This window comes from Lampetra fluviatilis, chromosome 45 (genome assembly GCF_964198595.1).
Source record: "Lampetra fluviatilis chromosome 45, kcLamFluv1.1, whole genome shotgun sequence".
Classification (NCBI taxonomy): domain Eukaryota; kingdom Metazoa; phylum Chordata; class Hyperoartia; order Petromyzontiformes; family Petromyzontidae; genus Lampetra; species Lampetra fluviatilis.
The window spans coordinates 5,507,000-5,651,178 of NC_136319.1; the positions used below are offsets into that span (position 1 = coordinate 5,507,000).

A 144,179-nucleotide genomic window follows, 5' to 3' on the forward strand; every position below is an offset into this window, starting at 1 on the left:
CTGTGTGTGTCTGTGTGTGTCTGTGTGTGTCTGTGTGTACAGGCTGTGTCCCTGTGTGTATGTACGTATGTATATCTGTATGTCTGTGTGTGTCTGTGTGTGTCTGTGTGTACAGGCTGTGTCCCTGTGTGTATGTACGTATGTATATCTGTATGTCTGTGTGTGTCTGTGTGTACAGGCTGTGTGTATGTACGTATGTACGTATGTATATCTGTATGTGTCTGTGTGTATCTGTGTGTGTTTGTGTGTACAGGCTGTGTCTCTGTGTGTATGTACGTATGTATATCTGTATGTCTGTGTGTGTCTGTGTGTACAGGCTGTGTGTCTGTGTGTATGTATATCTGTGTGTGTCTGTGTGTGTCTGTGTGTACAGGCTGTGTGTATGTACGTATGTATATCTGTGTGTGTCTGTGTGTGTCTGTGTGTACAGGCTGTGTGTGTGTGTGTCTGTGTGTACAGGCTGTGTGTATGTACGTATGTATATCTGTATGTGTCTGTGTGTGTCTGTGTGTACAGGCTGTGTGTCTGTGTATGTACGTATGCATATCTGTGTGTGTCTGTGTGTACAGGCTGTGTCCCTGTGTGTATGTACGTATGTATATCTGTATGTGTCTGTGTGTATGTACGTATGTATATCTGTGTGTGTGTGTGTGTCTGTGTGTGTCTGTGTGTACAGGCTGTGTGTATGTACGTATGTATATCTGTATGTGTGTGTGTCTGTGTGTACAGGCTGTGTGTCTGTGTGTATGTACGTATGTATATCTGTGTGTGTCTGTGTGTGTCTGTGTGGACAGGCTGTGTGTCTGTGTGTATGTACGTATGTATATCTGTATGTCTGTGTGTGTCTGTGTGTACAGGCTGTGTGTCTGTTTGTATGTACGTATGTATATCTGTATGTGTGTGTGTGTGTCTGTGTGTACAGGCTGTGTGTCTGTGTGTATGTACGGATGTATATCTGTATGTGTCTGTGTACAGGCTGTGTGTATGTACGTATGTATATCTGTGTGTGTCTGTGTGTGTCTGTGTGTACAGGCTGTGTGTCTGTGTGTATGTACGTATGTATATCTGTATGTGTGTGTGTGTCTGTGTGTACAGGCTGTGTGTCTGTGTGTATGTACGTATGTATATCTGTATGTGTGTGTGTGTGTGTACAGGCTGTGTGTCTGTGTGTATGTACGTATGTATATCTGTATGTGTCTGTGTGTGTCTGTGTGTACAGGCTGTGTGTATGTACGTATGTATATCTGTGTGTGTGTGTGTGTCTGTGTGTACAGGCTGTGTGTCTGTGTGTATGTACGTATGTATATCTGTGTGTATGTGTGTGTCTGTGTGTACAGGCTGTGTGTCTGTGTGTATGTACGTATGTATATCTGTGTGTCTGTGTGTACAGGCTGTGTGTATGTACGTATGTATATCTGTATGTGTCTGTGTGTGTCTGTATGTACAGGCTGTGTGTCTGTGTGTATGTACGTATGTATATCTGTGTGTGTCTGTGTGTGTCTGTGTGTACAGGCTGTGTGTCTGTGTGTATGTATATCTGTGTGTGTCTGTATGCGTCTGTGTGTATGTACGTATGTATATCTGTGTGTGTGTGTGTCTGTGTGTGTCTGTGTGTACAGGCTGTGTGTATGTACGTATGTATATCTGTGTGTGTGTGTGTGTCTGTGTGTACAGGCTGTGTGTATGTACGTATTATATCTGTATGTCTGTGTGTGTTTGTGTGTACAGGCTGTGTCCCTGTGTGTATGTACGTATGTATATCTGTGTGTGTGTATGTGCCTGTGTGTACAGGCTGTGTGTCTGTGTGTATGTACGTATGTATATCTGTATGTCTGTGTGTGTCTGTGTGTACAGGCTGTGTGTCTGTGTGTATGTACGTATGTATATCTGTATGTCTGTGTGTGTCTGTGTGTACAGGCTGTGTGTCTGTGTGTATGTACGTATGTATATCTGTGTGTATGTGTGTGTCTGTGTGTACAGGCTGTGTGTATGTACGTATGTATATCTGTATGTCTGTGTGTACAGGCTGTGTGTCTGTGTGTATGTACGTATGTATATCTGTGTGTGTGTGTCTGTGTGTACACGCTGTGTGTCTGTGTGTATGTACGTATGTATATTTGTGTGTGTGTGTCTGTGTGTACAGGCTGTGTCCCTGTGATCCGCGCCTCGTGGCGCTCGCCGTGTTCCTGGTGACGGCGGTGAGCGGTCGTCACCTATGGGACGCCCTGGTAAATACACAGCTCACAACAACAACAACAAACAAAGATCCCCCTATAGCCTTGAACAGACTGTAGGGGCAAGTGCTGTTAGCGAGCACCTGTGAAGGCCGGCACGGCACACGAGGGGGTGGGTGGGCAGCACCACGCCCGGCCGCCTTTGTCTCCCCAGTGGCGATTTTTACTACAAACCGCACCAGGTACTCGTTTCAGGTTGAGTCGATCTAGGAGAGGCCCAGGACCGGTTCACAGCAGGTGGAGGTCACGAGACAGACCCTGCAGGTGCCATGGGTTATCTGCTGTGCCAGGCTAGGTGCAGCAGGAGGAGGTCACGGGACAGACACAGCAGGTGCCATGAGTTGACTGACTGAGATGAGTGGCCGATGCACCACCTGTGCCCCCTACTGTGCCAACTTGCTGTGTTTTAGCCGCCCAGCGCTCCGCTCGTTGTGAGCGTCGCTCCTCCACCCTCCATTGTTGTTGGAGGGCGATTGACTCCAATTGCCCAGTTGCCTCACTGTGTCGCTAGCTCTGGCACTGCCCAATAGTAGCGTCCTTCACGAGCCTTCTCCACAAAGGCCGATCTTCGGCAAGTCCACTCAGCTCCACATCCTTTTGTACTGCATCAGCCCAGTGCAGACACACTTGCACCCTGTATACAAACACACACTTGATGTTGCTGATGATGTTGGTGATGTTGATGATGTTGATTATGTTGGTGATGTTGATGATGTAGATGTTGTTGATGATGTTCATGTTGATGATGTTGTTGGTAATAGTTTTGATGATGATGATGATGATAGTGTTGATATTGTTGATTATGATGATAATGTTGATGATGTAGATGATGTTGATGATGATGTTGGTGATGTTGTTGATAATGTTAATGATGATGTTGATGATGATGTTAATGTTGATGATCATGATGTTGATGTTGTTGATTATGATATTGATGATAATGGCGTTAATAATGTTGTTGATGTTAATATTAATGATGTTAATGTCGATGATGATTTAATGTTAATGATGATGTTAATGTTGATGACCATGATGTTAATATCGATGTTGTTGATGATGCTGCTAATGTTGATGATGATGATGCTGATGATGTTGTTGATGTTGATGTCGATGATGTTGTTGATGCTGCTGATGTTGATGATCATGATGTTGATGTCGATTATATTGATGATGTTGTTGATGTAAATATCGATGTTGTTGTTGATGCTGCTGATGTTGCCCGCAGCTGCCCGTGCTGGCCGTGCCCGTGCGGCTCGTCCTGGTGCTTGCCGCCTGCACCACGGCGCTGGCGGCGTGCGCCTGCAGCCTGCGTGTCATTTGCCACGGGGGCGTGGGGCGCAACGGCTCCACAGTGGCCGTCAGAGACGCATACAGACACACACATACAGACACGCACACGTACACACACACACACACGTACAGACACACACACATACAGACACACACACGTACAGAGACACACACACGTACAGACACACTCACATACAGACACACACACACACACACATACAGACACACACACGTACAGACACACACACACAATACAGGCACACACACATACAGACACACACACACACAGACACACATACATACAGACACACACACGTACAGACACACACACATACAGACACACACACATACAGACACACACACATACAGACACATACACACACAGACACACACACTTACAGACACACACATACTGACACACACACATACAGACACACACACGTACAGACACGCACACGTACAGACATACATACAGGCACACACACATACAGACACACTCACATACATACACACACATACAGACATACACACAGACACACACACGTACAGACACACACACATACAGACACACACATACTGACACACACGTACAGACACACACACATACATACAGGCACACGCACATATAGACACACACACACACATACAGACATATAGACACATACACACACACACATACACACATACAGACACACACATACAGGCACACACACACATACAGGCACACACACACATACAGACACACACACATACATATACTCACATACATACAGACACACTCATACAGGCACACACATACAGACACACACACGTACTGACACACACACATACAGACACACACACGTACAGACATACATACAGGCACACACACATACAGACACACACACGTACAGACACACTCACATACATACAGACACACTCATACAGACACACACACATACAGGCACACACACACACGTTCAGACACACACACATACAGACACACGCACATATAGACACACACACATACAGACACGCACACGTACAGACACACACATACAGACACGCACACGTACAGGCACACTCACATACAGACACACACACATACAGACACACACACATACAGACACACATACAGGCACACACACATACAGACACACACACGTACAGACACACACACACGTACAGGCACACACACATACAGGCACACACATACAGACACGCACACATACAGTACACACACACATACAGACACACACACGTACAGGCACACACATACAGACACATACAGACACACACACGTACAGACACACACATATATACAGACACACTCATACAGACACACACATACAGACACGCACACGTACAGACGCACACATACAGACACACACATACAGACACGCACACGTACAGACACACACATACAGACACACACAATACAGGCACACATACATACAGACATACACACACTGACACACACACATACAGACACACACATACAGACACACACACATACAGACATGCACACGTACAGACACACACATACAGGCACACACACATACAGACACACACATACAGACACACACATACAGACACACACACATACAGACACACACATACAGACACACACAGGTACAGGCACACATACAGACACACACATACAGACACACACACGTACAGACACACACATACATACAGACACACTCATACAGACACACACACATACAGACACACACATACTGACACACACACGTACAGACACACACATACTGACACACACACGTACAGACACACACATACAGACACACACACATACAGACACGCACATGTACAGACACACACACGTACAGACACACACATATATACAGACACACTCATACAGACACACACACATACAGACACGCACACGTACAGACACACACATACAGGCACACACACATACAGATACACTCACATACAGGCACACACACATACAGGCACACACATACAGACACACACACTTACATACAGGCACACGCACTCACATACAGGCACACACACATACAGGCACACACTCTTACATACAGGCACACACACATACAGGCACACACACATACAGGCACACACTCTTACATACAGGCACATACGTACTCACATACAGGCACGCACTCACAGACACACACACACATACAGGCACACACACACATACATACAGGCACAAACTCACATACAGGGACACACTCACATTCAGGCACGCACTCATATACAGGAACACATTCTTACATACAGGCACACAATGACACACTCACATACAGGCACACACATACAGATACACACTCACAGGTACACATATACAGGCACATGCTCACATTGAGGCAGACACACATACAGGTACACACACACTTTCTTACAGGTACACACACCCTCTCGCTTGCAGGCACACGCACACAGGCACACACACACACTCGCTTACAGGCACACACAGGCACACACACACACTTGCTTACAGGCACACACACACTCTTGCTTACAGGCACACACACTCGCTTACAGGCACACACACTCGCTTACAGACACACACACACACTCGCTTACAGACACACACACACACTCGCTTACAGGCACACACACACTCGCTTACAGGCACACACACACACACACTCGCTTACAGGCACACACACACTCGCTTACAGGCACACACACACTCGCTTACAGGCACACACACACACACACACACTCGCTTACAGGCACACACACACTCGCTTACAGGCACACACACTCGCTTACAGGCACACACACACACTCGCTTACAGGCACACACACACTCGCTTACAGGCACACACACAGGCACACACACACACTCGCTTACAGGCACACACACACTCGCTTACAGGTACACACACTCGCTTACAGGCACACACACACTCGCTTACAGGCACACACACACATAGGCACACACACACTCGCTTACAGGCACACACACACTCGCTTACAGGCACACACGCACACTCGCTTACAGGTACACACACACACTCGCTTACAGGCACACACACACTCGCTTACAGGCACACACACACTCGCTTACAGGCACACACACTCGCTTACAGGCACACACACTCGCTTACAGGCACACACACACTCACTTGCTTACAGACACACACACTCTCGCTTACAGGCACACACACACTCACTTGCTTACAGGCACACACACACTCGCTTACAGGCACACACACACTCACTTGCTTACAGACACACACACTCTCGCTTACAGGCGCACACACACACTCGCTTACAGGCACACACACACTCACTTGCTTACAGGCACACACACACACTCGCTTACAGGCACACACTCACTTGCTTACAGGCACACACACACTCGCTTACAGGCACACACACACACACACACTCGCTTACAGGCACACACACACTCGCTTACAGGCACACACACACACTCGCTTACAGGCACACACACACACTCGCTTACAGGCACACACACACACTCGCTTACAGGCACACACACACACACTTGCTTACAGGCACACACACACTCGCTTACAGGCACACACACACACACTCGCTTGCAGGCACACACACTCGCTTACAGGCACACACACATAGGCACACACACACTCGCTTACAGGCACACACACACTCGCTTACAGGCACACACACACACGCTTACAGGCACACACACACTCGCTTACAGGCACACACACGCTTACAGGCACACACACATAGGCACACACACACTCGCTTACAGGCACACACACACTCGCTTACAGGCACACACACACTCGCTTACAGGCACACACACACACGCTTACAGGCACACACACATAGGCACACACACACTCGCTTACAGGCACACACACTCGCTTACAGGCACACACACACTCGCTTACAGGCACACACACATAGGCACACACACACTCGCTTACAGGCACACACACACACACTCGCTTACAGGCACACACACACTCGCTTACAGGCACACACACAGGCACACACACACACTCGCTTACAGGCACACACACACTCGCTTACAGGCACACACACAGGCACACACACACACTCGCTTACAGGCACACACACACACTCGCTTACAGGCACACACACACACACTCGCTTACAGGCACACACACACACACTCGCTTACAGGCACACACACACTCGCTTACAGGTACACACACACACACTCGCTTACAGGCACACACACACACACTCGCTTACAGGCACACACACACACTCGCTTACAGGCACACACACACTCGCTTACAGGCACACACACACACACTCGCTTACAGGCACACACACACTCGCTTACAGGCACACACACACACGCTTACAGGCACACACACACACACTCGCTTACAGGCACACACACACTCACTTGCTTACAGGCACACACACACTCGCTTACATGCACACACACTCGCTTACAGGCACACACTCGCTTACAGGCACACACACACTCGCTTACATGCACACACACTCGCTTACAGGCACACACACACTCGCTTACAGGCACACACACACACTCGCTTACAGGCACACACACACACTCGCTTACAGGCACACACACATAGGCACACACACACTCGCTTACAGGCACACACACACACTCGCTTACAGGCACACACACATAGGCACACACACACTCGCTTACAGGCACACACGCACACACTCGCTTACAGGCACACACACACACACTCGCTTACAGGCACACATGCACACACGTTTGAGTGAGTTATGCTTCTGCTTCTGCTGCTGTGCTGCAGGGCACCAGTGTGATTTCCCCGGGGTTCCACATCGGCTCGGTGATGGCGCTCGCCGGGATGATCGCCAAGAAGTCGGCGGTGGGCCTCCTGCAGGCCCACCCCTGCGCCTACGCCCTCACGTTCGGACTCGTCGCCACCAAGATCACCTGCAAACTCGTGGTGACTGGCACGGGGACACTCACGGAGACACACAGAGACACATAGAGACACACAGAGACACACGGAAATACATAGAGACACACAGAGACGCACACAGACACACAGAGACACTGACAGACACACGGAGACACACGGAAATACATAGAGACACACGGAGACACACGGAGACACACGGAGACACATGCACAGATACACACAGACACACACAGAAACACACAGACACACAGAAACGCACACACACACAAGCACAGACGCACGGAGATACATGGAGATCCACACAGAGACACATGGAGACACGGAGACACACAGAGATACACACGGAGATACACAGACACACAGACACATCCACGGACACACGCGCAGAGACACACACAAAAATGCACGCGCGGACACACTCACAGAGATGCACGGATATACACAAATACATATCCTCCAGATTAATGCGGTTGGCTACGTAGGGTGCCAAAGAAGTTAAAAACACATACACACACAGAGACCCACAGAAACCCAGACCCATAGCGACCCACAGAGACAACCATAGACACCCACAGAGAAACCCATAGACCCACAGAGACCCACAGAGACCCACAGATTGGCACGGTTGGCTACGTACGGTGGTACAAAAGGCGTTCAACACACACACAACGACGCATTCCCCGTGTAGCATGAACAGACTGTAGGGGCAAGTGCTGTTAGCGAGCACCTATGAAGGCCGGAACGGCACACGAGGGGGTGGGTGGCCAGCACCACGCCCGGCCGCCTTTGTCTCCCCAGTGGCGATGTTTACACACCGCACCAGGTACTCATTTCAGGTTGAGTCGACCTAGGGTAGGCCCAGGACTGGTTCGTACAATCGCCACCGATGTTGGCCGTGAGCGGGAATCGAACTCGTGTCGCCGGGTTCGTAGTGCGGCGTAGCGCTAACCGCTACACTACCGCTCCCCACGGAGCAGAGGTCCCAAACGGGTTTTGATTCCCCGTACCCGTACCCGGCCGCACCAGGGTCGCAAACGGATACCCGTACCCTACCCGATACCCGGCTACCTGTACCCGGCCGGGTACAGCTAGGGTACGGGTATCGGGTACCCGATTGCGACCTCTGGGATGAAGCCATGTTGCAGGCGCGGGTGGGTTGATTCTAGGAACTTGAATTGTGAGAAGAGACAAGACGTTGGGAAATGAGTGACAAACGGTGACTCACCAGTGACTCACGCCCTACCCGTACCGGGACCCGGCCGCACCAGGGTCGCAAACGGGTACCCGTACCCGGCCGGATACGGGTAGCCGGGTATCGGGTAGAGTACGGGTATCGGGTACCCGGTTGCGACCTCTGCCATGGAGGTACACAGACGTACGGAGACACACGCACACACAAGCGCGTGCGGAGATACAACAACAACATCGCCTGCCTCTCACCACTAAGTGGCGGTGAAGTCACCATGGCGCCTGTGCCAGGCGAAGTGCACTTTGAGGTCACGTGAAATTGTCGAAGGCTCGCTGACAGGTCACGGGATAGACCCTGCAGGTGCCATGGGTTGACTGACTGAGATGACGGGTAGATGCACCACCACCTGTGCCCCCTACTGTGCTAACTTGATGCATTTTATCTGCCCGGTGCTCCGCTCGTTGTTGTGAGCGTCGCTCCTCTGCTCTCCATTGTTGCTAGAGGGCGACTGCTTCCAACTGCCCAGTAGCCTCAAGGTGCATCTAGCCTGGCACTGCCCAGTAGCAGCGTCCTTCATGAGCCTCCTCCACAGAGCCCGATCTTGACACCTCCGGTGTCAAGTCCACTCAGCTCCATGTCCTCCCGTACCGCATCAGCTCCATCTCCTCTCCAGCCCGTGCCGTGCCCGTTTAGCTCCCTCTGTCTGGCCAAACAGAAGCCGCTTGGGGAATGTGGTGGCTGGGCATGTGGGCTACGTGACCCATGAACCCTCGCACACAATCGATATTGAAAACTAATTTCTTTAGAACTGCTGTTTGTGTTTGGTTTGTTGTCATTCCACACCTCCGATTAGCACGGTTGCCTACGTACGGTGTGAAAGAAGTTCAACGTACATTCATAAATACACAAGCCCACAGACAGCCAGATCCACAGAGACACCCACAGAGACACCCACAGAGAGACCCACAGAGACACCCACAGAGACACCCAAAGAGACACACAGACACCCACAGACACACACACAGAGACACACACAGACACCCACAAGGACACCCACAGAGACACCCACAGAGACACCCACAGAGACACTCACAGAGACACCCACAGAGACACGCACAGAGACACGCACAGAGACACGCACAGAGACACGCACAGAGACACCCACAGAGACACCCACAGAGACAACCACAGAGACACACACAGAGACACACACAGAGACACCCACAGAGACACCCACAGAAACACACACAGAGACATTCACAGAGACACCCACAGAGACACCCACAGAGACACCCACAGAGACACCCACAGAAACACTCACAGAGACACCCACAGAGACACGCACAGAGACACGCACAGAGACACGCACAGAGACACGCACAGAGACACGCACAGAGACACCCACAGAGACACCCACAGAGACACCCACAGAGACACCCACAGAGACACACACAGAGACACCCACAGAGACACCCACAGAGACACACACAGAGACACCCACAGAGACACCCACAGAAACACACACAGAGACACTCACAGAGACACAGAGACACCCACAGAGACACTCACAGAGATCCTCACAGAGACACTCACAGAGACACCCACAGAGACACCCACAGAGACACCCACAGAGACACCCACAGGGACTCCCATAGAGACACCCATAGAGACCTACAGAGACCCACAGATTAGCACGGTTGTCAACATTGTACATCCACACACAGAGACTCGCCGCACCGATGATGATGCTCTTACTGTTGGCTCGCCACTCTCTCACTTCCCACCCCTCACCACCCCCACCCCTCACCCGTGACGCTCACTCTAAGTTGTCTTGTTGTGGTTGTTGTTTGACTTGCATCCCACTGGGATGTTTGCACACAGCGTTGGTGTACACGGTGTTTTTTCTGCAATATTTTGCTGTCTTTTCTTGATTTTCTGTTTGCACTTAGTCACATATTCACTTTAAGACGTTTTTTTGTTCATGTTTTTTTGTTTGTTGCGGTTGCACCCGATTCAAGAGCCGAATGGCTCACAGGGCTATATACCTAATACTTGAACTTGAACTCCCCCCAGGTGGCCCACATGACGCGCACGGAGATGTTCCTGTTGGACTCGGCATTCATGGGTCCAGGTCTCCTCTTCCTGGACCAGTACTTCAACAGCGTGCTGTGTGAACTCCTCGTGCTGTGCCTGGCACTGGTGAATAGACGCACACACAGAGAGAGACACGCAGAGAGAGAGACACACAGACAGAGAGGCACACACAGCGTGCTGTGTGAACTCCTCGTGCTCTGCCTGGCGCTGGTGAATAGACGCACAGAGACACACAGAGAGAGACACGGACACAGATACACGCGGAGAAAGAGAGACACACACACAGACACACACACAGCGTGCTGTGTGAACTCCTCGTGCTGTGCCTGGCACTGGTGAACAGACGCACAGAGACATACAGAGAGACTAGGACACACAGAGAGAGAGACACGCAGAGAGAGAGAGAGACACAGACACACACACAGCGTGCTGTGTGAACTCCTCGTGCTCTGCCTGGCGCTGGTGAATAGACGCACAGAGACACAGAGAGAGACACGGACACAGATACACGCGGAGAAAGAGAGGCACACACACAGACACACACACAGACACACACGCAGCATGCTGTGTGAACTACTGCTGTGCCTGGCACTTGTGAACAAATGCACAAAGACACACGGACACAGACAGAGACACAGAGAGGGACACACGGAGACACGGAGATACGCACAGACAGAGACACACACACAGCGTGCTGTGTGAACTCCTCGTGCTGTGCCTGGCACTGGTGAACAGACGCACAGAGACACGCAGAGAGACTAGGACACACAGAGAAACACAGAGAAACACAGAGAGAGACACGCAGAGAGAGAGAGAGACACAGACAGACACGGACACACAGAGAAACAGAGAGAGACACGCAGAGAGAGAGAGACACAGACAGACATGGACACACAGAGAAACACAGAGAGAGACACGCAGAGAGAGACACACAGACACGGACACACAGAGAAATACAGAGAGAGACACGCAGAGAGAGAGACACAGACAGACACTGACACAGAGACACGCATAGAGAGAGAGACACACACAGCCAGACACGGACACTGAGACACGCAGAGAGAGAGACACGCGGAGAGAGAGAGACACAGGCAGACACTGACACAGAGACACGCAGAGAGAGAGAGACACACAGACAGAGACACACACAGCATGCTGTGTGAACTTCTCCTGCTGTGCCTGGCACTGGTGAACAGATGCACACAGACACATGGACACAGACAGAGACACAGAGAGGGACACACGGAGACACAGAGACACGGAGATAGGCAGAGACACAGACAGACACGCAGAGAGAGACACGGAGAGAGAGACACGCAGAGAGACACACAGAGAGAGACACAGACAAACACGGACACACAGAGAAACAAAGAGAGAGACACGGACACAGACACGCAGAGAGAGAGAGACAGACAGACACAGAGAAACACAGAGAGAGACACGCAGAGAGAGAGACACAGATAGAGACACACACACAGCGTGCTGTGTGGACTTCTCCTTCTGTGCCTGGCACTGGTGAACAGACGCACAGAGACACGCAGAGAGAGACACGCAGAGAGAGACACAGACAGACACAGACACACAGAGAAACACAGAGAGAGACACGCAGAGAGACACGGACACAGAGACACGCAGAGAGAGAGAGACACACGGAGAGAGAGACACAGAGAAACAGAGACACACACACAGCGTGCTGTGTGAACTACTCCTGTGCCTGGCACTGGTGAACAGACACACACGGACACAGACAGAGACACAGAGAGACACAGAGAGACATGGAGATACGCAGAGACGCAGACAGAGAGACACTGACACAGAGACACAGACAGACACGGACACACAGAGACACAGACAGACACGGACACACAGACACACAGAGAGAGAGACACAGACAGACACACACACAGCGTGCTGTGTGAACTACTCCTGCTGTGCCTGGCGCCGGTGAACAGATTCCACAGACACAGATATGGACAAAGAGAGAGACAGACAGACACATAGAGACGGTGTTCTGAGTTCTACTCTCCCTGCACTCTCTGCTGATGCCTGCACTCTCTGCTGATGCCTGCACTCTCTGCTGATGCCTGCACTCTCTGCTGATGCCTGCACTCTCTGCTGATGCCTATACTCTCTGGTGTGATGCCTGTACTCTCTGCTGATGCCTGTACTTTCTGGTGTGACGCCCGCAGGTGCTCTCCTGCTACGACCTGGCGCGCTATTGTGTGGGCGCGTGGCTGCAGGTGGCCGCCCACCTCCACGGCTCCGTGATGGTGGTGGCTCCGCCCAAGCCAGCGTCGCGACACCGCGACACGGCCAGACAACAACAACAACAACCACAACAACAACAACCACCTCTTTACAAACAACAACCACAACAATCGCCACCATCACCGTACAAACACAGCTCCCAGCAGTGAACACAGAGGGCATTGGGTCTCAGGGTCAGAGTCTTGAGACCAGATCTCAGGGTCAGAGTCTAGAGTAGAGACCGGGTCTCAGGATCAATGTCCTGAGTAGAGACCGGGTCTCAGGGTCAGTATCTTGAGACTGGGTCTCAGGGTCAGTATTTTGAGTTGAGACCGGGTCTCAGGGTCAGTGTCTAGATTTGAGACCAGGTCTCAGGATTAATGTCCTGAGTTGAGACCGGGTCTCAGGATCAGTGTCTTAAGACCGGGTCTCAGGGTCAGAGTCTAGAGTTGAGACCGGGTCTCAGGATCAGTGTCTTGAGTTGAGACCGGGTCTCAGGATCAGTGTCCTGAGTTGAGACCGGGTCTCAGGGTCAGTGTCTTGAGTTGAGACCGGGTCTCAGGATCAGTGTCCTGAGTTGAGACCGGGTCTCAGGGTCAGTGTCTTGAGACCAGGTCGCAGGGTCAGAGTCTAGAGTAGAGACTGGGTCTCAGGATCAATGTCCTGAGTTGAGACCGGGTCTCAGGATCAGTGTCTTGAGACCGGGTCTCAGGGTCAGTGTCTAGAGTAGAGACCGGGTCTCAGAGCCTCAGTGTCTAGAGTAGAGACCGGGTCTCAGGATCAATGTCCTGAGTTGAGACCGGGTCTCAGGGTCAGTGTCTTGAGACCAGGTCGCAGGGTCAGAGTCTAGAGTAGAGACTGGGTCTCAGGATCAATGTCCTGAGTTGAGACCGGGTCTCAGGATCAGTGTCTTGAGACCGGGTCTCAGGGTCAGTGTCTAGAGTAGAGACCGGGTCTCAGAGCCTCAGTGTCTAGAGTAGAGACCGGGTCTCAGGATTAATGTCCTGAGTTGAGACCAGATCTCAGGGTCAGAGTGTCTAGAGTAGAGACCGGGTCTCAGGGTCTCAGTGTCTCGAGTTGAGACCGGGTCTCAGGATCAGTGTCTTGAGACCGGGTCTCAGGGTCTCAGTGTCTAGATTTGAGACCGGGTCTCAGGATCAGTGTCTTGAGACCGGGTCTCAGGGTCTCAGTGTCTAGAGTAGAGACCAGGTCTCAGGGTCTCAGTGTCTATATTTGAGACCGGGTCTCAGGATCAGTGTCTTGAGACCGGGTCTCAGGGTCTCAGTGTCTAGATTTGAGACCAGGTCTCAGGATCAGTGTCTTGAGACCGGGACTCAGGGTCTCAGTGTCTAGAGTAGAGACCAGGTCTCAGGGTCTCAGTGTCTATATTTGAGACCGGGTCTCAGGATCAGTGTCTTGAGACCGGGTCTCAGGGTCAGTGTCTTGAGTTTAGATGGAGTGTTGGGGTCGTTGTGTTTCCCAATCCCTTTGTATCAGTGGGTGCACAGATGGAGTGGCCCTGTAGGGTAACGTTTTAAGCGTTTGACAAGCGTGTGCACCTCTTCCTCATGAAGCACTTTTCGTTCGGAATTTTAAAAATCGGGAGTAAAAAACGTAGCCGCTGCTAAATATCAGCCACCTTGGCGTATTAACGATAATAGCAATCGCAAAAATAATATCGTCCCCTAATTTATCCGAGACTTTTCTTGCGAGGGGGTCCTGTTTGGCCAGGTCGTGGATTCGATCCAGACCCTGACGCCTGCTGTATATTTGGAGTTTGCGTGTCTCCCCCCGTGATCGTGATCACGTGGATTTTTCTCCGGGTCCTTTGGTTTTTCCCTCCACATTTAGAATCAACAGCACGCGTCTATAGAGTGATTTGGCTGCAATACATTTCCACGTCATAAGCCACTTCGTTGAGCTATCATTTGTGGCCAGTTCACTTATATAACTCAGTGGGCTTTACCTGGTAAAATAAAAAAAGTTTATAACATGAAAAATATTGACAATCGTGAACGAAATGGGATTTGCCTCCTACTGGAGCATTAGAATGTTCTCTCTGTTTCACTTTCTCTATCGGTCTTTGTCTTTCTCTGTCTTGCTCCCCCCTCTGTTTCGCTCTCTGTCTCTCTCTTTGTCTATGTTTTTGTGTCTCTCTGTCTGTCTCTCTCTGTCTCTCTCTGTCTCTGTCCAAGTTTCCGTGGGGGATTGTGGGCACAAACCCATCGTACGGTGCTCCGGAATGTATCCGACAAGTTACCTCCGCAACTGGTCACACGAAACGACAAAAGGAGGATCCCTCTTCCCGCCCGCACCCCACCCCCCCATGTGTTGCGTTTTCTAACAGTCCGTTGGGGGCGAGTGCTGTTAGCGAGAAGTCCAGAACCACCTGTGGCACAGCCGTGTGACGGAGGTGTGGCCAGAATACCACACCCACCCGGCCACCTTTGACCAGAGGTCGCAACCGTGTACCCGATACCCGTACCCTACCCGATACCCAGCTACCCGTACCCGGCCGGGTACGGGTACCCGTTTGCGACCCTGGTGCGGCCGGGTCCCGGTACGGGTAGGCCGTGAGTCATTGGCGAGTCACCGTTTGTCACTCATTTCCCAACGTCTTGTCTCTTCTCACAATTCAAGTTCCTAGAATCAACCCACCCGCGCCTGCAACACGGCTTCATCCCAGAGGTCGCAAGCAGGTACCCGATACTCGTACCCTACCCGTACCCAGCCGGGTACGGGTAGGGGTAAGGAATCAAAACCCGTTTGCGACCTCTGCCTTTGACTCCCCCTGCCAAGTGGCGATGTTTACTACCACCACTACCACTACTACTATTTCGACACACCGCTACCCCAGGTACTCATTGAAGACCCGAGACGACTCGGGGGTGGGGAAAGCCCCCAAAACGCTGGTTAGATATTGGCTCTCATCTTTGTTCTTTCGGTAAAGTCACGTAGAAGGGAAATAATAAAATAATAAAAATAAAACAATAAAATAATTCTCACGACGTTTCGACCACAACGCAAGCAGCCGTCCGCAGGTGAAGACCAGGTCTGTCGGGGAGACAGCGTCTGAATGAAACACCACCACGCTGTCTCCCCGACAGACCCGGTCTTCACCTGAGGACGGCTGCTTGCGTTGTGGCCGAAACGTCGTGAGAATTATTTTATTATGTTTTATTTTTATTATTTCCCTTCTACGTGACTTTACCGAAAGAACCAAGAAGATGAATCCCTGCAGTCACGAAAGCTTTAAATCGAAAAATAAATATTGGCTCTCGCCCTGAATCAAACACAAACACTCGGCAGTGGGGGGGGGGGTAGATCTTTGCCAGGTTTCGTAGAGGGAGGGTGTGTGGGGGGGGGGATGCATTTCTAACTGCTACACCACCGCTCTCCTGCCACGCAAACCTACGGGCAGAGAAAGAGGGGAGAGTGCCGGAGGCGTGGGGTGGGTGGAGGGAATGCTGCGTGTGTGCGCCTTACGGTCCAGAGGAGTAAGTTCGGTATCAGAACTCAGACCCCGTGTCTCTGCATGTTGCATGTGCGTTGGACTTTTTTTGCACCGTGCGTTGCCAACCGTGCTAATCTGTGGACTACTCTGTGGGTCTTATATTGGTCTGGGTGTCCTTGGGTCTGTGTGTGTTGGACTTTTTTTGCACCGTGCATTGCCAAGCGTTCTAATCTGTGGGATCTCTGTGGGTCTCCTATGGGTCTGGGTGTGTGTTGGACTTTTTTTGCACCGTGCATTGCCAAGCGTTCTAATCTGTGGGATCTCTGTGGGTCTCCTATGGGTCTGGGTGTGTGTTGGACTTCTTTTGCACCGTACGTTGCCAACCTCGCTAATCTGAGGTGGTCACCCCTTGTCCTATTCCGAGATGTCTGCAAGTCGCAGCGGTTGTGGGTGGTTGTGGATGGTGGTGGGTCTGTCTGCCCCATTCGCCATCTCATCTCAGAACCGCGCAAAAATGGGCACAGCATCGATTTTGCGTAGAGCGAGGCGTCGCGGCAGCAACAGCGCCGTTGTTTTTCTCAAGACTTCGTTACTTACCGCGTGAGAACCGTAGCGCTGCGACTGCCACCACTGTCCACTTACAGCCGACGCTAAAAAGCAGCGCCACACACGCACGTTACCTCCTCACGGCCCCTTTTGGCCTGCAAAGCCATGGGATAGGCCAACGGGACTCACCGCGGCGTTCTCTGTAGTGACGACGTCAACTTCGTAACGCTGCGCCGCCGAATTGGGACTTACTCCTCGCTCTCGCGCAGAGATAGAGAGAGAAAGGGCGGGAGGTGGGGGGGGTGTTGGAGGACGACTTGGAGGCACATGGAGGACCCCCCATCCCCTTAACGGACATCTTTGGGGGGGTAAAAAAACAAAGATTCGTAGTCTTAGTTTTTTCGGTAAAGTCACGTGGGTAAAAAATGAAATTAAAAATAATAAAAATAAAATAATAAAAATCACGACGTTTCGGAGGCCAACACAAGTCTCCGTCATCAGGTGGAACCGTCACAGCCAGATTTGCTGTACCTACGTGACTTTACCGACAAAACTAAGAGTATGAATCCTTTCAGTCACAAAAGCTTCAAATCTAGAAAGATTCGTAGCTTATTGGATTTCCTCCAGGATAAATAAAGATTCTGAACAACAGACGAGCGGGGAAGGTGGCAGCATCCGCGCCGATCAGCCGGCGCTACCGATGATCGCCCCCGAGCTCTGCGGTTCTCTACATGTTGAAGGCGTTTTCAGCCCAATTAATGAGTGTTTGTTTGTGTGTGTGGAGACACGGAGCAGAGTTCTGCTCGCGTGCGGCTGTTATCGTGGCAGATTTTCAGCATGGCGGTGGTGAGTTTTGATGAGTTGCCTCACTCTTCCCGTCTACCGATCCCGCGCGGTCGTGTGTGTGTGTGTGCGACTCGCCGTTTGGTTTAACGCGTGCCGGGTTGTTTAAGCGAGCGAGTTTGTTAATCTGACGGATTGTTTTTGAATGCGAACGATGAATTAAAGTTATATTTTTGGTTAATTAAAAATAAAAAAAATCTGTTAACCCCCCCCAGCGGGGGAGAGCCTCGCAAAGTCTCCGAGGATTTTAATTGTTTTGGTGGTTTTTTCAAGAGGGTCCTCGCTACAATGGCATTCGTGGCCACATTTCCTGGTGCCGCGTCTCCTTCTCTCTCTCGGGAGAATCTAGCGTGCGACGAAAAAAAAAAGTATCGGCTACCGCGCGAGCGTGAATCGGACGGAGACGCGGCAACGTTGGCCGGTGGCCGCGAAGATGGTGACGAGACTGCGGGTAGTTTAACCCTTTCCCGTTCGGATGACGTACTGTGCGCACGTCATTGGGTCAGGATCGGAGAGAAAAAACTATTGGTGCCGAGACTCCCACAAGGCAATGCGAGGGAGGACATGCGCCACAGTTTGGCACCGGCTATTGTAGAGTTTGGTGGTCATGCCACTACGGTTCGCTGTGGTGACGTCTTCATGAAAACAACAGCGATACTACTACCCCTCTCTGAATTAAATTGATGCTGAGCCGCTTTTGCGCGTTCCGAGATTCGGCAGCGAATGGGGACACCCACCACCCTGCAACTTGCAGACATCTTGGGACGGGAAAGGGAAAAGGCTGTTCCATACAGGTGAAGTGTCAACGATTCAGAGACAGTAGTAGGTGTTTACCCTTTCAACTGGTACAAAAACTGACGCCTTTATACAAGGCATCATGTTTGCAATAATCACAACACAAGCAGTCAAAATGCAAACATAAAAAAAACAACTCTGATGATGATAATGATATGCACTGTCCTTGAAGTTGATTGGTCCGCACCCGAGACAGCATTTCTTAGAGCCTAGTCTCCATTGGTGTTGGACCAGATGACGCCAAAAGACATGATGCCTTGTATAAAGGTGTCAGTTTTTGTACCAGTTGAAAGGGTAAAAACCTACTACTATATTTTGCCACTGGTAAAGGAGATCTCATAGTGTAAATGATTGAGAGACAGTTTCTAGAAGGCACCTTTATTAACTTTCACAGTCTCGTCCAAACACTCTCCACAGTAGCTCAGCCTAGCCTGTACACAACACTAGCCGCCTAACACTGACGGCACCGACTGAGATAGCCAACCACTATCCTTCATAGCGCAATATCTAGCGGAGATGATTAGCGATGACGGCGACGAGATGACAGCAACCACGAGACGAGTCCATTCTCAGAACCGGCAGTCTTTAGCCCCCATTCTCGGCTGCTTTTATGCTCCCAGTGCGGCCTGGTTCCGCCCTGACCGTGCCTCCCTTCTCGAACCCACGAACAGGTTCCAAGAGCCTCCAGTTGGGGTCCTCCGTGACCATTACCCGAGTTCCCCCCTCTGCCTACACCCTGCACACACCATCACCGGCATGGGTACTGTCTGTCCACCACAGTTGCCGCTGTTGTCCACCAGCCGGCGCTATTACACTACACAGGTATCGGCTGCTGCAGAGAAAACTGGGCGCCGCGGTGGCGAGGAGATGTTAGCTCTCTTGCCTGGTATCCAGGAGGTCGTGGGTTCGATCCTGACCCTGACACCTGTTGCATATTTGGAGTTTGGATGTTCCCTCTCTCTCTGTGGTGTACATGTTGATTTTCTCCGGGTCCTGAGATTACTCCCTCCACATTTATAATCGACGGCACGAATTTAGAGAACTAGAATGTCGGCGGGCCTGTAGCTGCTTTACTCGAGCTCCCAGTGGAGGGCACAGGTTGGAAAGGCCCTGCGAGTGCCTGTAGAATCAGCCAGACACGAACGGCAGATTGAGTGCGTTGAAGGCCATGGACTTCACACACTCCAGCCACCGTGCCTGGGCCCTACTACGATGCCTGGGTGCTGCTGATCCAATCCAGCAGAGATGGGATCCCCCCAGAATTGCTCCCACCACTTAGGTCCTAGGGGATTCCAATGGATGGCAAAACTGTACATCAACACCATGAAAACCGGATGCATTCCAAAAGCATGGCGGGAGGCGATGGTCATTGTCATACCCAAGGTGGGCAAGCCAACCGACGTCCTTGGAGGCTATAGGCTGACAGCACTCCTGTGCACGACCTATAAACTCCTGGAACGCATCATCATCTTCCAGAGAATCATCCCCCTCGTCGAGTCGGTGATCCCTGAAGAACAAGCGGGATTCCGGCCCAGGCACTTTTTAGAGCTGGGACTGACTGACTTGTGTAAAAATTGGCTTCTTTTTTAGACGGTTATTGATTTCTTTGTACAGATATTATTTCATTTGAGACTTAACCCAGAACAGTTTGTAATTCTACAGCTACGCCTACACGGGTAAGTGCTGTAGCCTTGGGGCTACATTCCATGACGTGTCTCGTGGTATTTAAAGCTGCAATCTAAGTCACATTGTTTCCTTGTTCATTGCCACCGTGAGCCATGGTGATGGTGGTGATTAATTGATTGTTACTGGTGGATGATGATGACGATCATGATTATGATGACCACCACCCACACCCCCACTAACTGCCTTATCGGACACCTGCCAATCACTCACCACGACCTACTGACCCATCTTCAGAGCCGACCTACCCACCAGATCTCACTCCTGATCACCCTCCAGCCCGACCACCTGCCCACCCCCCCGTATCCGGCCACTTAACCTCCCTCCTGCACTCAGACCAGCTCCCTCACCCACCCACCAACCAGCCCATCATCTGCCCATCCAGCTAATCACCCACCCACTCAATCACCCACCCCGCCAATTACCCACCCCGCCAATTACCCACCCACTAAGTCAATCACCCACCCACTAAGTCAATCACCCACCCACTAAGTCAATCACCCACCCACCCACCCAGCCAAACACCCACCCACTAAGTCAAACACCCACCCACCCACTAAGTCAATCACCCACCCACCCGGCCAATCATCCGCCCACCTGACCACCTGTCCATCAAATCCAGCCGAACACCAACCACCAGGACTTAAAATATTTAGCGATTCACACGTGAAGTGGAGAGACCACGAGACAAAAAAAAAATAACGGATGTTAGTTGACAGAGACAATTCAAAATTATGATACTTATACACACATTTTAAAGACAAGTACAATGACGCAAGAAAGATTGTATTTCACCTTGAAAGTCGGTACTTTTTACAAAGGAGTGGTTTGCTGTCCAAACACACAGCCTCACCCGAGCCGGTACAACCAGTCCGTGGGATAAACCATCACTGTTTCCATGGTTACCGTGGGGTTTGTTTTTGGACAGATACACGTGGAACATTCTAAAGGCGCGTCTCGAGGTATGTATACCTTAACTGCAGGTGAAGTCATTCATTATTTTCGTTCATCGCTGATGTGTGAGCTCCTCAACCAGAGTCTCCTGAACACCCCTGTCAATGATTATCAACATCTCACGAGATTATAAACAGAAAGTATTTTATTTAAATATATTTTTCCCGAGCCACTGGAAGCGAGTACTTTGAGTGCAGCCTTGGGTCATGGCGAGCACAGCTCCCTCTGAGAACGTGGACCATGAGTTGAGCTGCTCCATCTGCCTGGACACGTTTGACTGCCCCTCCACACTGAGTTGCGGCCACTCGTTCTGCCTCCAGTGCCTGGAGGACGCCTGGAAGGAGACAGACTCCTACTGCTGCCCGCAGTGCCGCAAGACCTTCCCTCGACGGCCCCAGCTGACCAGGAACGTGACGATCGCCAACCTCATAGAGCAGCTGCGAGTGACTGAGACCATGGCTGCTGCTGTTGATGATGGTGTTGCTTTCTGTGACCACTGCCCAGAAGGAGAGACGCCTGCAGTGAAGACTTGCCTCAAGTGTGAGATGTCCTTCTGCACGGAGCACCTCGCGCCTCACCTGGAGAGGGTGAAGTTGAAGGACCACGTCCTGGTGGCTCCGATTGCGAACCTGGAGCAAAGAAGATGCATGAAGCATAAACAGGAGCTCATGTTCTACTGCAAGCAGGACGTGAGCCTCGTGTGCATGGCCTGCACCATCACCGGAGAACATAGAGGGCATGATGTCGACACGCTGGAGGACGAGCACAAGACACGAAAGGTGGGTTGAATGAGAGCTGCTCAGGAGCGAACGATATCGTGACCTGAGCTTATAAAGTGCAACAACAACATCTCATTAAATCAAAACCATCATGGATGGGATGATTCTCTCTCCACCTTCGTTTTTTATTTCAGGCTAACTGCCTTAGCCTCTTTTTCTGGTGGGGAATTATAGAGCCATCACTGTGGAGGGCTCCGTGTGTGGTGGGGCTGAGAGGGAGCCGCTTAGGGAGTGGAGTCTCCTCGGGTGACTTCGCCTTTTACAGATTGAAGTCGGAGAGGAGATGCGAGCGGTGGAAGAGAAGAGGAAGAAGGCGGAGGCGTCTGTGGGAAGGATGGAGGCCGCTCGCAGAGACGTGCAGGTACCACGCGTGGACTTTGTAACCCTGTTACCTCCACCCTGCGTGGAGTCTGTGACTCTCTCCTTGTGAGGACAACTCCGTAGATTCAAGTAAACTTTGATAGTCTTGAGTCAGTGTGTAATAACTGTGCAGGATATTGCATTATCATGGCTATGGGTGCTTTAAATATAAATTAGAAAAAAATGCAATGTTTTTGTAAAAAAGTTAATATCTCGTGAGACTGCACAGCACTTCGCAGGTTAACTCCAATGGCTTGCAATGCGTGAGATAAAATAATGCAGTATGGAGCAACGACTGAATTGAATTAAAAACTAGAAATTACACGAGTGAAAATGAAATGGCAGGAAATCGACTGTTAATTGCTAGAGATGGGGCATCAAGAGCGTGTAGGGAATGCTGGAAAAAATGTAGCTCTCATGACACGCACCCAACTTTCAAGCAAACATAACATAGAGTCTATGACTATTTCAAACATTTAAAGTTGCATTTGCACGAATAGTGATGTTAAAAGTAATAAATATTAGTACCTACATTTCATTGGTAGGGATTATTATGTAATTGTGTCTACTTTTTATATATCTTAAACGATATTGCTATGAGTCTGTTTGTGTTTTTGCATGCAGAAGTATCCATTGTAATGCAGGGCATCAGATCAGCTGGTGATATTCATAATTTACAAAAAACGTGGAGAATATTAGTAACAAAAACATATATGTAGATAAAACCTCTCCATCATTTATCTGCCTCTATAAAAATCTTGAGAATAAATGTACACATACCATCAGCCCCACGACGTGGGAGTACATCGTTTCAAAAGTATTGATTCGGTAAAAAGCAAACTCTCGACTAATTTCCACACCCAGTGTATCGGTATCAGAGTCAGGCTTGCTTGAGGTAAGGCTGATGTACTGCCCTATGTTTAGAAGCAAGGACCCTTTTGTAATGATATGGGTCCTAGTTAGATGCCAAATGATATAATACACACCACAAAACATAATAATTAGAGTCGTGGTTGAGAATATAACTATAAAATACAATAAACAGACATAATATCGTTACACATCTGTCTCTTCACCTAATACATAAATTAATAAACATCCCATCGGCTCCACAGTCTTATGGGAGTGCATCATTTTAGCAGCATTGATTCTGTAGAGGACATGCTGGAATTGTTTATGCATCAAATAATTATTCGTCTGACTAAGATTCATATCATAAAGGGTTCTTGTCTATAACATCTAGCAGTTCACCTGCATTGATTCAAGCGAGCCTGACGCTGCTGATGCGACACTGCATTCCAAAATCGGTCCGTAGTTTGTTTGCACTGAATGAATACAGTTATGCTAGAATTATACAATCCCAAAAGGCCGTCGGGCCAATAGATTGTGTACAAAATACGTGTATTGTTGATGTGGAGAGACAGGTCTATGAGGAAGGCGACTTGTGTGCTTTGTGGGGGCTACTGCCCCCCGATTCTTCTCTGTGAGACATAACTCTCGGCTGGCCCCTTAGCTACTTTGTCGATTCAAACACCCTCCGCGTGCCTTCCCTCACACAGCCCCGCACAGCAATCACACGCTCTGAACGGGGGGTCAGGGGTCGGAGGGCGAATGACGTTGCTCGCACACGCGCGGCCGCCGCGAGCGGGTGATAACGCTCGTTTAAAGGGACCGTGGAACAGGTGTTTACGGTGGGTGTGAGGCCTCACACAGCACGAGTCTCCATGGCGATAGAACGGAGCGTGCCCTCGTGGAAACACCGACCGCCCCCGTTACGAGCGCACACACGCACACCGCACCACGCGCTCGCTCTCACCCGCTCGTCCAAACCACACGAGGCTGCGATGGGTTATTAATGATTTATTATCGGCCGACTGTGATTCACTGTTGGGGCAGTATGGATCGGCAAGGCAGGCCTACACTATCGCCCAAGGGTCTGTACCCGATTTATACAAGTTGATAGGCTAAATCTCCATAGTCTGTTTCCCTCTTTTTCTTACTCACAGTTCGGTGCGTACGGCACTCCGGCGAGCTCGTCCTCGCTGCTCACCTCGATGCGTCGCACGGACGCTCGAGTGGCCGAACTGGAGACCGTCCCGAGGGCTCACTTTATGAGCAAGAGACCAGTTTACCTCTCTGCGCCCCCCTCTTATCCTTAACCTACATCAAAGGACGCCGACCCGAGCGCCTTCTCGGCCAATCAGGTCGCCGTACTCGTTCAGTCGCCTTCCCGGTTTCCCTAACAATGGGCGCACGCTGGCCGCGGCGCCGGCGGTGGCCCCCGGGTGCCTTTGCTATGCAAATCAGCCGCGGTTTCCGTAACAAAGGGCTCGCCGTGGGCGGCCGCGCGGCGGCGGTCCCCGAGCACACCCGTTATGCCAATCAGCCGCCCCCCCTCTGACTTCTCCCTCCGTTCGTAGCTGCGGACTCCTGCCGGCCTTGCCGATATGTGTGTGTGGGGGTGCATTTCAACCGTGGTGGCTGGACAGCCCTCCGCCGTGACCATGCAATCTCAACCCGGGTCACAGTGCCGCGGTGTGAATTAGCATCGGGGGAGGTCGTCCAATTCCCTGGCCGCAGGAAACCGTGAAGATTATCCTTATGAGGGCTTTCGGGTGAAAACCTGCCGGCCAGGGGGCCTCCCCCTCGGAGCTCTATGGGGGGAAATGTGTGAGGGTGTGTTTATGTGGGGAGCGGTGAGGGGGAAGCGGGGTCGGCCCCGTCGCTTGGTGGTGGCGAGGTCGAAGATGGGGTGCCTGCCGAGCGGCTTCGCGGCAGCGGCATCACATAGCCCCCCGAGGTGCCAGTCCCAGTCCCGGGTTGACTGGAGCACCTTGCTTGGGTTGCACCCACGAGTAAGCGCTGCGGGGTCCGGGGGATCCGTCCGGACCTCGTGGCTGGTCTCGGGGCGGGTGGCTCCATCCTCTGGGGTTCCTGCGGCGGCCTTCTCCTCCACTCCAACGGCTCTCCCCGTCCCCCGGTACCTGCGGGCTGGGGCACAAACTCAGCAGCAAAAGGGTTTAGGGGCCATCGCCCGCGCCATCTCCTTACTGGATCGGGATGCCTCGGGGTCGGGGGCCCGGCGGGGCCCATGTAGCGTGCGAGACCCCCGAGCACGGGGTGGTGCGGGTACCCCGGGATTTCGGGGCATTCGGGCGGCGGGGTTCTCTCTCGCCGGGGCCGCTTTCCATTGTTTTAAGCGGCGGACGTTGGCCACCGTCTCTCGACCCCTCTTCCCGCCCTGGATTAGTACCGTCCAGGGGGAGATCTGCCGCACCACGGTCCAGGGTCCTCGCCAGTAGGTCGTCAGTTTCCCCACCTGCCCGGCCCCGACGCGAGGGGTGTGTAGCCACACCTTAGCGCCTGTCGGGAATAAGGGGGGCTCACGCGGGGTCGGGTGCCCTGTTCTTGCCGCTGATGTGCGGCTTCCCCTTGTGGGTATGCTTGGCCTCGGGCTTCCCGTAGGATCTCCATCCGGTGTTCCATGGGGCGGCTCCCCTCCTCCGGCTGGGGGGAAGAAACGCCGAACAGCAGGTCTGCGGGTAAACGAGACTCACGGTCGAACATCATTAAGAAAGGGGTTTGTCCCGTCGATGTGTGTACGGTGGTGGCGTAGGCGAATAGGGCGTAGGGGAGGTGTTCGTCCCAATCCCGTTGATTTGCGGCCGCCATACGTTTGAGTTTCCCCACTAAGGTCTGATTTAATAGCTCCACCATACCGTTCTCTTGGGGGTGGTACGCTGTGGTTCGGTCCTTCTGGATTCCGAACTCTTGGCACAGCGCCTGGAACAGCTCGGCCTCGAACTCGCTACCCTGTCGGTGAGGACTCGTTCTGGGATCTCATGCTTAAGTACGTAATGCTCCACGAAGGCCCGGGCCACCACCAGGGCCGTTTTATCAGGGATGGCCACTGCCACGGGGTAGCGGGTGAAATACTCCACCGCTACGAAGATATAGCGGTTGCCTCGATGGGACCACGGAAATGGCCCCTGTAGGTCGATCCCGACCAGCTGGTTCGTGCGGCTGACGCGGAACGGCCTTAGGGGTACCTGATAGCGTGTCGGCTTCGGCCCGCACTGCTGACAAACGTGGCAGCCCTGTACCCAGGCGGCCACATCTTGTGTCAATTTGGGCCAGAGATACTGGCGACGCAGGGTCTCCCGCGTGCGCCGTTCCCCGTCATGGCCTCCGAGTGGGTGGTCGTGCACCAGCCGTAGCAGCTGGGGTCGCACCTGGACGGGAACACAGATGCACCCTGGCTGGCCGGCTTCTATTAGTTCTCGTACCACCCTGTTCTGCACACACAACCGGCCGTACCAACCACTCCAGGGTCCTGGCAGGGCGTCCTTCTTCTCTCATAGGGCCGCTTCCACCGCCGCAAAATCCGAATCCCGCTGCTGGGTTCGTCTCAGCTGCTCGTCGTTCAGGCCCGGGAAGGCGCAGCCGACGTCCTCTTGGATCCGTCCGATCGGGGCGGGGTGGTTCGTCGGGTCCTGAGTCGTGCGCTCCGCGATCGCCGGGCGGTCTGCTGGGTTCCCGGCTTCCTCCGTGGGGGTCTCTGTAGCGCATACTGCACTCTCTCTCACCGGGGGGGGGGGGTCAGTTGCCGCGGCCTCCCGGGGGTCCATTGTCCGCCGGCAGCGTCCCCCCGTGAAACACGAGCAGGCCTCCTCCGCCCTTGTCTTGGCGCACACCGCGGGCCGCCTCGATAAGGCGTCCGCGTTTGCGTGCGTCCGACCAGCCCGATACTCGATTTGCAGGTTGTATTCTTGCAACTGCGCCAGCCACCGGGCCATCTGCCCCCGCGGCTCCTTGAATGTAAGAAGGAACTGCAGAGCATAATGGTCAGTGCGTACGCGACATTTCCTGCCGTACAGTTACGGCCGGATCTGCTTACGCGCGAAAATCACCGCGTACAATTCTTGGCGGGTCACGCAATAGTTCAGCTCGGCCCCGCTCAGGGTCCGGCTGGCGTACACGATGACCCGTTGCGCTCCATCCTGTACCTGCGACAACACCGCACCCAGCCCGCTGCTGCAGGTGTCGGTGTCCAAAATAAAATCGGTGGTGAAATCGAGGAAAGCCAGTTTGGGGGTGTGGGTGAGGTGGTCTTTGAGGGTGGTGAAGGCCGTCTGGCAGGTCCCCGTCCATTGATAGGGGTTCTTAGGGGAAGTGAGTTGGGTGAGGGATGTGCAATCTCGCTGAATCCCTTTACAAATCGACAATAATAGGTGGTGAGCCCCAAGAATGATCTGATCTCCGTCAGATTCCTTGGCCGTGGCCAATCCACTACGGCGCGTACCTTCTCCGGATCGGTGCGCATCCCTGCCTCGCTGACGCGGTGCCCGAGGTACCCCACCTCGTGCTGTGCAAGGTAACACTTACACGGCTTGAGTTTGAGATGGGCCGCTCGCTGTCGCTGGAACACCTCCCGTAACCTGGACCAGTGCTCAGACAGAGATCTACTGAACACTATCACATCATCCAGGTAAATCAGGCACTGTTCCCACTGCAAGCCTCATATCACAAGCTCCATCAGCCGCTGGAACGTCGCGGGCGCGTTCGTGAGTCCGAACGGGAGTACTCGAAACTCGAATAGTCCCATCGGGGTGGTGAAGGCGGTTTTTGGTCGATACTCTGCCGCAATCTCCATCTGCCAGTACCCGGTCGCGAGATCGAGGGTGGAAAAATACCGCGCTCCGGCGAGGCTGTCTAAGGTGTCGTCGATGCGGGGTATGGGGAAGGCGTCGCCGAGGGTGACCGCGTTCAGTTTGCGGTAATCGACGCAAAACTGGGTTGACCCATCCTTTCTCGTTACTAGTACCACCGGGGCTGACCAGGGGCTCGCCGAGGGCTGGATTATGTTATCACGGAGCATATCCCTGACTGCCTCCTTGATCTGGGTCCGTTCGGGTGCGCCCACTCGGTACGCGGGGAGTTTGATGGGTCGGGCTGCGCCGGTGTCAATTTGGTGCTTAACAAGGTTTGTCCGACCCACTTCCGAGTCGTGTTCACTGAACACGTCGGCGTACTCCCGCAGTAACTTGCGCAGTTAATCGGCTTCCCCCTTAGGTAAATCTGCCCAAGGTATGTGTAACGCGTTGAGCAGGGGAACGACCTCGGCTCAGGGAGTCGGGCCGACTTGCCAGGCCAGGTCCTGGTCGCCCTCGGGGCGACCGGGGTCCTCAGCTCAGAGTGCGAACACCGAGTCGTCAGAGTGGCGTGCGTGCAGGGGGTGTACGGTGGCTATCGGGGTGCGCCGTCGCAGTATCTCCGGGGTACTGTGAGGGTTCAACATCCGCATAAACAATCAGCCCCCATCTGCGTTTACCAATGTGGCTGAACCCACCACCCCATACCGTTTCGCCAACTGCGGGTGGGGGGTTAGCATTACCTCACCTGATGGTCGGTGCGCGGGGTCGGTGGAGGGTGTTGTCACCGGTACCAGCATCTCGGCGAGCGGCCCGATGGTGACGGCCGTCACCAGGGTAGCGGCCACGGGTGCGAAGAGGGGTCGATTCGGCTCTTGTTCCAGGAAGGGTATCCGCTCCCCGCTGCTCTCCATGGTGGCATCCCGCCTTCGGGGTTGCACGTTGAGTCCCAGCATTTCCAAGAGGTCGGTACCTGCAATACACTCGTGGCACAACACACTCGAGACGTAGAACTCCTGGGTGCACACCTGGCTGCCTATGCGGACCTCTAGGGTGGCCCTCCCCAGTAGCTCCATTCCGGCTCCGCTCGCCGTGTGCAGCGCGCGGTCCGGGGCTTGCAGGTGGCTCACGTCGACCCCGATCATGCTGCAGTGCGCCGCGCTCACGAGTGAGGCTACCGCCCCCGTGTCCAGCAGGATTTGGGTACGCCGCCTGTTGACCTGCCCCTCCACCAGCGACGTAGCCCCCGTGATTCCCGCCACCAGTTCCCGCAGCCAGTCGCCAGGAGTCACCGCGTTCCTTGGTGTCGTTGCTGGAATCTGCGTGGGGGTCACTCGCTCGCTATTACCATTACAGCTTGTTTGCATCGGGGCTACGTCGATTTCACCCCCCGGTGGTCCCCTCTCTAGGGGGGCCTTAGTGTTTGACCTTAGCTCTTGTCTAGCTCGGGCGATCTAAGGACAGTCCCTCATTCGGTGTCCCCGTTGGTCGCATATATGGCATGTTGGGGGAAGGGTGGCGGCTCTGTAGTGGGCTCTCTGCCCACTCCCTCCTCCCCCAGTGCGCTGCTGCTCATACTCTGCTTCTAGTCGGGCTACCCTTCCAGTTAGCTCCCCACCTCGGACTGGGTGGTCTCAAAGGAGGACTGCAGCGTGGTCATACTCCGGCTCATTTTGTCGTCTACTTGGGTTACCCTCTCACCTACTTGGGTTACCCTCTCACCTACTTGGGTTATCTTACTGTCCATTTGGTTTACCCGGCCAGCAATATCTCCCATGCCGGTCTGTAACCCGGCTACCCACCCCGGGGTTGTCTAGCGGGGTCTCTGGGGCTGTCTTGCCTGTCTCCTTATTGGGCTGGCGGGCTCCTCCTCATCCTCCTCCTCCTCGTCAGGGATCAGGCTCGCCACGGTGCACTCCTGTCCCGACCCTCGGAGCTGCGCGCGTTCGCTGGAGAGCTCCTCGCACTCAAGGGCGCGCTCGACCAGGGTATCGAAGGGGAGGCCTGCACTACTCCTTTTGGGCTGCCACCACGCGGTGCGAGCTAGGTACCTGAGCAATTTGTCTGCAGCTAGCGCGTCAATGACCTCCTTCGCGAACTCTGGACGGGCGATCGCACGTCCTCGGTGTAGTCTCAGAAGTCCTCGTCGGGTTGGCGTCGGCGTGCCTCTAAGGCCGTCTTTGCCCATGTCGCGTTGCGCGTGCCGAAACGCAGGTCTAATCTACGCATTAGGTCCTCTAATTGGGTTTGCTCGCTTTCGGGTAGTGCCTCTACAAAGTCGGCTGCCCGCCCATCCAGGTTCAACGTAAGTTGTCGCAACGCCTGCGCGTCCGACCAGCCATTAAGCTCTTTAGCCCCTATGATATTGCGGGAAAACGCTTTCCATGTAGGGGTCCCCTGGCCGGTGAACACATGCCTTACCTTTGCATGGAGTAACACGCCACCTTCCCGTGAAGATGTGAGGGTTCGTACGACTTCTGGCACCAATTTGTGGGGGCTACTGCCCCCCGATTCCTCTCTGTGAGACATAACTCTGGGCTGGCCCCTTAGCTACTTTGTCCATTCAAACACCCTCCGCGTGCCTTCCCTCACACAGCCCCGCGCAGCAATCACACGCTCTGAACGGGGGGTCAGGGGTCGGAGGGCGAATGACGTTGCTCGTGCACGCGCGGCCGCCGCGAGCGGGTGATAACGCTCGTTTAAAGGGACCGCGGAACGGGTGTTTACGGTGGGTGTGAGCCCTCACACAGCACGAGTCTCCATGGCGACAGAACGGAGCGTGCCCTCGTGGAAACACCGACCGCCCCCGTTACGAGCGCACACACGCACACCGCACCACGCGCTCTCACCCGCTCGTCCAAACCACACGAGGCTGCGATGGGTTATTAATGATTTATTATCGGCCGACTGTGATTCACTGTTGGGGCAGTATGGATCGGCAAGGCAGGCCTACACTATCGCCCAAGGGTCTGTACCCGATTTATACAAGTTGATAGGCTAAATTTCCATACTCTGTTTCCCTCTTTTTCTTACTCACAGTTCGGTGCATACGGCACTCCGGCGAGCTCGTCCTCGCTGCTCACCTCGATGCGTCGCACGGACGCTCGAGTGGCCGAACTGGAGACCGTCCCGAGGGCTCACTTTATGAGCAAGAGACCAGTTTACCTCTCTGCGCCCCCCTCTTATCCTTAACCTACATCAAAGGACGCCGACCCGAGCGCCTTCTCGGCCAATCAGGTCGCCGTACTCGTTCAGTCGCCTTCCCGGTTTCCCTAACAATGGGCGCACGCTGGCCGCGGCCCCGGCCCCCGGGTGCCTTTGCTATGCAAATCAGCCGCGGTTTCCGTAACAAAGGGCTCGCCGTGGGCGGCCGCGCGGCGGCGGTCCCCGAGCACACCCGTTATGCCAATCAGCCGCCCCCCCTCTGACTTCTCCCTCCGTTCGTAGCTGCGGACTCCTGCCGGCCTTGCCGATATGTGTGTGTGGGGGTGCATTTCAACCGTGGTGGCTAGACAGCCCTCCGCCGTGACCATGCAATCTCAACCCGGGTCACAGCGCCGCGGTGTGAATTAGCATCGGGGGAGGTCGTCCAATTCCCTGGCCGCAGGAAACCGTGAAGATTATCCCTATGAGGGCTTTCGGGTAAAAACCTGCCGGCCAGGGGGCCTCCCCTCGGAGTTCTATGGGGGGAAATGTGTGAGGGTGTGTTTATGTGGGGAGCGGTGAGGGGGAAGCAGGGTCGGCCCCGTCGCTTGGTGGTGGCGAGGTCGTAGATGGGGTGCCCGAGGAGCGGCTTCGCGGCGGCGGCATCACAGCTTCTCTATTTTGTAAATAATTAACAGATCGTCACCAATACACTTCTGGATGAAGGCTTCCCCACATCGTGTTGATCATTGAGGCTAGTTGGCCATACCTAGTGGTGTGGATCAGTGCGAATTGCTGAAGGTAAAATCCAGAACTGGTTCATATCTCACTCATCATGCAGCTCTCTAATCGATTGGAGGGTGGGGAGGAAGCCCAGCCTAGGGTGAGAGGCAAGTACATTACAGTAATGTGAGGTAGTAGCAGCAGCATGGAAGTTTTAATGATGGATTTTTTTTAATGAATAGCGAAATAATTTTTAAGTTGTGACTTGGAATTTGCGGAGTTTTAAGGTCCCTACATATGTAACGGCTCCAGGAGACATTGCTCTTGTGATGATATGTATTTACGACACGTTCACGTGACAGGCGAAGACCCTGACTCCAACAGCAGCCTCGAGCCTCTCCTCTCGACCCATTTTATGCCCAGCGTGGCCATCCCTTGACCCTTGGCCACGACCCTACTCTAGAACCTTCTCTATGGTTCTCAGCCCCTGATCCACACCCGCTCCCTTCTATCACTTGGCCACAGCTCCTATACTAGATCATTCTCGTAGACCCCAGATCGTTTCCCTGTCTGTCCATTAACCCGCCATTACCCCCTGTGGCCCCTAGTCTCTTGCCATGCTAAATCCCCTGTCATTACCCCCTGTGCCCACTATGTCAATTAACCTGTCATTACCATTTGTGGCCCCAAAGTCTCTTCCTTTGCTAATTCCCCAGTCATTACCCCCTGTGCCCACTATGTCAATTAACCTGGCATTACCCTTTGTGCCCCCAAAGTCTCTTCCTTTGTTAATTCCCCTGTCATTACCCCCTGTGCCCACTATGTCAATTAACCTGTCATTACCCTTTGTGGCCCCAAAGTCTCTTCCTTTGCTAATTCCCCTGTCATTACCCCCTGTGACCGCTAGTCCCCTATACTGTTTTACGCATATTTGGCAGTTTTGTTCAAAAGGACGTTAAGGATGAAGGTATCCAGGGGGGACAAATTAGAGGTGATACAGAGGCATCAAGGTCAAAGTTGGCGGCCAGGTGGTATAATGGAACAAGAGGCTAGGCGGTCGATGATTTTACAGGCGTCAAAGATGGGGAGGATGGCAGTTTGGACTATATCATTACAGGTCATATGATCAATGTGAAGAACAAGATAACACCTAGATACTTTAAGTTATTGACCTGTTCAATGAGAGTCCAACGACAATGTTGAGGCAGGAAAAACTAGGTTTGAGTATCCAGAAAACAATGTGACTTTGGTCTTTACAGAATGGTATATGAGTTGATAGAATCTATCGCACGTGCCTTGCAGGATTCCATGGTCCAGACCAAGGCTCGCATCTCAGGCGAGTTCACCCACATGAGGGCGATGCTGGATGAGGACGAGAGGGCAGCTCTGAACCACGTGGACATGAAGGGGCGCGAGCTGCTGTCCCAGATCGAGGAAAACATCTCTCATTACGAGCGCGAGATCAGCGACCTCCAGGCAGCAGCCACGCGCTTGCGCGCTCTACAAGAGGAGAGGGACTTGCTCACGTTCCTGCAGGTAGAAAGCTAACAGAGCCAGGGCGAGTGCCCCAGTTCGTGTATATTCGCTGCATTTTTTTAAACGCAGCACATGCGATGCAACTCAATGCACAGAATAACGCATCTTGCATTGTCAATGCAATGTATATCCCATGCGTTCTGAAATTAAATTGAGAATGAAGTTCACCAACGTGGATTTGTATATCCTGATACAAATATAAATTACTGCTGAAATTCCAATTAATAAATGAACGACTAACCCTCGAGTTAATTGATTGGTAATGTATGCAGACGTTGTCATTTAAAACTGTAACGGTATAGTCCTATAATATACAATAGACTTAGGCTACTTGACACTACATTTTAATTATTCATATAACCAAAGGTTATGCTGAAAATAGAAGTGCTTTTAATTTCAGTAATTCCAGGGGGATTTTTTTCAGCACTGACTTCTGACGAGTCTAATGCGGAGATTGCCTGCTTCAACAAATGTTCATCTTGTTAAACTATCGACTCTGCTAACGCAACGCTCTAGGTGTAATTCACCCTCACAGTGCGTACTTATTTTGAATGTTGGTTCACAATCACTGCGATATTGAGTACCACTGACTCCTCTTGCCCATGACATCAGGTACCGAGTGGCAACGGTTTGAGAGGCCACACCTTGCTGATGAGAACCATCGAGTCCGGACGAGTCCGCGGCTTTGTCTTGTTTACAACCAACAATACTGGGATATGCGAATGGCTGAGCACAGCCCAGCTCATCGCGTCTACCAATCACCGTGTGGTTAACGTGGCTGGAGGTGAACTGACTCGCGCCCCCTGTGTCTGACTCCCGCAGGTTCACCTGAAGGATACTACCCGGTATGAACTCATGAAGTCACACAGATGAACACACGGGGTGACCTTCTTGGTTCTTTCGGTAAAGTCACGTAGAAGGAAAATGATAAAATATTAAAAATAAAACATAATAAAATACCATTCTCACGACGTTTCGGCCACAACGCAAGCAGCCGTCCTCAGGTGAAGAACAGGGCTGTCGGAAAGACAGCGTCTGAATGAACACCACCCGGCTTGGCAGCGCATATTTAAGCTGGGTTAGAGGAGGAGGCCGCCTTGACAAAGGAATTTGCATATCAGCAGAGGAATTTAGCATATTTATAGTAAATGCAGATATGGGATTAGTCACTACTTGTGAAATGTTCTTCACCTGAGGACGGCTGCTTGCGTTGTGGCCGAAACATCGTGAGAATTGTATTTTATTCTGTTTTATTATTATTTTATTTCCCTTTTACGTGACTTTACCGAAAGAACCAAGAAGATGAATCCCTGCAGTCACGAAAGCTTTAAATCGACACGGGGTGACGTCGTGTGTGGGACATGGGCTTTGTGATGATGATGTGTGTGATGATGATGTGGGGTATGATCCTGTGAGTGATGGTGTATGTTGATGCTGGGTGATGATGTTGTGCGTAATGATGATAATGTGTGGTATGATGCTGCGTGAGATGTTAGTGTATTATGGGACCTTTTTGCCAGTATCATAGTATGAAAAATAAGAAGAGGTGTTACCCTTTCTGGCAATTAAACAGGTGTTTAGATGTTAAAACAGCAATAGATACCTTTGACAAGGAATCAAGTCTACATTCACCACAGGTACTTGTAATGAACCTGCAAACAAACATGTTCACTGTTCGCCTTTTGGCGTTCTCTGGTCTGACACTGGTGAGACTAGGCCGTCTCTGTTCTAGGCCAATCAATTTCAAAGACATTGCATCATATATAATGATCAGATCATGTTTGTTTGCATGTTCACCACAAGTAGGTGTGGTTAATGCAGATTTGATTCCTTACAAAAAGGTTTCTATTTGGTGTTTGAACATCAGAGCACCTATTTTATTGCCAGAAAGGGCAAAACTTATTCTTGTGTTTCATAAGATAATGCTGTTAAGACACGGGCTGTGTGATGCTGCTGTGAGTGATGATGCTGCGTGTGATGATGTTGTGTGATGATGCTTTGTAAGACACAGGCTGTGTGAGTCACTGCTGGTTCTGGTCTCACAGGAGAGACGCTCAGAAGGGATCGCCACCCTCATCTCCCAGTGAAGAAGACATCGCCTCAATAAGCGCCCTGCAGGGAGCTGTGGTCAACCTTCTGGCATTCATGTGTGAGTTCCACGGACTCTTGCTACGTTTGCATCTGTTATTGTGCACGTAATTGTACTTGTACATGTATGTTGCAGAGCGGTAGTGTAGTGCTTAGTGAGCTTTGCTACTGTAATAAAGGTCGTTGAGGCGACTTCTGGAATCCGGTCTTTTATTCAACTTGCATTACAGCTTTCCTTCACGCTGCTGACAGGCAGCGTGAGAGGGATAGAGAGAGAGACGTGCCGCCATGTGGCAACCCGGAGCCCCACTCATGCGTGGCCCCTTCCTCCGTTCATTCCCGTTCTGACCCCGTGTCGTTCGTCTCCACTCCTATTTAATACCCGGGTCACGTGGTACGTTTCCACTAATCATGGTTAGCCTCCATGGAATATTCCAGGCTCCCTCGTAGGCTCCCGGGACCACGGCCCCGACTCATCTCCCCATTGGCTGTGGCCAAAACCAGCAGAACCAATCCTCTACTTACAGCTGTCACCTTTCCATTACGTCAGGGCCACGCCCCTAGGCTTCCCCCCATTGGCTATAGACCAGGACCGGCAGAGCCAATCATCATGACGAGTTGTGATACGTCAGTGAGCCGGATATATCCTCACATTACATCACCCCCCCCCCCCCCCCCCCCCCCGGTGTAAAAAGTCAGCTGTCTCGGCTGGGAAAAGGGGTGACAGGCCGAATCCCTTTGAATAAATCTCAGGGCGTCTAAGACGCATTAACAAGGTAAGGGGGAGTAGGCGTCAATGCGCCGAGGAATTTAAAACATTAATACAACAGACATACATTAGGGCGCCCCTGGAGCGCAGTAACACCAGGGTGACAGACCACAAGGCAAGCAGTATTATACGAAATGGGAGAGACTTCGACCGCGTACGCGACACCGGACCCTCTCCTCCCTTCGTTCGTGGTTGCCTCGCCGACTGTTCAGCAGGAGGTGGTTGCCGTGGAGAAGAAGAAGAATGTTCGGTTTCCGTTGTATCTGGGACAGGCCCCGTTGGAGGAGGGATGTCCGGGGTCTCGTCGTCCCTCAAAACCTGTTCATCTGCGGGGGGTATAACACAGCCCCGCTGGGGATCAACGGGCGCGGCAAGTGGCACATTCGGCACGCCGGCCCCCGGCAGGTCAACAAGTGGAGATGAAGGGCCAGCACGCGGGTCAACGTAGGGCTTGAGCCACGACGAATGGACATACCAACGACGTTGGCCGTACTGGATGCGAACACTCTGGGGATTCCGAATGTCCACCAGCCTCACAGGCCCCCGACAAGGCTTGTGCAGTTTAGGGGACGTACCCACTGGCACCTGAGGGCAATGGAGCCATGCCATATCGCCCACCGACCAAGGCATGTCAGTTCACGATCAACGCGCATACCTCTCCTTCCTTGCCTGCGTACGGGCTGTCGCACATCTGGCGGCCTCTCATGCCTCCGTAACCCGTTTAAGCGAGTCCCGTATGTGATCAGGCAAGGAAGGGGACGGTTGTTTACTCCCTGCACCCAGTTGCACATCAATCGGGGGTACATTCTCACGGCCATACATGAGGAAAAATGGCGAATATCCTGTGGACGCGTACGGAACCATGCGGTATGCCGCCAGGACGCCTGGTATGTGCAAGTCCCAATCGGTTTGTTTTTCACTCACCGTGTGACAAAGCATGGCCGAAAGGGTGCGGTTAAATCGTTCCACCATGCCATCCGTTTGCAGATGGTAAGGGGAAGTGTGGATTTTCTTTGTACCCAACGCAGAGCATACATCCTTGAGCAATTTGGAGGAGAATTTACGTCCTTGATCCGTGAGCAGCCCTTAGAGTGCTCCTTTATCCATGACGTATCCATTCAAGAAAGCGTCGGTGATGGACGAGGCCGTTTGGTCAGGCAAAGGCCAGGCCAGAGGCCAGTGAGAAAAATATTCGACCCCAACCAAGAGGTATTTATTTCCCCTAGCCGATGGAGGGAACGGGCCCAGGATGTCCAGAGCAACTAGCTCATTAATACGGGACACCTCGATCGAACGTAGTGGCGGGATATAATTTTGACGAGGCGGTTTCCGCCTTGCACAATCATGGCATGACCGGATAAAGTTTGTGACGTCTGCAGTCATGCCGGGCCAAAAAAAATCCTGTTGCAACGCGGCCAATGTTTTCTGCACGCCGAGGTGCATCAGCTTGTCGGCGTGCAGAGCGCGGACTAGATCATGACGCAGGGATGTTGGCACAACCAGGCGTGAACGGTCAGATAATCCATCCGTACACATCAGCAATCCCGCCTGGCCCCGAAACATCTGCCATTTCCATCCAGCCAAATGAGATATCGGTTTCCCGATCAGTTCCCGCAGTGGAGCCAGAGAGGCATCAGCCTCCTGCTCACGTAGCCGCACCGAGTGCGGCAAATGCAGCGTATCATCGGTGCCAACGGGTACATCCTGAGCTTCATCGTTCGACATCGCCCCCATGACTGGACAGGGCGAGGTAGGCAGCGCCGCACAGCGGTACGTACCCATCAGACAGGCGCAGGGAGGAGTCGGGGGCAACCTAGAGAGAGCGTCCGCGTTGCCATGGCGAGTACCCTTGCAGTACGTGATATTGAAGGAAAACTTCTGTAATGATTCCAACCACCGAGCCAATTGACCGGACGGTTGTTCCAATTTCAAAGAATATTGCAAGGCAGCGTGGTCGGTGCGCACGAGGAATTTTCGTCCATACAGGTACGGCCGGTACTGGCGAACAAAATGTACGATAGCTAGCAGTTCTCGTCGCGTCACGCAATATCGCGTCTCGGCAGGGGACAGAACCCTACTGCCGTATGCCACCACTCGCTCGACCCCGTCTTTCCGCTGTGACAAAACGGCTCCTATGCTGATATCGCTAGCATCCGTGTCAAGGATGAACGGCTGGGAAAAGTCCGGGTAGTCGAGCGTCGACGCGGTGGCCAAATGATCCCGAAGAGATTGAAAAGAGCGCTTCTCTTCTGGGCCCCATTTAAATCTCTGATTTTTCCCCGTCAGAACATGCAGTGGCTTAGCCAGCGTTGCGAAGTTCTTAACAAAACGGCGATAGTAGGATGTGAACCCAATAAACCGCCATACGTTGCCCACCGAAATGGGCGTGGGCCACTCTTGGACACACGCCATTTTCTGAGGGTCCGTGGACACACCGTCAGAGCTGACGATGTGACCCAAGTATCGGACGGACCGTTGCAAAAGGTGGCACTTCTTTGGTTTAAATTTTAGGTCAGCTGAGCGCATCCTCTGAAATACAGTCTCCAGTCGTTGGAGGTGTTGTTCGAACGTGCGACTGAATACGATGATATCGTCCAAATATATGAGGCACGTTTCCCACTGCAGCCCCGCTAGCACCAGTTCCATCAGGCGTTGGAACATCGCCGGTGCCGCATTCAAGCCCATAGGTAAGCGGTTAAACTCAAAGAGGCCTTGTGGCATGCGGAACGCTGTTTTTGGTTTGGACGCGTCATTGAGGGGAAGCTGCCAAAACCCAGACGACAGGTCGAAGGTGGAGAAAAAATTTGTCCCTGACAAAGCGTCCAACGAGTCGTCCATCCGTGGCAAGGGGTATGCATCTGCCACGGATATCTTATTCAATCAGCGGAAATCCACACAAAACCTCGTCCCACCATCCTTTTTCTTAACCAGCACCACAGGCGCGCCCCAAGGACTGTTGGACGGCAAAATTATATCGGCCGCCAACATGTCGTCCAACACGCTACGCATGTGTTCCCTTTCAGCAGGGCTCATGCGATGCGGGTGCATACAAATCGGTCCCGCCACACCGGTGTCGATATGGTGCGACAAGAGCGAGGTATGGCCCAGATCCAAATCTTTTTACTGAAAACGTCAGCGTACTCCGATAATAATGAATGCAAGGTGCTCCGCTGCGTGGCTGACAAAGATGTATTTTCCCCGCACAAATCTGCGATCCATCGATCGTCTGAACGATCGTATCGTGGCCCGCCAGCGGCCATTTTTGTGGGTGGTTCACCCTCAAAGCTGGTGAAATCGGTAGTGGCGTGAGCCAATACCGAGCCAGCTGGGACGACGACCCGGTCCGGGCCCCCATTTAACACTTGTATAAACGGGGCCTGACCAGGCCGAACGATAGTTTGAGCCGCTACTAGGGAAAAGGATTTTGCCACAGAATTCGACGGGGACAACAGCACACCCGTCGCACCATCCGCAGCATCCAAACGCTTTCAGTAACGCAGCGGAACAAGCATTTGCGAGCCCGACGGAACCTCCACCGTGGCAGCAACAATCGCGTTAACAGCATTATCTGGGGACGAACGGCCCAGCAGGGACGGCAGGAACGACATCCTACGGCCCCCTGGCATTTCCAAGCAACCTTGGTCGACGAGTATTTTAACTGGCATGCGGCGCAATAAATCGGTGCCTAATAGGCATGGGACGGCCAGTGAACATGAGATCAAAACTGGTCCCTCCGCGGTGATATTCCCTATAGCAATGCGCACATCAACTCGCCCCAAAATACCCATGCTACCCCCATTAGCAGCAACGCACGCGTCATTAGCCGGTCGGATACGTGACATAGGAATGGACAGGAGATGAAAAATAACATCGGAAATGATGGTGGCAGATGCGCCAGTGTCCACCAAAATACGAACATCGATCCCATCGATGGTACCCCGTACCGTCGAGGACCCCGACGCGGCTGCTACCACCCTCCGGGCCAATTTTTTCCATTGTGTCGCAGAGTGCGGCATCGACACAGGTGCACCACAATTACTGTCCGGAGTGCAAACATGTGTGCGAGTGGATGGGTGATGTGACAAGACCTGCCGGGTGTTCAATGTGTGCCGACTTGCCCGAGGGTGCCATGGATCCGCGTCCGGTGGAGGAGATGGAAGCCGGCCCGACGGGAGCTGAGAAGGCTGAGGTCGGCAGCGGCAATCCCGGGTGAAATGGCCTCGTCGGCCACACTTAAAACACGTGGCCGCCGTCGCCCGGCAGTCACTCGTCCCGGTCCCTGCACGTGGTCGTCCGGCCCCATCACGCTGCTCGCGCGGCCGGCGTTTCAGGACCCAGCGAGGAACAACAGCCATCACCTCGTCGTCGCTGGAGTCATTGGAGCCGTGGATGACCCGACGTGGAGACCACCCCAACGGTAGACCGTCTATTTCGGGATTCCCCATCCATGCCGCCATCTGATCCTAGCGTTTTAGGTTGAACTTGGTGTCCAAGCAGCGCGCCGCCCATCGAGATGTAAGCGGTTCGTGGCCGCACACCGGCAATGAGATGTTCAGTTCCTGGGCCAGCTCAATCATTCTGGAAAGGATGAGAGGATCCAGAAGATCAGCTGACAAGTCGGGGTAGGCGGCCATGGCAAGCGCTAACAGCGCCCCTCGGTAAGCCAAGGGCGATTCCTCTGGTCCTCGACGACGTGACATAAATTTTCTGGTGGCCGCCGTCGGCAGTTCGTAGAACTCCGCCATTTCCGTGAAAGCGTCACGCAGCGTCTTCTTCTTGCTCGCCGGGATGGATCGGAAGACCGCCAAGGAGATATCATCCAGCAGCGTGGGCAGAGCCTCCAGTGCCTCCGCCTCTGTCCATCGTACCGACCGAAAGGCTGACTCGAACCGCCACGTGAACCCACTCCAATCGCCCCTGGCGACAAATTTTTTGATTTCAGGAAGGCGATGTCCGCGGTGAATGTCCGACGCCTCGAGTGTCTCCAATCCCGCTCCCCACGTATTTTGCGGCTCTGTCAAAATGGCGTCCGGCAGCCGCGTGGCCGCAGCCCCGCCCAAGATGGCATCCGGCGGCCGTGTGGCGGCAGCCCCGCCCAAGATGGCATCCGACGGCCACGTTTTGGCAGCCCCTCCCAAGATGGCGTCTGGCGGCTTCATTGCAGCAGCCCCACCCAAGATGGAGGCTTCTCCCTCCGCGGCAGGAACAATGGCGGACGTCGTTTCTTGCTGAAAATCCTGACTATCGGCCCTTGGTTAAATTCCACACGGCCGACCGAGGGCCGCTGAAGATGCGACCGCCGTCACCAGATTCAGCAAAATCGCACGGAGCGATTCAATCTGCTCCGCCAGTCGACGCCACCCCTCGTCCGCAGTCAAAGACGTCGCTTCGCAAGCCTGTCGGCGATGAGCAGCGTCGGGGAAAGCAGCAGCCGGAGGCAGAGGACCCGCAGCTCCCAGCAGCTCGTCCTCATCTGCCTCAACCTCTTCCTCCGACGGAGGGTCCGGTGGGTTTCTCTTCTTGAGGTGCTTCGACATTTTAGAGGAATTGTCCAAACGGTCTCAAGAGATACTTCTGACACCAATGTAATACAGGTCGTTGAGGCGACTTCTGGAATCCGGTCTTTTATTCAACTTGCATTACAGCTTTCCTTCATGCTGCTGACAGGCAGTGTGAGAGGGATAGAGAGAGAGACGCGCCGCCACGTTGCAACCTGGAGCCCCGCTCACGCGTGGCCCCTTCCTCCGTTCGTTCCCGTTCTGACCCCGTGTCGTTCGTCTCCACCCCTATTTAATACCCGGGTCACGTGGTACGTTTCCACCAATCATGGTTAGCCTCCATGGAATATTCCAGGCTCCCTCGTAGGCTCCCGGGACAACGCCCCCGACTCATCTCCCCATTGGCTGTGGCCAAGCCAGCAGAACCAATCCTCTACTTACAGCTGTCACTTTTACATTACGTCAGGGCCACGCCCCTAGGCTTCCCCCCATTGGCTATAGACCAGGACCGGCACAGCCAATCATCATGACGAGTTGTGATACGTCAGTGAGCCGGATATATCCTCACATTACACTTCGAACCTGGCGTCCAGAATGTGAATCCCGCTCAAGGCCAACACCAGTGATGTGTTATCTGACATGGTCCTGGACCTCCCGTAGGTCGACTCACCCTCAAATGAGTACCTGGTGTGGTGTGTAAACATCACCACTGGTGAGACAAAGGCGGTCTGACGTGGTGCTGGCAAACTCACCCCCACGTGTGCACACTAAAAGCACTTGCTCCTACAGTCTGTGAAAGGTTATATGCGAGATCTTTGTATTTGTTGTACACACACAGAGACGCTACGGCGGTGTTGATATTCACGCTGCTGCTGCTGCGATCCACTGCCACCCACGGGCGCTACCGCACAGTGCGCCCCACCTCCTCCCATCTCGCAAAGCCCAGCAGGAGGTGGGCCTGGGTAGGGATCACACGGGCGGCCACCACCGTGCGTAGCAGGTGCTATAGGCTGTGGGGCTACGTAGTGGGCAGCAGACGGCTGTGCAGACAAATGCACCGCTGTACTGTACTTCTGTGCTCTCTCCAGCTGTGCCACCTGTCTTCACCAACACGTTTTGACCGGCATGGCGAAGTATGGTCAAATATCCCCCACGACCCACACGGCGTAGGGAGGCCCTCATCCAGCAGTGGATTGACAAAGTGCCCATTACATGTCATCACACCGATAGCTACGCATTACAACGTTGTATAATAATGCTCATTATGAATTGCTCTATTGTAGTGTACATGCGTGTTAGTGCACGAGTGCTATTGTTGTAGTGGTGCTGTTGTTACACGGCTACTGTGATTATCGTTACTGCAGATGGACGCTCACCGACTCTGGACCCAAACTCGGCCCACAACAACCTCCAGATTTCCTCGAATCTCAGGACGGTGACGCTGACCGTTGTCTCCCAGGGTCGCCCCGATCACCCACACCGCTTTGATGACTATACACAAGCCCTGTGCTCCGAGAGCTTCTCGTCGGGTCAGCACTACTGGGAGGTGGACGTGGGGGGTGCGGCGGGGGACTGGGACGTTGGAGTCGCGTACAGGACGATCGCACGGGAAGGGCATGGTGACGAGTGCAGCCTGGGACAAAACGACTCATCCTGGGTTTTATGTAAAAATAACAGCAGCTGCTATGTGTGGCATAGTGGTGTAGCGACCTCAGTGCCGGTGAGGGATCCTCCCCGGAAAGTCGGGTGTCACCTGAACTGGGAGGCGGGGCTGCTGTCGTTTTACAGTGCTGACTCAATGGAGCTGCTGCACTCCATTCACCACTCGTTTCGTCAACCGCTCTACCCTGGACTGTATGTGTATGGTGATGATGGTGACTCCGTGAAGATTCTGGACCTGAGTCGTGCGTCCTGAGAGCACGGAGTGTGAGCAGCGCAGAGAAACGGGCACAACGCACAGACTCGTGCACACAAAGACACAGATCCCCCGTGTAGCCTTAAGAGACTGTTGGGGCAAGTGCTGGTAGGGAGCACATATGAAGGCCAGCACGGCACTCGAGGGTTGGATGGCTAACAGCACGCGTGGCTACCTTTGTCTCCCCAGTGGTGATGTTTACACACCGCACCAGGAACTCATTTGAGGCTGAGTCGACCTAGGGGAGGCCCATGACCGGTTCACCAACACTAGTGACGATTATCCGATTCGGTCCTGGGTCTCCCCTAGGTCGACTGAGCCTCAAATGAGTACCTGCTGCGGTGTGTAAACATCGCCACTGGGGAGACAAAGGCGGCAGGGATTGGTCCTGGCCACCCATCCACTCGTGTGCCGTGCCGGCCTTCCTAGGTGGTCGCTAACAGCACTTGCCCCAACAGTCTGTTAAGGCTACACGGGGGAATTTTGTCTTTGGGTGGGTGGGTTGGTGTGTGTATGCCTTTCTCCGTGTCTTTGTTATTGTGTCCGTGTCTTTGTGTCCATGTGTGTCTTTGTGTATGTCTGGACATGGTGCTTGCCACCCACCCCTTCGTGTTCCACAGTGCCGGCCTTGAAAGTTGTTATTCGCTTCTCACAGCACTTGCCCCAACAGTCTGTTATGGCTACACGGGCGATCTTTTTGTCTTTAGTGTATAGTGGGGCATGTATGTAGTGTGGGGTGGAGAGGTGGTGCAGTGGTTAGCGCACTGGTGGGGGGTGGGAGGGAGTGGGGGGAGCCATGGTTCTCTCTGACCCCATCGTCCCTCGCACCGCGCGCCGCGTGGCGCTCAACGCCGAGAGGGCGGAGCTCCACCGCGGGCATGCTGGGAACACGCGTCACGTGACGCTACGGGGTGACTCGCGCCGTCCCCTCGCGGTCACTCGCTTGTTCGGCGATAAACCCGAAGTGGGAATGGGATGGCATCACTAGGGGGGAACTACTCGTGGTGTGTGGCGAGCGTTGCTGGGCTTATAACATTTTTGTTATAACCAGGGGTCGAGCGACTCCCTCCTCACCCCCAACCCAAACTAGTTTTATTTTACAGGGCATAGAGAGTGAGAAGCCACACTTTGTAGTAGGAGGAGGTCTTTTGCCACCAATATTATTCATAATTAAGGTTTGCTTTGATAAATATTGTAATTATCTGCTCTCTGACTTAGATTTGTAACTGCAGCCATAACCTTAATTTAATGGGAAAACGCCTCCCACTGCCGACAAAAATGGGAATTGTCTTTTGTGTTATTAAATGGAGACACCGCAAACTCTAAATATTTTCATCAGCCGTCGACCTCCTGCATACCAGGCGAGGGAGTTAACATCTCCTAGCCACCGCGGCGCCCCTCCCTAACGTGAGAAAACAATCTGGTGTGAACCCAACCTCGAGTTTCAGGCTGTTTAGCGACGCGTAGATGATTTGAGACACATTTAATTTAACGCACCAGTTGTGTAATTGTGTGAACGATAATCGCATTGTAGTCTGGGCTGTGAGTGAGATTTATATTTTCTTCATTGCTGGCATGGGTTTGACTTGTTTTGCTTTTTCATTTTGTGACCCGGGTAACTCTTTTCAATGAATCTCATCCTGATCTCCTGAGTTCTCACCTCGTTAATCTCAAATTAAACTCCACTCGATCATCAGCATCAGCAGAAATAGCATCATCAGCAGAATTAGTGACAGAAGCAACAGCATCAGCAGCTCCATCATTATCATCATCAGTATCAGGAGTAGGACCAGGAGCATCAATAACAATATTGCAATCATCATCAGCAGCAACGGAATCATCATCCGTAGCAGAAGCAACATCATCATTCTTGCAACCGAGACTCATCCTGGTCTCTTGAGTTCTCACCTGGTTATACAAATCGACTTTAACACGTAGGCTTTCGCGACCAATATTATCAATAATAACGGTTTCTTGGTTAGATCGCGTAAATATAAATAGACTTGATTGTGTTCTGGGTTACCTGTGAATTGGAATCGCATTGTGTTGTGGGTCAAGGGTCATTGTATTCTGGGTGAATAAAAAAAAATCTGAAAATCTATTTTCAATATTGTCATCCAGGCTGTGAATGTCCGTCTCAGAGCTGAGCCTGACTAAATTGTGTCAACACGCATGTTTGAGATGTTAATTGTTATTTTATTTGTATAGATGTTATATTATCTGAGACTAAACCCGGCACGGTTTGTAAATCTTCACAGGTAAGTGCTGTCTGTAGCCTAGGGCCACATTCCATGGCGTGTCTCTTGGTATTTATAGCTGCACTCTCAGTCGGTTTGCTTGTTCCTCGTCACGGTGATCTATGATGATGAATGGATCCTGACTGATGAATGATGATGATGAAGAGCATGATGATGATAAAAACATTGACTACGCTTGAAAATGATGACCACCACCTACTCACCTGCACCCAACACTCTCCTACCCGACACCTGCCACTCCATAACCCACGACTCACCCAGCCATCTACAGAGCCCCTCACTCCCACCTGCCCACACTCACACCTGCTCGGCCATACACCTACCCACCCTGCCACCCGTTCCTCCTACCCTCCCATCTGCCCACCCACTCGTCCACCTACTCGTCTGTCCACCCTCCCACCTGTCCACCTCATGCATATTCAAGCGCCCATTCATGGCTGATATCCCTCCCACTTGATCACCTGCTAACCCCCTCACTCACTCACACACCTACCCGCACAAAGCAAAGATCCCCTGTATAGCCTGAACAAACTGTTGGGGAAGTGGTGTTAGCAAGCACCTATGATGGCCGGCACGGCACACGAGTGGGTGGGTAGCCAGCACCAAGCCTGGCCGCATTTGTCTCCCGAATGCCAATGTTTAAACTCCACACCAAGTACTAATTTGAGGCTGAGTCGACTTAGGGGAGGCCCATGGCCGGTTCAGACAATGGTCATGAGTGGGAACCAAACTTGGGTGGGCAGGTTCGTAGCACAGCACACGAACCACTACAACATCAATCTCCACCTACACACACACCTGCTCAACCACCCACACGATCAACTTCCCACCTGATCCCCCACTAATTTACACGTAAATTTGGGAGATCATTTGTAAATATTAAGTTGATTATTTTTTAAGGACATTTTAAACTGTTATGCTAAAATAATGGCAATGATAGAGACGACATTCTTTTTTTACTTTCTTTAATAAGAATGATTTACAAGTTAGGGTTTGTTGCTGAAACCGACAGAGCCTCACCATAGCCGACAAAATTAGGGCAAGGGATAAACCATCACCATTTGCCTGGCCACTCTGAGTTTTGTATAAATCGCGACCCGTAAACCCCAACACCGTGGTGTGAATGTGTCATCAAAGACTCCGACAGGCGATGCTGGTCTCTGTTTGTCTTTTATTCAGGTTCTTTTCCACACCCCCACTGGCCTCCTCGGACCAGTGTCGTCTCGCGCGCACCCCACACATGCTCTCTCTCTCGCGTACTACGCACGCTCTCTCTCGCGTACTACGCACGCTCTCTCTCGCGTGCCACGCACGCTCCTCCGTTAGCTCCTCTACTCCCACACTCCGCACACCGCTGGCCGACGGCGTGCTGAGGTCCTTCGGCCACGTGGCCGATGGCGCGGATCTCTCTCACCACCCAACGTGGCTCAGACTCTTAACTTCCCCGACTGCCCCGATCTCTTCAGGGCTCCCACTTATATCCATTCCCCCCACGTGACCCTGACTCCCGCCTCCCGGATCGTTAGATCCGGCCTTCCCATACTACCCTGCTGGCTCCGCCCCCATTCACCTCGCCTCCCATTGGAGCCGAGGTGAACGGTGGCCCCTCCCACACGCCATGCAGACCAGGCTCCGCCCCCCAATGCCCCGGGCCGCGTGATTGGACCAGAGGCCAGCAACAACCCCATTTACGCTCGCATTACAAATGCAACGCTCCTGTCTACGTAGGTGAGTCGATTCGTGTCTTAGTTCGTCGCTGCCGTGTGGGCTCCAGGGACAGCGTCTCTCAGCCACAGCGAGCAGCTATCGGTGAGAAGCCACGAGTCATGGCGAGCGCAGCTCCCACTGAGAGCGTAGCGAGTGGATCTGGCTCCCGGCTGGAACTGGTCAAAGCCGACCGTGTAACGTGTCTCACGGTGCGTCTCGACAGCTGCGTGCGATCTTGACCACCTGAGCACATTTCCACCGAGTGTCTCGTGAGGTTTGTAACCTCGTGCTAAGTAATGTTCGCTTTCTTGTTCATTTCCGATGCTGTGAGATCCCAGGATGTTGATGGTTAAAAAAATGTACCTGGAAAGTCCCTCGATTGAACTTCTCATAGAAGAGTGTCCAAGGTATCAAGTGACACATAAAACGTTTTATTATATACTACATTTTTATTATATTGTCTTAGTTAAGGCCCACTGAGCAATGTAACTCTTTAACAGGAACTACCTATCCATAAATGAAAGCTCAACGAAGTGTCTTAACATCATGTGGAAAAATATAGCAGCCAAATACTCTAAACGCGTGATGTTAATTATAAAGGTGGAGGGAAAACCGGTGGACCCGGAGAAAACCCACATGACCACGGGAAGAGAGACACCAAAATCTCCAAATATGCAGCAGGTGTCGGGTTGGGGATAGAATCCACGACCCCCTGCATACCAGACGAGGGAGTTAACATCTAATAACACCAAAATAAAAAAATTTAAAATCTACATCTTACACGGTTTATATACAACGTGAAACACATTGATACAGAGCCAAGAACAGAGGCAAGGCATCGCACCCACGAGTCAAACGCACGAATGCGCGGTGCGCACTGCCATTTCATGTGGTACGTTCACTCGCTGTTAAAATAACTCCACGCGTTCGTCAAATACTGCGTAGAGCTTAAAAGTAACATTAATCGACCTTTCAGGCAACGGCCCTACTTCATAGGACATAATTGAGAGTTAAGCAGGACTGCGATTATGAATGAGTGCGTGCGTGTTTGGATTTGACTGATGATCGTTGCTTGAGTTAATGTAAGGATTTGGAATTGGTTCCCACGCACGCGTTTCTCTCTGTGTGCACGTGGCAGAGTTTAGCGGAGCAACAGCGAATTAATAAATAAATACCAACGCCAGCTTCTGTATCGCCGTAGCATGGCGAGCCGTTCTCAAATCACCAAAATGTTTTGGCGACGCTTCGTTTGGCAGTGGCGCACAAATAACAACAACAACAACAAAACAATCTCAGCACATTCGGAGAGTCGCTCCACAACTTCTCCGGGCTCACGATGTGCTATGAAGAGGGGCCTTTGCTCGACACGCCGCCTGTTGTATACAGTACTGCCTTTTAAGGCCACAGAGTGTCATGAATCAACTGGAGTTTTCATTGTTAAAAATACGAGTGTATTTGCACGTGTATATATTTGTGTGCATTTCAGTTTCTCCGTGTGTCTATGACAGTGTAACTCACATCACTGAGAAGCTATGCCAGTGTGTTTATATTTACTACCCAGACCCAAGCGATGAGGTTGTCTATAACATGACACATCACACTATCTACTACGTACAGCTCAGATACAGTACACGTATGTGTAATGCTGTTACCCTCACCATGTACTATAGCTGAGTTATATACAGTGCATAGTGTGTTGTATAGTGTGTTGTGTAATGTTGTTACATACCCTCACCATGTACTATAGCTGAGTTATAGACAATGCATAGTGTGCTGTAGTGTGATGTGCAATGTTGTTACATACCCTCACCATGTACTATAGATGAGTTACAGACAGTGCATAGTGTGCTGTATAGTGTGATGTGTAATGTTGTTACATACCCTCACCATGTACTATAGCTGAGTTATATACAGTGCATAGTGTGATGTAGAGTGTGATGCGTAATGGTGTTACATACCCTCACCATGCATTATAGCTGAGTTACATACAGTGCATAGTGTGCTGTATAGTGTGATGTGTAATGCTGTTACATACCCTCACCATGTACTTACTATAGCTGAGTTATAGATAGTGCATAGTGTGCTGTATAGTGTGATGTGTAATGTTGTTACATACCCTCACCATGTACTATAGCTGAGTTATAGACAGTGCATAGTGTGCTGAAGTGTGTAATGTGTAATGTTGTTACATACCCTCACCATGTACTAATGTACTATAGCTGAGTTATATAGAGTGCATAGTGTTCTGTATAGTGTGATGTGTAATGATGTTACATACCTCTTCTTGGTTCTTTCGGTAAAGTCACGTAGAAGGGAAGTAATAAAATAATTAAAATAAAACATAATAAAACAATTCTCACGACGTTTCGGCCACAACGCAAGTATCCGTCCTCAGGTGAAAACCAGGTCTGTCGAGGCGACAGCGTCTGAATGAAACAGCACACGTGCTTGGAGCATGTATATAAGCTGGGTTGGAAGGGGGGAAGAAAGGGGGAGCCTTGACAAAAGAATATGCATATCAAGAGGAATTTAGCATATTTATGGGAAATGCAGGTATGTGATTAGTACTACTTATGCCCGTGCATTATGCAGGATTAGTAGCATCAAAGGGAGGGGATATGGGAAATGCAGGTATTTGATATGGGAAATGCAGGTATGTGAATAGTACTATTTATGCCCGTGCATTATGCAGGATTAACAGCATCAAAGGGAGGGGATAGGGGTAGCATTAATGAAGGGAAGGAGTGTTAATAGTATGTAGCCGCAGTAACTAAAACCACTACGCAAATAACTAAAGTATAAACTACATATTATCATCAGTATACTAAATATACTCTACAATAAGCTGAGTTACAATTCTACGTCATAAAAATATATATATAATATGCTTCCATCTAAACTTTATTCTCTTACATCACACGAGTCTACACCGTACTATATACTGCCATAGACAAACCCAACATTAAATTATATACTGTATTGCTATAAACTACCCTATACCTTATACATTGTAATATTACACTATGTATTATTCTACCCACCCTAATGTATATCACACTGCTGTATATTCACTATACAATTACGATACTATATATTACTTTGTACATTGTATTATGCATATAAATGTTATACTATTTGTTATTATACACTGTACCATTGACCGTCGTGTGAAAGATACTAAGAGGAAGCAACGAAATATGTCAATGGGAGAGTAGTGGTAGGAAACTTGCAGCGGAGCAAAGAATCCATTCCCTGCGGAGAATACAATGCTGGTGAGTGGAACGCGGTCTGAAAGTCACCGTAAACGTGAACACAATCAGTTAAGATCTGAAATGGTTAAGTATGTCCATCCAATGATTGCTAAGCCGGAATCCATCTTCTCGGTTGAAATTGTCTGTGTGTTTGTATATGTGGATCGCCTCATGAACGAATCTCTCATGGTAGCCAGATGGCTTGCAGAGAACCTCTGTCTTGGAGAAGTGAATATCATGTGAGCCCACTGAATTGTAACAGTGACCAAATGTAAGGACAACTTGATTTCCAAATTCAACCGCCTTTCAAACAAGAGACCGGACCCACACATTGAATAAGCTAGACGTTAACAAAGTCGTAATTAATCGCAGTAACAGTTTTATTTCTGAAGGTCTGAAATCCGTTTTAGTTAAAGGACTAAACTTTGCAGTCACACCTAGACACATGCCAGTTAATGATATAATTGCTAGAGTAGATGTAGCTCTCAAGGGCCTGAGTCACATCGCTGCAGACGTAGCAAGATCTGAAATCTGTGCAACCCTCAAAAACGCTAAGATGCCAGCCAGCAACATCAGCAAAGATGAGCGTTTTGAATTAGCTCAATTAAAAAAGAGGGATGACATTGTCATCCTCTCAGCTGACAAAGGCAATGCCACTGTTATCATGGATAAAATAGAATACAACAACTAAATTCAAGAACTACTCAACGATGGCAGTTATACAAAAATAAAAGAGACCCCACCAACAGCCTCGTCTCTAAAACCGACAGAATAATTTCTGATTCAACCGCATTAATTGATCAGACCAAACAGTTCTCGTTGAAACCTTCTGCAGCCAGGCCACCAAGATAATACGGCTTGCCAAAGATACATAAAGAAGATACACCTCTTCGTCCCATTGTCTTTACTATCAACTCCCCCACCTACAAACTGGCTCGTTTTTTGTCTGAAATCCTACGGCCTTTCACTGGAAAAACCACCTCTGCGGTACTAAACTCTACTGACCTGGTATCGACAATCAAGGGGTTTTCCCTGTACCCCAGACGACCTGCTTGTCAGTTTTGATGTGGTTTCCTTATTTACCAAAGTTCCTGTACCTGACACCATCGCAATCATTGAAGACTTGGTTCATCAAGGACTGAATGCTGGGGTACCCCCCCTAGTGAGACACTGCTTAACCAATACATACTTCACCTGGAACGGAACTTTTTACAAGCAAAATGAGGGAACCCTAATGGGCTCCCCCTATCTCCGGTTGTAGCCAACGTTTTCATGGAGAAATTTGAGACTGACGCCATCCAGACTACCACTCTACGCCCGACCCTATGGAACAGGTACGTAGATGACACTTTTGTCATCTGGCCACATGGCTGGCCTGCTCTAGACCAATTTCTAGACCACATCAATTCCATACATCCAGCTATCAGATTCACCATGGAAGTCGACAAAGATGGCAAGCTACCCTTTTTGGATGTCCTAATTTAAAGGAGACCTGATGGTTCAATGAGCCACTCTGTCTACAGGAAAGCCACCCATACGGATGCTTACCTAAAACCGGATTCCCACCACCATCCATCCCAGAATAATTCCCTCATCAAGACTCTATGCCATAGAGCCCAATGCATATCCGACCAGGAACACATTGCCAGTGAACTCAAACACGTACGCCAAGCTCTTAAGACTAATGATTACTCCGACTACACACTCCGCAAAGCCATCACTCCAACCATCAAGAAGGATCCTGTTGAGGAGCCTTTCAAGACCATCACCTTACCCTATACTGCTGGGGTCACAAAAAAGATCTCCAAAATCCTGATAAAACACAAGATCCAGGTCCGATTCAACACAGTACATAAAATCCGTGATCTGGTCCCGTCTGTAAAAGATGTGGTTCCAGACATACAATACCCTGGCGTCTAGAAACTAAGTTGCCTCTGTGGTAGCAGTTACATTGGAGAAACCAAACGACATGTCTCGGACCGCATCCGTGAACATAAAGCAGACTTGAAACACGGTAGGACAAACACATCAGCCGTAGCAGATCACTGTTACAATTCAGTGGGCTGACATGATATTCACTTCTCCAAGACAGAGGTTCTCTGCAAGCTATCTGGCTACCATGAGAGATTCGTTCATGAGGCGATCCACATATACAAACACACAGACAATTTCAACCGAGAAGATGGATTCCGGCTTAGCAATCATTGGAAGGACGTAATTAACCATTTCAGATCTTAACTGATTGTGTTCACGTTTACGGTGACTTTCAGACCGCGTTCCACTCACCGGCATTGTATTATCCGCAGGGAATGGATTCTTTGCTCCGCTGCAAGTTTCCTCCCACTACTCTCCCATTGACATTTTGTTGCTTCCTCTTAGTATCTTTCACACGACGGTCAATTGTACAGTGTATCTTCTTGGTTCTTTCGGTAAAGTCACGTAGAAGGGAAGTAATAAAATAATAAAAATAAAACATAATAAAATAATTCTCACGAAGTTTCGGCCACAACACAAGCAGCCATCCTCAGCTGAAGACCAGGTCTGTCGAGGCGACAGCGTCTAAAAGAAAACACCACCACGCTTGGAGCATCTATTTAAGCTGGGTTGGAAGGGGGGGGGGGAATGCTATTAACACTCCTTCCCTTCATTAATGCTACCCCTATCCCCTCCCTTTGATGCTGCTAATCCTGCATATTGCACGGGCATAAATAGTACTATTCACATACCTGCATTTCCCATATCACATACCTGCATTTCCCATATCCCCTCCCTTTGATGCTGCTAATCCTGCATAATGCACGGGCATAAGTAGTACTACTCACATACCTGCATTTCCCATAAATATGCTAAATTTCTCTTGATATGCATATTCTTTTGTCAAGGCTCCCCCTTTCTTCCCTCTTTCCAACCCAGCTTATATACATGGTCCAAGCACGTGTGCTGTTTCATTTCGACGCTGTCGCCTCGACAGACCTGGTTTTCACCTGAGAACGGCTACTTGCGTTGTGGCCGAAACGTCGTGAGAATTGTTTTATTATGTTTCATTTTTATTATTTTATTACTTCCCTTCTACGTGACTTTACCAAAAGAACCAAGAAGATGAATCCCTGCAGTCACGAAAGCTTTAAATCGAAAAAATGTTACATACCCTCATCATGTACTATAGCTGAGTTATAGACAGTGCATAGTGTGCTGTATAGTGTGATGTGTAATGTTGCTATATACCCTCACCATGTACTATAGCTGAGTTATAGACAGTGCATAGTGTGCTGTATAGGGGTAGCATTAATGAAGGGAAGGATTGTTAATAGTATGTAGCCGCAGTAACTAAAACCACCACGTAAACAACTAAAGTATAAACTACATATTATCATCAGTATACTAAATATACTCTACAATAAGCTGTTACTTACAGTAAGTAATACATTACAATTCTACGTCGTAAAAAAATATATAATATGCTTCCATCTAAACTTTATTATCTTACATCACACGAGTTTACACTGTACTATATACTGCCATAGAAAAACCCAACATTAAATTATATACTGTATTACTATAAACCACCCTTATACATTGTAATGTTTCTGTAAGGCAGAAAATGTCTGGGTGCAGATTTGCCACTTCTAGTTTTAGTTGACTTAATTTAATCACAAGCCCTCTGATGTTGACGTGTAGAACACTAACACCTTTTCTGCCAGAAAAATCTACAGAATACCTCCCAGAAATAAGAAAAGTAGATTTAATAGTTTGCACAAGTATTTTCTGTGAAAGGATGAAGAGCGACGAACCTTGGACGAATAGCAGCTGCTTACGTATGGTGACATTTTAAAGAGCATAATGAAGTTAGAAAGGAGTGCTGGTGAAGTAATAGGACAGAGGTAGGGTTTAAAAGGATACAATGATGCAGTGTAGAAGTGGCTATAAGCTGTTTCACTAGCAGGTGTAGTGGCAAATAGAGCATCAAGTATGGACGAGAAATAACGAGGGCTGCCAGTGGTGGAGTTGTGATTGGCACTAGATATGGCCGGGAGGGACAGCAGTAGAATACACAGCAGAACTGCCATCTATAAAATAACAAAGAACCACAACAGTTAAACACACACGTGAAAACGTACAGGTAGGCCGAGCGCGAGCTGGGGGGCCCGTAACCTTGACCCAATCGATGAGGTTGTCCATAACATTACACATCACACTACCTACTGTGTACAGCTCAGATATAGTACACGTGTGCGTTTCATACTCTCACCGCATACTATAGATTAGTTGTATACAGTGCATAGTGTGTTGTATAGTGTGATGTGTAATGTTGTTTCATACCCATGACTGTCAACCCATACGGTTTACCCGTATTCTTGACTAAAGATATATTTTCGTCTATTTGTTTGTGTTTCTCCCTTGTGATTGGACTTTGTAGGATGAACGTTGAGATTTATAAGGGTGGGGTGACCAATAAGGTCTGAATTGGTCTGTAATAAGGGGTTGACAGCTATGCATATCCACACCATATGCTATATCTGAGCTTTTTTGCAGTATATGGTGAGGGTATTTTGATAAAATAATCAGAAGTGTCTGTCGTCAAAGAAAAGTCACACCGGTGATAAATCGTACATAGTGAAATAAAAGAGACATCGGTGACGTGTCAACCATCAATGTTGTGCAACAAAAGCAGCTGTGTATCAACATTGTGTATATTCGTACGCCGTTTGTCACACCACTGGTAACATGGAGCCATGTAGAATAAATCGCTGGATTCCGAAAAAAAACGGTTTATAAAGCTGGCACTTTCTTGCAATCTCGGAATGTAAACAGACGCACGGAACTACTAACTTTCATTTTTATACTGTAGATGTGTTATGGTGATTTCTTAACTTTCCTTGTACTTGCTACTATCATATTTGTGTACTGTTTGTTGTTGTAACGTTCTTCCCCCGTGCCCCTACTGGACATCTGTTTTATAGAGCGTTACAGGTTATCGCATTTCTCCTACAGTATAAATATTCCGATTTTGATGTACGTCAGTCCAAAGATGCCAAATTAACATCAATGTTCGACGCACGGCGGTCAAAGCACGACTCTACAATGCTCACAGATGGACTTTGGACAAACTCTGTATGCGTTTGTGTTCATGCCTGGCATTGGTAATGGGGCTTAAACCATCAACTCGTTTCACCGGAGAACCGCGTTTAATCACAGGCGACTGATTGGAATCTAAAGCCCGCATCTCAGGATGTGTTATTTTTACGATTGTGATCATGTGCTTACAAAGTCCGTTGTTGGCACTGGTTAAAGCCAACGGCGCGAATCTACAGGTACATCTAGACAGGTTTGTGTGATGCGGGGCTTGTTTTTACATTCCTTAAACATCTGATCACATTTCATGGGGTGCCTCGTGAGGTTTGTAACCCCGTGTAAAGTAATTTAACATCCACGTTTCTTGTCTGTGAGCCTTGAATAAACATATTCATGACTCACTATCTACTCACTACTCACCACCCCATATCCACACTACTCAGCATCTGATATACACACACTACTCACCATCCACACACTACTCACCATCCAATATCTACACACACTACGCACCACCCCATATCCACACACACTACTCACCACTCACCATCCATCTACACACTACTCACCATCTATATGTAGTGGTGATACGCGCTGGTAGTAAGGATCGTGGGGTAGCGCGTGGTGATTGGCTGTGTGTTGGTGACGCGCGCTGACGGTGAGGGATCGTAGGTCAGCGCGGGGTCATGGGTTATGTGATGGTGATTGGCTGTGTGTTGGTGACGCGCGCTGACAGTGATGGATCGTGTGGCAGCGCGTGGGGATTGGTTATGTGCGCTGGCACAAGAAGGGATCGTGTGGCAGCGAGTGATGATTGGTCGGTTAGGGTGGGTGCTCGCATCGCGGTCCGCATAGGCTCCGTCTCCTTGGAGCGGAGGGCTATATAAGGCGGTGCGCGCGGGCGCTCGAGGAGAAGTTGGTGACCAGTGAAGACGGAAGACGGAGGAGGAAGAGATAGGGCCCTGAGACACCTAGTCCCGCTGTCCTTGTAAGGACCGGGGCCCTGTGTGGCTCAGAGGCGGGACCTTGGGACCCGGGGGCCGGACGTCCGTGTGAGGACCGGGCCACGGGACCCAGTGGTCGTGATCCGTACCCAAGCTGGGGTGGGTCTAGAGGTTCCCCCGGATGCTACGGGGCTGGAATGCCCGTGTGTGTGTAGCCGGGTGGAACGTGTAGCGTGAGCAGTAGTTACCACCCGTGTCAGGTGGAACGTGTAGCGTGAGCTGTAGTGACAACACGTGTTATTATGACAACCCAAGTGTGAATAAAGTGTGCTACCCGTCAAGTGGTTTCCCGCCGTAGTTTACTATACTTCATATACACTACTCACCATCCACACACTACTCACCATCCACACACTACTCACCATCCACACAAACACTACCCACCATCCACACACACTACTTACCATCCACACACACCACGCACCTGCTGTCATGCACCAGGTACATCTCCCCCAGGAATAAACCCGTTTCGCAGATTTTCAGAAGGAGAGAATGAGACCAAGAAATAACTGCAAAGTGTAAACACAGATCCTCGCAGAAGGAAGAGGCAATGACACAAACGAGAAAAAGGCAGCGCCAACCGACTCGCCCTCGCATTGAATGGGCTTGCTCCTTCCTACATTCATGACCTCCTTCAGCCACGAATATTCCATCAAGATCGTCAAGATCCTCAGCTTGTACATTCCTCACCGTTCCACGGTGTCTAGGCTACACACGTGGGGGGTGACGGTGCCTTGGCAATCACGGCACCTAAACTCTGGAACTCGTTGCCCATCGAGGTCAAGGGGACTTCCGAGACACTGCTCATCTTCACATCTCCACTAAAGCTGTCTGTTTAAAATGGCTTTCTCTCTTTAGTGATGTTCAAATCTCCTTCTAACTTCTTTTTTTGGGTGATGTTCACTATTTTCTGCATTACCATGCATAGTACCCCGAGAGCGATTGTTTAAGGGCGCTTTGTAAATGTTTATTATTATTATATTACCTTTACTGAATGATTATGTAATCAGTAGAAAATATAATTTAATTATTAAAATACCATTATTAGCGTCAAAGTATTATAGCACAAACAGTAATTTAATTATTATTTAGGTATCAGTATTAAACCGTTATTTAATTATAATTAAGTTAGTAATACGTAAAAAATTGCTCAACCATTATTTTATTTTTATCCATTTCCAATTACATAATAATGAGATTATTATTACTTGACGGTCACGCCAATTGGTTCAGGGCACAGGGTCGGCAACCTGTGGCTCCAGAGCGGCGTCTCTCGTACTCACCACGTTTTTATTTATGAAGGACCACCACCACTGTGTCTAGTACTCACACCACGTTCTTGTTTATCAAGGATCACCACCACCGTCTCTCGTACTCGCACCACGTTGCATTGCGGCTCTTGAAATATTGAGTTGTTTGGTTTCTGTTTTACTTACGGTTTATAGGAATCGTTTTTTTTTTTAAACCTTGAATACGAACTAACAGCTGTGTGGTTTGCTGGGCAAAACGCACAGCGTCACTCATTGGTTGTGTCGGGTGGTGGCGAGTTTAACGACACTTTTATATTCACGCGATCTAACACAAAAACACCTTTAATGAATAATAGTGGTCGCGAAAGCCTACTTATAATTTTAAAGCTTAAATAAGAATTTACACGGTGCGGTTTACAGTAAAAACCCCAGCCTCACCCAATCCGGTGTAACCAGTCTGTAAGACAAACCATCACTGTTTTCATGTTTACCGTTGGGTTTTTGCAAAAATATATCAATTGCGACTCTTTAACCTTGACACTGTGTGTGTGAATGTGACGCCACGTATACACAGGTGAGTGCGGGCTACCACGTGCAACATTCCAGGACGCGTCTCATGTTTATACTTTAGCTGCAGGTGAAGTCAGTTCGTTTCCTTGTTCGTTGTCGCTGCTCTGATTTTTAAAATTAATCTTGCCGTGTTGGCTAGGAGATGTTAACTACCTCGCCTGGTATACAGAAGGCCGTGGGTTTGATTCCGACCCTGACGACTGTACATGCACTTGGAGTTTGCATGTCTCTCTCCCCGTGGTCGTGCGAATTTGTCTCCGGGTCCTCCGATGTTTCCCTCCACACTTAGAAACGTGCTTTTATAGTGTTTGGCTGCGAGAACTGCCCACGTAATTAGCCACGTCGCTGAGCTATCATTTGTAGCTAGGTCGCTTCTGAAAAGAGCAACATACCTCAGGGGGCATTACCTGGCAAAATAAAAAGTTTTTTTTTATAGAATCGGCCAAATTCAGCGAGTCCAGGTGGTAAAATATGAACATTAACAGTAGGTGATGAATATATGTTTGTTAGGTTGCAAATTTTTAAAACCTCTATTTTTTTACGATTAATAGGAAAACGTACGGTGAAAGTCATATCGATAATAAGTTTAAACAAAATATGATGTTTGTTAAGCTAGGGGCTGTTCGCTGTGGTAATGTGTGAGACCATCCACCCGAAAACCCAACCACTCAACCGCACGCCCTCCAGGCCACCCTTTCTCCCTCCCTCACCGCCTGCTCACCCACCCATCAAGCCATCATCCTGCCCATCTGTCTCCCCTCTCACCAAATGACCCCCCCACTCACTCAACCACCACCACCCACTCACTCGCACCTTCGATTAGCACGAGTGGCTACGTACGCTGCGAAATAAGTTCAACATTCATACTCACCCACTCACCCACACACCCACTCGCCCACACACCCACTCGCCCAACCACTCATCCACACATGAACCCACTCACCCATCTACACACTCACCTACTCACCCACACACCTCCGATTAGCACAGTTGACTACGTACGGTGTGAAATAAGTTCAACATACATACAACCACCGTCCTCCCAGAATAAAACGGTGTCGTAGGAATAAAAAACAAAAACATATTGGGCAGATTAACAGAGGACGCATAAAGCCAGTAGTTAAATATTAGCTGGTAAAGGTGGAAGACGATTACAGATTGCGAAGCTTAAACAAACATGCCTTGCAAGAAAAAAATGGATAAAGACACAGATAGAAAAAAGTTAACATTTAAATCTGAATGTTTGTACAGTATGCGGTTCCACTATGGCAATGCACACAACCTGACTCTAGCGGGTCAATGAGCCTGTGGGACAAACCATCATCGCTGTGTCCAAAGCTGCTGCTACTGCTTGTTTTTTTGTACAATATGATTGCACTTGAGACCATTAAAAGCAATGTGTGTTGAACTTCTTCCACACCGTACGTAGCCAACCGTGCTAATCGGAAGTGCAGGGGAAGGACAACAAACTAAACACAAAAATAATTTTAGCTAACACAGTGCGTGACTGTAACCCCATGTCTACACAGGTGAGCCCAGCCGCCGTGTGGAACATTCCAGGGCGTGTCTCGAGGTATTTTTTCCTTACCTGAAGGTGAAGTCAAGTTCATTTCCTTGCTCGTCTCCTCTGTGTGAGCTGCTCACACAGCGTCTCCTGAACAGAACACACTTCGTCAATGGTAATCAACATCTCACGATATTATAAACATAAAGTATTTTTGTTGAAATATATTCTCTGAGGCACAGTGAGGAGCTATTTTGGTTGCATCCTCGGGTCATGGCGAGCACAGCTCCATCTGAGAACGTGGACCGTGAGTTGATCTGCTCCATCTGCCTGGACACGTTTGACTGCCCCTCCACGCTGAGCTGTGGCCACTCGTTCTGCCTCCAGTGCTTGGAGGACGCCTGGAAGGAGACAGACTCCTACTGCTGCCCGCAGTGCCGCAAGACCTTCCCTCGACGACCCCAGCTGACCAGGAACGTGACGATCGCCAACCTCATAGAGCAGCTGCGAGTGACTGAGGCCATGGCTGCTGCTGTTGCTGCTGGTGTTGTTTTCTGTGATCACTGCTCAGAAGGAAATACGCCTGCAGTGAAGACTTGCCTCAAGTGTGACACGTCCTTCTGCACAGAGCACCTCACGCCTCACCTGGAGAAGATGAAGTTTAATGATCACGTCCTGGTTTCACCAGATGTGAAACCTGAAGAACGCAAGTGCAAGAGGCACAAAGAGGAGCTCAAGTTCTACTGCAAGCAAGACGTGAGCCTCGTGTGCACAGTCTGTGCCATCACTGGAGAACACAGAGGACATGATGTCGACACGCTGGAGGACCAGCATCAGACACGGAAGGTAAAGCCCGAATGCCGATAGTGAGAACCACTGAGGTGCACAAAAATACATGCATTGAGATTATTCGGCTGCTATACATTTCCACATGATAAGCTGCTTTGTTGAGTTATCATTTGTGGCCAGGTCGCTTCTGAAAAATAAATTGATACCTCGGTGGGTTTTGCCTGATATGATGGGTTTGGCTTAGTTGTATTTTATTGGGTGATTTGTTTACCTTTCTTGTACTTTGCACTACTATCTGTTTTTTTGTATAGTTTGTTGTTTTAACGTTCTTACCCACCCCTACTGGACATTTGTGAAAAAGAGCTTTATAACTCATCGGATTCCTCCAGTATAAATACATATACTGATTTTGATACCTCTACATGAGCTGATAAAAACTGTCACCTGGGAATAATATAAACATCTCATACAACAAACATCAACGTGGGTTGATTCTCTGTCCACAGGCCCCTTGCCTTTTAGACTTTTTCTCATCAGTCCAGGCTGACTTCCTGACCACGCTTCTGGTGGGAAATTCAGAGTGGTCATTGTGGAGGGCTCCAGATGGAGTGGAGTCTCCTCTGATGACTTTGTCTCTTGCAGAGTGGAGTCAGTGAGGAGATGCGAGCGGTGGAGGAGGGGAGGCTGGAGGCGGAGGCGTCCGTGGGACGGATGGAGGCCGCTCGCAAGGACGTCCAGGTACCACGCGTGAGCTCTGTGACCCTTTGACTTCCACCCTGCGTGGAGTCTTTGACTCTCGCTGTGAAGACAACTCCATATATTCAAGTGAACTTTGCTGGGCTTGAGTCAGTGTGTAATAACTGTTAAAGATATTGCATTATTAAGGTTATGGGTGATTGAAATGTATTTTTTTTTAAATGCAACGTTTTAAGTAAAAAAGTTGATATCTCGTGAGACTGCACATAATTTAGCAGGATAACTCGAATTACTTGCCATGGGTGATATAAAATAACGCAGTAGGGAGCATCGATTGTATTGAATTAGAAACTAGAAATAAAACGAGTGAAGATGACGATAAAATACGACGGGAAACCTGGCTGTTAAATGCTACAATAAACACAAGAGAAGAAACTTCAAGAAAATACACGGAATTCAGAAAACACTTTTGCTCTCATGACATGCACCTACCTCTAAAGCAGACACAAGGTAGAGCCAATTAGTATTAAAAACGTTCTAAATTGAATATGCACGAATCATGATGTATTAGTGTTTAACTCTTTTCATGTAGTACATTTTAATGGTTCAGATAATTAAATAATTGAATCTACTTTTGATATGTCTTCAACGATATTACTATGAGCCAGTTTGCATTGTCGCATGCATGAGTTCGTTCGTTTTTCAATCCACTTGTCCTGGTGAGGGTCGCTGCGGCAGAATGTTGAGTAGCGCGGTCCAGACCTCCCTTTCCCTGGTGACAGACTCTAGCACTTCCTGGGGGAATTCCCAGGTGTTCCCAGGCCAGCCGAGTGACATAGTCCCGCCAGCGTGTCCTGGGTCAGCCCTGGGGTCTTTGCCCAGTGGAACGTTCCCATGACAGTTCCAGGAGCAGTATACCGGTGGGCATTTTTACCAGGTGCCCAAACCACCTTAACTGGCTCCTCTCGATCCGGAGGAGCAGCGGCCCCACTCTGAGGCTTTCCCGGATTACCGAGCTCCTCACCCAATCACGGAACGTGAGCCCGGCAACCCTGCAGAGAAACCACATTTCGGTCACTTGTACCCGGGATCTCATCCTTTCAGTCATTAGGAGGGAACGTATATCGACTTGTAAACCGAGAGCTTTGTTCTAGAACTCACCTACCGCTTCAATACCACGGAACGGTACAGTGCCTGCAACACTGCAAACTCCACACTGATCCGCCGGCAGATCTCCTGCTCCCGCTTACCATCACTTGGGAAAAAAACCCCGAGGTACTTGAACTCTTCCACTAAGGGCATATTTTCCCCCCTCACCGGGAGAGAACAATTCAACATCTCCTAGGAGTGAGCCATGACCTAAGATTTTGTGGCACTGATCCTCATCCCAGCTGCTTGACACTCGGCATCAAAAAGTTAAAGTGAAATCTGGACTGATGAGGAAAAGAGGACAACGTTGTCTGCAAAAAGCAGCGATGCCACCTCCATGCCCCCATACTGGATATTCTCCAGCAATGATGGATCTAATCCCCTCAGCTGTTTTCAGGGTTGCCTTCTGAGAGGAGGGCATGTCAACCGGGTTGAGGAGCTCCTCAAAGTGTTCCTTCCACCTCTCGACTATCTCCTTAGTTAAGTTAAATGTTACTGAGAACAGCCTGAGCTGGTAGTCTTTTCCATGGCCTCTCCAAGTGCCTCCCATGCCCGGGCTTTCGCTTCAGCGATTGCTATCACTGCCACCCTCTTGGCAAGCCGTTACCTCTCAATCGAGTCGGGAGACCTTTTTCTGAGCATAGCTAGGAAAAATCCTCCTTATTCAATTTGACAGCGTCCCTCACCACTGGTGTCCACCAGAGGGACCTAGGTTTGTCACTTTCACAGGCACTAGCTGCCTTCCAACAACAGCTTTTCGTCCACTCAGACTTAAAATCCATCACCTTCTTTGGATCTTTGGAATGCAGGAAATTTTTTCCCAGAGGTGGAAGTTGAAATATTACTGCACTGGGTCTTCCGCCAGACGTTCCCAGAAAAGACTATTAGTTTGGGCCTTACACGTCTTTAGTTGATTGAACTGAGTCGCAGACGCACTTCTTGGAGGCAACACATTTATTTGTACCAACACATTAACACAAGGGGTAACTGCCCCTTTACTAGATACCAACCTATGGTGGTGGACCAGGCTAAACTACACTAAACACACTGGGAGTTAGCTATAACCGACCCAACCCCGGCTTGTGTCCCGGTCCATGCTTTAGTGACTTCTTCTCGGACGTAGAACGTAGATCTTCAGATGACGGTAGCAATGCTGAACTTCGGTCCCTGTGGGGACCCCGGTTTATATGCTCCCGGGTGATGGCTGGCTCCACCCCTGGCCACGACCACCTTCGAGAAACCTCTTGGGGTTTCTCAATCCTTCCCGTAGGATCTTTCCCCCGACACGTGACCACCTCCTCGCCCCCACCCAGGGCCCTGTGTAGACTTTTCTCGTCACGTGTCCTTCGGAGTCAACCAGAGTGCCATGGCCCACAGTAACCTCGTTCCCGTGGCCTGCACTCTCACACCCTACCCTGTAGGGGTCAGCATTACACGCAGAGCGTGGTGCCACTCAGCGCTGTCACTCTAGGGCTGGTACTACACCCACATATATACGGGGTGTCCACGATGGCAATGCATCGCATGCCGTGCTTCACTAGAGCCGGCATTACCCAGTGACATCCATGATGTCGCTACATACGTGATGTCTGTGATGTGAGTATGCCATGCCTCTCTAGAGCCAGCACCACACAGTGACTTGCGCGATGTCACAACATCACCCCTCCCCTTCGTAGCATCCCGCCGTCCCGGCTGACAACTCCCCCGTTAAAACGAACCAAGTGAGTAAGGTGATAAAAAGTGAGTAAACGAGTATAGAAACGCTATGTGTGCCTCAACAATAACAATCACCAATTAAATACCCAAGCCCACCTATACAATATATACACTATTTTACAAATGTACATAACCAGTAGGGGAGAGAAGAAAAGAGGTAAAAAAACGCAAGCACAGAACAACAACACGAGAGAAAAACAGTAACACGCTATCTCTTGGAATCCCCTCCAACACCAACATCTCCCATCGTCAACATGTAAAAACACCCGTAAGCACAATAAAGGCTAGGTTCAGCCAATAGCCGATACGGCCTACTGAATGCGACAACCAAATGACGGTGTGGGAGTGTGTGTGCATGGGGATCACGAAAACCGAGTCTATGATCGAGTCCTTGTGGCCGGGCTCCAGGGGAGGTGGGCTTGCTCACCCTGGAGGTCCCGGGGGGAATATGCAAATGTCCCGTCGAACCCGGCTCCTCAAGGAGAGCAGTAGGCTGGGTTGTCGGGTTCTCCTCTCCTGAATCTAGTGGAGACGGAGCAGGTGGCTGCTCGGGGGACGTCAAGTGCGCGGCACCTGAGGACGGAATCAGATCAATCCGCTGAAGACCAACCTCAGCGGGCACACACCCCAGCTCGCCGGACACATCTGACACTCGGCCCCTGGGGTGTGGAGATGGTACAAACTCGCGCAGAGCAATGAATGGCTTAAGACAAGAGGGATGAACAAACCAACTCCGCCACCCCAAACTGATCTGGACACACTGTGGCCGAACGATCCGAATCACATCAATCGGCCCTCTCCAGGGTTTGAACAATTTGGGCGTCGTACCCACCAATACTTGTGGACAGTGCAACCAGGCCCTGTCCCCCATTACCCACTAATGTGTAGAAGCACGGACACCCCTCAGCTGCTCATTGGCCAATTGGCGAGAATTGGAATTTGCCCTTTAAGCTTCCCGTGCCTTGGAAAGCTTTTGAAGGGTGAATCGCACAGCGTCAGAAATTTTAGATTTAACCTTTTTGGGCGTGGCTTGTAACTGCACATAAATTGAGGGATCGTGTTCACTTCCATATATAACAAAACGGCGAGTAGCCGGTGGATGCATGAGGGGCCATCCCATATGCAGCTAGGACTCCGGGAATGTGCAAGTCCCAATCGAGTTGGGACTGACCTGATGGCTTAACATGGAGGTCAGAGTCCTGTGCAGCCGCTCAACCATGCCATCCGTCTGCGGGTGGTACGGTGACATGCGTACCTTTTTTATTCCCAACAATTGCAGACCTCACGTAACAATTTCGAAGAAAACATTTTGCCCTGATCAGTCAAAAGACGTTCGGGAGCACCCTTGTCCATTACATGACCATTCAGCAATGCCTCATTGATCGTGGCTGCCAACTGGTTGGGGAGCGGCCAGGCCACAGACCATCGTGAAAAATACTCGACTCCCACCAGCAAATACTTTTTCCCACGAGGGGTAGTAGGGAATGGACCAAGGATGTCCAGGGCAACTGTTCATTTACGCGGAAAACCTGGATCGATTGCAACGGTGAACACCAAGGTTTCGCTGGTGGCTTCCGTCGCGCACACTGCACACATTATTTGAGAAAATTAGCGACATCTTCAGCCATGCCAGGTCAGAAGAAGTCTAAATCGAGTGTGGCCAGCATCTGCTGCACACCCAGGTGCAAGAGGCGCTCGTGCACAACCCAAACAATCCTGCCTCGCAGGGCAGAGGGCACAACAATGTTATAACGGCACAACCCTCCGTCCCAATGCATGAGTAAGCTGCCTCTAAGAATGACAGAGGCGACACCCCATCGATCCACTCCCATATCAGTCTGTCTGACATAGCGTCATAATTTAAGCAGGGACGCACCCTTGGCCTGGAGGCGCCCCCATTCCTCGTGGTCCAACCCATTGACAGCATCACGTGCCCCCAGACCACCGGCCGCCTCAGATGTTACAGCCTCGGCCAACGCCACAAGGGGAGGGGGCGAGGGCACGTTGGCTGGTTTACAGCGCCCCGAGCCCGAAAAGCACGCGCACCCATCGCTCGTTGGCAATTGCAACAGGGTGTCAGCGTTCATGTGACGGGAGCCCTTGCGATAAGTAACTCTAAAGGAGTAGTCCTGGAGGACTCCCAACCAGCGTGAAAGTTGGCCCAATGGTTGATCAACACGCAGCACGTACTGTAGCACTGCTTGGTCAGACCACACCTAAAAGTGTCTACCGTACAAATAGGGGCAATACTGTTACATGTGACACAATACCAGTGTTCGGCCAGAGACAACACTCTGCTTCCATATGTGACAACACTCTGGATGCCATTGACAACCTGGGACAAAACAGTTCCAATTCCAGTATTACTAGCATCCGTATCAAGAATGAATGGCAAAGAGAAGTCGGGGTAGCACAGGGGAGGGGCAGTCACAAGCTATCCCGGATCACAATACATGCGGCCTCCTCCTCCTCCCCCCAATGGCAGTTATGACCTTTAGCTGCCAAGGCGTGGAGAGGTTAGCAATGGAAGTGAACCCGGTGACAAAATTACGTTAATAAGATGCAAATCCTATGAAACTGCGTACCTCCCCCACTAACGTGGGGGACGCCAAGTTCGAACACACGCGGTTTTGTCTGGGTCAGTCGCAATACTTGATTCGCTAACTACGTGGCCAAGATACTGAACCAATTCCTGGAGGAAGTGACATTTCTGCAGATAAAATTTTATGTTGGCCGTACACATTTTGAGAAAGACAGCACATAGTTGTTCTAGGTGTTCGTCGAACGTATGGCTAAAAACGATAACATTGTCGAGTCCCACTGGAGGCCAGCCAGAACAAGTTCCATTAATCGCTGGAACGTGGCCAGCGTGGAATGAAGACCCATCGGAAGCCAATTGAATTCGAACAAGCCTTGTGGTGTACAAAAGGCAGTCTTAGGTTTAGAGGCTTTGTCAAGCGGCAACTGCTAGAACCCGGATAGAAGTTCAAGAGTAGAAAAGAACCGCACTCCTGCCAAAGTGTCCAGCGAGTCATCCATCCGAGGTAGAGGGTACGCATCAGCGACAGAGACCTTATTGAGCTTGCAAAAGTCAACACGGAAATGTAAGTTACCATTGTGCTTTTTAACAAGTACAATTCGGGGGGAATTTTCACTGTCCTACGCGCAAGTGCTTGCACGGTAGCATTAGCCGTGCATAAGCCATTTGCGGCGAAGCATGGAGCTTCGACAGTGCATAGGAACCGACATTTATGAGGCAAATGATATTGTTAATAAATTCTGAAATTATGGTCGCTGATGCACCGGTATCAACGAGCATCCTAATTTCCACCCCTTCTATAAAACCCACAAAAGTGGACGAACCTGCGTCCACGGCCACCACTCGATGGGCCAGCTCCAACCACTGACCAGGTCGGAGCGGCCGGTCTTCATGATCATAAACAGAATCCCCCCACACCGACGCGCGACCGGAACGTGATCCGAATGTACTAGATGGGTGAGGTGGATTCAGGGGCCGAGTGTAGAATGTGTCACGACTCGCCTTCGGGTGCATTGAAGCGAAGGACGGTCGGGCGGATGAAGGTGATGGTCCAGGGAGGCCTCATTGTGGTACGCGGCAGCCCAATGAGACATACCTCAGCAGGCCGCAGCTGTAGCACATGACGTGACTGCCCCCCGGACGAGGCGATGTCTTTGGCCATCGCTGGTTGTCCGCTCATCGCACCATGCTGACCTCTCGCGTGCCTCCGCTCTTGGTCGATGTACAAGCTGGAATGGGCTCCACGTCTTCAGGTGCATCCAGCCCTTCACAGGGCGTGGTACATGCAGCCGCCAACCCCTTGTGTCGTTGCAAGAGCTGCTGAGCCTGAATGCATCTTGCAATCTTGATGGACGAAAGAGATCGTCGTCTATGGCTGGCAGAATGTTGTTGAAGTCCTTGGCCAAAGCCAGCAGTCTCTCGAGGACTAACGAGTCAATTTCATCATAGTCCATCTTCTGAAAGGCAGCCTTCACCAGCGCCAAAAGCGTGCTATGGAAGGTAAAGGGCATCTCGGTTTCCCCTTTCCTCCACGTAGCGAACTTGTGGCACACGTTCAGTGGCGGCTCATAAATTGCCGCCATTTGGTCGAAGGCCTGAGTCAGCGTGGCCCTCTCCAACGGCGGGATGATAAGGAAAGCCACCAGGGTGTCATTATCAAGGGCGCGGGCAGCGCTCTCAGCGCCTCCGCTTCCATCCACCCTTCCAAGTCGGCATTCATCAGGAACCACCGTTTGAAGGGCACCCAGTCGCCTCTGGCGGCTGAATAATTATTTCACGAAGGGAAGCCGTCGCCGGAAAGATGAAATGTCCACCGGCGATGTTGACGCCGCTTTGGATTTGGCGGACTCTGCGCCCTGCTCCTTCAAGAAGATAGCGGCCGCGAGCCTGGGCTGCGCCACAGAGGTACCCGCCTGGCGGGAAATGGTGGCGGAAACGTCGTCCCCGCGCAGCTCCACTGCTCCGTCTGCCACCGCCGGCTCTGCTGGGTGGGGCTCCGCAAGGATGGACGCTTGCGGCTTGGAGGAGCTCTGCGAGGCAATCGTGTGCCACCTGAAGCTCCATCCCCATCAGCAGTGAGCTGTTGCGTGCCCGGGTGGTGCTCTGCTAAGCCAGCATCGCCTCGCCTCCATCCTGCGGGGCTGTTTGTGGAATGAGATCTTCCTCCTCGTCATCTGACGTGCTGGTATGTAGTCTGCGGCGTGTAGACATGGTATATAGCTAAATAAAATAGCGTATTGGCCACTTCCGATACAAGTTGTAGTGGATTCAACTGAGTCGCAGATGTACTTCTTGGAAGCAACACATTTATTTGTACCAACACATTAACACAAGGGGTAACTGCCCCTTTACCAGATAACATCCTATGGTGGTGGACCACCAGGTTAAACTACACTAATCACATTATGTTTCTAAGGTTTTTTGGGTTTGCGTCTCCCATCTTCTTGCTGTATTTTCCTCCATGCAGTTTGCCGTTCTCTGTGTGCTCTGTGTGTGATGTTCCTCTGTGTGTTCCCTCGCTATGTGTTTTGAGCAATTTCCACCTGATGATGAGCGCTTGTGTTGCGTTCGAAACGTGTGCAATTTATTTAAATGTCATTTTATTTGTGATTTATTTAAAATCCGATTTTCTTTCTACATACATGACTTTAGCGAAAGAACCAGGGAGTATAGTAATTTCTGCAGTCACGAAAGCTTCAATTATAGATTTATCCACCTCTACGGGGAGGTTGTCCTTAAAATTCTGTCCAAAACATATTTCCCGTGTTGTCTTCTCTGTGTATGTACCTCTGCTTGTTGTAATTTTCTTAGTTTTCGTTTACCGTGGTTGGTGTCTCCGTTTTCGTTTTCCCATGTGCTTTCTCCGTTTTTGTTTCTAGATTATTTCCCACGATTTGTTGCCTGCATTGGTCCTTCTCTCCGCGCCTTCCCTTCCCCCACCTCTACAGCCTATATAAGTCCCTGTACGTTTTTCCTCCGGGCGTCTTTCTGTGTGTGCCTCTCCATGTGTGTATGTCTCTTGGTGTGGTGTTGCTCTGGTTGTCCCTCTGTGCTGCCCAACACATCCGTAATGTGAGGTTACACCTGGATGATAATGATAGGCTCTGCTGGCCTTAGCCCACAACCAATGGGGAGTCGAGCCCGGAGCGTGGCCCTGGAGCCGTACAGTATCTTCGGGAAAGTTCCAGGGGTGTTGCTGAGGATTGGCTGTGTGGTATCACGTGGGCTAGGGATTAAAAGGGGCGAAGGAAGACAGCACGTGGTCAGTGTGTGGAGGAACGAAGGGGGAAGCAACGCTGGTGCCATGGTCCGGAGCCTGCCACGTGGTGGGCCGTGGCAGTCTCTCTCTCTCTCATGCTGTCAGCCAACAGCGTGAAGGAGCAAGGGAACTGAAGGAACGAATGTCGTGGAAGCTGTGAACGAAACCGCATAAAGAATTCCCAAGTCACGACGTCGTCTGAATGGGGTTTATTACATTGGAGTCAGAAGTAAATTTTGAGACCACTTGGACCATCATCCACGATGTCTAAGCACCTAAAAAAGAAGAACCCACCGGACCCGCCGTCGGACGACGATGCCAATGAGGACGAGCTTCTGGGTGCGACGGAACCGCTGCCGCCGACTGCTGCTCTCCCCGATGCCGCGCCAAAACGACATGCCGGCGCGGAGGCGACTCCAGCTACGGACGAAGGGTGGCGACGAGTGGCGGAACAAATTGAGTCTCTCCGCGCGGCGATGCTGAATCTCGTCACGGTGGTCGCGTCGTCTGCCGCCCTGGGTCGGCCTCGTGAGACGCGTCAGAGTGCGGATGACCTTGGCCTCCAACGGGGGGCCATGACCGAGACGGCCGCCATTACACCTGCTGTGGGGGAGGAGGCCACCATCTTGGGTGCGGTCGCTGCCATGCTGCCTGCGGCCGCCATCTTGGCTGAGCTGCGTGCTGCGCGGGTGGCGGGAACGAGCGCGCCCATGGACAACGACCGCAGCCATCGCCTCCCTAATATTAAAAAATTTGTCGCCGGGGGCGACTGGAACGCTTTTACGTGGCGATTTGAATCCGCCTTTCGATCGGTGCGGTGGACGGAGTCCGAGGCACTGGAGGCTCTACCTACGCTGCTGGATGACGTGTCCCTGGCCGTTTTCTGCTCCATCCCGGCGAGTAGAAAGAAGACGCTGAGGGACGCCTTCGCTGAAATGGCGGAGTTTTACGAGCCGCCATCGGCTGCCCACAGGAAATTCATGCAGCGACGTTGGGGGCCTGAAGAAACGCCTCTGGCATACCGTGGTGCGCTATTAGCGCTTGCTATGGTCGCCTACCCCGAGTCCTCCGCCGACCTTCTGGACCCTCTCATTCTTACAAGAATGATCGAGTTGTCACAAGAGTTGGGCATCTCACTGCCGGTGTGTGGCCATAAGCCGTTAATGTCTCGCTGGGCGGCGCGATGTTTGGACGCCAAATTCAATTTGCGCGTTGGGACCAAATGGCAACATGGACGGGGGACCCCAAAAAGGATGGTGAACCTCTGGGATGGGCCCCGCGTCGCGTCGTGCATATTCCGGACGAGTCCAGTGACGACGACTTGGTGGCTGCTGCTCCTCGCTGGACCCTGCAACGCCTGCAGGACACAGTGCGACGGGGCCGGACAGTCCCGAGTGGGGGCCGAGGCGACCGACCGTTGGGCGGCCGCCACACGGAAGCTGGTTCCGACCTCCACAGCTTCCGTCGGCCCTTCCTCCATCTTCTCCACCGAACGCGGATCGACATCCTTCTCGGGCAAGTCAGCACGCATCGGGCACCCGGCAGGTCCCAACACCTCAGGCATCCGCTCACACCCCCGTAGGCTTATTGGATGTTAATTTTCGGCATGCTGATTCGGTACCACACACTATTACTCAGTGGAAGAAATTGGCTCGGAGGGTGGTTGCAGCCACGTCGGGGTCTTCTACGGTGCCGGGCACTATTCAAGGGGTAGACGTGCGTGTTTTCGTAGACACCGGTGCGTCGGCAACCATAATTTCGGATGTAATTTTTCACCTATTATCCATCCCTGCGTCGCGGGTCCAGCCGGCTATCGATGCATGCATTGCCACTAATGGGGGTGGCATGAGTATCATAGGACAGGTAGATGTCCACATTGCCATAGGGAATGTTGCCGCGTAGGGATCGGTTCTCATCTCCCGATCGTTGGCAGTTCCATGTCTGTTGGGCACCGATTTTCTTCGTCAGCTGCCTGTTAAAATCCTTGTGGATCAGGGCTGTTTAGAAAGGCCAGGGGGCTGTAGGATGTCTTTCCTGCCGTCCTTGTGGGGCCGCCAACCTCCGGGAAACGCCATTCATGCACTAGCCGATGTCACTGTGGAGATAGTTCCTGGTCCACAGATGCTCATCCCATTGCATTATCGAAAGCGGTTGGAGGTCGCGGATAGGGTGGTGGGTGTTGCTGTCCCTGTCAAACTCCTTGGCTAAAGCTTTCTCTCTTGTCGTGGCTCAAACTATCATTCGGGCTGTACAAGCCCCGTTCTTACAAGTGTTGAATGGGGGCCCGGAACGAGTAGTCATTCTGGCGGGTGCGGTATTGGCCCATGCCGGGGGCTAATTTTTTCTCTACCCTCGACCTCTCATCGGGTTTTTGGCAACTTTTTTCGGAACTCAGATTGGTTTCGATGTAAGAGATTGTTGTCGGACAGGAAACTGCTAATTTGGTAGTTCAATCATTTTTCAAAAAATTTCATCAACGGGGACAAAATTTAGATAGGTCGGTAGTTATTTGGATCATCTTTAGGGCCCCCTTTGTGAAGTGGACAAACATAGGAATGTTTCCATTCTAGAGGTACTGATGCATCTTTGATGGACAGGTTGAAAATATGGGCTATAGGTTTGTAAATTAGGTGACCAACAGTTAGCAAAGCAAAGACAGGAATGCTATCCGCTCCGGTAGAAGAGGACCCTTTGAGGTAGGAAAGTTGTTTCAGAACATTACTTTCGTGGATAGGCTGGAAACTAAATTCGTTGAATGTTTGGACAGGCGTGTAGGAAATTGCATGAGCAGGGGTTACTTCCAATACATTATTAAAAATGTCACCAGCTTCAGAAAAATGAAGGTTAAAATTGTCGAGTACTTTTTGGGGCTCTGAAAAATAGTCCCCTTTTCGGTTAAGCGCAAGGGGAAGATAATCTGTGTTAGATGCCCTTTCGATACATTTGACTGTTTTGCAGAAGATTCTTGCGTTGCCATGCGATTCCAGGAGAGTGGAGGAAAAGTATGAATTTTTTGCATGCCGTATTTTTTTGACACATCTATTCCTTAAAATCCTGTTTCTAGCCAGTCTTTGACCAAATTACTTTTCTGAGCACATGCCCAAGCCTTGTCCCTAGTTTTCATGAGCTTTGTAATCAAAGGATCAAACCATGGTGGGCAGTTGCCTTTAATTTTCAATCTCACCAACGGAGCATGTTTATTAAGATTTTGGAGAAACGTATACCTGAAGGTTTCCCAAGCCATAGTCAGGTTGGGGATATCACAGACCTTATCAATATCCGAGTGAAGCACATCATTAGTAAATGCCTGTATGCTGAAGTGTCTCATGGAGTGCTTTTCAAACAATTTTGAGGATGCTTTGGGTTTGGCTGACGATCCCACCCCAAATATGATGGAGTGATCACGAAGGTTATTACCCAGAACACCAGTAAGTGGGAAATTGTGAGGGGCATTAGTCAATAGGACGTCAAGCAGAGATGACTGTCCCGGATTTTTTAGGTTGGTTCTTGTGGGGATATTTATTAATCGAAATAGCGCTGACACTCTTTATCTTGGCTGTGCTAGTCAGGCTCTCTCCACAGCTCCGTGTTCTCTCCCTTGGCTGCACCTGTCAGCTTCACGCGGGCACCCTGGGGTGCCTCTCCCGCCCTTCCTCCAGGAGGGCTCAATGTAGAATAAAACTTTCAGCGATACTCTGTCGGTCAGTGCGAAACTCAGCACTTAACAATATATCGCCCCTCTCCTCTGCGAGACAAGACACCCATGGTTGATTCCGAGGCCATACCCTGGAGTCTGCCACTCGCAGTACTTATTTGCGTGTTATGTGTTCTTGCTTATATCTGAAATTCTCCCACCTCTGCGCGACTTCTCACAAAGGACCGGAATTCTTTTAGATTTCGCTCTCAGCCAGTGGGAACAGCTGCTTAGTTACCCCTCAAAGTGTTTGACTAGTTTTACAACTTTCCGGGGGGGGGGAGCGGGGGGGGGTTCCTTGTACCTTTTTGTCCGGCTGTCTTTATTAACGCCATGTTTACATTCCCGTCCTGGGCTGCGATTTCCCCCCTCTTCCCTCACGGTTAGAGGTGTGACATCTTTTTTTTCGCCTCAGACTTGCAGTCTCTCACAAAGAGGGGCGCTGTGGCCTTTGAAGTCTGACCTCTTGTGCACGGGTTGGAAGTAAAAAAATAAATAATTTTACACCTCTTATAGCTTGGTACCGTACCACTTTCCACAGTTTTGACTCTGCAAGCGACTCAAAGTACGTTTTGAGCAGTGTTTACCGCCCTCACGTCGCGGTGTGGAATCCTTGCGTGATATTTGATATATTAAGGGGAGGCACCCCCCTGCATACATACTTTACTGCTACCATGTGCTTTGTTAGCTGCTGGAAAATAAAGGCGGTTGATGAGGCTCTGAGCCTATGGAATACATATTATCTTAGTCGTGTGTGATTGACCTATTTCGCATTGTATCTCTTCTTAATGACCCTAGGTCTAATACTTACACAATTATTATTTGGTTAATGCTTAACCAAGATTTGTGGCATACCATAGTTGTTACCAAAGGTATTTCGAGGGTTTTATTAACCTCCGTTCCCCATCTGTATCGCCAGGGATCCGTGCTTCTTATTCTCGAGTTATATTTTGATATCCTGAGGTTGAAGATATAGCTAAGCTTCGAACTTTTACTGTTGTATTTTTAAAACCACGGCCAGTTCGCAATGCCCAACCGCCCCTGGCTGGCTCTTGCTGTCTGGGCCTTTCCCTAATTACATTAATGACTTCCTCCAGCTGTCGCTTGTGTGGCGAGGCAAGAGGAGTGACGGGTGAGACCCCGCTCCGCACCCCCGTGCTACATCCTGATTAAACTTAAAAAAATATTCAGAATCACTCTTAATATATATCTTTTTTAAAGGCATATATACAACATCCTGCCTTTACTGCCATGCGTGGTGACAGGGCCCTTGTTACACAAAAAATCCCATTTAGCCAGTTACCCAGTTATTTTGCAAGGGAAATCCTTAATGTATCAGCATAGAACAAAAACAACTTGAAGTTGATATTTGGGGAGGGACGGGCAACATCAGAAAAGAATGCTTCAGAGCTACAGGAATAAAAAATATCATAAAGAACAAAATTTTACAATATTAACAAAATAAACACGGGCGTATTGCACCGATAAAGGGTAATTAATGGTTAGATGTGTGCGAGGTGAAGTGAACATGATCGTATGTATGCCAATTGTGCTAATCGGAGGTGCGGTGGAAAGACAACAAACTGAACACAAAAAGCAGTTCTACAGAAATAAGTTTTCAATCGAGATGATGTAAAAGTGCACAGCTCAAGTGGCTTCCTAATATTGGAAGGAATAGCGTTCCAGATGGCCACAGAAGTGCACCTGAAAGTGTGCGATGCCGTGGCCATCTTTATTCGATCGAATGAATAAAAAACCCATCATGGAAATGTAAAAAGTAACATCAAAAAGGTTGGGTCCAGGTGTAAAGACTGTGTCAGTAAGTCTCGAAGGTGAAGACAGGGTGTCAGCGAGGCTGGATGCAAAGACAAGGTGCCAGCAAGTCTGGAGGTTCTTGGTTGGGAAATTCTCCAGTGTCCAAAAGAGACAGCTGGGGAAATTCCCCTGGAGAATCCACGAGGATAAAAGTAGGGCAAGAAGGGATGTTCAGGGTCTGTGGAGAGGGACTCGGGCCATCATCGCTGTCTTCACGTCGTCGCTGTCTTCACGTCATCACTGTCTTCAAGTCATCGCTGTCTGCTCGGTCATACGATTTCTACGTCGCCATTATCTCATGACGACGTGGTCCTAAGCTACGCTACGTGCAAAAAAATAAACCTCTAACGTTCGAGTCCAGAGTCATTATACAGGTGTAATGCGGGCGTAAGCGACCTTCCGGAGGTGACGTCACGGGGGGTGGAGTCATGTGACGTGGGGGGAAGGTTCGGGGCTTTAAGCGGGTAAACCGGAAGGGGAAGGCAGTCGGGGTGTGAGCGGAAAAGAGTGAGGCCACGCGGGCAAGTGTGGAGAGGGGGGGGCGCCGACGGCCATCGGGAGCCAACCCCGAAGATAAGAGGAAGCTGCGGAGTGGTGTGCAGCTGGGGAGGAGACAGCCAGGAGGGCTGCGTGTTAGAGGCAGCGGTGTGGCTGCCAGGAGGAGCTGCGGAGAGAGAGAGAGAGAGCAAGAAGCTGTGAGAGCTGCGGAGGGAAAAGAGCAGCAGAGAGTACAGCCAAGGGGGGCTGAGTGAGAGAAACAGCAGCGGAGCTGCTGTTGTGGATCGGGCCGACATTGGAGTAAAGACAGCCGTGTGGGTGTACAGCACGAACCGAATAATAAAGGACACTGAGACAGACATCGTGGTCCAGTCGTTTATTACACTGGTGTCAGAAGTGAAACGGCTTGTCAAGACGGCTCGGAAGAAAGAATATTCCTGTGCCATCATCTGCTACATCATCCGACTTACGATTGAGACAGATGGCGCAGCTGGAGACCTGGAAAATCGTGCTGGCGAAACCGTGTGAGCTCACCACGCCGACGACGGCAGTGGGGAGAGCCGATGGTGGTCTGCAGGCCGACGCCTTGCCTGCGCTGCCAGCGCCATCTGCCACGCGGCACGAAGACGCCATCTTGGGCGTGGCAGGGGAGAAACGGCGGGAAGCCGCCATCTTGTCTTCACCGCGGCGGGGAGACGCCGCCATCTTCAACATCGCGGCGGAGAGGCAGCCTTGCGCTGCCATCTGGAGGTGCCGCGGGGAGAGCAGCCTGCTGTGAGCTGCTATTTTGCGAGGGGGAGCTGCGAGGAGAGGACGACGACGCTACAGCTGCTGGGGTGGGAGCTTTCCCGTCCTGGCTCGGGTGCGTGACAACGGAGCAGTCAAGTCGCCGAACGAGTTCTGCGAGACGACTCAAGTTGCCGCCCTGCCGTCCTCTTCTTGCTGCAGCCCCGGGAGGGTCGTAACGATACGCAACCGGCCTTTACACACACCTCACCCATCTTTCGAGGGCCGGGTGGGGGCGATTTTGTTTTCTCTCATGACTCGATTGTGCGGAGCGCGGTTCGGACTGTGGGTATGTGTGTGTAATAACGATGAACGCGCTATCTGCTTGTTGCTCGGTGTCAATTAAAGTGTGTACGTGTGTTGAGAATGGACGGAGAGTATGCTGTGCTTGCTGAGTGTTAAATTGTGTGTGTGCGCTGCAGTGTGGAGTTGTTATATTGATGGCGAAGTTAATTATTAACTCGGGAGCGTCGGGTATCTTGCGCTGTATCATCTCGTGGGTTACCTTGTGCGATGGGCTTAATTGGAAAAAATATATTTTTTTTTTGGTGTATTGTGCTGCGAGGTGCTATGTGCGATGTGGTTGTTGCAAGAGAGAGAATATTTGTGTTGTTGCTGCAATGTTACGACTGGATTAATGGTGTGTTGGTTACCTGCAGATCGGCTTGCTATTGTGCTTAAATGTGCGCGTGTGATCGCGATATGCTGACTGTATGTGCTGTTACACCGTTCTGTACGGTTATGGGGTGCGATGCATTGATTGACTATTGGGGTTGGGATGTTATTAATTGTGCGTACCTGTTTGGAAATTGGTAACAAATTCGAGGGGGACCCTATTATTTGGTCGTATGGATGTTATGTACACGCGATTTTGTGTATATTATGGGTAACGGCGCTTTGTGAGAGAAAGAGCGCGCTTTGGGGGTGCGTGATGACGCCGTTGTGGGTGTCTCAAAGGTTAATGCTAAGGGGACCGTAAATTGGCGCCAAGTTGCGGCGCGTATTCGGTTGGTCGCATGCAGCCACGAGTTGCTTTGCGAGTTGGGTTGTGTAACCAATGTGGTTGGTAAAATATTGGTTAAAAATTCCCCGATATGACTGCTGCGCGCAGCAGGCTGGGGCTGTGCGTCTATCGTTGTTGGGATTGTTACAATAAGACGGGGGAAGCAATTTGTGACCCCCAGCAAAGGGAAGCTGGGGTGCACGAATGGAGAAAACTGGCCACGTGTTCGCACGTTGGGCCGCCATTTTGCGCACACGCGGGGTATGGCGACGATGCGCTTTGCGGAAAGGGCCGCCATTTTGAGTGCGCGCGAGATATTGCGCGAACGCGCTGGGCGAAGGGGGCCGCCATTTTGAGCGCGCGGGAAAAACCTCGGTGGGGCAAATATTCCATCTGTTATGCCTGCCATTGTTGATTGGGTGATGCACGAGTGGTGGTCACGTCGGCCTATGGCTGATGGCTGACCTGACAGCCGGGAGGCGAAACCTCCGTGGTATGTCTTAAACTAATGGGCCGTGTGCTCATATGGCTCGGGGAGTCATGGTTCAGTTGTGCGGTGGCAGACTGAACCTGGTGTGCCGGGGGCTCACGGGATTTGGGTTAGGGCGTTATTGTCTCTATAAGAGAACATTACCCCATGGGGGGGGTCGTTGATATCTGGCCTTGCCGAGGGATTGATCTTCCCTTGGCTATAAAGCGTCAGACTATAAGAGGCTGGTGTGTGTCCATCGCTGATGGGATAGTAAGGGAGGAGCATGGCCGAGTGCTGCTCATCCCCGAAATGGCACTAGCCGAGAGTATGGTAAATGGATGTTGCTGTGGGTTGACGACCACGGTGAGGGTTACGGCGAGTTTAACGTTACCGCTGGGGAGCGTGGCTCTCCACGCGAGGGTGTGCGATTAGGGGTTGTTGGTTTGTTGAGAGTGACTGTGGGTACATGCTGTGTACGTCTGGGGTCTGTGCTGGTCCTCAAGGGAGGACTGCTGGTGGGTAAGAGCAGAAATTTTTTTGTTGTTGTTGTTTCACGTGTAAATAATATTGTTGTTAAAATGTAAATACTGGGGCGTCCATCGCGGTTATTTGGGTAATTATTGGGGTTTTCTTAAGCGGCCCGGAATTACATCATCTCCACTATCCTGGGGCCGGGTGGCTGTCGTGTACGACATGCGGATGTACGTTCGTTGATGTTAATTGCGTTGTTGTTGTTTTTGTTGTTACATTATATGCTTAGTGTCCTTTAGGGGGGGAAGCTCGGTTCGCCGCATTACGATTTGCTATTAGTCAGCCGAGGTCGGCTGGGATTTTTCTACGGGGGAGGGTGGTGTAATGCGGGCGTAAGCGACCTTCCGGAGGTGACGTCACGGGGGGTGGAGTCATGTGACGTGGGGGGAAGGTTCGGGGCTTTAAGCGGGTAAACCGGAAGGGGAAGGCAGTCGGGGTGTGAGCGGAAAAGAGTGAGGCCACGCGGGCAAGTGTGGAGAGGGGGGGGCGCCGACGGCCATCGGGAGCCAACCCCGAAGATAAGAGGAAGCTGCGGAGTAGTGTGCAGCTGGGGAGGAGACAGCCAGGAGGGCTGCGTGTTAGAGGCAGCGGTGTGGCTGCCAGGAGGAGCTGCGGAGAGAGAGAGAGAGAGCAAGAAGCTGTGAGAGCTGCGGAGGGAAAAGAGCAGCAGAGAGTACAGCCAAGGGGGGCTGAGTGAGAGAAACAGCAGCGGAGCTGCTGTTGTGGATCGGGCCGACATTGGAGTAAAGACAGCCGTGTGGGTGTACAGCACGAACCGAATAATAAAGGACACTGAGACAGACATCGTGGTCCAGTCGTTTATTACACAGGTACAGCAGCTGAAGTGTGAAATCTGAGCGAGGAGTGCATTGAAACGGTGGAGGGAGGGGAGAGAGCCCAGCCTATACTGAGAGGCATGAACATTCCAGTAACAAGAGATAGTTTTAATAACAGGTGATTTTAGTAAGTTATTAGTCGTTATTTTTCTCCACATTTGTGCATAAAATATATCAGTTGTATAGAACGATTTTTTTTGTATGTTTTGGGTCAGTACATTTGTTTTAGCAATGTATCTTGGGTCATATAATGGTACCGTATAGAAAATTATGTTTCGATTAACAATTTTATCGTTTCACTTTATGTTGTATTTATTTCCGCAGAGGAATCCAATTTTACTTTTTATCTTACTAACCATGTAATGGACGTAAAATATCTACATATTTAAAAGTTTTGGACCCGGTCAATGAGATGTGAGTGCAGAGACATAATATGGAGGCAGGGAAAACTAGGTTTGGAGTAGCCAGAAAACAATGTGACTGGTATTAATAGCATTGAATATGAATTGATAGCATCCATCGCACACCCTTGCAGGATTGCATGGTCCAGGCCAAGGCTCGCATCTCAGGCGAGTTCACCCGGATGAGGGCGACGCTGGATGAGGACGAGAGGGCAACTCTGGATCGCGTGGACGTGAAGGGGCGTGAGTTGCTATCTCAGATCGAGGAGAACATCGCTCATTACGAGCGCGAGATCAGCAACCTCCAGGCAGCAGCCACGCGCCTGCGCGCTCTGCAGGAGGAGAGGGACTCGCTCACGTTCCTGCAGGTAGGGCGCTCGTGGGGCCAGGGGAGTACTCTACTTACGAACACAACTCGTTCCCAGGCCTGTTCGTAAGTCGACCCGTTCATAAGTCGGAACACAACAATGCACTCAATTTAAATGCCCATACAGTCGGTGTCACGGAATGTGTTATGGTTCATCAAAAATTGGAAGCATTGTTAAACTCATGAATAAGAATAAATACTTAGCATTCAGTTACACTGTAAAATAATTGTATAGTAAAAAAAAATACCATAACATAAATAGAAAGAAAGAAAAAAATCACTAACCTTGAGTCCTAAATCTGTCTTGCTTGTTGAAAGAGGCCCAATCAATCACTACAATTGAACACACACACGGGGCAAAGACCAAGATCCCACGTATAGCCTGAACAGACTGTTGGGGCAAGTGCTGTTAACGAGTACCTATGAAGGCCGGACCAGCACATGATGGGGTGAGTGGCCAACACCACGCCCGGCCGCCTTTGTTTCCACAGTAGATATTTACACACCAAACGAGGTAATACGTTGAAGCTAAGTCGACCTAGGGGAGGCCCACGACGAATTTAGATAATCGTCACTGGTTTGGTCGTGAGCGAGAATCTAACTCGGGTCGCCATTGCACTACCACTCCCTACACATGAACTTATACATGCACGCACATACACTGACTGCCAGCACGAGGCTGACTCATTACACCTTGCGGAGGATCGCTCCGATTAACAAAATTGTTACGTGATTAAGTTCGCGTTTTCCGTCGATGTAAAAAAATATGTAATTCATGGAAGCTAGTTTGTAAGTATGGTGTTCGTAAGTCGAGAACTGCCTGTACATTTATGCAGATGGCACATGCGAGGCATCGCACAGAACAGAATAACGCACCTTGCATTGTCAATACAATCTATGGCCCATGTGTCCTGAAATTAAAGGTAGAAACAAGTCCACCAACGTGTATTTGTATATTCTAGTAATAATATGAATTACCACTAAATTTCCAAATAATAAATAAACGATTAACGCACAAATCCTTCGAGTTAATAATCGGTTGGTAATTTATATAGACGTTGGCACTACAACATCTAACAACATTTAAGCTACTTACTGCTAGATTTTGTTAATTCTAGTAGTCAAATGTCGACCAACCAAAAGTAATGCTAAAAACACAAGTTTTTTTTAACATTAGGAAAGAAAACCTAAGAGTATTAGGAAAGCCACAGGAATTAGTTTTTTGATCAGTCTTGAAAAGTTTTTACCAACACTGTGATTGTCTGCTTCAACAAGTGGTCACCCTGAATAGAGTTTTTTTTTGTTAGATCGTGTAAATATGAATGTGTCATTGAACCCGCCACCACCCGACACAGCCTATTAGGTTTGTCACGTAGTGATAGCATGCCAATTAGTTACTAGTTCAGCACGCCGGTGTGTTAGAGAGTAAACCCATAATATTTACAATTGGAGTACGACGTAATCACAACCAGCCTCATCAGGTGACAGTCAGAATTGTCGAGAAATTCTCCTGTTTTGGTCTTAGAGAAATAAATGTGATCTCATCACTGAGAGCCAATCAGGTGCGAAGCCCAGAGTGGGACAGGTGGATTAATATATGCATATAAATGACAATATTATTTGTTGGGTTATTCACAGTTAATCAAGATACATAATGTACGTGCGTTATGTATGTACATTACCGACTTTTGAGCCAAAATATCGTATCAAAGGTGGGCTTCTCTGCCATTTTTGGGCCCAAAAATCGTATAAAAAATTCTAAACTACTGACAAAGGTAACGCGATGCTCTGAGTGTAATTCGCAGTGGATAATTATTTCCAATGTTGGTTCACAATCACTGCCACTCGATGTCGAGTGCCACGTACGCCTATTGCCCGTGGCAACAGTTTGAGAGGCCACACCTTGCTGATAAGAACCATCGAGTCCAAACGAGTCCACGGCTTTGTCTTGATTACAACCAACAACACTGGGGTAGGCGAATGGTTGAGTGCAGCCTCATCGCGTCTACCAATCACCGTGTGGTTAATGTGGCTCGAGGTGAACTGACTCGTGCCCCCTGTGTCTGACTCCTGCAGGTTCACCTGAAGGAGACAGATTGGTATGGACTCGTGAATTTGCACAGATTCACACACTGGGTGATGCTGTGTTTGAGACGTGTGCTGCGTGATTATACTGTGTGTAATGATGCTGCGTGTGATGATGATGCTATGTGTAATGATGCTGTGTGTGATGCTGCTTTGTGTGATGATGCTCTGTACCACGATGAAGTATGATGATTCTGTGTGTGATAATGCTGTGTACCACGTTGATGTGTGATGATGTTGTGTGATGATGCTGTGTGTAATGATGCTGTGTAAGACACGGGCTGTCTGAGTCACTACTGGTTCTGGTGTCATAGGAGAGACGCTCAGAAGGAAGCTCCACACTCATCTCCCAGCAAAGAAGATATTGCCACGATCAGCGCACAGCAGGGAGCTCTGATCAAACTGATGTTGTTCATGTGTGAGTAACACGGACTCTTGGCACGTATGCATGCATGTTATTGCGTATGTAATCGCGTCTGTGTGTATGTATCAATGAAATGGGGTGTGTGGAAAATGGTAGTCTAGCAGTTGGCATGCTGCACTACAAATCCAGTCACCGGAATTCGATTTCTGCTCACGGCCAACACCAGTAACGATGATATGAACAGGTCCTGGGCCCCCCTAGATAGACTCAGCCGTAAATACACGGTTCGATATGTGCGGTGCGAAAGCGGTTCAACATAAATACAAGTATCTTGTGCAGTATGTAAACATAGACACGAGGGAGGCAAAAGCGGCCGGGTGTGGTGCTGGTCACCAACCCACTCGTGTGCCGTGCCAGTCTTCATAGGTGCTCGCTAACAACACTTGCCCCACAGTCTGTTAAGGATATACAGAGGTATATTTGCCTTTGTAATAGTGTCTGTATGCATGTGTAATGTAGCTTTCAGAGACACCGTCTTGTTCTTTGATATATATTTATTATGAATAAAGTCCTCTGACAACTTAATGAGTAACCGCGAGCGACTATTAACACTTGGATCATTCAGACGACTCTATTCCGAGATAACGTAACTCCAGCCCTTCAAGAATACACAGCGCCTACTCCAGGATGATGAGGACGGCCCGTTCCTAGGTGATGATGGCGACGACGATTCCCCACAACAACAGCCACAAGGTCCAGTTCGCGCCAGCCCTTATCCCTCTCCCAGCCTAGTCACGCCCCTATTCCTGAACTCTCGCTCACCACACCTGGCCCTGTCAATCTCTGCCCTTATTACAATTTACGATCGTTGGGTCACCGTGCTTCCCCTCACGCGACCCTGTCAACGCTTGTCCCATCAATCATCATTTGCAACCACTTAGGTCCCACATTACCCTAACATGACCCTGTCTGTTCCCATTATGTTAATTAGTAACTATGATCCCGGGGAGCCATACTGTCCCTACATCACCCGGTACTTTCCTTACATCACCCCCCTCCCCTCTCTTAAAAATATAGCCATATAACCTATAACAGGTCAAACCCATACACTTAACACAATGCAACACATAACCAATGTTTTAGGACCAAAGAGCTGGAAAAGGAGACATCTTATTCCTCAGCAGAACAATGCGGACAACCATAACAACAAGAACAATGCCAAAATCCGGAACAATGCATGCAACGCAACCTGCGCGATCGTCATGACAAGCAACGGACATTTTGAACATGCCATTGCCCATCAACACACAACTCAAAAACACAATTTCACAGGCGATCCATCACCGAAATGTCAATACTCTTGACCGAGTCCTCGATGCCGGCCTGTCTCCTCGGGCGGATTTTTGCCCTTCCTCAGCCAATGATGGCTTGGCCACCAGCCGAGGGGGGTCGAGGTTCTTGGAGGCCATCATGGGTAAGGCTAACAGGTCATCTGTAGATGGCCCCTTGTGTGTGGCGGGCCTTCGGGTTTCCCCGACGTCAAGGGCTCGATAACTGCGGGTGGCACAACATATTTTCCTCGGCTTCCGATTACTTGGCCAACCGCCCCAGCCAGTCCAACACACCAGACCCCAACCGCAAAGACACTTTGGATGAATCATCTATTCGGGGACGCACACACAGCTTTAAGCACGATGAGTGGATAACTCAGCGGTGACATCTTACTTGCTCATGCCCACACCACGGCCGTCGAATTTCAACGACATCCACCGGCCATTTCCCTGGCCAGTTTAATTTCGGGGACTAATGCAATAGCACTTCTCAACCAATCTTAGCCATGCTCTATCCCTTACTACCCCTCAGCTGCCTTGCATACTTCTGATACATCATTCAGCATGACCCACACGTTTTACTAGCAAGTAAGGTCTCTCCCGTCCTGAGGTCAGACCCCATCAAACATCCATAGGGGTGAACTTCCACAGCCATACTTCACTCAACAGGAATCACACTCAACCCCATGCACCCCGGACAACTTAGGTTTCACTTCGCAAAAAGTTTCCTTCCATGCTTCGTAAGAATATACAGCATGCATCACCTCTTACACCTCTGTCTCCACAGTGGGTCTGAACACGTCGCTCCCTGCTAACAGCGCATAGGCAATACCGTTACCACCTGAACCCGGATAATTCCATATCCCCAAATAGGACTTGCAGGAACGGTTCCCAATCTCCCCTTAACTTTTTTAGCACCCCGAGCGGTGTGAGCCCACGGCCCTTCTGCTCTAGAGGGGCCAAGGAGGACCCCCGCTTCTGGCCCGCCAGGTCAAACTGTCCGCAACAATGCAACAGGACCACATCCCACGAGCAATGTGAGCCCCAGCCCATTGCTCCAGATGTGCCAAGGAAGGTCTCAACCTCCGGGCCATCAGGTCAAGCCGTCTACTACAACACGACGGGACCACTACTCTTGTGTCAGGCGGGATCTCTAGAGATTCCCTGAATATTACGTGAACCAAAACTTCTGCTCGCCAATGTGGGGAACCCACGTAACATTCGTGGCTATGATGGCATCTGACCACAACCCCGGTCGTCAACAAATTGCAGGGGCATCCAGCTCAAGATCTGTGCCCCAGAGATAGGCTACAGCCAGCGTCTCAAATCCAATACTGGCTCCATATCTCAACCTCGCCTGAATCTGAAACAGGCTACAAAATACGAACTTCCTCCATTCGCTGCTACATGCACAATCATCATTAATGAACCACAATGATCCCTCAATTTAAAGGGCCTCATAACAAAATACAACTCGAGAATCACAAGTAGCCAAGGCACGCATCCCTTAACACGCAAAACTCCACACCTTACACACAATCTGACTATTCCCAATGAACCAGCCGCCACTACTACTAGTCGGCCCACCAGCTTTCGTCACTGCATGTCCCGGTGTTTGGTCTCTACGACATCCGATGACCCTGATGCATGAAGTGGTTTTTAGCTCTAGGGTGTCTGGTGCATCGCGACTCGCCTGGGCCACATCGTGGCTGTCCATGAGGCAGTAGATGCAACGGCTCCACGATGTCCCCATGACTCTTGGCATCCCCGCACAAAGTGTCGAAGCTGGACCGGGATCGCCACTTCCGGTGCCGTCCCGGCATCCCTCCTCACCGCCGGTGCCCTCCATGATCCGCTGCCATCACCTCCCCCATAGACTCCGTTTTTTTTTCCAACAGCTCCAAGACAATCTTTGATGATTGGCCAGTCCACTCATCCCCAATTCCAGACTTTCCGATCCATGCAGCCACCCAAGCCAGTTTTTGTAAGGTTTCGTAGGCTTGCAGGCGCCACGCGGGGCCGGCGGTGGGTCATATACTGCAGACATCTCATTGTGGGCATCCTGAAGCATAGCCCTCTTCTCCTCAGGGATGGCCCAGAACGTTGCGAGGCCATCATCGTCAAGAGCCATAGGTAAAACTCTCAACGCCTCCTCCTCCTTCCAGTTGACGGACCGGTACGCTGCTCCAAACCAGCGTGTGAAGGCACTCGAATCTCCCGCCCACCACCATAAATTCTCTAATCAAAGGCAATCTTCGTGGTCGCTCGGTGGTCCCTCGCCACCCGAGTTGACACCGCCACTGCTGCTTCATGCGCAGGACCCCAAATAACGGCCATCAGTCGCGTCGCCTTCAGCGAAATTGCAGCCCCCGACTGCGTGGTCTCCAGCGCGGGAACCCCGACCACAGGTGGCCGCTCCACCATCCCTGCGCAACTTTTCAGCTTGTCCCCAGCTGCGCCAGCCCTCAAAGTTGCCGCTCCCTTCGTCGCCACCAACTCAGCGACGGTCGAGCGGAGCCGATCTGCTTCTACCTCCCGGTCTTACCACTCTTCTGTCACTGGCGCTGTTTTCTCTGCACCTACGGGTTTTGTCACTGGGACCCAGGCTCCTGGGGCTGCAAGGGGGACTCCGTGGTCGTCTTCCTTCTCCTTCTCTGAAGATGCTACAGGTGGGTTCTTACTCTTTCCTTTCCTAGGCATTTTACAAGCCACTTCTGACACCACTGTAATGGAGTTCTCAGAGACACCATCTTCTTCTTTGATATATATTTATTATGAATAAAGTCTGCTGATCATTACTTTAATGCGGCTGGTTCACATGAAATTGATTTCTATAAAAAGATGGTACTTTGCAAGCTGACTGGGTATCAACAAAGTTTCGTTCATGAAGCAATCCATATGTACAGACACAGACACTTTCAACCGAGACGACGGTTTGAAACTCAGCAATCATTGGAAGGATGTCATCAACCACTTTGGGTCATGACTTGATTTGTGTTTTCTTGTCAACCTCTACCATCAACAGTCTGGATGTGTGTAACGAGGTGTAATGCCCCCCCCCATCTCTACCCCCCTCCCCCTCATCTTTAACCCCCCCCTCTCTCTCCCCTTATCTCTACCCCTTCCTCCCCCCATTGTCTCCTCCGACATTAGCACTGGCTGACCTATGCCGCACATCTCTCCTCTTCTCAACTCCCCCATTGTCTACTCCTACATTGGCACTGGCTGACGAGCTGCCCCGCCCATGCTGTTTTCCCTGCACAGCCTTCCTTCTCCCAAATCTCACCCCCCGCCCACTCACTTTGAAAACCCTTACAAGCAGTTGCATTTGGAGGCTTGCCCCCTCTTTTCTCTTTGCCTGATGAAGACCACTGTGTTGCAATCGAAACGTCGTGGGTTTTTGCTCTTTTTTCTATCTACGTGACTTTACCGACAGAACCAAGAATATGAAGTCCGCTGACAACTTAACGAGTAACCACGAGTAACTATATACACTTGGGTAATTTAGACCAGGGGTCCCCAACCCCCGGGCCACGGACCGGTACCAGTCCGTGGCCTGTTAGGAGCCGGGCCGCACAGCAGGAGGTCAGCGGTGAGTCCGCGCGTGGCCCACCCATTATTTTACTTGGCACTTCCATCCTTGCCTATTTCCCGCACTGCGCACTTGTCTGTCACAGTTTTTGTAAGCCCACAAGCTAACCCCTGGCCAAAATGAATAAAAATACAAGCGTAGCTGGAGAGCGTCTTTGAAAAGGGGGAAAGACCCAATGAGGAACCCCCCACCCCGGTCCGTGAAAAAATTGTCTTCCACGAAACCAGTCACTGGTGCCAAAAAGGTTGGGGACTGCTGAATTAGACAACCCTATTCTGAGATAACGTAACTCCAGCCCTTCAAGACTACACGGCGCCTACTCCAGGATGATGAGGCCGACCCATTCCAAGGTGACGATGGCGACGATGATTCCCCACAACAACAGCCGCGAGGTCCGATTCACGCCAGCCCTTATCCCTTTCCCAGCCCGGCCACGCCCCTATTCCTGAACTCTCGCTCACCGCACCTGGCCATGTCAATCTCTGCCCTTATTACAATTTACGACCGTTGGGTCCCGTGCTTCCCCCCACGTGACCCTGTCAACGCGTATCCCATCAATCATTATTAGCAACCACTTAGGTCCCACATTACCCTAACATGACCTGTCTGTTCCCTTTACGTTAATTAGTAACCATGGTCCCGGGGAGCCATACTGTCCCTACATCACCCCATACTGTCCTTACACATGTATTTTGAACTTCTTTCACACCGTACGTAGCCAACCATGCTAATTGGAGGTGTATGGGTGTATGGATGAGCGAGAGTGAATGTTCAATGAACATGGGATGGTTTGTGCACTGAGCTACAAACATGGTCACCTACACGTGATTCATGGCCATGGCTGGATTCCAAGGCTGGATTATGGATTGGGCCAGTGGGGCTAGTGTCCCGGGGCCTCGGACTGCAGGGGGCCTCCTAGCCTCAGGCCACACGCGGTGCATGGCCCAATACTTTTAAAGGAAGTTGAACGCCAGGGCCTAAGCGCACACAGCGCAAGCTGACCACTAGGCCCCTGGTTGCTTATAGCGTGAGCTAACCACTAGGACCCCCCAGACCCCTCAGCGCTTACAATGCGAGGGCCCCCCAGACCCCTTGGTGTTTAAAACGTAAGCTGACCGCTAGGGCCCCTGGGCCCCTCAGCGCTTACAGCGTGAAGGACCTCAGGCCTCTTGGCGTTTAAAGAGTGAGCTGACCACAAGGACCACTAAGTTCCTGGGGCTTAAAGCGAGATCTGACCACTAGGGGCCCTGGGCCTCTCGGCACCTACAGTGTGAGGGTCCCTAGGCCCCCCCACTAGGGCGTAACACCTGGGCTCCTTGATACATAGAGAGCATGCTTAAGACGATAGCCTCTCGGAGAGTATGGTGCTTCTGTACAACTGAGCCACTGGTTGATACGCTACAATATGCTGTGACATAAAACATTATTCACCAACAAGTCACTTCACTCTGCATAACAGGACAGTTTTAAGGGCGGCATATCATGACAAGCCGTTTGTTATTTGACTTACCGTAACTAGCTATCCCTTTATTTTAGCTAGCTGCCTATTTTCCATAGCAAGCTGCCCATATGATTCAGCTTGTAAACATAAATTAGTTAGCTAGCTGACATTTTTCCAGCTAGCTGCCTTTACAACCACATTAGCTGCACTAAAAAAACAGCTAGTGAAATTGAGGGTTCGTCATTTGTTGAGAACTTAGTTAGCCATTGACAAATCGATTATTAAAAATACACCGCTAAAAGCTATACTTTTTCATACACTAACGCATATATGAGAACCAATACATACTTAAAGATTAAGGAAACGCCATTCATTTTTTCCAAAGACAGTCTGTTTTTAGATCAACGGAAGTACATAATGCTCACGTTGACATGCAAATTCTCGATAGCTCTTACGAGGCCTTTTATCCCCTCCCCATCGATGGGGTGTGGCCTATGTGCATCGTCTCCACCCAGTCACTTCACTGACTTATCAGAAACCTTAGTTGGTTGTTCAGTCAATGAAAAAAGTTATCTTTTGAATTTCAAGCAAACATAATGCTCTCTGAGTCATATAATTTTTCATCTTTTTCTAAAACAACAGCCTTTTTAAAGGCTATTTTAACAATCCCTTCTAAGGGCTATCTTTAACAGCCTTTTTACAGGGTAAAGGTTATTTTCTTTTATGTGCTTTTCCACTTTATTCATTTTATCTACTCAAAGCTGCCTTTCGGTACAAGTAGACTATAAAATACCACAATTTTATCTTATTTTCCAACAGGAACGAAACATATTCTTTGTTCTTTTGGTAAAGTGACATAGAAGGGTAATAATAAAATAATACAAATCTAAAACAATAAAATTCTCACGACGTTTCGACTGCAACACACGCAATCATCATCAGGTGTGAAATCCACAGCAATAAAATTTTGAAAAAATGTGGCGTTTTTTTTTTAACGTCAGCACGACGGACAGCGATTTGGCAGTTGGTCAGAGGGACGAGTCCATCTGTTCGGAAAAGAGGAGGGGGGAGAAGAAAATAGAATGCGGTCTGAAAGTCACCGTAAGCGTGAACACAATCAATTAAGACCCGAAATGGTTTATCAAATCCTTCCAATGATTGCTAAGCCAGAATCCATCTTATCGGTTGAAATTGTCTCTGTGTTTGTATATGTGAATAGCCTCATGAACGAATCTCTCATGGTAGCCAGATGGCTTGTAGAGAACCTCTGTCTTGGATAAACCATTTCGGGTCTTCATTGATTGTGTTCACGCTTATGGTGACTTTCAGACCGCATTCCATTTTCTTCTCCCCCTCCTCTTTTCCGAACATAGATGGACTCGTCCATCTGATCAACTGCCAAATCGCTGTCTGTGGTGCTGAAGTTAAGAAAAAACTGCTACTTTTTTAAAAATTTTATTGCTGTCGATTTCACACCTGATGATGATTGCTTGTGTAATGTAGTAACTCGGCGGGAGACGACTTCACGGGTAACACACTCTTTATTTTATCAAACTCGTTCACAGGTGACTAACACCTACTTTGTATCTCGGGTGACAAACACCCACTTAGTATCTCGGGTGACAAACACCCACTTAGTATCTCGGGTGACAAACACCCACTTAGCTACTTGGCGACTAACGCCCACTGAGCTACTCGGATGACCAACATCCACTTAGTATCTCGGGTGACAAACACCCACTTAGCTACTCGGCGACTAACGCCACTGAGCTACTCGGATGACCAACATCCACTTAGCTACTCGGCGACTAACGCCACTGAGCTACTCGGGACACTCCCTGCCCGGGGTATCCGTCTCGACTGTGGGTCCCCAGCCCGACCCACGGGGGCGTCGGACCCCGGGTCCCACAGCCTCGCCTCCGAGCCACACAGGGCCCCGGTCCCCACAAGGACGGCGGGACTAGGGGTCTCGGGGCACTAGGTCTTCAGCTCCGTCTTCGGGTCTTCAACTGGGTAACTCTCCCCGAGTGCTCTCGCGCGTCCCCCTTTATACCCCACCTGCGGACGTCGCTGCGAGCACCCACTTATTCGACCAATCGCTGGGCGCTGGCTACGATCCTATTTTCCCACATCTCATCGTGCCTCACCACCCACGCCGCGCCGCCCCGTCATCTGTCACTCCCGGCGCGCGCGTCCACACCACGCCCACAACGCGTGCCCAACCCCGCACCCCGCGCCGCCCCGTGATCCATCACTGTCACAGTCGGCGCACGTCAATACCACCACTACATCACCCCCTACCACATAGCTCGCAGCCGACCCGGCTGCTATAAAAATATACAAACCGCCCTGTGTGCCCCGTAACACAACACAACAACTAACGTAACAACACAACACGACGCGAACACTACCATCCGCAACCATCAACCAATGCCACCGCGACAATAGAACAATATATACAAACCGGCGAGTGACAATAGCAATGTGTATGCAGAAAGGAAAATAAATGGAATTTTTTTTTTTTTCTTTCGACTCGTGCAGTGTCCCATTCTTTCCGAGCGTCCCTACAACGGGACATTACCCCGGCAGAGGGGAACACCGGGCGAGCTCGGTGTTGAGAAAAAAACGTCTTCATGAAAATTGTTGTGCCCTAGCCCGAGTCCGCCTTGCCGGTCCGTCGTACGGCACCAGACGCGGTTGAACGTCCGGTGGTGCCGGCGGTTCAGAAAGACATCGGCCAGGCACCGAGGACCCGTGCGTGCCCCGGGGTTCAGGCTCCCGACGGTCAGCAGCCGTCAAGCCCGAGGCACCTGGGGGTGGGTCAGGTGGAAACACGTGAGGAGCAGCCTGCGACACCTCCCTCCCCGAGTCGACGGTCACATCACACGCCCGGTCGTTACGGCACAGAACGGGGTCACACGGTGCCGTATAGGGCTTCAGTCGGGAGGGGTGCACGTACCAACGGCGTTTTTCCCATTTAATCTGTATACTCTGGGGTCGTGCAACCCGCACAATTTCCACCGGTCCCCTCCAAGGTCTCAACAACTTGGGGGACGTAGCCAACGGTGCATGTGGACAATGCAGCCAGGCCTTATCGCCTGGTTTCCAATCATGCGTATGCACCCTCCGCTCATGCAATCTCTCGTTCGCAATTTGCCGCGACCGCGAATTCAACCTCGCCGCCTCCCGTGCTTCAGTCAATTTGGCGATATTAAATTTGATGTGGTCTGCCAATTTTGATTTTGCACGTGGCTGGGAAATCCCCAGTTGGACGTCCATGGCCGGATCGGCCTCCCGCCCATACATAAGAAAAAATGGGGAAAACCCCGTCGCCGCATGAGGGGCCATTCGATAGGCCGCGAGTACCCCCGGCACCTGTAAGTCCCAATCAACCTGATCGTCGCAGACCTGTTGGCACAACATAGACGTAATCGTCCTGTTCAGACGCTCAACCATCCCGTCAGTCTGCGGGTGGTAGGGGGAAGTACGCACTTTCATTGTACCCAACAGGTCGCACACCTCGCGCAACAAACCGCTCGAAAAATTATTTCCTTGATCCGTCAGCAAGCGTTCGGGGGCGCCCTTGTCCAAAACATAACCCTGGACAAAGGCGTCCGCCACCCCTGCAGCCGACTGGTTGGCGAGTGGCCATGCCATGGGCCATCGGGTGAAGTATTCTACGCCAACCAGCAGGAACCTATTTCCCCTCGGTGTAGCAGGAAAGGGCCCCAAGATGTCCAACGCAACCAATTCGTTCGTGCGCGAAACTTGAATGGATTGCAGCGGTGGATTAGCTGCCAATGGTGGCGGTTTTCTTTCGGCGCACCCTTCGCATCCCTTAAGAATGTTCGCCACGTCGTTACCCATCCCCGGCCAATAATAGTCTCGCTGGATTAGGGCGAGCGTTTTGTGAAAACCCAGATGCATGAGCCGTTCATGAGCTGCCAGAACGACCTTACCCCGCATAGCAACAGGCACAACGAGCACGTGACCCCGGGACATGTTGTCCCACTTCATCAAAAGGCCCTGTCTGCACACCCAGGAACCGACCCGCGCATCCCCTACCTCGGGAGCGCCAACTTTTCGACGTAGCGTAAGTAGGGAGCTGTCGGACATTTGGAGACGGCCCCACTCAATGAGGGGCAATGACAACAGCGAATCCCTCCCCGTGGGAGCGTCGACTCCCAATTGCACTTTGGACAAGTTAGCAGAACCGGCACACAACGAGTCCAACCACTCTGTCCCCTCATCACTTGGAGGATGCGACTCGACAGTGAAATCCGCTTGAGACACGAGCCGTTCCTCAACGGGTAGCGGCGCGGCGTGAGCCAGCACCGTTCCCTGCGCAATTTCGGCCGGCCGCGACCCCGTATTCAGGACCCTTACGAACGGCTCACTGTCCCCTCTCACCATGGTTTGAGCAACCGCTAAGTCGAGGCCCCTTCTGGCCCTGTTAGACGGCCCCAACGGCACCCCCTGTGCCACCGCGCCCACCTCGAGTGGCTTCCTCAACCGACGGGGTACCAACATTTTCGATCCCGGGGGCACCCTTACAGTCTGAGTTGCCAGCGCCTGCACCGTCGCACAAACCGTGCGTATTTTGGTAGGGCTCGTCAAGAACGCAAGCCGCCGACCTGACGGAAGCTCAATGCAGGCCTGATCTATGAGAATTTTGATGGGCATTTTGGACAAAAAGTTCGTACCTAGCAAACAGGGAACGGCCAGCGATGATGATACAAAAATAGGGCCCGCCAATTTGATGTCACCAATGCAAATAGTCGCCCGAATCTGGCCGATGATCCCCAGGGATCCCCCATTCGCCGCATTAAATGGCACGTCTACTGGCAGAAGGGGTCTACTTTGGACGGGAAGAATGTTATAAATAAGGTCCGAGATGATGGTGGCCGACGCACCCGTGTCCACAAGCACCCGGACCTCAACCCCGTCAATAAACCCCGTTACCACGGACGACCCGGCCGACGCAGCCACGATCCTGTGGGCCAATTCGGACCACTCGACTGCTTGCGGGCCGCGTACGGACCCCCCTCGCCGAAATGAACCCCCGGCACCCAGCCGCGAACCCCCCACCGCCAAGCGGCGACCCGAATGTGCCGTGTTTGTGGACCGAACGTGTGAGGTGCCGCGACTTGCCGGGTTTTGTTGGGATGACTTGTGGGCCTGGTCGTCGTCCCGACGTGGTCCTGTGGCGCGCTGACGCGGGGCCCGGCACCCGGCTGCGACGTGACCCCGAAGGCTGCAGTTGTAGCAGACGACGGACGTCGTTGGTTTCGGTTGCTCCAGCTTGCGGGGTGAACGTGTGGGCGAACGACCTCCCGTTCTCCACTCCCCCGGACGCGATGCAGCGAAGGCCTGCTCCTGATCCGCAGCTGGCTGAGGTTCGGCGATCGTGGCTGCCAGTACCGCGTTCCCCGCCAAATTGCAGACGACCCCCGGCCTGCGTTTGAGGACCTCGTACGCGTGAATGCTCGTGGCGATCGCCAGGGAGCAGATATCCATCTCGTCCGCCACATTGATGGGGACCCCCAACTCGTGGGCCAACGCCAGCAGCTGCTCCGTCACCATGGCGTCCTTCCCCTCCTTATCCATGCGGGGAAAAGCTGCGTCCGCCAAGGCGAGTAGTGCCGTGCGATAGGCGAGCATCGTTTCTCCAGCCACCTTCCGCCGATCGTAGAACTGGTGGCGACACGTGGAGGGCGGCCCGAACACCTTCGCCATCAGGTGTAGTGCGGCCTGGAGCGTAGAGCGGGACGACCTTGCAGCAGATGTGAAAGCTGCACGCGCGTCGTCGTCGAGCATCGCTGGCAACGCACGCAGGGCAGTGGTGTCGGACCACCCCGACATCTCCTGATGAGCGAGGAACCTTCGTTGGAAGGCTCCCCAGTCGCCCCCATCCGCCTTGAACGCCGACAGCGCGGGCAATCTTTGCTGGAGGACCCGATCGTCGTCGACGTCGGAGAGATTTTCCCGCGCTCCGCTGTAGTTGTGTAAAATGTCGGCTCGGTTGTCAGGCGCAAAATGGAGAGCTCCGGCGCGCGCTGATGACGTGGGCTGCGCTGAGCGGAGGTCTCCGGTCACGTGGTGTCCGTGTTTCCCGCCAATCGATGGCGGCCCCTCGAAAACGGCGGCAACTTCCAGACTTTTGGCGCGAAGCGCCTTTTGGCGGGATCCCGCCAGCCTCGCTCCTTCCTCCAACCCCGCAGCCGTTTTCTCGCCCGCTGGAACGGAGATCTCCGCCAAGATTGCAGCGGCGGCGAGCAGCAACTCCGCCAACCGGGAGTGTGCATCCTGCAGGCTGGTGTCGGAGGCGAGCGGAGCGCCGGCCATCTCCGCGAAGGGCTGCATCGGCGGCAACTCCTCGTCCTCTCTTCCTGAGGTTGGTGTCCCCGGTACGCCGTCGTCTTCCCGACCTCGCTCGTGGGTACGGGTAGTCTTCCTCGTGTCCATTCTTCTTGAAGACAGGTTCACTTCTGACGCCAGTTGTAATGTAGTAACTCGGCGGGAGACGACTTCACGGGTAACACACTCTTTATTTTATCAAACTCGTTCACAGGTGACTAACACCTACTTTGTATCTCGGGTGACAAACACCCACTTAGTATCTCGGGTGACAAACACCCACTTAGTATCTCGGGTGACAAACACCCACTTAGCTACTTGGCGACTAACGCCCACTGAGCTACTCGGATGACCAACATCCACTTAGTATCTCGGGTGACAAACACCCACTTAGCTACTCGGCGACTAACGCCACTGAGCTACTCGGATGACCAACATCCACTTAGCTACTCGGCGACTAACGCCACTGAGCTACTCGGGACACTCCCTGCCCGGGGTATCCGTCTCGACTGTGGGTCCCCAGCCCGACCCACGGGGGCGTCGGACCCCGGGTCCCACAGCCTCGCCTCCGAGCCACACAGGGCCCCGGTCTCCACAAGGACGGCGGGACTAGGGGTCTCGGGGCACTAGGTCTTCAGCTCCGTCTTCGGGTCTTCAACTGGGTAACTCTCCCCGAGTGCTCTCGCGCGTCCCCCTTTATACCCCACCTGCGGACGTCGCTGCGAGCACCCACTTATTCGACCAATCGCTGGGCGCTGGCTACGATCCTATTTTCCCACATCTCATCGTGCCTCACCACCCACGCCGCGCCGCCCCGTCATCTGTCACTCCCGGCGCGCGCGTCCACACCACGCCCACAACGCGTGCCCAACCCCGCACCCCGCGCCGCCCCGTGATCCATCACTGTCACAGTCGGCGCACGTCAATACCACCACTACACTTGTGTTGCAGTCGGAACGTCGTGATAATTTTCGTTTTATATTTTTATTAATTTATTATTAAAACATAATAAAATACAATTCTCACGACGTTTCGGCCACAACGCAAGCAGCCGTCCTCAGGTGAAGAACAGGTCTGTCGGGAAGACAGCGTCTGAATAGACAGACCTGTTCTTCACCTGAGGACGGCTGCTTGCGTTGTGGCCGAAACGTCGTGAGAATTATTTTATAATGTTTTATTTTTATTATTTTATTATTTCCCTTCTACGTGACTTTACCGAAAGAACCAAGAATATGAATCCCTGCAGTCACGAAAGCTTTAAATCAAAATTTAAGGAACGAAACAGTAAGACTTCTCTCAAATCTGGCTTTCGCTTGATGAGGCGAGTTGTAATTACTGGCGAAACGTCGTACTCAGATTGTAAATGTTGCGGCTTGTCTCTCCAACACGCCAGTGTGCTGCACTAGTGACGAATTGGCATGTTCTGTTTACGTGACAACCCTTACTAGTTGGCTGTGTCGGGTGGTGGCAGGTTTTAACAACACATGAATACATTTATGCGATCTAACCCAATAATTATATTATGGGCTGTTGTTATAGTGGTGCTGTTGTTATAGTGGTGCTGTTGTTATACAGCTACTGTGATTATCGTTACTGCAGACGGATGCTCACCGACTCTGGACCCAAACTCGGCCTACAACAAACTCCAGATTTCCTCGGACCTCAGGACGGTGACGCTGACCGCTGTCTCCCAGGGTCGCCCCGATCACCCGCACCGGTTTGATGCCTGGTCACAAACCCTGTGCTCCGAGAGCTTCTCGTCGGGTCAGCACTACTGGGAGGTGGACGTGGGGGATGCGGCGGGGAGCTGTAAGGTTGGAGTCGCGTACAGGGCGATCGCACGGAAAGGGTGTGGTGAAGAGTGCAGTCTGGGAGAGAACGACTCATCCTGGGTTTTACATAAAAATAACAACAGCTGCTACGTGATTCATGATGGTGTCTGGACCTCATTGCCGGTGAGGGATCCTCCCCGGAGAGTCGGGTGTCACCTGCACTGGGAGGCGGGGCTGCTGTCGTTTTACCGCGCCGACTCAATGGAGCTGTTGCACTCCATTCACCACCCGTTTAGTCAACCGCTCTACCCCGCACTGTATGTATATGGTGCCGGTGGCTCAGTGACGATTCTGGATCTGAGTCGTGCGTACTGAGAGCACGGAGTGTAAGCGGCGAAGAGAAACGGGCACAACGCACATACTCATGCACACAAAGACGCAGATCCCCCGTGTAGCCTTAACAGACTAATGGGGCAAGTGCAATCAGTGAGCGCCTTTGAAGTCCGGCACGGCACTCGAGATGGTGGCTGGTCAACACAACGTCCGGCCGCCTTTGTCTCCCCAATGGTGACATTTACACACCGTACCAATAACTCATTTGAGGCTGAGTCGACCGAGGGGAGGCCCATGACCGGTTCACCAACACCAGTGACGATTATCCGATTCAGTCCTGGATCTCTCCTAGATCGACTGAGCCTCAAATGAGTACCTGCTGCGGTGTGTAAACATCGCCACTGGGGAGACGAAGGCGGGACAGTCGTGGTATTGGCTACCCACCTCCTTGTGTGCCGTGCCGACCTTCCTAGGTGGTCGATAACAGCACTTGCCCCAACATTCTGTAAAGGCTATACAGGGGATCTTTGTCTTTGGGTGAGTGGGTTGGTGTGTGTATGCCTTTATGTGTGTATTTGTTATTGTGTCTGTGTCTTCGTGTCTGCGTGTATCTTTGTTTTTGTGTCCGTGTCTTCGTGTCTGTGTGTAACGTAGTTATTGTGTCTGAGTCTTTGTGTCTGTGTGTATCTTTGTTATTGTGTCTGAGTCTTCGTGTCTGCGTGTATCTTTGTTATTGTGTCTGAGTCTTCGTGTCTGTGTATATATTTGTTATTTTGTCCGTGTCTTTGTGTCTGTGTGTAACGTTGTTATTGCGTCTGAGTCGTCGTGTCTGTGTGTACCTTCTTCTTGGTTCTTTCGGTAAAGTCACGTGGAAGGGAAGTAATAAAATAATAAAAATAAAACATAATAAAATAATTCTCACGACGTTTTGGCCACAACGCAAGCAGCCGTCCTCAGGTGAAAACCAGGTCTGTCGAGGCGACAGCGTCTGAATGAAACAGCACACGTGCTTGGATATGGAAAATGCAGGTATGTGATTAGTACTACTTATGCCCGTGCATTATGCAGGATTAGCAGCATCAAAGGGAGGGAATAGGGGTAGCATTAATAAAGGGAAGAAGTGTTAATAGTATGTAGCTGCAGTAACTAAAACCACCACGTAAATAACTAAAGTATAAACTACATAGTATCATCAGTATAATAAATATACTCTACAATAAGCTGAGTTACTAACAGTAAGTAATACATTACAATTCTACGTCGTAAAAAAGTATAATATGCTTCCATCTAAACTTTATTCTCTTACATCACACTAGTCTACACCGTACTATATACTGCCATAGACAAACCCAACATTAAATTATATACTGTATTGCTATAAACCACCTTATACATTGTAATATTACACTATGTATTATGCTATCCACCCTAATGTATATCACACTGCTGTATATTCACTATACAATTACGATACTATATATTACTTTGTACATTGTATTAAGCATATAAATTATTATACTATTTGTTTTTATCCACTGTACCGTTGACCGTCGTGTGAAAGATACTAAGAGGACGCAACGAAATATGTCAATGGGAGAGTATGGAGGGGAAACTTGCACCGGAGCAAAGAATCCATTCCCTGCGGAGAATACAATGCCAGTGAGTGGAACGCTGTCTGAAAGTCACTGTAAACGTGAACACAATCAGTTAAGATCCGAAATGGTTTATTACGTCCTTCCAATGATTGCTAAGCCAGAATCCATCTTCTCGGTTGAAATTGTCTCTGTGTTTGTATATGTGGATCGCCTCATGAACGAATCTCTCATGGTAGCCAGATGGCTTGCAGAGAACCTCTGTCTTGGAGAAGTCAATATCATGTGAGCCCACTGAATTGTAACAGTGATCTGCTACGGCTGAGGTGTTTGTCCTACCGTGTTTCAAGTCTGCTTTATGTTCATGGATGCGGTCCGAGACATGTCGTTTGGTTTCTCCAATGTAACTGCTACCACAGAGGCAACTTAGTTTGTAGACGCCAGGGTACTGTATGTCTGGAACCACATCTTTTACAGACGGGACCAGATCACGGATTTTATGTACTGTGTTGAATCGGACCTGGATCTTGTGTTTTATCAGGATTTTGGAGATCTTTTTTGTGACCCCAGCAATGTAGGGTAAGGTGGTGGTCTTGAAAGGCTCCTCAACACAGTACATAAAATCCGTGATCTGGTCCCGTTTGTAAAAGATGTGGTTCCAGACATTCAGTACCCTGGCGTCTACAAACTAAGTTGCCTCTGTGGTAGCAGTTACATTGGAGAAACCAAACGACATGTCTCGGACCGCATCCGTGAACATAAAGCAGACTTGAAACACGGTAGGACAAACACCTCAGCCGTGGCAGATCACGGTTACAATTCAGTGGGCTCACATGATATTGACTTCTCCAAGACAGAGGTTCTCTGCAAGCCATCTTGATACCATGAGAGATTCGCTCATGAGGCGATCCACATATACAAACAGAGAGACAATTTAAACCGAGAAGATGGATTCTGGCTTAGAAATCATTGGAAGGACGTAATAAACCATTTCAGATCTTAACTGATTGTGTTCACGTTTACGGTGACTTTCAGACTGCGTTCCACTCACTGGCATTGCATTCTCCGCAGGGAATGGATTCTTTGCTCCGCTGCAAGTTTCCACCACTACTCTCCCATTGACATATTTTGTTGCGTCCTCTTAGTATCTTTCACACGACGGTCAACGGTACAGTGGATAATAACAAATAGTATAAACATTTATATGCTTAATACAATGTACAACGTAATATATAGTATCGTAATTGTATAGTGAATATACAGCAGTGTGATATACATTAGGGTGGGTAGAATAATACATAGTGTAATATTACAATGTATAAGGGTGGTTTATAGCAATACAGTATATAATGTAATGTTGGGTTTGTCTATGGCAGTATATAGTACGGTGTAGACTCGTGTGATGTAATAGAATACAGTTTAGATGGAAGCATATTATATATTTTTTTACGACGTAGAATTGTAATGTATTACTTACTGTTAGTAACTCAGCTCATTGTAGAGTATATTTATTATACTGATGATACTATGTAGTTTATACTTTAGTTGTTTACGTGGTGGTTTTAGTTACTGCAGCTACATACTATTAACACTTCTTCCCTTTATTAATGCTACCCCTATCCCCTCCCTTTGATGCTGCTAATCCTGCATAATGCACGGGCATAAGTAGTACTAATCACATACCTGCATTTCCCATATCCAAGCACGTGTGCTGTTTCATTCAGACGCTGTCGCCTCGACAGACCTTGTTTTCACATGAGGACGGCTGCTTGCGTTGTGGCCGAAACGTCGTGAGAATTATTTTGTTATGTTTTATTTTTTATTATTTTATTACTTCTCTTCTACGTGACTTTACCGAAAGAACAAGAAGATGAATCCCTGCTGTCACAAAAGCTTTAAATCGAAATGTGTGTATCTTTGTTATTGTGTCTGATCCTTCATGTCTGTGTGTATCTTTGTTATTGTGTCCGTGTCCTCGTGTCTGTGTGTGTGTCTGGGTATGGTCCAGGCCACCCCCCCCCGCCTCGTGTGCCACAGTGCCAGCCTTCATAGTTGCTACTCGCTATTTACAGCACTTACCCCAACAGACTTTTAAGGCTTTTCGGCATATCTTTATCTTTAGTGTATAGAGAGCCATGTGTGTAGTGTGGGGTGGATCAGTGGTGCAGTAGTTAGTGCACTGGTGGGGGAGGGCGGGGGGAGCCAAGGTTCTCTCTGACGCCATCGTCCCTCGCGCCGCACGCCGCGTGGTGCTCAACGCCGAGAATGCGGCGCTTCACCGCGGGCGTGCTGGGAACACGCGTCACGTGACGCTACGGGATGACGCGCGGTCACTCGCTCGTTGGGCGATAAACCCGGGGTGGGAATGGGATGGCATCACTAGGCGGGAACTACTTGTGGTGTGTGCCGAGCATCGCTGTGCTAAAACGTGTTTGTTAAAACCAGCGGTCGAGTGACCCCTCCACCCACCAAAAGTAGTTTTTTTTACAGGGCATAGATAGAGAGCAGCCACTTTAACACCTTGTAGGAGTAGCAGGTCTTTCGCCACCAATAGTGTTAATAATAAAGATTGGTTTTGATTCATATTTTATATCTGCTCTCAGACTTAGACTTGGACCAGCAGCCACAACCTTCGAATCATGGGATAACGCCTCCCTCTGCTGACAAAAATTGGACTGTCTTTTGACTTTGAAGTCTGTTATTTAACTAAGCACCTGAGATATATATCTACAGTGAAGATTTACCTTACACTACAACACGAATAATATTGTCTCAACACGCATTAATAACAAACAGACATTTCCCCGTTGTTCGCTCCTTCACAGTCATCGATGTTCATGTGGCACCGGGTGTTAGGTAAGAGTCAAAGAAAAGTTTAATACATAGTCCACTTTCGCGACCAATATTATACATAAGAAGGGTTGTTTTGGGTTATATCGCATAAACATAAATGTGTTGTTAAACTTTAAACGTTAAACTTAAACACAGTTGATCAGTAAGGTTTGTCACGTTTAAAAAACGTGGCAATTAATTACTAGTTCAGCACACCGGTTGTGTGTTGGAGAGTAAACGCGCAACATTTACAACTTGAGTACTGAGACGTTTCGCTGGTGATTACCGCCTGGCTTCATCAGGCGATTTGTAAGAATTGTGAAGAAGTCTTCCTGTTTCTGTGGTTTCTCCTCACGCATTTGAGTCGTCCCCTCCTCCTCTCTCTCTTCGTCGAGAGTGAATCGTGTGTGGTGGTGAAGCGTTACAAGTCGAGTTATTATTATTACTACTAAACTATTAAACAAAACTACTCCTAAACTATTTTTATTTTACCAAGTGTCAAGACCCACTGAGCTGTGTAGCTCTATTTCAGAAGCGACCTGGTCATTGCAAATTATATTTTCAACAAAGTGAAATATCATGATCATCGTGTGGAAATTTATAGTTGCATCCAACAACTCTAAATGCATAGATATATATAGTGACTCCTAGACACCTATAAAGATACATAGATACCCATATAGATAGATGGAGACCCACAGATTAAAATAAAATTAAACTATTTTATTTTACCAGCTCAGTGTCCACTGAGATGTGTAGTTCTTTTTCAGAAGCAACCTTGCTATCGCAAATGATAACTAAACTAAGTGGTTTATCATCATGTGGAAAGTTATATGAGCCAAATACTCGAAACGCGTGATGTTGATTCTAAGTGCGGAAGAAAAACCGAAGGGCCCGGAAAAAAACCCACGTGAACACCACAGCAAGAGAGACGCCACAAACTTCAAATATACAGCAGGTGCCAGGGTCAGGATCGAACCCACAACCTCCTGCATACCAGGCGAGGGAGTTAACATCTCCTAGCCACCACGGCGCTCCTCATTGACGTAAGACACCTATCCGATGTGAACCCAACCTCGATTCTCAAGCTGTTTAGCAACTCGTTGATAATTTGAGATGCATTGATGACATCGTACCAGTTGTGTAATTGTGTGATCGCTAATCGTATTGTGGTCTCGGCTACGTGACATTTCTATTTGTTTCATTGGTGAAATGTGTTTGACTTCTTCATTTTTCATTTTTATGGCCCAGGTCACTTTTGTCATGAGACTCATTCTGGTCTCGTGAGTTCTCACCTCGTTAAACTCAAATTCAACTCGACTCGATCATCAGCAGCAGCATCAGCAAAAGTATCTTCAGCAGCAGAATTAGTAACAACAGCAGCAGTAGCTCCATCATTATTATCACAATCAGCATCAGGAGTAGGACCAGCATCTTCAATAATAATATAATTATTATCACCAGGAACAAAATCATCATCAGTAGCAGCAGAAGCAGCATCATCATCACTCTTGCAACCGAGACTCATCCTGGTCTCTTGCGTTCATACCTGGTTAAATAATCGGACTTGATTGTATAAAAATATACTTCATTTTGTTCTGGGTTTTCCTGAGAATTAGAATCACAATGTATTCTGGGTCAAGGGTCAATGTATTCTGGGTGATTAAAAAAATAAATCTGAAAACACATTGACTGTGCTGGGGTGTGTGGGCTCAACTGTGGGTGTGTGGGCTCAAATGTGAGTGAGCTTCCTTGTAACTAGGCGGCTGGGTGGTGGAAGTTTGACATCTTAATTTTAGTGGTAGCTATCCACTTGGCTTGGTATCCCGGACTGTGGAGGCGAGGTTGGTTGATTGTTCAAATATTGGGAAAGTCCATTTCCGTGTGAGTCGATGAGGTACAATACCCTGCTTTCTACATCAAAGTGCGGACTGAAATAATGTCCCCTTCTGTATGGGTGAGAGTGTAGCCCCATAGCAGGCATGGGTTTTTCCACGGGTAATCCGGTTTCCTCCCGCGTGCGTACACACTCCTTCATATATATGGTGGCACCTTGCCTGATGTTCGTTCACGGGATCGTGGAGAGGGCTGCAGCCACGGGTGGTGGTGCAGAGTGAAGTGTGCCAAGTGCAAGTCTCAGAGCGCCCTTGGGTTTGGTTATGACAAAACCTCGTGGTACAAGGCTGATCGCACAAGGGTAGTTTACACGTTTTATTGTGAACGAAAACCACCGACCACATCAAGACCTCAACAATGTTACTTGCCACAAACTCGAGTCCTGACCCCCTTTCTAGGATTGCGCTGTCACCATCCTAGTATCTCACCCAGATCTGGTAGAAGGCTGCTAAAGAGTAAAACAGCGAGGACGTCCAGAATAAACACCTCGAGACCCACACCTCCTGGCTTTGATATTCATTCTCAAACACACTCACGGAACCATCAACCGCATCACAACATCAACAGGTCGATGCGCACTTCTTCTGTGAATGGAAAATTAAAAACACAAGCCACACTATTGTAATTGTCGCCATGCAACCCAACTATAGAACCATAAAATAAACCACAGTGCTCTGCACTCAAACAGAGGAATAGCAAATCTACACAAACCTCTCCTGAAGCCCTCTCATCGTGGCTTGCAGAATTCGACGTTGCATTTAGCTTCTGAAGATTTTTTAACTATTCACATTTTTTTACCAGGTAAGGCCCACTGGACTATATCGCTCTTTCTCAGAAGTGACCTGACCACAAATGATAGCTCAACGAAGTGGCTTGTCACGTGGATGTTTATAGCAGCCAATCAATCTTAAAACATGTTTCTAAATTAGGGAACAACTGGAGGACCCAGAGAAAAATCCACACGATCACGGGGATAACATGAAAACTCCAAATATACAGGCGTCAGAGTTGGCATCGAACCCACGACCTCCTGTATAGCAGGCGAGGTAGTTAACATCTCCTAGCTACCGTGGCGCCATATGTGAATGTAGCGCTGTAACAGCATAAAATGACTCTGCCACGGAGTGAATGATAAAATGTGTTTATGCTTTAGGCCCAAATATGGAGAAATGGGGTGTCGCTTTGCCCATATAAGGAATACTGGAACCGGAATCGACATGTTTACGATGTAATGTTTGATTAAACGGGATTCGAACTGAATCAAGCATGTTGTTTCCTGCCGCATAATTTCTGGACCGAAACTGACGATTTATGGATCGCACGATTTCTGAAATTAAAAAGACGATTTGTGGATCTAAAAAGCCCACATTAGGCCGCTCCTTAACAACACATTTGTCATTCATTCTGTCCTGGGTTCATTTCGTCCTGTTACAGTGCTTTCAAACTGTAGCGCTTTTGTCCAGTTCAGTGACTGCGTATTTAAGTGTTTTAAATATGGTCTGCAAGTGGGACCGGGGTGTCGGCACGATGGACGTGAAGACTTCTGCAAATCCCTACTCAGACACATGTATATTTGGAGTTTGCATGTCTTTCTCCCCGTGGTCACGTGTATTTTTCTCCAGGTCCTCCACTTTATCTCTCCATATTTAGAAACTTGCGTTGAGAGTATTTGGCTGCTATAAACTTCCACAAGCCACTTCGTTGAGCTATCATTTGTGGCAAGGTTGCTTCTGAAAAAGAGCTTCATATCTCGGTAAGCCTTTACTGGTAAAATATATATTTTTAAATGCTTAGTTTATGTTCGGTTTAGTTGCTGCATATTTAATTGTTCTAAAGATGGTCTGCAAGTAGACCAGGGTGTCGGTACAACGGACCTGGAGACTGCTTCAAGGTCGGTTCCGTTTTAATCTCAACTCCAAACCCGTGACACAAGAAGCACAACACGAAGCCTCTGAGTCCACGCCACCCACGATGCCCGGGGCCCCTTGTCAGCCAGCCACGCGGGGAGACCATCGTTTATCACAGCATAACAACTAAATTAGACAATATTGTTAGCAACATTAACCAGCACCGTATTAAAGTATTTCACATATTTACCCTTAAAACAATAACTCGCAATCATTAGATTTGTAATAAAGGACTCGATCCTGGGTCTGTCTCCGTTGTCCTTTATTTGGGTTCTTACACTTGTCCCACACGGCCCTCGCTCAGAGTCTCCCCCGCTTGGCAGCTCGACCTCTGCCTTCGCTCCCGTAGCCTTTCGCGCTCCTGAAGCTCCGCTGCAGGTCCCCCTTGTGCAGCCCTCCGGCTGCTCTCACAGCAGCTCCACCGCTGCTCCCCGTTCCTCCGTGCTCGGTCACCGCTGGCTGGCGGTGCCGAGTCTTACCGTGTGTGGCGATCTCGCCACCCTCCAACCTCAGCCCTGCGTGGCCTCTGTGGCGATCTCGCCACTCTCCAACGTCCGCCCTGCGTGGCCTCTGTGGCGATCTCGCCACTCTCTGTCTCTATCCCCAACTCTCTCTTCCACCCCGCTGGCTGGCGCCGTCATGAGCCCCTCAGCCACCAGGCTGAGGCACGGCGACCACCCAACGTGGCCTCCACTCTTCACTCCCCCGACTGACCCAGATGTCTTCCTGTCTCCCCGCTATAAGATCTCCCCCCACGTGACCCTGACTCCTCCCTCTCGGATCGTCACATCCGACCCGCCCATTTACGCCCGCATTACAGATTTAAACTCTAAAATTAACTGTTAATTTATCACACCTCTAATTTGCACCGTTGGCTACATATGGTGCGAAAGAAGATCAACATACACACATAAACGATCTGAATCAAATGCAGTAGCATGACTCATTATATAGCAAGACATTATGTGCTCTACTGTTCTTGAGTCGTAAATATTGTAAATATTATACAAATCACTCTAAACAGAAAAAAAATATGCAAGATGATTCATGTTGGTGCTTAATAAGCGTTTCCAGTATTTAAATACATTATTTCTAAATACATCTACTGACATTAATTAATAAATAACAATTATACGATGGAATTAGTAACATTAGATGAAAGACCATGGCATTAGTAACATATGAAACACGATGGCATTAGTGACATTACATGAAAATCAATGGCATTAGTGACATATGAAACACAATGGCATTAGTGACATTATATGTGTAATAAACCCACTCCGGACGATATTGTATTTTCTTGTCTTGTCTTTATTCGTACTTTCTTGTTCACAGCTCTCTCTCTCTCTCTCTCACACACCACTGGGTTCATTTTTCCCGTTACTCCCTCTCGAGCGTGGTGTTCGCTCGCTTTCCTCGCTACCTCACACCGCTGGCTAACGGCGTCGGGAGACAGCCTCTGGCCTGCCACGTGGCCGCTGGCGTGCCGGAGGCACCAGACGTGGTCTCTCCTCCAAGCTCTTCACATTGACCACGAACTGTCTATTTCCACCCCTTATATCACCTGGCTCACGTGATGCCACGCAGCCAATCATAAGCCTCTTTCCTGGAACATTCTAGATGTTGCTATACAGCCCCGGGCTATGCCCTTGGCTCGACGTCCCATTTCCTGCGGGCTGAGGCCGGCAGAGCGTATATCACAATCGCCCAGTTTCCCCCGGGTGCATCCTCATATAACATCACCCCCCCCACCCCGGTGTGAAAAGCCAGCCGTCTCGGCTGGGAAAAGGGCGATGCACAGTAATGAACCACAGAGATGTATAAAACACTAATGAACATTAGGGTGCCGAACAATGCGTGACTTAAGAGAAGATAAGGAACACCCATGCAGAATTGTAAAGGAAGGCACAACATGACAATCAACATTAACAGGACGGAAGTGATTTAGAGCACGTGCGCGACACCGGTCCATATCCCACGGCAGAATGGAGTCGTCTTGATGACTGCACAGCAGGAGGGGGCAGTGGTGCTGGGGCAGGCTCAGCGTCCTTCGTGGAAGGAACAGGTCCGGCTGGAGGGCGCTCGTCAGGGGGTAAGGTGTCCTTCAAGACCTGTGTGTCTGTGGGAGGCAGAACAGGTCCCCCCAGGGTATCAACCAGCAAGCCAGGTAGCACGTCGGGAACATCAGACCCCGGCAGGTCAGCAAGTGGGGATGAAGGGCCAGTGCGTGGTGCAATATAAGGTTTCAACCGCGATGAGTGTACATACCAGCGACGCGACCCCGACTGGATGCGACAGCATTGGGGATTACAAACCTCTATCAATTTCACGGGCCCTTGCCAAGGCCTGTGCAGTTTAGGAGATGTACCCACAGGTACCTGCGGACAATGGAGCCAAGCCGCATCGCCCACAGCCCATGGCATGTCGCGTCGCGACCGACGAGCATATCGCTCATTCCGTGCCTGCGTCCGGGCCGTAGTGAGCCTGGCGGCCTCCCGTGCCTCCGTAACACGGCGAAGCAACTCGCGGACATGTTCAGGCAAGGACAGGGGGGGTTTCTTCGCGGCCGTAGCCAGTTGTACTTCAATGGGAGGCACGTTCTCCCGACCGTACATAAGAAAGAATAGTGAGTATCCCGTAGAAGCGTGCAGGACCATGCGGTAGGGAGACAGAACGCCAGGGATATGCAAGTCCCTGTCGGTCTGCTTTTCACTCACCGTGTGACAAAGCATGGCCGACAAAGTATAGTTAAACCGTTCCACCATTCCATCCGTCTGCGGGTGGTAAGGGGAAGTGCGTATATTCTTTGTGCCCAGAGCTGCGCACGTATCCCGGAGCAATTTAGAGGAGAAGTTACAGCCCTGGTCCCTGAGTAATCTCTCCGGAGCACCTTTGTCCATCACGTAGCCATTGAGGAATGCTTCGGTTATGGACGAAGCCGATTGGTCGGGCAGAGGCCAGGCCATCGGCCAGCGAGAAAAATATTCAACTCCAACCAAGAGGAATTTGTTACCCCTAGCGGAAGAAGGGAACGGCCCAAGGATATCCAGAGCAACTAGCTCATTAATCCGCGAAACTTCAATCGACTTCAAGGGCAGAATATATTTCTCACGCTACGGTTTCCGCCTCGCACATTCCTGGCATGCCTGGATATCCTTGACGACATCCGCCATCATGCCAGGCCAAAAGAAATCCCTCTGCAACGTGAGCAAGGTTTTCTGCACACCAAGATGCATCAACTTGTCGGCATCAGCACGCGGATAAGATCATGACAGCGTGATGTCGGCACGACAAGCTGCGATCGGCCTAACAAGCCTTCTCTGCACATAAGCAACCCATCCCGGGTGGTAATCTGCTGTGAGGTCCCACAGGGCGAGTCAGACTGCGACCCCTGTGCCCGATCGCGTAAAGGAGCCAACGAGGCGTCGGCCATCTGTTCACCATGCCACACCATACGTGACAGGTGCAACATGCTGTCAGTCACAACCGGCACGGCCTGTCCGTCAACCTCCGGCACCGCACTCATAATAGGGCGGGGTGGGGAAGGTGGTGTTGTGCAGCAATGTGTGCCCGACGAACAAGCACAGGGAGGGCCATGAGGCAACCTGGAAAGTGCGTCTGCATTCCCATGGCGGGTACCCTTACGGTAGGTTATATTAAAAGAAAATTCCTGCAACATCTCCAACCATCGTGACAGCTGTCCAGACGGTTCTTCCAATTTCAATGAGTATTGCAGGGCTGCATGGTCAGTGCGCACGAGAAATTTTCTACCATAGAGATATGGCCGGTACTGGCGAATGAAATGAACGATCACCAGCAACTCCCGGCGAGTGACACAATAACGAGTTTCAGCGGGGGATAAAACCCTGCTGCCGTACGCCACGACTTGTTCAATGCCGTTTTTACATTGAGACAGAACAGCACCGATGCCGGTATCGCTAGCGTCCGTGTCAAGGATGAAAGGCTGCGAAAAATCCGGGTAGTCAAGCATCGGTGCAGTAGCCAATCGATCCTGGAGGGACTCGAAGGTCAGTTCCTCTTCCGATCCCCATTTGAACCTCTGATTCTTGCCCATCAAGACATGCAGAGGCCTTGCCAGCGTGGCAAATTTTTTAACGAACCGACAATAATAAGACGCAAAGCCGATGAACCGGCGCACGTCACCTACGGAAGTGGGCGTCGGCCACTCATGGACACAAGAAGTCTTGTCCGGGTCAGTGGAGACACCGCCAGAGCTGACAATATGGCCAAGGTAACAGATGGAATGCTGGAATAAATTACACTTCTTGGGCTTAAATTTGAGGTCGGCGGAACGCATTCTTTGGAAAACAGCCTTCAACCATTGAAGTTGTTCTTCGAAAGTGCGACTAAAGATGATAACGTCGTCCAAGTATATGAGGCACGCATCCCACTGCAGACCTGCCAATACCAACTCCATCAAGCGTTGGAACATTGCGGGCGCGGCATTCAGGCCCATGGGGAGGCGGTTAAATTCGAACAAGCTTTGAGGCGTACAAAACGACGTTTTTAGCTTCGACCCATCATCGAGGGGAAGCTGCCAAAGTCCCGACGTGAGATCCAGGGTAGAGAAGAATTTAGCCCCTGACAAGGCGTCTAGAGAATCGTCCATCCGCGGCAGAGGGTAAGCATCTGCTATGGATATTTTGTTCAACCGGCGAAAGTCAACGCAGAACCAAAGTCCGCCATCCTTCTTTTTAACCAACACAACCGGGGCGCCCCAAGGGCTGTTGGATGGCGAGATAATGTCAGCAGCTAGCATGTCATCCACCGCGCCATGCACATGCTCCCTTTCTGCAGAACTCATGCGGTGTGGGTTCATACGTATCGGGCTTGCCGCACCCAGTATCAATGTGGTGTGACAAAAGCGGGGTATGACCCAAATCAAAATCATCTTTGCTGAAGACGTCCGAGTACTGAGACAGCAGCGAACACAGTGCGTCACGCTGCTGAAAGGACAAGGACAAATTCTCCCGGCACAATTCAGCGATCCATCTATCGTTCGAATCAGCGTTACAAGATATGCCAGCAACCAACCCATGCAGGCGGTCCCCATCGAGGCCAGTAAAGGCGGTAGTGGCATGGGCCAAAACTGCACCTGCCGGAACGACTACCCATTCCGGGCCCCCATTCACTTGCAAGAATGGGGCATGTCCGGCCCGAATAATGGTTTGAGCCACGACAAGAGAGAAAGCCTTAGCCAAGGAGTTTGACGGGGATAGCAAAACACCTGCCGCCGCATCAGCAACCTCCAACCGTTTACGGTAACGCAATGGGATGAGCATCTGCGTACCAGGAGGGATCTCTACCGCGACATTGTCAAGCGCGTGAACAGTGTGTTCTGGAGGTGGGCGGTCCAACAGGGACGGTAGGAAAAACATTTTACGTCCTTAAGGCATTTCCAAACAGTCCTGATCCTCAAGGATCTTAACAGGCATCCGACGAAGAAAGTCGGTGCTCAACAGACAGGGAACCGCCAATGACCGCGAGATAAGGACTGATCCTGACACAGCTACGTTCCCAATGGCAATATGGACCTCCACCCGTCCGATGATACCCATCCTACCCCCATTAGCGGCTATACATGCATGAAAAGCTGACTGAACACGCGAAGCAGGGATGGACAGTAGGTGGAATATAACATCGGAAATGATGGTGGCCGACGCTCCGGTATCCACCAAAATACGGATGTTCACCCCTTGAATGGTGCATGGCACCGTAGAAGACCCCGACGCAGCCGCAAACACCCACCGAGCCAATTTTTTCAACTGAGTAATAGTGCGTGGTAGCGAATCTACGTGTCCACAATTGTCATCAGATGGGCCTCCCAGGGTGTGAAAGGATGCATGAGGTGTCGGAATATGCCGGGTGTCTGATGCATGCTGACTTGCCCGAGCAGAATGGCGATCCGTCTCCGGGGGAGAGGATAGAGGGAGAGTCGACGGAGGCGGCGGAGGACGGGGACGGCGCCAACAATCTCGAGAAAAGTGGCCCAAGCGGCCACACTTGAAGCACGTCGCGGCCGCCCGATGGCCGGCCGCATCAGCACTGGCCCGCGGCATTACGGCACCGTTGCGTCGCATCTCCGGCCGGCGCTGCGGCACCCAGTGAGGAGCGGCGGCCGCCAAGTCATCGTCACTGGACCCGTCCAAAGTGTACACAACACGAGACGGGGCCCACCCCAGCGGTTCGCCGTCCTTGTCCACGCAGCCATCTGCTCCCAACGGCGTAAGTTGAATTTGGCGTCCAGGCACCGAACTGCCCAGCGGGACGTCAGCAGCCCATGGCCGCACACGGGCAGCGAGATGCCCATTTCCTTGGACAGTTCGACCATCCTCGTAAGGATGAGAGGATCGAGAAGGTCGGAGGAGGAATCTGGGTAGGCGGCCATCGCGAGCGCCAACAGCGCGCCGCGATACGCCAGAGGCCTTTCGTCGGGGCCCCGATGACGCTGCATGAATTTCCTGTGAGCTCGTAAACCTCCACCATCTCAGCAAACGCGTCCGTTAGCATCTTCTATTTGTCAGCAGGGATGGAGCGGAACACTGCCAACGACACGTCGTCCAGCAGTGTAGGAAAAGCGTCCAACGCCTCGGCCTCTGTCTACCATACGGATCGAAAAGCGGACTCAAACCGCCAAGTAAAGGCACTCCAGTCACCTCCGGCGACAAATTTCTTGATGTTGGGGAGGCAATGGCTGCGGCCGCCGTTGTCGTCTTTGGGCGTGGTTGCTCCCGACAACTGCGCAGCACGCGGCTCCACCAAAATGGCGGCCACAGGCGGCGCGGCCGCGACCGTGCCCAAGATCGCGAGTTCGCTCCACGCGGCGGGTGTAATGGCGGCCGTTTCCTCTGAGACCCCCCGAAGGAGGCCCTGGTCGTCCACATTCGGCATCGCACCCTGAGGCCGTCCCGGGGCTGCAGACGACACGACCAACGTGATGAGGCTCAGCAGCACTGCGCGGAGAGATTCAATCTGCTCCGCCACCCGCCGCCAACCCTCGTTCGCAGCCGGAGTCGCATCCGCGCTGGAATCTCTGCGCAGCACGGTGCCCGGTGCAGCAGCGGTCATCGCAAGTGGGGCTGTCACCCCCTGGTGCAGCCAGCTCTGGTCGAGGGAGTCGTCGTCGTCCGAAGGCGGGTCCGGTGGGTTCTTTTGCTTGAGGTGCCTGGATATCGTTGTTCTCGGCCCAAGCGGTCTCAAAAGTCACTTCTGACACCAATGTAATAAACCCACTCCGGACGATATCGTATTTTCTTGTCTTGCCGTTATTTGTTCTTTTTTGTTCACAACTCTCTCTCTCTCACACACCGCTGGGTTCCTTTTTCCCATTACTCCCGTTACTCCCTCTCGAGCGTGGCGTTCGCTCGCTTTCCTTGCTCCCTCACACCGCTGGCTAACGGCGTCGAGAGACAGTCACCGGACTGCTACGTGGCCGCTGGCGTGCCGGAGGCACCAGACGTGGTCTCTCCTCCAAGCTCTTCACACTGACCACGAACTGTCTCTCTCCGCCCCTTATATCACCTGGCTCACGTGATGCCATGCAGCCAATCATAAGCCTCTCCCCTGGAACCTTCTAGATGTTGCTATACAGCTCCGGACTATGCCATTGGCTCGACGTCCCATTGGCTGCGGGCTGAGGCCGGTAGAGCCTATCACCATCGCCTAGTTACCCCCGGGTGCATCCTCATATTACATATGGAATACGATGGCATTACTGACATATGAAACACGATGGCATTAGTGACATTACATGAAACATAATGGCATTAGTAACATATCAAACACGATGGCATTAGTAACATTAAACACGATGGCATTAGTAACATATGAAACACGAGCGCATTAGTGACATATCACACTTAGCCTCTCAGTCCACGTCATCTAAACACGCTCCCACGTGCCCAGCGTCCATCAGCCACGTGGGGAAAGCACGGAACGAGCATGCGTGCAGGGTGGGCGGAGCCTCAATGTTACACTGCTGCCGTGTACAACGCACCCAGTCCTGGCGCCATCCACATTGGCTAAGGATGTTGTTCATTACACGCAGACGTGGACTTTCCACCCCCACACCTCCGATTCGCGCGATTGGATACTTATGGTGCAAAAAAAGTTCAACCTACATACAAAGAGACCCTCAGACACCCAGACTCATAGAGACCCACAGAGACCCACAGATTAGCACAGTTGGCGATGTACGGAGCCAATGAAGTTCAACATACGTACTGTACATACATTTTTTATGAGGGACGGCGGGGGAGGGGACTATTCTTCGACTTTATGTTGTAAATGTTGTGGGTTTATGCTCCTACACACCAGTTAGTAGTGTACTATTTACTAATTTGCATGCTTTGTTTACCTAAAAACTTTACTAATTGGCTGTGTTGGATGGTGGTGCTTTTAACGACACATTTATACTTACACGATTTAAACGTTTCTACCTAAGACTCTGTGCCACATTAAGATTATGACGATGAAGGAGTGAACAACAGTTCAAGTGTTTCTGTGTGTAATAATGTGTTTTGAGGCAATATTGGCCAAGTTGTAGTGTACCCTCCATCGTTACTCTAGGTATACAGTATATCAGGCACCTAATTGAATGCTGACTTCAAAGTCAAAAAGAGTTGAAATTTAAGTCAGAGGTTGTGACTGGAGGTGCACATCTAAGTCTGAGAGAAGATGATTTAAATATTTTAAACAATTACCCCTAAATGGCTTAATGTGTGTTCACACGATTGTTTGCTTGTGTGTCGAGGTGTTTATATACACGTGTGTTTATGTGTGTGGTTACATGTGTGTTTGTGTGTGTTAACAAGTGTGTTTGTATTTTGAAGAGTATGTCTGCAAGTTTAGGCTCATAACAACAGTCTGGACCACTGGACGGGTTCTGCAGAATTGGAAGGATGTCCTGGTGGTCCCCCTCTTTAGGAAGAGAGACCACACAAACTGTAACAACTACAGGGGCATCTCACTCCTCAGTCTGCCCAGAAAGATCCTGGCAAGGATTATTCAACATCGTCTTTCTAAGCACGCTGAGGAGAGGCTTTCGGAGCCCCAATGCGGTTTCAGGAAAGAGCGGTCCTGCACAGATGCCATATTTTCTGTCCATCTGCTACAGCAGAGGTGTAGGGAATTCCAACAAGACCTACATCTCTGCTTTATTGACCTGGTCAAGGCCTATGAGAGCATCAGTAGGCCTGGGCTCTGGGTTGTTCTTCGTGCTTTTGCAGTACCTGACCCTCTACTCACGATCATTAATGACCTTCATGATGGTGAGCGGGCCCGGGTAAAACTACGTGGCCGGGAGTCGGAGCCATTCCGTGTACACCTTGGGGTGCGACAGGGTTGTCCTCTGGCTCCCAGATTATTTAACATCTATTTCGACCACGTAGTTCATGAAGCCTTCAATAGCTGTACCGGAGGAATTTCCATCTGGTACAGATACAATGGGAGGCTGATCGTTGCCCGGGTGCGGTCAAGGGATGGCTCCCTATTGCTCAACAAAGTTACGTATGCCGATGATCTGGTAATTGCTGCACCTGCCTGGGTATTTTGTACCATCGAACACTCGACCCCCACAAATTGGTGATAGGGCAGTTGTAAAGAGAGTGGAGAGTTTCCCATACCTAGGCAGTGTGCCTAGGTATGGTGCCTTAACGCGGCGAGAAAGTTTGTGTACGTCTGAGAAGCTGATCGCTATACCATCGAGAGCCTAGTGCTCTCAGAAGGGTCACCCAAGGCGAGAAGACTTCAGTGGAGACGTCAGACAAAACCCGTTTCGAAAGGTCCCCACATGACCTTTTCAAATAAATGGTGATCCAAGAAAGCAACGGGAAACTACTTGGATTATTGCTCCCTTGAAAACTTCAATGATGACAAGCAAAATCAACAAAGGCCCTGAGTATCGGCGTCCTTTAAATAGGACAGGGGTGCTAAGAATCTCCGAGCTTGTGTCAAAGAACCCTTTCAAAGTAGCAACTTGGAACGTTAGAAGTTTACTTCAAGCAGGAAAACTAGCCAATGTCATACAAGAAATGGATCGACTTAAAATCAACATAATCGGTCTAAGCGAAACTAAATGGCCTGGAACAAAAAAGTTTATATCGAGCGAACACCACATCTTCTGCTCCGGAGGAGAAGAAAACACCAAACAAACATACGGTGTCGCCTTTATAGTACACAAGAAATTAGCGAATAAAGTCAACAACTTTACCCCAATATCAGAACGAATAGCACTACTACAATTAGCAGGCAACAAAGTCAACGTGAACATTCTACAGGTTTATGCTCCAACAGCAGATAAACAAGATCATGAAATCGAATCGTTCTATGAGCAACTAACCAACACGCTGAAGCCGCTGAAGAAGCAAGACATCACTATAATCCTCGGCGATTTCAATGCCAAGGTTGGCCACGGTCGAATGCAGAACATTGTCGGAGAACACGGACTAGGAACAAGGAATGAACGAGGCGACAGACTGGTTCAATTCTGCCAAGAAGAACGTTTCAGTATTGCTAACACGTGGTTCCAATTACCACCTCGACGACTGTACACGTGGACCTCGCCGCAAGACTCCGACAACAACATCGTCAGGAACCAAATCGATTATATCCTAATTAACATCAGGTTTAAGTCCAGTGTGATTACAGCAAAAACCTACCCTGGAGCCGATATATCGTCAGATCATAACCCAGTAACAGCTACAATAAGACTCAAATTGCGATCAATACAATGTACAAAGACGAGACGAGCAGACCTGGAGAAACTGAAGAACAGCGCCGATAAAAGACAAGTACAGCAACATCTCAACGATAGCATCCGCTCAATAACAACAGAAACAGCAGATGTTCAGGAGTACTGGCGCTCGTTCAAACAATGCATCACAGAAACAACAGAAGTCATGCTGGGACATCAGCCACCGAAAAAGAAACAACGATGGATGACACATTGTATTCTCGATCTAATGAGCCAACGAAGAATGTACAAAAACAACAACTTGGAGAAGTACAAACAAATGCAACAGAAGATCAGAGAAGCAATCCGACAGGCAAAAGAAAAGTGGATGGAAGAACAATGCGCCGAGATTGAAGAACTAATTAAAAAACATGACAATTTTACTCTGCACAAGAAGCTCAAAGAAGCTGGTAACATCTACAGACCAGCCCCAACAGCTACCTTGTATGCGGACAACAACCAACCAATCCTAAATAAACAAGAAAAAATGGACACCTGGACAAACTATATACACAAGCTCTATGGCGCCATGAGAACACCTGCAGAAAAAGACCAACAGATGTCGAAAGACGCTCTACACATTTTAACATCAGAAGTAGAACATGCAATCAAAACAGCTAAGTCAGGCAAAGCGTGCGGGCCCGACACAATCCATGTAGAATTGCTCAAACTATTAGACAGTAACAACATACAACAACTGACTAATTGGTACAATCAAATATACAATGGCAATAAAATTCCATCCGACTGGCTACAATCCATCTTTGTGGCCATACCAAAGAAAGCAACAAGCCAGAAATGCGAGGACTACAGACTGATAAGCTTGATGAGCCACGTGCTGAAAGTCTTCCTGAAGGTGATCCAACAGCGCATACGCTCCACATGCGAAAATGCATTGAAGAACACACAGTTTGGCTTCTGCAAAGGACTAGGCACAAGAGAAGCAATCTTCTGTCTACAGATACTACTACAGCGATGCTACGAACATCAGAAAGAAGTGTACATCTGCTTCATAGATTACGAGAAAGCCTTTGACTCAGTCGACCACGACCGACTAGCAGCTCTATTAAAACAACTGGGACTAGATAAAAACGACATCAACTTCATCATTGCTCTTTATTGGAAGCAAACAGCCCAACTCCGATATGACAACGAATTGACAGACCCAACACCAATACAAAAAGGTGTACGACAAGGCTGCCCACTTTCACCCAGTCTTTTCAACATCTACTCGGAGCAGATTTTTGATCGAACACTAGCAGATAAAAACATTGGTATTAAAGTCAATGGACAATACATCAACAACATCAGGTATGCCGACGACACTGCACTGCTGGCCGATTCGGAACAAGACCTACAACAAATCTTGGACGAGGTTGCCACAGAGAGTCAAATATGGGGCTTACGAATTAATAAAAAGAAAACAAAGGTTATGAAGGTCAGCCGAACTACAAGCGAAATAACAATCAAGCTTGGTAGCGAAAAATTGGAACAAGTACACCGATTTAAATACCTTGGTGTAATCATTGACGATCAGTTGAACCATGAAGTCGAAATCAAGAGCAGAATTGAACAAGCAAGGCAAGCATTTATTAAATGGAAAACACTCCTTGCAGACCGCAACTTGAGTACATCACTGAAACTGCGCACACTGAAATGCTACATCTGGTCAATTTTCCTGTACGGAGTTGAGACGTGGACACTGACAATAACAGCAACAAAAAGGCTCGAAGCTTTCGAGATGTGGCTGTATCGAAGAATGCTGAAAATCCCATGGACAGCCAAAACCACCAATACACAAGTTCTGCAAGATATGGGCACTGACAGGCAACTGCTGAAGACCATCATTAGCGGGAAGTGTTACTACCTAGGCCACATTGCCCGAAACGACCACAAATACCAGCTATTAAAGCTAATCCTGGAAGGAAAAATCGAAGGGAAAAAACGACCAGGACGGCCATAAACGACATGGCTTAGTAACATCAAAACATGGCTACAATTAACAACAGCACAAACTCTACACGCCGTGCTAGACCGGGACCAATATTATCGTGAAGTCGCACACGCCGTTAGGCAGCACTAAAGAAGAAGAAGGCAGTGTGCTCATGACTGACTCCGGTTTAACAGCAGAGATCTCCCTCTGAAACAGTCAAGCGGCATTATCTTTTCATCGGTTGGATAATGCTGTGTGGAAGCTACCTGGTTTGTCGCTCCACATGAAGCTTCAGGTCTTCTCGGCCACAGTCATTCCTTCCCTTCTCTATGCTTGCGAAACGTGGACCCCCCCCTAATGGAACATCTTCACTGGTTAGAAACATTTTGGCTGGCCTGCCTACGATCCGTCCTGGATTTAACCAGGTTGGATTGTGTGAGGAGCTCATAAATCCTTGAAAGATCTGGACGAAGTGAGCTCCTCCGGCAGGCAAGGCTGCGTTGGCTGGGCCATGTAACCCGTATTCCTAGCCACCGCACACCTAAACAGCTTTTGTCCGGCCGCATCGAGGGGGATAAATGAGCGCGGCATGGGCTAGAGAAGAAATGGAGTGGTGTGGTGTGGCACAGGAGGATGTGGAGCTGAGTGCACTTGCCAACTGGTACCAGCGGTGTCAAGATCGGTCTCCGTGGAGGAGGCTCGTGAAGGACGCTACTGGGAGTTGGAGGCAGTTGCCCTCCAACAACAACGGAGGGCAGAGGAGCGATGCTCGCAACAACGAGTGGATCGCCGGGTGGCTAAAGCACAGCAAGTTGGCACAGTAGGGGGCACAGGTGGTGCATCAGCCAGTCATCTCAGTCAGTCGACTTGTGGCATCTGGGTCTGCCCCATGACCTCTTGCCAGTGGGCGTTCAACACTTCACGTGTTCTCATGGTGCATATAGCCTGGCACAAGTGTCGTGGTGATGTCACCGCCACTTAGTGATGAATGGCGGTTGTTGTTGTTTAGGTGTTTGGGAGTCTACACTGTAAATCCAACACTGTCGACCATTCGATACAACTAATAATCTCAGTATGTTGATTAACTGTGACTAACCTAACCTGTGACAGGTATAATGTCATATTAACATAATTGACTACAATTTATAACAACACATTAACCCCTTGGGTCCGTCGTACCTGTAGGCACGCAGTGATAAAATCACCTTCCAGGATTTAAAATCGAATTTTTTTTCACACTTCTGCCAATTGTTTGATGATGCTGGTTGTAATCACCAGCGAAACGTCGTACTCAAAGGTAAATAATGGGTCTGCTCTCTAACACACAACCAGTGGTGATGAACCAGTAATACATTGGAACTGTATTTTGTGTTCACGTAACAAACCTGTAGACAAACTACATTTGTCGTAATGGCAAAAGGGGTGGAGCCATTCTCTTCCCACCATTTTAGACTGTGAAGGCATAGCTGTAGCATGAGTTGGAGTGAGCCGTGCATTGTGGTTGTTCACGTGTTTCATTATTATAAAATATTTTATTGATTAACGCGTAGATTGTTTGTGTACAGGAACAATTGTTTCAGATTTCAAAAGCAAGTCACGGCCAACAATTTATATTAAGTTGCAGGATTAAGTTCAGTTTGTTTGGGTTTATACAACCAAACAAATTTCTCCATGTAGCGGCTCATGCGTTGTCATACACGAGTTTGTTAATAAATTCAATGTCATGGACCATTATTCTGTGCAGGATGTCAGGGTTGCTATTTTTAATGGGAGAGATTAGATTTAGGATCCATTTTGTATCTCATGCAATTCCCTCAATATTTTTTTAAAGGGCACCAATGCGGATTTTTTAAAATATGCTTTGACGGCATCAAAAAGATGGGCAATAACTCGATCCGGAAAACAGAAAATTTGAACAAGATTTGGAATTTATAAACTATGCCAGGGGTCGGGAACCTTTTTGACTGGGAGAGCCATAAAAGCCAAATATTTCTAAATATATTGCATTGAGAGCCATATAGTATTTGTAACGTATAATAAATTAAATATGTCTTACTTTTAATGCGACTTCTGGTGCTGCATGGTTTTGCTGATGACATTGTAGTCTGGTTTGTACGTGGTGAGGTTGAGTTTCATGCAGGCGTTGAGGCCTCGTGACCCGTGAAATTTATCTTCCAAACTAATTTCTGTTTACTTTAAAATGACAGTATTATTAAGCAATATCACAAGTATTTTAAAATCAGTTTGGGAACTGATTTTTGTATTTTTTTTTCAATTCAAAATTGTCTGGGAGCCATATGCCGTCACCAGAAGAGCCATATATGGCTCGCGAGCCATAGGTTCCCGACCGCTGAACTATGCCATGGTATGCACTATTGATGCACTATGCACAAGGACACGAACCAACTGTGGTGGATAATACTTTCCTGACAACCAAGTACAACCAACTCTTCAAAACTTTCGGCAACAGTAACAGCACACATTTACATAACCACGTAATTCACCAGCTTATTAACAGAGCCCTCCTGCGTGTTGACAATCAGAGAACACCATGGCGACAAACAAATAAAAAAACGAGACGACTGTTCGCACCAATCCTCACGCATGCTCCACTCTTGGGTGACGAGACAACGCATCAGAAGCGCAGAGTATGTAACGGCAGTCTCAGCACTTGGTTTTGGAGCTTCCAATAGTGCTTTGAGAAACTCAACGCAGCGGTAGTCCCGGATCTCGGCTCACACGTGCAACAGCACTCACAGTGACTCAGCACACCAGCAGCACCATGCACCGGCCAACCCACACAACTGCAGCAGTGCCCGTAACGACCCATTACAGCAACAGTCCCTGTCACTGAGTCGCCCATATGACAGCAGCAACTCGCAAAGGCTGGCCCCCTGTGGGAGCCCCCCATGGCCCTGGCGAACGCAGACCACCCTTGGCGAACCCCGAACACACCCCCCTTTTACACGGGTAGCACTCACTTCAATACACAAATTTAGTCCCGCCCTCACAGCCTCCACACATCAACTTGGCTCGTGCAGCGTGCTCCGATCGGAGCCCAGTAACATTATTATATAAACCCTTTTCCCTATTACGCACAACCCCATCGACTAACCCTCCCCCCACGCCAACTGGCTTTCCCTGACTGGCCAACTCGTGCTCCGCCCCCTGTCAAAGCCAGACTCCATGGCACCTTGGCATCCGGAGATGGGTGTTTTGGTGGATTTCTCCCCCATAACCACTCACCTACCCTTACCTCATGTAACATTGGTCACCTCTGCTCACCCCAGCGCGAAAGCATTTGTCCACACTGTTACAGGTTACTCATTTGTAAGATGTTACAAAGTATACAGTTAGTTCGGGATAACGCGTTCAACGTCTTTATGAGCAGATGTTCCAATACGTGTGCTTGTTTGTGTATAGGCACGACTGGTTCAGATATCAATAGCAAGTCACTGCCAGCAGTTGACATCAAGTAGCTGGGTTACGTTCAGTTGGGCTGAAATTAAACAACCAAATGTATTTCTCGATGTAGCAGCTCAATTATTGTCGTACACGAGTGTGCTAATGATTGAAATCCATGGACCATTGTTATGTGCGCAGTGTCAGGGTTACTCATTTTTTAGATGGCACGAAGTACAGAGCTTGGTGCAGGAGGCCAGGGAGGGAAGGGACATGCAATCAGTTGAATGACCAGGGTGTTTGAATCATACCGTTGTGGTTTTACTGCGTTATAATTGATCACCTTCCTATTTTTAGATTTAAACATATGAGCAATTATTATGATATACATTTCCCATAATTTCGCGTAAACATGTGATCTTTTTGTGTTTTGATAGACTCCAGGTTATCTTAAATAGTATTTAAGAGTTTTAAACTGCAGTAAATTCAACATAAACTTCCCCTAAGTCTTCCGGTCATTGCACATTGGCAATCTGCAATGCTTGTGTAGTGTTCTTTTTATTTACTCACACCGACACGTTGTAACAAGTCACCTGCTTATACTTGATTCACCTTGATTTGAAGCTTTCGTGACTGCAGGAATCCATACTCGTGTTTCTTTCGTTAAAGTCACGTAGGTAGAAAATAATAGATCATGACGTTTCGATCGCAACACAAGCAAACGTCATCAGGTAGGACAAATACAGCAGGAAAACTGCTAAATGCAGGCCTATTGCATCTCCGACCAGCACCACCTAGCCAGTAAGCTTGAGAAATGGGCGTTGCATCTCCGACCAGCACCACCTAGCCAGTGAGCTTGTGCACTCCAAGCTCTCAAGATGAATGGATATTCAGACCTCACCATCCGTAAAACTGTATCCCCAACCATGGGGAGAGAACCATCTGAGGACCTAATCAAAACCATTTTTCCAAGATTTTCAATAAACACAAGATCTAGGTTTGATTCAACACAGTACACAAAATCCATGACTTGATCCCATCTGTGAAGGATGTGATTCCTGACATGCAATACTCTGGTGTCTACAAACTAAGTTGTGTCTGCGGCAGCAGTTACATTGGGGAAACGAAACGACATGTCTCGGACCATGTTCGCGAACACAAGGCAGATCTTAAAACACGGCAGAACCAATACCTCTGCTGTGGCGGATCACTGTTTTAACGCGGTGGGCACACACGAAATTGTTTTTTCCAAGACCGAGGTGCTCTGCAAACCTTCTGGCTACCATCAAAGTTGTGTTCATGAAGCCATCCAGATATATAAACATAGACATAACTTCAACTGAGAAAAAAGATACAAATTTAGCAATCATTGGAAGGACTTGATCAATCAGGTAAACTTTTAACTGTTGTGTTGGCCAACTTTCTGAGTTGCATTGCATTATTAAGTTTTGCTAAGTTTGATGTCTTAGCTTTTTTCTCTCTCTCACCTAAGCCCTCGTGGGATTGCACTCTCTGTCTCACACGCCCTAATTTCATTGCACACTCGTTTAGTCTCATTTTATTGCACTCTCACTCTCACATGCCCTTCGGATTGCACTCTCATTCTAACATGCCCTACATGCTAATCTCTCACAATCTCGAGCCCCCACCCTCTTGCCCGGTGCACCCCCCACCCCCTCTCGGTCTATGTAATGTCTTGTCCACAGCAGTCTGTTTCTTTCACCTGAAGACGATCGCTTGTTTTTGTGATCGAAACATCGTGATCTATTATTTTAATTTTATTATTTTTTATTTTCTATCTACGTGATTTTACTGAAAGAACCAAAGATTGCGAATGTAAATTAATTTGTATGATTGGGCAGTCTACTGACATGGGACAACGACTGCACGGAAGGCGCAATAAGAGCGAGGATCACAAAGGCAAAAGGAGGAATGGCAGGATGCAATGATATCTGGAGAAGCAAGCAAATCAGCTATGATACCAAACTGAACATATTAAGAACATGCGTGTTCAGTACAGCTTTGTATTCCTGCGAGACTTAAAAAATACTAAGCGAGATAAAATATTGCCACTCGAAATGTATTGTTACAGAAAGGATACTGCCTCTAAGCTGGTACCAAAGAGTGACAATCGTAGAAGTAAACTCTTAATCTACTATATTTATATTACCAAGTAAGGCCCATTGAGCAATATAGCTCTATATCTGACACTACCTGGCCACAAATGATATCTCAAAAACGTTGCTTATCATGTGGAAATGTATAGCAGCCAAATACTCTAAACGCATGTTTCTAAATATGGAGGAAAAAACCGGAGGATCCGTAGAAAAATCCATGCGACTACGGGGAGAACGTGCAAACTCCAAATATACAGGTGTCAAGGTCGGGTTCGAACCGATGACCTCATGCATACGAAGCGAGGCAGATAACGTCTCTCCACCTGATTCAGGCCGACTATTGGGTTTTTTTACGGAACGTGTGTATGTTTTCAATGTATTTAATGTAGTATAGTGGTGTTGTGTATCGTAGTTTAGTGTAGTGTATAGTAGTGTATCGTGTGTGGTGTGTAATGTAGTGTCGTCGTGTAGTGTATATTAGTGCTGTATAGTTGCATGTATATTGAACTTCTTTCGCACCATACGTAGCCATCCGTGCTTATCGAAGATTCGTAACACGGTTATTATAAATGTGTTATGTTAGTTGTACCTGCGCAACACCCCCAACGATGCATCGCCAAATAATGTTCTCATCTCGACCAGGAGGCAGCAATTACCAACCCTCCCAGTTGCGTTGTCGACGTTCGACGCACGACGGTCAAACCACGAATCTACAATGCTCAGAGCTGGACTTTGGACAAATAAATCGCAGAACCAAACTCTGAATGCGTTTGTGTTCATACCTGGCATTGATAATGGGGCATAAACCATCAACTCGTTTCACCGGAGAACCGCGTTTAATCACAGGCGATTGTTTGGAATCGAAAGAACGCATCTCAGGATGTGCTATTTTTACGATTGTGATCATGTTCTTACAAAGTCCATTGTTGGCACTGGTTGTAGTCAACGGCGCGAATCTACAGGTATATCTAAACAGGAATGTGTGATGCGGGGCTTGTTTTTACATTCCTTAAACATCTGAGCACATTCCATGGGGTGCCTCGTGAGGTTTGTAACCCCGTGTAAAGTAATCTAAAATCCTTGTTTCTTGTCTGTGAGTCTTGATAAAAAAAAACATTCACTACTCATCATATACACACTATTCACCACCCGATATCCAAACACACTACCAACCATCTCATATGCACACACTACTCACCACTCACCATCCACACAAACTACTCACCACACACACACTACTCAAAAGCCACCATTAACCAGGGAGAACATCTCCCCCAGGAATAAACCCGTTTCGCAGATATTCTGATGGAGATAATGAGTCCAAGAAATAACTGCAAAGAGTTGCAGAAAGAAGAGGCAATGACAGAAACGAGAAAAAGGCAGCGTCAACCGACTCGCGTCGTCTTAAATGGACTTGCTCCTCCCTACATCCATGATCTCCTTCAGCCACGAATATTCCATCAAGATCGTCAAGATCCTCAGCTTGTACATTCCTCACCGTTCCCCGGGCTCTAGGCTACACACGTGGGGGGTGACGGTGCCTTGGCAATCGCGGCACCTAAACTCTGCAACTCGTTGCCCTTCGAGGTCAAGGGGACTTCCGAGACACTGCTCATCTTCACATCTTCACTAAAGCCGTCTTTGTTTAAAATGGATTTCTCTCTTCAGTTATGTTCAAATGTTCTTCTCACTTCTTTCCTTGGGTGATGCTCACTATTTTCTGCCTTACCATACATAGAACCCCGAGAGCAATTGTTTAAGGGCGCTTAGTAAATGTAAATTAGAATTATTATATTATTATTATTATTAAATTACCATTACTGAATTATAATTTAATCAGTAAAACAATCTTATTTTATTATTAAAATATTATTGCATTATTATCATCGAAGTACTACAAGATAATTGTTTTATTATTATTAAATTATTATTTAAGTGTCGGTAGGAAACTTATTAATAATTAAGTAAGTAATAGTTTAAAATGTAAAAAAAAATAACTAACTCATTTATTATTATACATTTCCAATAAAATTATAATAATTAAATTATTATTATTACTTGATGCTCACGCTAGTTGGTTCAGGGCATGGGGTCTGCAACCTGCAGCTCGTAGCAGCGTGCGGCTCTTTGAGGGACGGCTGCTTCGTGAAACGTATTTATTTATCGAAGACCACCACCACCACCACCACCGTTTCTCCTACTCACACCACGTCGCATTGCGGCTCTTGAAATATTCAGTTGTTTGGTCTTTTTTTACTTACGAGTTTGTAAAAAACAAAGAAAAAATGTCTCTCCTTGTTATTTTGGTTTTTGAACCCCCTGGTTTAGGGGAATTGTTTTTTTTGTAATCCTTCAATACAAACTGACAGTTGTGTGGTTTGCTGGGCAAAACGCACAGCCTCAGCCTTGCCGGAATGTTTTTTGTTTAAGTAACAAAGCTTAATCATTGGTTGTGTCGGGTGGTGGCGGGTTTAACGACACTTTTATATTTACGCGATCTAACCTTAAAACATGTTGTATAGATAATATTGGTCGCGAAAGCCTACTTAGAATTTTTATTCTTTAATACAAATTTACACGGTAGGGTTTACAGTGGAAAAACACAGCCTCAGCCAAGTGGGTGTAACCAGTCTAGAGGACAAACCATCACCGTGTTCATGGTTACCGTGGGGTTTTTGTAAAAATATATCAATTGCGACTCTTTAACCCTGACACTGTGTGTGTGAATGTAACGCCACGTCAACACATGTGAGTACGGGCTGTCGCGTGCAACATTTCAGGGCGCGTCTCATGTTTATGATTTAGCTGCAGGTGAAGTCAGTTCGTTTCCTTGTTCGTTGTCGCTGCTCTGTGATAATGTTTTACATCGCGCCGCGGTGACTCAGAGATGTTTACTACCTCGCCCGTATGCAGGAGGTAGTGGGTCGATCCCAAAACTGACACCTGTACGTGTACTTGGAGTTTGCATTCTCTCTGCCTGTGGTCGCGTGCATTTTTATCCCGATCCTCCGGTAATTCCCTTCACACTTAGAAAAGTGCGTTTAGATCGTATGGCTGCTAGAAATGTCCACGTAATAAGCCACGTCTGTGAGCTACCAATTGTGGCCAGGTCGCTTCTGAAAAGAGCAATAAACCTCAGTGGGCCTTACCTGGTAATTTTTTTAAAATATATATAGAATCGACCAAACTCAGCGAGTCCAGGATGTAAAATCTTAACATTAACAATACATAGTGTAATATTACAATGTATAGTCTAAGGTGGTGTATAGTAACGCAGTGTATAATTGAATGTTGGGTTTGTCTATGGCAGTGTATAGTAAGGGGTATATCCGTGTGATGTAAGAAAAATGTTTAGCTGGAGACATATTATACTTTTTGCGACATAGAAGTGTAATTTATGACTTACTTTTAGTAGCTCAGCTTATTGGGGAGTATATTGAGTATATTGATGATATTGATGTAGTTTATATTTTAGTATTTTATCGGTTCACTATATGGTAGTCATTATATAGTGTAGTATATACCCAGTTACTTAATGTTAATAGCTCCGCTTATTGGAGTGTATATTGAGTATTGATTATATTGATGTATCTTCTTGGTTATTTCGGTAAAGTCACGTAGAATGGAAATAACAAAATAATAAAAATAAAACATATTAATAAATCAAAATAAAACATGATAAAAAATAATTCTCACGACGTTTCGGCCACAACGCAAGCAGCCGTCCTCAGGTGGAGAACAGGTCTGTCGAGAATACAGAGTCTGAATGACTTTCAGACTCTGTCTTCTCGACAGAAGATGAATCCCTGCAGTCAAGAAATCTTTAAATCGAAATATATTGATGTAGGTTATATTTAGTTTTTTCACATCGGTGTATTATATGGTAGTAGGGTATTTGCAGTTCTTTAGAAACTCATTTTTTGTTGTCCACAATGCACGAGCTTGATACGTGGTGGTTTGGCTGCTGCAGCTCCTTACTATTAACATTTCCCTCCCTTTATTATTGCTATTCCTACTTCCCCCCCTTTATTACTGCTAATCCTACATAATACACTAGCATAATATGACTTTGAGACCCCCCCACCACCTACACATTCCACAAGTAGTGACTAAACCCATATCTGCATTTGCCAACAACATGCTAAATTCCTCTGTTGATATGTAAACTCCATTGTCAAGGCGCTCTCCTCCTTTAACCCAGCTTAAATATATGCTGCCAAGCTTGGCGGTGTTCATTGGGACGCTGTCATTCCAATAGCCCTGTTCTTCATCTGAGTACGGCTGCTTTCATTGTGGCCGAAACGTCGTGAGAATTTTATTTTATTATGTTTTATTTTTTATTATTTTTTATATTTCCCTTCTACGTGACTTTACCGAAAGAACCAAGAAGATGAATAAGTGATGAATATATATGTTTTAGTTTATTAAGATTTAAATCCTCGATTTTCTTTTACACATAATAGGAAAATTGACAGTGAAAGTCACGTAGATAATTAGCTTAAATGAACGACGATGTTTGTTTAGCCAGGGGTTGTTCGCTGTGTTAATGCGTGAGGCCACCCCCCCAGGGAACCAATCACTCAACCGCACACCCTCCCAGCCAATCTTCCTCCCGCCCTCTCTCACCACCTGCTCGCCCACCCTTCACGCCATCTTCCTGCCCATCTGTCTCCCCTCTCACCAAATAACCCCCCCACTTACTCACTAAACATCCACCACCACCCACTCACTCGCACCTTCGATTAGCACGAATGGCTACGTACGCTGCGAAATAAGTCTGTACAAGGTGCGGTTCCACTGTGGCAACGCACACAGCCTGACCCTATGTTCGACGCACGGCAGTCAAACTACTACTTTACAATGCTCAGAACTGGACTTTAGACAAATGAATCGCAGAACCAACTCTGTATGCGTTTGTGTTCATTCCTGGCATTGATAATGGGGCTTAAGTCATCAACTCGTTTCACTGGAGAACCACGTTTAATCACAGGCGACTGCTTGGAATCAAAAGCCCGCATCTCAGGATGTGTTATTTTTACGATTGTGATCATGTTCTTACAAAGTCCATTGTTGGCACTGGTTAAAGCCAACGGCGCGAATCTACAGGTACATCTAGACAGATATGTGAATGCGGGGCTTGTTTTTACATTCCTTAAACATCTGATTACATTCCACCATCTACACACATTACTCACCATCCACACACACTACTAACCAGCTGCCATCCACAAGGGAGAACATCTCCCCCAGGAATAAACGCGTTTCACAGATTTCAGGAGAGAATGAGACATGTGGGACAAACCATTATCGCTGTGTCCCTGGCTGCTGCTGCTCGGTTTTGTTTGTACAAATATTATATCACTTGAGACAAGTCAATGCTATGTATGTTTGGTGAACTTTTTACACACCGTACGTAGCCAACCATGCTAATCGGAAGTGCAGGGGGAGGACAACAAACTAAACACAAAAAGCAGTTTTAGTTACACAGTGCGTGACTGTAACGCCACGCCTACACAGGTCAGCATGGCCGCCGTGTGGAACATTCCAGGGCGTGTCTCAAGGTATTTATAACTAAACTACAGGTGAAGTCAGTTGATTTCCTTGTACGTCTCCGCTGTGTGAGCTTCGCACAGAACAACTCGTCAATGATATTCAACATCTCAAGAGATTATAAAAGTAAAAATAATTTTTGTTAAAATATATATTTTTCCGAGCGACAGGGAGTGACTAACTTTTGGTGCATCCTTGGGTCATGGCGAGCACAGCTCCCGCTGAGAACGTGGACCGTGAGTTGATCTGCTCCATCTGCCTGGATACGTTTGACTGCCCCTCCACGCTGAGCTGCGGCCACTCGTTCTGCCTCCAGTGCCTGGAGGATGCCTGGAAGGAGACAGACTCCTACTCCTGCCCACAGTGCCGCAAGACCTTCCCTCGACGACCCCAGCTGACCAGGAACGTGACGATCGCCAATCTCATAGAGCAGCTGCGAGTGGCTGAGACCATGGCTGCTGCTGCTGCTGCTGTTGTTAGTGCTGTTTTCTGTGACCACTGCCCAGAAGAAAAAACGCCTGCAGTGAAGACCTGCCTCAAGTGTGAGATGTCCTTCTGCACGGAGCATCTCGCGCCTCACCTGGAGAGAGCGAAGTTGAAGGACCACGTACTGGTTTCACCAGATGTGAACCCTGAAGAACGCAAGTGCAAGAGGCACAAAGAGGAGCTCAAGTTCTACTGCAAGCAAGACCTCAGCCTCGTGTGCAGGGACTGCACCATCGCAGGAGACCACACGGGTCATAAGTTCATCACACTGGAGGATGAGCATCAGACACGGAAGGTAAGGCCTGCGTGCGTTGAATTGGAGCCACTCAGGAGCGAACAGTACCCTGACTTGAGCCCATAAGAGTGCTACAACAACATTTAATTAAATCAAAACCATCATGGTGGGATGATTCTCTCTCCATGCTGTTTATTCTATCAAGCTGACTTCCTTGGACTCTTTTCTGGTGGGCAGTTATAGAACGATCACCGTGGAGGGCTCCGTGTGGAGTGGGGCTGAGAAGGAGCCGCTCAGGGAGTGGAGACTCCTCTGGTGACTTTGTCTCTTACAGAGAGAAGTCGGAGAGGAGACGCGAGCAGTGGAGGAGAAGATGACGGAGGCGGAGGCGTCCGTTGGATGGATGAAGGCCACTCGCAAGGCCGTGCAGGTACCACGCGTGGGCTTTGTTACCCTGTGACCTCCACCCTGAGTGAAGTCTGTGACTCTCTCCCTGTGAGGACAACTCCGTAGATTCAAGTGAACTTTGTTAGCTTTGAGTTATTGTGTAATAACTGTGCAGGATATTGCATTATTATAGTTATGGGGGCTTAAAATATCGATATATATAAAAGTCAAAAATTGTTTGTGGGATTGTATGTGGGTTTGTGTGTGTTCGCGCGCTTGTGAGGGATTTGGCTCTCAAACGGTGGGGTTTCCGAAAAACAGAGCCAGGTACCACGCCGTAAGCCTCGCGGTTGGCAAGCGCTATTCCGTTTTCCCGTTACTCACCTTTAAAAGAGTTAAAATAGGCGGTTTTCGCGATTTTTCTTATTTTAAATATGTAGTTGTGCGATCATTTCTTTATTTCTCTTCACCGTACGGGAAGTGACAACGCAGCAAGCTGCACTTGTGCACAACGTCCACTGGGTTACCCCCTAGCAATCCACACGCACCATCGCCCAAGGTAAGTTGCACACATTAGTATTATAAGCATTTATCAAATTACACTTTCACTACTGACATGGGTTGCCCCTAGCAATGCTCACACAATCGGCACAAATTTTCATTCGCGTTAAACATCCAGAAAAAACACACAATACACGTAAATTCTTCACAGCGTGATGTCCTCTTCTGCCCAACCCACCCCAATGCGTCCTGAAACTACTGAAGAGCCCCTACATAATATTATTATTTGACAGGCACTATTCTTCAGTTACCATATAGTTTCTTCTTCTTTTTTCACACACTGGTTTTCCTGCTTTAAGTTTAACCACACATATTTGGCAAATCTAGAATTAATCCCAGCAACGTAGCAAAGTGCTGTTTCATCTACATAACAAAGGCTCAATCCCATTCACAGCAGCCGCACATTTACATTAGCTGCACCTTAACAACTCTTGGAACCTCCCAGTTCTAGACAACAAAGGCTCATTCCTAGCAGCGTGCTTCAGCCGCACCGAATCTCACAATAATAATATCCAGGTGTCTGCCTTGGCTCCTCCCACCCTCAACCAGTATCTATACAAGGACTGTTTACTTGGAATTGCTCTTACTTGATACAGCAATCGTGCTGTGACGGTTCCACCTGAAGATAGAAGCTTGTGTTGCCTCCGAAACGTCGTGATTTGTATCTTATTTTTATTTTACTTTTATTAATTTAAATTTTGTACCTACGTAAATTTACCGAAAAAACCTAAGAATATGAATCCTTGCAGTCACGAAAGCCTCAAATCTAGAATATTATTATAGCGCTTATGTTGAGTAGTTCCGACGGACGTACTCGGAGACGGAGGTGAGTTAGGGGCTTCCGCCAGGGTTTATTGACACTTATCAATACTACACAGGGTACACAACTCCCAGGGGCTAGGGGTCCTACTCTGAGTCCGGGTCCCAGCCGGCTAGCTCCGGTCTCTCTCTCTCGTGTCGGATCGTGGAGTCTACCGACTCCACCGACCGGAGAAAAAGCACCTCTACGGCTACCACCGGCTTCTCCCCAGACTCCCTATTCGATCCCTCTCACTATCCCTGGTTCCCTCTTCACCCTGTTTACTATCCCCGTTCCTACAGTGACCCCGCTTACATCACGGGGTATCCCTTAAATACCCTAGGAGGCGTCACGTCACGTGCGCTGCCCAGCGCGTGCGACCCCACGTCCCGTGATGTCATCGCACCGGACAGCGCACACCACTCTCCTCTACTCCTCTACATCACCCCCCCCCCCCCCGTGAAAAAAACAGCCGACCCAGCTGCAATCACCCCGCAAGCGGGCCCCCACACCTGACCAAAGACCGAATAATCACGAGTTCCTGTGCCTGAAGGTAAAACCGGCTGCTAGAAAACTCAACCTTAGGGCAGCACGGCCCCTCAAGCAGAACAGCAACAACAGCCACAACAGCAAAAAAACAAAACAAATAGAGCCCGAAGGCCTCATCCGCCGGATAGCGCCGAACGGGTGCCAGGGGCTGGGCCCGCTGAACGGCCATCAGGGCCGTCACCGGAGCCGCATCCCCCTCGAGCGGGTATGCGCTGCTGGCCCGCTCCCCCGTGCGGTGTCCGCCACCCGTGCAGGTGGCCCGTTAGCAGGCAACAGGCCCACCGCCGTGGCCTCCGGTGACCGGGGGGTCTCTGTCGGCCTCACTCGGGAGGGGCCTGGGGGCACACACACAGGTCGGACGTCACCTCCGTCAACGAGACCCGGCCGGTCAGGCACGCCGGATACATCATCAGCTGGCCGCTCCGGAATTGGGGGTAGATCCCCCAAGGTAGATGGAACATAACGTTTGAGCCGGGACGGGTGCACTATCCACTGCCGGCGACCGAACAGAATCCGGACGCATTGCGGCCGGCAGACCTCCACAACCTCCACGGTTCCCTGCCAAGGGCAATGCAATTTGGCCGATGTGCCAACGGGGACCTGGGGACAATGCAGCCACGCTTTTTGACCCGATACCCACGGGAGGCCAGCTGCCTGGTGTTTGGGCAGCCGCTCATTAGCCGCCTGCCAGCTTGCGGAATTCTCGGCAGCGGCCTGTCGCACCTCGCGCAGCCGGTCAAGCGCGACCTTCAAAGGGGCCGGCACCACCGACCCCTTCTTGGAGGAGCCAACGTCCATCTGGACGTGCACCGGGGGCTCTGGTTCCCTACCATACATCAAATAAAAAGGCGAAAATCCCGTGGAGGCATGAGGGACCAACCGATACGCCGCCAAGACCCCCGGGACGAACAGGTCCCAGTCTGACAGGGACGTGTTCACCTGGTGGCACAGCATGGACAAAAGGGTGCGGTTCAAGCGCTCTACCATCCCGTCTGACTGGGGGTGGTAGGGCGAGGTGCGGATTTTCTTGGTGCCAAGGAGGTCACACACCTCCTTGAGCAACCTAGACGATAAATTCCGCCCCTGGTCAGTCAACAATTGTTCTGGCGCGCCCTTGTCAAACACGTACCCCTTGTCGAAGGCCTCGGTGATAGAAGAGGCCGACTGATCGACCAAAGGCCATGCCATGGGCCAACGTGTGAGGTACTCAACGCCCACCAAGAGGTATTTGTGGCCCCGTTGGGATGCAGGGAATGGCCCCAAAATGTCGAGCGCCACGAGCTCATTAACGCGAGAAATTCGGATGGACTGCAGCGGGGCCCGGTCCCGGACAACTGGGGCCTTCCTCCGTGCGCAGTCGTGGCAACCCTTCAAAATCAGTGCCACGTCACCCTCAACACCCGGCCAGTAATAGTCCCGCTTAAGGGTAATAAGGTCTTGTGGTAGCCAAGGTGCATAAGCTTCTCGTGAATGGCTCGGGTTAATTTACCATGCAGGCTAGTGGGCACAACCACACAATAGCGTTCCAATTGGGCATCCCAACGCATGAGGAGTCCATCATGCACGGCGATCGCCGGGGCAGCCGACGAAGCTGAGCTCCGGGCCTTATGTCCGACACGGCGCCGTAGCTTCAGCAGAGAGGAATCCTCCATCTGCAAGCTGGACCATACCTCCCGGGGAAGTCCAAGGCCGAAATCTGCGGGCGCCGCCGCACCTGGAGGGGTGGCCGCCTCGGCCGATGTGACCAACTGGGCAGCGGCGTCCCCTGGGGCCTTGCAACGGCTAGAGCCTAGGGCGCAAGCACACCCGCCGCCTGCCGGCAATCGGGATAAACCGTCCGCATTTCCATGCTGTGTCCCCTTCCTGTGGATTACATCAAAGGGGTAATCCTAGGAGCACTTTGAGCCAGTGAGACAGCTGACCCGAGGGTTGACTAATCTTCAGTGAATATTGCAGTGGTTGGTTCGGACCGTAAACAGCCTACCATACAAATATGGTCTATACAACTGAACAAAATAAACCATGGCCAAAAGCTCCCTCCGGGTCACACAATATCGCTGTTCCGTCGGGGACAGAATGCGACTGCCATAGGCTACCACCCTCTCAACCCCGTCGACCACCTGGGCCAGGACAGCCCCAATTCCCGTGTCGCTGGCATCGGTATCGAGCAGGAAGGGTTTCGAAAAATCCGGGTACCCCAAGGGCGGCGTATCCGCCAAGGATGTGCGAAGTGCCGCAAAAGCTGCCTCCTCCTCCGCGCCCCAGTGAAACCTTTGGCCTTTGGCGGAAAGGGCGTGCAGTGGCTTCGCAATTGTCGCAAAATTGCGGACAAACCGGCGATAGTACGATGCGAAGCCAACAAAGCTACGCACCTCCGCGACAGATGTGGGAGTCTGCCACGTCCGGACACAAGCCGTTTTATCCGGGTCCGTGGCGACACCTGACGTGCTAACAATGTGTCCCAAATACTTCACCGATGGTTGTAGCAAGTGGCATTTCTGGGGTTTGAATTTTAAGCCAGCAGCACGCACTTTGACGAACACCGCCTCAAGGCGTTGCAAGTGCTCGCCAAACGTACGGCCAAAAACAATAACGTCATCCAAGTAGATTAGACAAGACTCCCACTGCAGCCCCGTCAAGACCATCTCCATGAGACGCTGGAAGGTGGCCGGGGCCGAATGGAGACCCATAGGAAGCCGATTGAACTCGAACAACCCCTGGGGCGTGCGGAACGCTGTCTTGGGTCTAGAGGCCTCATCCAGTGGCAATTGCCAGAAGCCGGAGAGCAAATCTAAAGTCGAAAAGAACCGCGCGCCCGAGAGGGCGTCCAGGGAATCATCCATGCGAGGCAATGGATATGCATCAGCCACCGAGATCTTGTTCAATCTACGGAAATCGACGCAGAACCAGAGACTCCCGTCCCATTTCTTGACTAGCACAATGGGGGAACCCCAAGGGCTAGTAGATGGGGAGATGATGTCCGTCGCCAACATTTCGTCGACAGCCGAGCGGACATGATCTTTTTCCGCTGGGCTAAAGTGGTGGGAATTAAGTCGAATAGGGGCCGCGTCGCCCGTGTCTATGTGGTGGTCCAAAAGAGTAGTGCGACCCAGATCAAACTTACTTTGGCTGAACACATCGGTGAACCGCTCAATGAGGTCGCGGAGTTGCCGACGTTCCCCGGAGGACAACGAGGCATTCTCGTCGCACAACGTGGCGATCCATGATGCGTCGGGGTCCCCCATGCACATCACGCCCGCCACGACCCCTCCATCCGGGGCAGCGCTCTCGGGTGGAGGAGCCGGGGTCGCGTGTTCCAGGACGGCGCCGGCCGGGACTACGACCAGCAAGGGTCCCGAATTGAGGACCTGCAAAAAGGTCCTGGCCCCCCGACACGGCTGTCAAGGCGCCCACCAACCCCTTCGTCCTTGAAAAGTAGCTTGACGGGGACAGGAGGATACTCGTCTCCGTGGAGCCCATTTCGAGCGGTTTGCGCAACCTAAGGGGTATCAGGATTTGTGACGCCGGTGGTACGGTCACCGGTGCTTTATTCAAGGCCCGTACACCGGCGACCAAGGGAGACAGGATGGTAGGCAATTGTAGAAATTGCAGCCGCCTCCCTGACGGCATTTCCACACAGCCCTGGTCAACGAGAATTCGGATGGGCATCCTAGACAAAAAGTCGGTCCCCAAGAGGCATGGCACTGCCAAGGTCCTGGAGACCAAAATAGGCCCGGCCAACTCAATCTCGTCAACCCGAACCGACGCTACAACGTGGCCCAAGATGCCCAAACTGCCGCCGTTCGCGGCGACACAAGCCCCGCGAACCGGCCTTAACGGACCCACGCTGCGGGGTAGCAGCCCAAAAATGGCCTCAGAAATAATGGTGGCCGACGCCCCCGTATCCACCAGGAGGCGAACGTGCACCCCTTGCACATATCCTGCCACCGCTGAGGAGCCGGCAGCTGCCGCCACCATCCTATGCACAAGCGCATCCCAGTGGCGGGTCTGTCTGGGCCATTGAGGGGGTGATGACGATGGTGCACCCGACCCTTCGAGGACAACCCCATGACGATGGACCCTAGCCCCGCTAGATGCATGAGGTGAAGAGAGCGGCCGCACAGATGATGCGTCACGACTCGCCTGGGGCCCCGGACCCGATGCCAACGAGGGTCTGGGAGAAGGTGGAGTCCCTTTTCAAAAGGCCCCCGGGGCATTCCGGCAGCCCCGCTCAATGTGGCCCCGCTGACCACAGCGGAAACAGGCCACCATGTCCGCCTCCTGCGGACAGGAAGGTCCCGGCCGCCCCCGCTGCTCCGAACGGCGACCACCCGCCCCCCTTCCTCGATGATCAGGCATCGCCAGGGCTGCGAGGGTGTCCACCCCCTGAGAGGTGGCCCCTCCATCCGGCGCCGGGACCCCCGCACACGCCGCCATCTGAGGCCATTGGCGGAGGGAGAGGTGCGCCTCAATGTTTTCGGCGACCGCCAAGGATGTGATCTGCCGATCATTGTTTATTTTTGCGCATAAAGAAGTAACCATTGTAATGCAGGGCATCGGGTCAGCTGGTGATATTAATAATTTACAAAAAAACGTGGAGAATATTAGTAACAAAAACAAGATAAGCACATTAAACGCCTCCATCATATATCTGCCTTTGTATAAAAATGATAAGAAAAATATATACATTCCATCAGCCCCACGACGTGGGAGTGCATTTTTCAAAAGTATTGAATGGGTAAAAGCAAACTCTGGACTGATTTCCACACCCAGTGTCTCGGTATCAGAGGCAGGCTTACTTGTGGTAAGGCTGATGAACTGCCCTATGTTTATAGGCAAAGACCCTTTCGTAATTATATGGGTCCTAGTTAGATGCCAAATTATATAATACACAACATAAACATAATAATTAGACTCGTTGCGGAGAACATCACTATAAAAACATTAACAGACGTTATGATGTCCTTACACATCTGTCTCTCCACGTAATACATATGTAGTGGGTTTTTATGAAAGCAGAGATGGACCGGTAGAGGCAACACATTTATTAACAAATGCTATAACACAGCATGTACAGCCCTAACACTCGAAGGGGTAATGGCCCCTTCACCCATCGCCTGAGGAGGTATGCCTCCGGACTGGTGTGCCCTACTACTGGGGCTATGGTCTCTGGGTCCTCCGGTTAAGGGTGACCTAGGGGAGGCTCTTCTGACCTGACCCAGCCAAGGTACAGGTACCGACCACTGGCCACTCCATCCCGACCCTGACAAGGACGTCGGGCCCCGAGGGTTCCCAGGGTCGCACCACTGGCCCACTCTGACCCGGCCCTTATAAGGACGGCGGGTCAGGGGAGTCCCAGGGTCCTGGCTAGCAGGTCTTCAGTCTTAAACTGCCTTTTGAACACGTCCAGAGGTCCGGCTTTTATACAGCTCTGGAGATGTGCCCACCCCCGGACACGCCTCCCTTCTAGAGAGTTCCAAGGGGGATTCCCGGGGGATCCCAGCACAACCCGCAGCCCCCCTTTTACTCGGGGCTGGGGAATCTAGCGGGCCCTATGCCGGCCCGAGGTATTGCACCTGGTGGATCCCATCTGCTACTTTTAGGTAAGTAGCGCGACCCATCCGTATACACAGTCCCATTTACAATGCTACACATAAATTCATAAACATTCCATCGGCTCCACAGTATTCTGGGAGTGCATAATTTTAGCAGCATTGATTCTGTAGAGGAAATACTGGACTTGTTTATATATCAAATACGTTTTTCGTCTGACTAAGATCTATATCATAGAGGGTCCTTGTCTATAACACCTATCAGTTGACCTGAGTTAATTCAAGCGAGACTGACTCTTCTGATAAGACACTGCATGCCAACACCGGTCCAGAGTTTTTATGCACTGAATGAATACAGTTATGCTAGAATTATAAAATCACAAAAGGCCACTAGGCCAATAGATTGCGTACAAAATACTTTTATTGTTGATGTGGAGAGACAGATCTATGAGGAAGGCGACTTGTGTGCTTATCGATTTTGCAAATAATTTACAGATCCTCACCAAAACACTTTTAGACGAAGGCTTCCCCACATCGTGTTGATCATTGAAGCTAGTTGGCCATACTTAGTTGTGCGGGTGAGTATGGGTTGCTGAAGGTAAAATCCAGAACTTGTTCATATATCACTCATCACGCAGGTTTCTAATCATTTTGGAGAGTGGGGAGGAAGCCCAGCCTAGGCTGAGAGGCACGGACATTCCAGTAACGTGAGGTAGTAGCAGCGGCATGGAAGGACGCATCACAAAACCAAGTTTTAATAATATATATATATTTTTATGAATAGGGAGATTATTTTGAAGCTGCGACTGGGAATTTGCTGAGCTAGGAGGTCCTTACATATGTAGTGACATCGCGGATGTCACTGTGTGGTGCCGGCCCGGGAGGGGCATGTTGTGCTATGTACTCACATCGCGGACATTATGTATGTAGCGACATCGTGTATATCACGGTGTAATGCCGGCTCTAGTGAGCCACGGCGTGTGATGCATTGTCATCGCGAACACCCCGTAGGTGGGTGTAGTACCAACCCTAGGGGGGGCTCGGTGAGCGCTGGGATAGCGCAGTGGCACCACGCGTGGCGTGTAGTGCTGACTCCTACAGGAGGGAGTGTGATAGTGTCGGCCATGAGATGAGGTTACCCTAGGTCAGGGGTCGGCAACCTACGGCTCCGGAGCCGCATGCGGCTCTTTACGGGCTGTTTCTTGACAATATGTACGTATGTACAGTATGTACTCAGATGCATTGCGGCTCTTGAAATACTGAATTTTGTACCGAATTGGAAAGAAATGGCTCTTCTTGTTATTTTGGTTGCCGACCCCTGCCCTAGGTCATAGCACTCTGGTTGACCCTGGATGGCACGTAACCAGTAGGATCTACACAGTGGCCCCAGGGTGGGGGCTTGGGGGTGGTCACGTGTCAGGGTAGATCCTACGGGAGGGGTCGAGAGACGACCTGAGGTTTCTCGAAGGTGGTTGTGGCCAAGGCGGGGCCAGCCACGACCCAGCAGCATATAAATTGGGTTCGCACAGGGTCCGGGCTTCCGCGTTGCTGCCGTCATCTGAAGATCTACGATCTACGTTCTACGTCCAAGAAGAAGTCATCAACACGTGGACGAGGACTCCAGCTAGGGTCCTGTCCGTTGTAGCTACTCCCAGTAACTAACGTAGTTAGCCTGGTGGTCCACCACCCTAGGTTATCTGTTGAAGGGGCAGTAACCCCTTTGTTAGTGTTGGTATTAACAAATATGTGTTACCTCCAAGAAGTACGTCTGCGACTCAGTTGAATCCACTACACATATGTAACGACTCCAGGAGACACTGCTCTTGTGATGATTTTTATTGAAGGCACATTCACTTGACAGGCGAAGACCCCGACTCCAATAGCAGCCTCGAGCCCCTCCTCTCGACCCCTTTCATCCCCAGCGTGGCCATCCCTTGACCCTTGGCCATGCCCCTTCTCTTGAATCTTCTAGATGGCTCTCGACCCCTGATCCACACTGCGACCGTTTCAACTCTATAATCTCCCCCCTTCCATGCCATTGCCGGTGTAACTTGGGAGACATACGCAGCGGCACCTGCGGACAATGTAACCACGCCCTGTCCCCGATTGCCCATGGAAGCACGTGCTCACGCCACTCCGTGTTCCTTTTGTTAGTGGCTTGTGCCATGGCAGTATTTTCTTTTGCTGCCACGCGCGCTTCTGACACATGCCCAAGTGTATCCTTCAGTGGCATGGGTACGGACGACTGCTTTATCCCAGTTGAGCCTCTATGGGGGTTCATTTTCCTGTCCTATACATTGGAATACAAAGGGGAGAATCCCATAGAGGCGTGTCGGGCTATTCTTTATGCTGCCAGGATGCCCGGGACATGCAAGTCCCAGTCCGTCTGTGCCTCATTAACCAGTTGACAGAGCATAGATGTTATGTCCTGTTCAAGAATTCTACCATCCCATCCGTTTGAGGATAGTATGGCGATGTTCTAATTTTCTTTGTACTGAATGCATCACACACTTTGTGCAGCAGTTTAGAAGTGAAAATTTTTATCCTGGTCAGTGAGAAACTGCTCTGGGGCACCGTTATTTAAGACGTGGCCATGCGGGAATGCATCTGCAATGGATGCAGCTGTTTGGTCCGGCAATGGCCAAGTAATTGGCCACCGAGTAAAATACTCCACCCCCACCAGGAGAAACCTGTTCCTCTTTTGTGAAATGGAAATAGGCTCATGATGTCTAGGGCAACCAATTCATTTATGCGGGACACTGTGATGGACTGCAACGGGGGCTGATATCTTTGCAATGGGAGCTTTCGGCGCATGCACTACATGGAACATGCGACCAGGTGATGAACATCGGTCGACATTCCAGGCCAGTTGAAGTCCCATTGCAAGGTCAACAGCGTTTTCCGATGCCCAAGGTGCAGCAGCTTAGTTTAAAACATAGCTCGCATCAGCTTACCCCGCAGGGAAGTGGGGACCACTAAGCAACGATGGTGTGAAACCTCTCCGTCATGGAGAACATTGCTCTGGCATCTCCACGCAATGTGTCCTGGCTGTCCCCACTGGAAGCAGGCGATGGTGGGACCCCGCTGTGGAGGGGTCGCCTCTGCCCTCGGTCTCCAACCTCGAGGCCGTCACGAGGTCTCTTCTTGCCGCCGAGCCCAGCCTTGCACCACCACCGCCACCAAATTCCTCAGCTCCAGATCCTCCTTTGTCAGCGCCCCTGTGCTTCCCGCTGACTGGGCTGTCGTGGCTTCGCCCAACACGGGCTCACCTGCCCATGGAATCACTCGAGGTTGCGGGATCATGCTTTCATGAGCCTGCAGGCAGCTGGCCATCCACAGAAAGGTCTGCACCTCCTTCTCCACGATGGGCAGCACGACCCCCATCTCCTGTGCCAACACCAGCATCTTCTCCAAGAATAGTGAGTCCAGCACTGTCTTGTCCATTCGCGGGTATGCTGCCTGCCAGAGTGCCATCAACATGCTATGGTAAGTGAGCGGCATCTCGGCCTCCCCCCGTCTCCGCAGCAGGAACTTCCTCCATGTGTTGGATGCCTGTTGAAGAGTGGCCCTTCATCCCTCAGGCACAGCTTGGATTGCAACGAGGGCATTGTCGTCAAGGGCGGTCGGCAAAACCCTCAGTGCTCCCTCCTCCGTCCAACCTATTGCTTGATATGCTGCCTCAAACCTCCGGGTGAAAGTGGACCAGTTACCTCCCGCTACCACAAACTCCTTGATGGGAGTCATCCGTCTTGGATGGTCCGCTACTCTTTTTTGTACCGCCGGAGCTGCAGCTGAATGGCAGCCGTCGATTGCGCGGTTTCCATGGTGGGAGCGATGGTGGCCGTCGATTGTGCAGTCTCCACCGTGGAAATGACTGCGGCTGTCCATGGCTCCCCCTCTCGCTGCAGTCACCCGCAACTGCAAGGTGAGCTGTGCGACTGCCACGAATAGTTGGTCCAGCCGTCCCGCCATCTCGCTTCACCCCTCCATGATTTTTGGCTGCTATGGTTCGGCCCCCTCCCTCGTTGCCGCCGCAGCTTCTTCACCTGCGGGGTTGTTAACCGGGAACCCGCCTCCTGGGGCTGTCTGAAGGGGGGTCTCGTCCTCTCCCTCGTCTCAGGTGGATTTTTCCTCCAGTTATCCCGTGACACGATGATACCACCCCACTTCGGACAGCAGTTGTAACGACACCAGGAGACACTGCTCTTGTGATTATCTTTATTGAAGACACGTTGACTTGACAGGAGAAGACCCTGACTCCATCAGCATCCTTAAGCCTCTCCTCTCGACCGCTTTTATCCCCGGTGTGGCCATTCCTTGACCTTTGACCACGACCCTTCTCTAGAACCTTCTGGATGGCTCTCAGCCCATGACCAGCACCTGCTCTCTTCTATCACTCGGCCACAGCCCCTGTTCTTGATCCTTCTCGTAGGCCCCAGATCCTTCCTCTGTCTGACCCTTAACCTGTCATTATCCCATGTGGCCCCTAGTCTCTTCCCATGCTAATTCCCCTGTC

At 50.1% G+C, this 144,179-nt stretch overlaps 4 protein-coding genes across 4 annotated transcripts in view; all 4 read left to right on the plus strand.

Annotated features, from left to right (window-relative positions):
• The window catches only part of LOC144947537 (cholinephosphotransferase 1-like), a 35,290-nt gene extending 18,038 nt beyond the window's left edge, over window positions 1-17,252 (plus strand). The window contains exons 5-9 of the mRNA XM_078876759.1: window positions 2,144-2,228; window positions 3,460-3,591; window positions 8,264-8,422; window positions 11,661-11,786; window positions 13,871-17,252. Coding sequence (XP_078732885.1) covers window positions 2,144-2,228; window positions 3,460-3,591; window positions 8,264-8,422; window positions 11,661-11,786; window positions 13,871-14,098 — 730 coding nt within the window. The 3' untranslated portion in view covers window positions 14,099-17,252. The remainder of the gene's footprint in view (window positions 1-2,143; window positions 2,229-3,459; window positions 3,592-8,263; window positions 8,423-11,660; window positions 11,787-13,870) is intronic.
• Window positions 17,253-22,388: 5,136 nt separating this feature from the next.
• On the plus strand, window positions 22,389-44,666 carry LOC144947486 (E3 ubiquitin-protein ligase TRIM11-like). Its single transcript, XM_078876712.1, has 6 exons — window positions 22,389-22,982; window positions 23,248-23,343; window positions 34,163-34,396; window positions 35,219-35,241; window positions 36,442-36,545; window positions 44,116-44,666. The coding sequence occupies exons 1-6, from the start codon at window positions 22,410-22,412 to the stop codon at window positions 44,664-44,666; spliced, it is 1,581 nt and encodes a 526-aa protein (XP_078732838.1). The 5' UTR covers window positions 22,389-22,409.
• Window positions 44,667-61,556: 16,890 nt separating this feature from the next.
• Window positions 61,557-99,151, plus strand: LOC144947437 (E3 ubiquitin-protein ligase TRIM11-like). Its single transcript, XM_078876683.1, has 6 exons — window positions 61,557-62,129; window positions 62,715-62,810; window positions 81,602-81,835; window positions 83,911-83,933; window positions 84,234-84,337; window positions 98,604-99,151. Exons 1-6 carry the CDS (start codon window positions 61,557-61,559, stop codon window positions 99,149-99,151), a joined length of 1,578 nt encoding a protein of 525 aa, XP_078732809.1.
• A 32,145-nt stretch (window positions 99,152-131,296) lies between these two features.
• The window catches only part of LOC144947487 (E3 ubiquitin/ISG15 ligase TRIM25-like), a 21,167-nt gene continuing 8,284 nt past the window's right edge, over window positions 131,297-144,179 (plus strand). Inside the window, exons 1-2 of the mRNA XM_078876713.1 lie at window positions 131,297-131,875; window positions 132,150-132,245. Of these exons, the coding sequence (XP_078732839.1) occupies window positions 131,297-131,875; window positions 132,150-132,245 (675 nt within the window). The remainder of the gene's footprint in view (window positions 131,876-132,149; window positions 132,246-144,179) is intronic.

Excerpts from the sequence above, each read along its gene's own strand:
- LOC144947437 (XM_078876683.1), top strand. The coding sequence starts at position 61,557 with ATGGCGAGCACAGCTCCATCTGAGAACGTGGACCGTGAGTTGATCTGC. Across the intron at positions 62,811-81,601 it reads CCGCTCGCAAGGACGTCCAG|GATTGCATGGTCCAGGCCAA; the intron begins GTACCACGCGTG and ends ACACCCTTGCAG. Across the intron at positions 81,836-83,910 it reads ACTCGCTCACGTTCCTGCAG|GTTCACCTGAAGGAGACAGA; the intron begins GTAGGGCGCTCG and ends TGACTCCTGCAG.
- LOC144947486 (XM_078876712.1), top strand. The coding sequence starts at position 22,410 with ATGGCGAGCACAGCTCCCTCTGAGAACGTGGACCATGAGTTGAGCTGC. Across the intron at positions 22,983-23,247 it reads ACGAGCACAAGACACGAAAG|ATTGAAGTCGGAGAGGAGAT; the intron begins GTGGGTTGAATG and ends CGCCTTTTACAG. Across the intron at positions 35,242-36,441 it reads CACCTGAAGGATACTACCCG|GAGAGACGCTCAGAAGGGAT; the intron begins GTATGAACTCAT and ends CTGGTCTCACAG.